Source organism: Hordeum vulgare, chromosome 4H, assembly GCF_904849725.1.
Source record: "Hordeum vulgare subsp. vulgare chromosome 4H, MorexV3_pseudomolecules_assembly, whole genome shotgun sequence".
Classification (NCBI taxonomy): Eukaryota; Viridiplantae; Streptophyta; class Magnoliopsida; order Poales; family Poaceae; genus Hordeum; species Hordeum vulgare.
The window spans coordinates 339,308,204-339,452,382 of record NC_058521.1 but is presented as its reverse complement, the minus strand read 5'-3'; positions in this window follow the sequence as shown (position 1 = coordinate 339,452,382).

Sequence of the window (144,179 nt, the reverse complement as noted above, 5' to 3'; positions counted from 1 at the left end):
GAATCATATGAACATGATGAAAACTAACTTGATAGAAATTCCCATGTGTCCTCGGGAGCGCTTTACCTCCTATAAGAGTTTGTCCAGGCTTTTCCCTTGCTACAAAAGGAATCATCTTATCACAAAATTATCTGTTACCGAAAATTTCAGTGTTTGCAGAGAATACCTTGCTGAAAACCACTTGTCAGTTCCTTGTGCTCTTCATTTGGTTCGACACTCTTACTTATCGAAAGGACTACGATAGATCCCCTACACTTGTGGGTCATAAAAGGCCAACACACCAAACTGGACCAATAGAGGAATTATTGATTGACAGTGTGAAGCCATGCCCTCAGCCTTAACCGACAAGCATTCTGACTGGGAAGCGTCCTAGCTCGCAAGAACGTCACCAAGCTACACTTCACCATACCGTGTTCTCTCATACCTGGTCAATGAAATAACCAGTGGCAAGCCAATGAGTACTTTTGATTGTACTTGCAAACAGCCCATGATATGAATAATGAAACTGAAGGAAAACAATACATACATCTTGGGTGGAATTCATCTTGGTGGAATGATGATGAATATGCATCAAGTTAAAGAATTACTTTTGAAGAACGGGTTACAGATATCAATATATCTGTCGAGGGATGAACCATCCGGGTTCACCCTATATGCCAAGTCACCAAACTTTGTCATATCGTTACTTTCATAATAACTCCTTTTTCATCACAACTCACACACACTTGGTTTATGCGGAAACGACTTGACGTAGTTTAAGCAGGATTATCCAACTGTCCTTGACCGTGGACACGGCTATTCGAAGTTTAACACTCTGCAGAGGTAGTACGCTGGACCCACGAGATCGAGGAAACTTCCGTGTTATCCATGACTCGCGGTATATATCATACCCGAGGTAAGTACCCTGACGATACTAGACGAAGAGGTCCACTCGATTGGTACCCAGCCCACATGTTGTACGTCTTATGAGCACCGACTCTGGGCATTATCAATCTTGCGGGGACCAAGGGTGAGCCTGGAACTCATAAAAATGGCATAGTCGTCCTACCTGGCACGACCCCATCACGAGAGTGACCACACATCACTCCCACCACTAGTAATGTGGCTCTTTGCTAGCACCGACCAGAGTAATCAGCATAGCCCCGTCCCACAAGGGGTAACGTGGTTGTAATGGTAAGGTTGGGATGGTCGACACATCATAAATCTAATCCCATTTCTGAAAGCATACTCACACAGATACCTGGTGCACCACTTCTCTGAAACTGGACACCTAACTCATCATCACCCTCGGGCATTAGTGGCACCCGACGGGGTTTTCATAAATCTTTGATTTATACCAACAACATGCTCATGCTATTTACTCTAGCATTACTTGTCAACATGATAATAGCATGATCCTCAAAAGGGGTAGGATCAAGCTCAATGCATGTGCTCCGAAGGAGCCATCGGTAACATCAGCCTAGTGATTTACGAGCACTTATAATCAAATGCAATGAAAATACTTGCTATCTTAACATGCAATATAACATATGCTCAGTCATGGTCAAAGGGGTGCTTGCCTTTGCTCACATAAGCCCTCGGGGGTCTTCGAGGTCTTCCGCTCCAACTCCGAGCACTTCGTCTACTCGTCAACTATAGGGCATGATATTAGATGGCTCTGGAAATTGGAATCACTCCCTAGGAGTTGAATTGAGTCCTCAAGGATTTTCACAAGGTGGGGCTGAAAATACCCAGATTTGTATTTTAATAAATACACCACAGAAAGTTGCTCTAGAAAAATGTGCAAAGCACATATTTGGATAGCCCTGAATTTTTGGAACCTGCAGGAGTTTGAATCAATTAATTTGGAGTTAAAATGAATTTGATATGGATTTTTGAAGTCAATGAAAATAGGAAAAATGAGAAATGGAGCTTAGCCTTGGGTTATCTTGCGCCTAGGGCGCATTGCATGAAGTACACCTTCCGCGCGAGGAGGCTGCTTCCTACGGAGGCGCAACCACTCAAACCAGTGGCCCCGGATCTTAGCCGCTGACCGAGGGGCCCACCCGTCAACTCCTTCATTTTCCTCTCGCTCGACACAGAGGAGGGCAGGGGAGGCTGGGCCGCGCGGCACCGGCACCGACCTAGCCGCTCCGGCCACCTCCCGCGGCGTTCCGGCCACCAACTTGCTCGAGGCATTGAGCCGCTTCGACCTGGGGGTCCCGTTCCCGCAGGGGAACCGCGGGGAGAGCGGGCCTTGGCCACGGCTTGAGGGCGGCGACGGTAGCAATGGGGGCGGCGCCTTGGCCACCTGGATGGAAGCAAGACAGGGGGAAAATGTCCTGGAGGGTCTAGGAGGGACACAGGGATCCAAGAGCGAGGGAGGGCTCGGCCTTTCCCCGAGTTGGAGCGAGGACCGGGGGAGGGCCTCGACCATGGGGCTTGTAGGGTGAGGGGGAAAGAGCTAGCAGGCTACAGGGAGAGAGGAGGAGTTGGGGAAGAAGCCAGAGAAGGTTAGAGGAGCCGAGAGGGGCTCGGAAAGAAGGAATAAGAGGGGGAGAAGATAAAAAGAGCTTAGGAGCTCTCTGGAGCTCCCTGGTGCATGGATGCCACGTGTGCGTGAGGAAGCTTGGAAGCTTGCTGATGATGGGTAGTGGTTTGAATGGTGAAAAGAAAGCTCCTAGACATACTAAGACATCTTGGACCAGCTAGAAATGGACTAGAGGAAGGAGACAAAGTGCAGAGCACCATTTCTGACCTCCATGGTGGTGGTCACCACACCACTTGGTGTCCTGGGCCACCCCTTGGCTAGGCCAAGGTGTTAAACATGCAAGGCATGCAGGCCACAAGGCACTAATGAAGTTTGGCCCCAAGTGGAGCTGGTTTGAATAGGTTTTGACTAGTGTTAAGTTTGCAGCAGCAAACTTAGGGCTACTAATGAGGGCACTAACAGGAGAGGTAATGAGGGAAAAGCATGTCTAGCAGCCTTAGGCATGGAAGGACTACATTTCTGCAAAGTTTCAGCTCAAGCAAGGGAGGGTAGCTAGTACTTGCTGTACAAAGCTACTTTTCAGCCATAAATCAAGTTGAGGATGTGCTCCTCATTTTCTCCACCTGAGCATGCCATCTCTTGGCTTGAAACAACGCCTTGGGATGCTAGGAACCCTCTGGCAAGAGGTGATGGCTTTGGCTTAGACAAAAGTGGGGCAAGAGGGTAGAAATGGTGATTCCCAGGGTAAAATGAGGAGTAGTTAGATGGAGCCTCTCTCCAATAATTGGCCAGTGGCCATGGAAATGTTACTGGAGGTAAAATGTAACTATATGAAGTTGTGGTAGAAAGTTGAGCTCAAGGGTTAAAGTGGAAGGGGCCAAAGTAGCCAATGAAGTGAATGCACACAAGGTGATTGATGAGGGGCAGAGCAATCAGATGGACTTCAATGGATATGAAACTTAACATGGTCAAATAATAGATGAAAATAAGCTTGGACACCAAATTTGCGATTTGCTGGAGAAGGTTTCCAATATAGACTTGGAAACCTTTGAAATGGGCAGAAATGGCTTTCTACTTACAATTCCATTCAAATCAATTCCCACAACTCCAATATTTGGTGTGGGGGCATTATTTGAGAATTAAGGCATGCACAAAAAATTTGGGGTCAATTGGAGAAACTTTACAATGTAAAGTTTCCCAAAGACAGAAATCAATATAGAGGGTTTTGAGGGGCTTGGGACAAGTTCCTCTATTCTCCTTGATGCACCACTTGGTGTGGATGCATTCTCGGAGTATCAAAACATGTCCACCAAATTTGAGCACAATTGGAGACATTTGACAATTTAGAGTCGCTCAAATTTGAATCTGGACACATAGGGTTTTAGAATAATTAGGGGATTCAAAACAACTTGGATTGAGATGAAACTTGGTAAGATCATCAAACATATCATAGGTGACATGCTGGAATTTTACTAGAATTTATTGGGAATATTTCTTATAGCAATATTCCAAAAGATTGAAATAGGCAGGAATTTATTGGGAATATTTCTTATAGAAAATAACTTTCCTTCACAAGAGGTCATTTCTGGCCTCACAGGAAGGTTTTTAAATAAAATAGTAAAATAACTTCTAAAATAATAAAATTGTGGTTTTGGGAAGTCATTTCGATAATGGGTTTTAAATAAAATAATTGGTGCAAAATAAATTCCCTAATTTGAGGACTTGTAGTACGAATCTCATGTGAGGGGTTTTGAAAGCTAATTTCAAAGAAATGCCTTTTTGGTGAAAATAATATTTGGTAAAACTAGTTTCTCGTCCTAAACACATGGCATGATCATTAGGAAGGAGTTTTGGGCTAAGGAGGTGAGTTGGAGAATAACAAGAATTATTGAGAACCAACACAATCATACCAGCAAGCAAGCAAACAACAATCACTTCAAGCATCACAAGCTTTCACAAAAAATTTAAATTGGCACTAATTTTTGAAATAAGTTAATTAGTCAGGAAAGCTAAACACAGGGTGTTACACTTAGAGTCATCCTTATCTGTGTCAAAGCTAGCATCGACGTAACCATTTACTACGAGCTCTTTGGCACCTCCATAAATGAGAAACATATCTTTAGTCTTTTTCACGTACTTTAGGATATTCTTGATCGCTGTCCAGTGATCCACTCCTAGATCACTCTGGTACCTCCGTACCAAACTTTATGGTAAGTTCCACATCAGGTCTGGTACACACCATGGCATACATGATAGAGCCTATGGATGAAGCATGGGGGATTGTACTCATCTTTTCTCTATCTTCCGCCGTGGTCGGTCGTTGAGTCGCACTCAACCTCATACCTTGTAATACAGGCAAGAACCCCTTCTTAGCCTTCTCCATATTGAACTTATTCAATATCTTGTCAAGGTATGTGCTTTGTGAAATACCTATGAGGCGTCTTGATCTATCTCTATGGATCTTGATGCCTAATATGTAAGCAGCTTCTCCAAGGTCCTTCATTGAAAAAATCTTATTCAAATAGGCCTTTATGATTTCCAACAGTTATATCATTTCCCATCAATAATATGTCATCCACATATAATATGATAATGCTACAGAGCTCCCACTCACTTTCTTGTAAATACAGGCTTCCCCATAAGTCTGTATAAACCCAAACATTTTGATCACCTCATCAAAGCGAATGTTCCAACTCCGAGATGCTTGCACCAACCCATAGATGGAGCGCTGGAGCTTGCATTTTTGACGTCCATTTGCCACATTTAAGAAAGCCATTCAGGAATGCCGTTTTGACGTCCATTTGCCACATTTCATAATCATAAAATGTGGAAATTGCTAATAGGATTCAGACCGATTTCAGCATCGCTACTGGTGAGAAGGTCTCATCGTAGTCAATCCCTTGAACTTGTTGATAACCCTTAGCGACAAGTCAAGCCTTATAGATGATCACATTACCATCCACGTTAGTCTTCTCCTTGAAGATTCATTTATTTTCTATGGCTCGCCGATCATTGGGAAAGTCCACCAAAGTCCATACTTTCATCTCATACATGGATTCTATCTCGGATTTCATGGCCTCAAGCCATTTGTTGGAATCCGGGCCCGCCATCGCTTCTTCACAGCTCAAAGGTTCACTGTTGTCCTCCAACATGATTTCTATGACAAGGTTGCCGTACCACTGTGGTGCGGAATGTACCCTTGCCGACCTTCGAGGTTCAATAGCAACTTGATCTGAAGTGTCATGATCATCATCATTTACTTCATTTCTAGCCGGTGCAGGCGCCTCAAAAACATTTTCTTGCGCTGCGCTACTGTCCGGTTCGAGAGGAGGTACAATTACATCATCAAGTTCTATTTTTCTCCCACTTACTTCTTTCGAGAGAAACTCTTTCTCTAGAAAGGATCCGTTCTTAGAAACAAAGATCTTGCCTTCGGATCTAAGATAGAAGGTGTACCCAATAGTTTCCTTAGGGTATCCTATGAAGACGCATTTTCCGCTTCGGGTTCGAGCTTCTCTGGTTGAAGTTTGTTCACATAAGCATCGTAGCCCCAAACTTTAAGAAACGACAGCTTAGGTTTATTGTCAAACCATACTTCATACGGTGTCATCTCAACGGATTTAGACGGTGCCCTACTTAAAGTGAATGCGGCAGTTTCCAATGCATATCCCCAAAATGATTGCGATAAATCGGTAAGAGACGTCGTAGATCGCACCATATGCAATAAAGTGCGATTACGACGTTCAGACACACCGTTACGCTGCGGTGTGCCAGGCGGCATGAGTTGTGAAACAATTCCACATTTCCTTAGGTGTGTGCCAAACTCGTGACTCAAATATTCCCCTCCACGATCAGATTGTAGAAACTTTATTTTCTTGTCATGTTGGTTCTCCACCTCACTCTGAAATTCCTTGAACTTTTCAAAGGTTTGAGACTTGTGCTTCATTAAGTAGACATACCCCTATCTACTTAAATCATGAGTGAGGGTGAGAACATAAAGATAGCCACCTCGAGCCTCTACACTCATTGGACTGCATACATCGGTATATACTTTTTCCAATAAGTTGGTTGCTCGCTCCATTGTTCCGGAGACTGGAGTCTTGGTCATCTTGCCCATGAGGCACGGTTCGCATGTGTCAAATGATTCAAAATCAAGTGACTCCAAAAGTCCATCTCTATGGAGTTTCTTCATGCGCTTTACGCAGATATGACCAAGGCGGCAGTGCCACAAGTATGTGGGACTATCATTATCAATGTTACATCTCTTGGTACTCACACTATGAATATGTGTAACATCACGATTGAGATTCATCGGGTATAAACCATTAACCACGAATATGTCCATAGCCAGCCTACGCTTGTTCCGCAGTTCCAACTTAGAGTTGCAAATGTGAGCAACAGCACCGGTATCTCATACCCACGAGCTACTACGAGCGCTGGTAAGGTACACATCAATAACAAGTATATCACTGCTACTTCTCAAACAACAGCGCCAGAAATTGACACGTTGACGGGGATTGGGCTTGCGTTGGTTTTTCCCTTGAAGAGGAAAGGGTGATGCAGCACAGGAGCAGTAAGTATTTCCCTTAGTTTGAGAACCAAGGTATCGATCCAAAAGGAGGGTCTCGTCTAGTCGAGAGTACCTTCGCAAACACAAACAAGCTTGCACCCAACGCTTCAAAGGGGTTGTCAATCCCTTCAAGATTGTTTGCAAAGTGTGATCTGAAGGCGGAAAGTGCAACAAAGTCAAAAGTGTAAGGCTGAAAATATGGTGTGGAGTAGACCCTGGGGGGCCATAGTGTTCACTAGAGGCTTCTCTCAAAATAGCTAGTATTAGGGTGGGTGAACAAATTATTGTCGAGCAATTGATAGAACCGCGCAAAGTCATGTGGTATCTAAGGCAATGATCTGGCATATAGGCATCATGTCCGAGACAAGTAGACCGATACTTTCTGCATCTACTACTATTACTCCACACATCGACCGCTATCCAGCATGCATCTAGTGTATTGAGTTCATGACGAATAGAGTAATGCTTTAAGCAAGATGATATGATGTAGAGAGATAATCTCAAACCAAAGATGAAAACCCCATATTTTTACCCTTGATGGCAACAACACGATACGTGCCTCGCTACCCCTTCTGTCACTGGGTGAGGTCACCGCATGGTATGAACCCAAAACTAAGCACTTCTCCCATGGCAAGAATCATAGATCTAGTTGGCCAAACAAAACCCACAACTCGAAGAGAATTACAAGGATATGAAATCATGCATAAGAGAGATCAGAAGAAACTCAAATAAGATTCATGGATAATCTGATCATAAATCCACAATTCATCAGATCTCGACAAACACAACGCAAAAGAAGATTACATCAGATAGATCTCCATGAAGATCATGGAGAACTTTGTATTGAAGATCCAAGAGAGATAAGAAGCCATCTAGTTACTAGCTATGGAACCGTAGGTCTATGGTGAACTACTCACGCATCATCGGAGAGGTCATGGTGTTGATGGAGAAGCTTTCTGTGTCCGAATCCCCCTCCGGCAGGGCACCAGGACGTGCCCCAGATGGGATCCTGCGGAGACAAAAGCTTGCGGCGGAGGAAAAGTGATTACGATGCTCCCCTGATTTTTTTGGGAATATTTGGGAATTTATAGTTGCAAGATCTAGGTCAGGGGACCTCCAGGGGGCCCACAAGCCTGCATGGCGCGCCCCCCTAGCCGCGGGGTGGGGGCTTGTAGGGCCCCTAGGGCTCTTTTGGCTTGGCCCCCAAGATCTCCAATCTTCTTCCGTTCCAGAAAAAATATTTTTGGGAATTTTCTTCCGTTTGGACTCCGTTTCAAAATCTCCTCTGAAAGGGGTCAAAAACATGGAAAAACAGGAACTCGCACTTGGCACTGGATTAATAAGTTAGTCCCAGAAAATAAATAAAAGGCATGCAAAACATCCAAAGTTTGACAAGATAATAGCATGAAACCATCAAAAATTATAGATACGTTGGAGACGCATCAAGAATCCCCAAGCTTAACTCCTGCTCGTCCTCGAGTAGGGAAGTGATAAAGAATGAATTTTTTATGTGGAATGCTACCTAGCATAGTTGTCCTTTGCAACTTCTTTCACGTGTCATGAATGTTCAGATCCGTACGATTCAAAACAATAGTTTGCTATTGACATGAAAACAGTAATACTTCAAGCAAACTAGCAAAGTAATCATGAACTTTCAAAATAACAAGGTCAAATAAAGTTATCCCTACAAAATAATATAGTCCATCATGCACAACCCCGGAATTGGCCAAGTAATTGTTTTCGCAATCTTACTTTCTCAAACTTCTTATAACTATCACGCAATACATGAGCGCGAGCCATGGATATAGCACTATAGGTGGAATAGAGTGTGGTGGTGGTTGTGAGACAAAACAGGAGGAGATGGTCACATTAACTCGGCGTATCAATAGGCTATGGAGATGCCCATTAATAGATATCAATGTGAATGAGTAGGGATTGCCATACAAGAGATGCACTAGAGCTATAAGTATGTGAAAGCTCAAAAGGAGAACTAGTGGGTGTGCATCCAACTTGCTTGCTCACGAAGACCTAGGGCAGTTTTGAGGAAGCCCATCATTGGAATATACAAGGCAAGTTATATGAAAGATTCCCACTAGCATATGGTAGTGACAAAGCAAGAAGCTCTCAATCATGAAGAACATGGTGCTAATATGAAGCACAAGTGTGGAAAAAGATAGTAGCATTGTCCCTTCTCTCTTTTTCTCTCATTTCTCTTTTTTTTATTTGGGCTCTTAGGCCTCTTTTTTTCTTTTCACACTTTTTTTGTTTTTTGGGCTCTTTGGCCTCTTTTTTTTTTATTTCCTCACATGGACAATGCTCTAATAATGATGATCATCACACTTTTTAGTTACTCAAAACTCAAAGATCACAATGATGATGACTCCATAGGAAATACCTCCGACAGTATACCGGGTTGTGCAACGATCTAGTATGATCATGCAATCGCAATATGCGAGTGACGGCACAAGTCATGAGACGGAGCGGTGGTACTTGGATGGCAATATATCTCGGAATGGCTATGAAAATGCCATAGTAGGTAGATATGGTGGCTGTTTTGAGGAAGGAATTTGGTGGGTTTGTGCACCGGCGAGAATTGCGCGGCACTAGAGAGGCTAGCAATGGTGGAAGGTGAAAGTGCATCTAATCCATGGACTCAACATTTGTCATAAAGAACTCACATACTTGTTGCGGAAGTTTTTATTAATAATCGAAACAAAGTGTTGAACGCATACTCCGAGGGGAAGGGTTGGTAGGTGTAAACCATCGCTTGATCCCGACCTCAACACAAAGGATGACAATCAATAGATCAATTATGCTCTGACTTCCTAACATAGCGGTTCACCATACGTGCATGCTACGGGAATCACTAACTTCAACACAAGTATTTCTAGATTCACAACACCCTACTAACATAGCTTTTAATATTCCCGAATCCATGTCTCAAAACTAATTGAGAGGAATCGAAACTTTTCTTTCTACTCAATGCACATGAAGATGGAAGTTTTTGCATCCTCTTTGGGTACCTAGCACATGGGACTACTTTCATAGCATAAGCCAACTACCAAATCACGCACCGCCGTGCTCTAAAGATATAAGTGAAGCACAAGAGCAAAAGGTATCTAGCTAAAAGGATATAAGTGAAGCACTAGAGCAAAAGTATCTAGCTCAAAAAGATATAAGTGAAGCACTATGAGCAAAAGTATCTAGCTCAAAAAGATATAAGTGAAGCACTATGAGCATTCTAGCAAAATCACGATGAATGAATCTCTCTCTCTCTCCCAAAAAGGTGTGCAGCAAGGATGATTGTGACACAACAAAAAGAAACGCCTCCTAAGATACAAGACACTACAAGCAAAACACATATCATGTGGTGAATAAAAATATAGCTCTAAGTAATGTTACCGATGGATTGAAGACGAAAGAGGGGATGCCTTCCCGGGGCATCCCCAAGCTTAGGCTTTTTGGTGTCCTTGAATTTGGCTTGGAGGGCCTTGGGCATCCCCAAGCTTGAGCTCTTTCCACACCTTATCTCTTTGTCCATGAGAACGTTACCCAAAACTTGAAAACTTCACAACACAAAACTTAAACAGAAACTTGTGATAACATTAGTACAAGAAAACAAACTACCACTTCTTTTGTTACTGTAGCAAACTTGAATTACATCTATATTGATGATGGGCTAGTGTATTCTCACTTTCCCATGGCTAGTACCCCCCCCCCCCCCCCCGATACTAACCATAGTTTCATCAAAACAAGCAACCAACTCAATAAAAACAGAATCTGTCAAAAACAGACCAGTCTGTAGCAATCTGTATACTTCGTATACTTCTGGTACCTCACAAAATCTGAAAAATTACGACGGTCTAGGGAAAAAGCATATCAATCAGCAGCAAAAAGAATCAACTCAAAAGCTCTTTTTGAATAAAAATGAAAAATCATCTCATGAGCGAAAAGTTTCTGTCTTTTTCCAGCAAGATCAAACAACCATTACCAAGACTAGTCATAAAGGCTTTGCTTGGCTCAAACACAAAAATAAACACAAAAAACACAATCGCAACAGAATTGTGAAAGTGTGGACGCAACAGGACAGAAAGAAAAAGATAAATTCATTGGGTTGCCTCCCAACAAGCGCTATTGTTTAACGCCCTTAGCTAGGCATTGATAATTCAATGATGCTCACACAAAATACAAGAATTGAAGCACAACGAGAGCATCGTAAAGCATGTGAAAATCACATCTCTGTCTAACATACTTCCTATGCATAGGCATTTTATAGAAAAATAGATTGTCAAGAAAACCAATAGTTGCCATATGCAAGGAAGAAGAAAGAGACAATATCAATCTCCACATAACGAGAGGTAATTTGGTAACATGAAAGTTTCTACCATAATATTTTCCTCTCTCATAGCAATTACATGTGGGATCATAATCAAATTCAACAAAATAGCTATCACAAAGGATATTCTTTTCATGATCCACATGCATGCAAAGTTGACGCTCTTCAAAAATAGTGGGATTATCATCAACTAAAGTCATGACTTCTCCAAACCCACTTTCAATATTATTGCAAATATCATTGCAACAAGTAGTGTACATAGCAAAACTAGCATCCCCAAGCTTAGGGTTTTGCATATTTTAAGCATGATTGTCACTAATAGAATTTATAGTGAAACCATTGCAATCATGCTTTTAATTCAAGGAGCCCTCGTGAATCACTTCATGAATTTCTTCATCACGATTTTCAGATTCAAGGCATCTCAAGCAAAACTCCATAGAGAAAGTCAAGTGCACTCAACTCACTAGAAATTGGTTCAACATAATTGGATCTCTTAAAGAGATTAGCAAGTAGATGAGGATCCATATCACTAGATTTTTAGCAAGCAAAGATGCAAGCATATTGAAGGCACATGGCACACAAGCGAATAGAAAGCAAGCGAGAGAAAGCGGCAAACGAAAAGGCGAACGAAAAAGGCAACCGAAAAAGGCAAATTGGTGAAGTGGGGGAGAGAACACGAGAGGCAACTGGCAAACAAAGTAAATGCAAGAGATGAGTTTGCGACACTTACTTGGATGAGTTCTTGACTTGATCCTCCCTGGCAACGGCGCCAGAAATCCTTCTGCTACTTCTCAAACAACGGCGCCAGAAATTGACATGTTGACGTAGATTTGGCTTGTGTTGGTTTTTCCCTTGAAGAGGAAAGGGTGATGCAGCATAGGAGCACTAAGTATTAACCTCAGTTTGAGAACCAAGGTATCGATCCAGAAGGAGGGTCTCGTCAAGTATATAGTACCCGCGCAAACACAAACTAGCTTGCACCCAATGCTTCAAAGGGGTTGTCAATCCCTTCAAGATTGTTTGCCAAGTGAGATCTGAAGGCGGAAAGTGCAACAAAGTAAAAAGTGTAAGCCTGAAAATATGGTGTGGAGTAGATCCTGGGGGCCATAGTGTTCACTAGAGGCTTCTCTCAAAATAGCAAGTATTACGGTGGGTGAACAAATTACTGTCGAGCAATTGATAGAACCGCGCAAAGTCATGACGATATCTAAGGCAATGATCTAGCATATAGGCATCATGTCCGAGACAAGTAGACTGATACTTTTTGTATCTACTACTATTACTCCACACATCGACCACTATCTAGCATGCATCTAGTGTATTGAGTTCATGACGAACAGAGTAACGTTTTAAGCAAGATGACATGATGTAAAGGGATAATCTCAAACCAATGATGAAAACCCCATCTTTTTACCCTTGATGGCAAAAACACGATACGTGCCTCGCTACCCCTTCTGTCACTGGGTGAGGTCACCGCACGGTATGAACCCAAAACCAAGCACTTCTCCCATGGCAAGAATCATAGATCTAGTTGGCCAGACCAAACCCACAACTCGAAGAGAATTACAAGGATATGAAATCATGCATAAGAGAGATCAGAAGAAACTCAAATAAGATTGATAATTTGATCATAAATCCACAATTCATCGGATCTCGACTAACACACCGCAAAAGAAGAATACATCGGATAGATCTCCATGAAGATCATGGAGAACTTTGTATTGAAGATCCAAGAGAGAGAAGAAGCCATATAGTTACTAGCTATGGACCCGTAGGTCTATGGTGAACTACTCATGCATCATCGGAGAGGTCATGGTGTTGATGGAGAAGCCTTCCGCGTCCGAATCCCCCTCCGGCAGGGCACCAGGACGTGCCCCAGATGGGATCTTGCGGAGACAGAAGCTTGCGGCGGCGGAAAAGTGGTTACAATGTTCCCCTGATTTTTTTGCGAATATTTGGGAATTTATAAGCGCAAGATCTAGGTCAGGGGACCTCTAGGGGGCCCACAAGCCTGCATGGCGCGGCCCCCCTGGACGCGGGTTGGAGGCTTGTGTGGCCCCTGGGGCTCTTGTGGCTTGCCCCCCAAGCTCTCCGATCTTCTTCTATTCCAGAAAAAATCTTTTCGGGGATTTTCTTCCGTTTGGACTCCGTTTCAAAATCTCCTCTGAAAGGGGTCAAAAACATGGAAAAAACAGGAATTCCCACTTTGCACTCGATTAATAAGTTAGTCCCAGAAAATAAATAAAAGGCATGCAAAACATCCAAAGTTTGACAAGATAATAGCATGAAACCATCAAAAATTATAGATACGTTGGAAACGTATCAATCACATATACCTTTGAAGTTGCCGGCCTTCTTGTCCGCTAAGTACTTGGGGCAATTCTGCTTCGAGTGACCGGTTTCCTTCCAGTAATAGCACTCAGTCTCAAGCTTGGGTCCTTTCTTTGAATTCTTCCCGGCAACTGTCTTACCGGGCGCGGCTACCGCTTTGCCTTCTTTCTTGAAGATTTTCTTGCCCTTGCCCTTCTTGAAAATGGTGGTATTATGGACCATCAACACTTGATGCTCTTGCTTGATTTCTACCTCCACAGATTTCAGCATTGAATACAACTCGATGATACGTCTCCAACGTATCTATAATTTTTGATGGTTCCATGCTACTATCTTGTCAAACTTTGGATGTTTTGTATGCTTTTATATCTTTCTTGGGACTAACTTATTAAATCAGTGCCAAGTGCAAGTTCTTGTTTTTTCTGTGTTTTTGACCATTTTCACAAGAGGATTTTAAACGTGTCCAAACGGAATAAAACTTCCGAAAAGATTTTTTCCGGAACAGAAGATACGTACGAGACTTGAGAACCAAGGCAGGAGCCACCAGGGGACCCCACAAGGCCCCTAGGCACGGCCAGGGGGGCGCGCCTAGCAGGCTTGTGGGGCCCCTGTGGCTCGTCTGCCCTACCTCTTCCGCCTATAAATTCAAAAAAAATCCAAAACTGCGAGGGAGATCCATGAAAATACTTTTCCGCCGCCGCAAGCTTCAGTCTCTGCAAGATCCCATCTGGGGCACATCCTGGTGCCCTGCCGGAGGGGGGATTCGGATACGGAGGGCTTCTTCATCAACACCATGACCTCACCGATGATGCGTGAGTAGTTCACCATAGACCTTCAGCTCCATAGCTAGTAGCTAGATGGCTTCTTCTCTCTCTTGGATCTTCAATACAAAGTTCTCCATGATCTTCATGGAGATCTATCCGATGTAATCTTCTTGGTGGTGTGTTTGTCGAGATCCGATGAATTGTGGATTTATGATCAATTTATCTATGAATCTTATTTGAGTTTCTTCTGATCTCTTATATGCATGATTTCATAGCCTTGTAATTCTCTTCGAGTTGTGGGTTTTGTTTGGCCAACTTGATCTATGATTCCTGCAATGGGAGAAGTGCTTGGTTTTGGGTTCATACCATGCGGTGACCTCTCCCAGTGACAGAAGGGGCAGCGAGGCACGCATCATGTTGTTGCCATCAAGGGTAAAAAGATGGGGTTTTCATCATTGGTGTGAGTTTATCCCTCTACATCATGTCATCTTTCTTAAGGCGTTACTCTGCTCGTCATGAACTCAATACACTAGATGCATGCTGGATAGCGATCGATGTGTGGAGTAATAGTAGTAGATGCAGAAAGTATCGGTCTACTTGTCTCGGACGTGATGCCTATATGTATGATCATTGCCTTAGATATCGTCATGACTTTGCGTGGTTCTATAAATTACTCGACCGTAATTTGTTCACCCACGTATTATTTGCTATTTTGAGAGAAGCCTCTAGTGAACACTATGGCCCCCGGGTCTACTTCACACCTTATTTTCAGCCTTACACTTTTACTTTGTTGCACTTTCCGCCTTCAGATCTCACTTTGCAATCAATCTTGAAGGGGTTGACAACCCCTTTATAGCGTTGGGTGCAAGCTCTTTTGTGTTTGCACCCTTGGTTATCAAACTAAGGGAAATACTTACTGCTCCTATGCTGAATCACCCTTTCCTCTTCAAGGGAAAAACCAATGCAAGCTCAAGAGGCAGCAGAAGGATTTCTGGCGCCGTTTCCGGGGAGGATCAAGTCAAGAACTCATCCAAGTAAGTGTCGCAAACTCATATCTTGCATTTACTTTTTTGCCTCTCATTTTCCTCTCCCCCACTTCTGAAAAACAAAAATTTACAAAAATATTTGCCTTTTTCGTTTGCCTTTCCTTTACTTGTGTGCTATGTGCCTTCAATATGCTTGCATCTTAGCTTGCTGAAAATCTATTGATATGAATCCTCATCCGCTTGCTAATCTCTTTAAGAGATCCAATTATGTTGAACCATTTGCTAGTGAGTTGAGTGCACTTGACTTTCTCTATGGAGTTTTGTTTGAGATGCGTGAATCTGAAAATCGTGATGAAGAAATTTATGAAGTGATTCACGAGGGCTCCTTGAATGAAAAGCATGATTGCAATGGTTTCACTATGAATTCTATTAGTGACAATCATGCTAAAAATATGGATAACCTTAAGCTTGGGGATGCTAGTTTTGCTTTGTCCACTACTTGTTGCAATGATCGTGATTGGGGTGATGATTTTTCTTATGATCTTGAAAATTTGTTTAAGCCTCATGATGAAGATGATATTTGCAATAATATTGAAAGTGGGTTTGGAGAAGTCATTAATTTAGTTGATGACAATCCCACTATTTTTGAAGAGCGTCAACTTTGCATGCATGTGGATCATGAAAAGAATATCCTTTGTGATAGCTATATTGATGAATTTTATTATGACCCCACATGTAATTGCTATGAGAGAGGAAAATATTGTGGTAGAAACTTTCATGTTACAAAATTACCTCTCGTTATGTTGAGATTGCTATTGTCTCGTTCTTCTTCCTTGATATGGTATCTATTGGTTGTCTTGACAATCTGTTTTCCTATAAAATGCCTATGCATAGGAAGTATGTTAGGCTTAGATTCTATCGCCTTATGCCTAGGTAAGGGCGTTAAACAATAGCGCTTGTTGGGAGGCAAACCAATGAATTTATTTTTATTTTTATTTTTTGTTGCGTCCACACCATCATAATTATGTTATGATTGTGTATTTTGTGTTTCTCTTTTGTGTTTGAGCCAAGCAAAACCTTTATGACTAGTCTTGGTGATGGTTGTTTGATCCTGCTGGAAAAAGACAGAAGTTTTTCGCTCACGAGATTATTTTTCATTTTTCTTCAGAAAGATCTTTTGAGTTGATTCTTTTTGCTGCTGGTTGAAATGCCTTTTGCCCACGCAGTCGTAATTTTTCAGAATTCTTGAGGTACCAGAAGTATACGAAGTATACAGATTGCTAAAGCCTGGTCTGTTTTTGACAGATTCTGTTTTTGTTGAGTTGGTTGCTTGTTTTGATGATACTATGGATAGTATCGGGGGGGTACTAGCCATGGAAAAGTGAGAATACAGTAATCTAACACCAATATAAACAGAAATCAAGATTTCTACAGTACCTAAAGAGGTGGTAGTTTGTTTTCTTGTGCTAATGATATCACGAGTTTCTGTTTAAGTTTTGTGTTGTGAAGTTTTCAAGTTTGGGTGATGTTCTCATGGACATAGGAATAAAGAGTGGAAAGAGCTCAAGCTTGGGGATGGCCAAGGCATCCCAAGCCAAATTCAAGGACACCAAAAAGCCTAAGCTTGGGGATGCCCCGGGAAGGCATCCCCTCTTTCGTCTTCAATCCATTGGTAACATTACTTGGAGCTATATTTTTATTCACCACATGATTTGTGTCTTGCTTGGAGCGTCTTGTATCGTAGGAGTCTTTTCTTTTTCTTGTGTCACAATCATCCTTGTTGCACACCTTTTGAAAGAGACATGCACTCATCGTGAATTTGCTAGAATGCTCATCGTGCTTCACTTATATCTTTTGAGCTAGATAATTTTGCTCTATGTGCTTCACTGAGATCTTTTAGAGCACGGCGCTGCGTGACTTGGTAGTTGGTTGGTGCTATGAAAATATTCCCAAAGGTGATAGGTACCCAAAGAGGATACGAAAACTTCCATCTTCATCAGCATTGAGTAGAAAGAGAAGTTGATTCCTCTCAATTAGTTTTGAGACGTGGATTTGGTAATATTAAGAGTTATGTTAGTAGGGTGTTGTGAATCTAGAAATACTTGTGTTGAAGTTAGTGATTCCCGTAACATGCACGTATGGTGAACCGCTATGTTAGGAAGTCGGAGCATAATTGATCTATTGATTGTCATCCTTTGTGTTGCGGTCGGGATCGCACGATGGTTAAGACCTACCAACCCTTACCCTAGGAGTATGCGTTTAGCACTTTGTTTCGATTACTAATAAAAACTTTCGCAACAAGTATGTGAGTTCTTCATGACTAATGTGAGTCCATGGTATAGATGTACTTTCACCTTCCACCATTGCTAGCCTCTCTAGTACCGCGCAATTTTCGTCGGTGCACAAACCCACCATATGCCTTTCTCAAAACAGCCACCATACCTACCTACTATGGCATTTTCATAGCCATTTCGAGATATATTGCCATGCAACTCCCACCGTTCCGTCTCATGACTTGTGATGTCACTCTCATATTGCCATTGCATGATCGTAAGATAGCTAGCGAGATGTTTCAACGTCATACGCCAAGCTAGATCGTTGCACATCCCGGTACACTGTCCGAGGCATTTCCTATAGAGTCATCATCGTTCTAAGCTTTGAGCTGTGAGTAAATAAAAGTGTGATGATCATCATTATTAGAGCATTCTCCCATGTGAGGAAAAAAAGAGAGGCCAAAGTTTCATAAAAAAAGAGAGAAGAAAAGAGGCCAAAGAGCCAAAATAAAAAAAGAGAAAAGAGAGAAGGGACAATGCTACTATCTTTTTCCACACTTGTGCTTCATAATAGCACCATGTTCTTCATGATTGAGAGCCTCTTGTTTTTTCACCACCATATACTAGTGGGAATCTTTATTTTATAACTTGGCTTGTATATTCCTATGATGGGCTTCCTCAAATTTCCCTAGGTCTTCGTGAGCAAGCAAGTTGGATGCACACCCACTAGTTCTCCTTTTGAGCTTTCACATACTTATAGCTCTAGTGCATCCTTCGTATCGCAATCCCAACTCATTCACATTGATATCTATTAATGGGGATCTCCATATCTCTTTCATACGCCGAGTCAATGTGACCATCTCCTCCTTTTTGTCTCACAACCACCACCACACTCTATTCCACCTATAGTGTTATATCCATTGCTCACGCTCATATATTGCATGAGAGTTGAAAAAGGATTGAGAAAGTAAGAGTGCAAAAACAATTACTTGGCCAATACCGGGGTTGTGCATGATTTAAATTAGTTGTGTGAGGATGATGGAGCATAGCCAGACTATATGATTTTGTAGGGATAACTTTCTTTGGCCTTGTTATTTCGAAAGTTCATGATTACCTTGCTAGTTTGCTTGAAGTATTATTGTTTTCATGTCAATAGCAAACTATTGTTTTGAATCTTACGGATCTGAACATTCATGTCGCATGAAAGAAGTTACAAAGAACAACTATGCTAGGTAGCATTCCACATCAGAAATTCAGTCTTTATCACTTCCCTACTCGAGGACGAGCAGGAGTTAAGCTTGGGGTTGCTTGATAAGTCTCCAACGTATCTATAATTTTTGATGGTTCCATGCTACTATATTGTCAAACTTTGGATGTTTTGTATGCCTTTTATATCTTTTTTGGGACTAACTTATTAACTCAGTGCCGAGTGCCAGTTCCTGTTTTTTTTCGTGTTTTTGACCCTTTTCAGAGGAGCATTTGAAACGGTGTCCAAACGGAATAAAACTTCCAAAAAGATTTTTTTCCGGCACAGAAGATACGCACGAGACTTGAGAACCAAGGCAGGGGCCACCAGGGGACCCCACAAGCCCCCTAGGCGCGGCTACGGGGGCCCGCGCCTAGCAGGCTTGTGGGCCCCCTGTGGCTCGTCTGCCCTACCTCTTCCGCCTATAAATTCAGAAAAATTCCAAAACTGCGAGGGAGATCGACGAAAATACTCTTCTGCCGCCGCAAGCTTCTGTCTCCGCAAGATCCCATCTGGGGCACGTTCTTGTACCCTACCGGAGGGGATTCGGATACGGAGGGCTTCTTCATCAACACCATGACCTCTCCGATGATGCGTGAGTAGTTCACCATAGACCTTCGGGTCCATAGCTAGTAGCTAGATGGATTCTTCTCTCTCTTGGATCTTCAATACAAAGTTCTCCATGATCTTCATGGAGATCTATCCGATGTAATCTTCTTTGCGGTGTGTTTGTCGACATCCAATGGATTGTGGATTTATGATCAGATTATCTATGAATATTATTTGAGTTTCTTCTGATCTCTTATATGCATGATTTCATATCCTTGTAATTCTCTTCGAGTTGTGGGTTTTGTTTGGCCAACTTGATCTATGATTCTTGCAATGGGAGAAGTGCTTGGTTTTGGGTTCATACTGTGCGGTGACCTCTCCCACTGACAGAAGGGGCAGCGAGGCACGCATCATGTTGTTGCCATCAAGGGTAAAAAGATGGGGTTTTCATCATTGGTTTGAGTTTATCCCTCTACATCATGTCATCTTGCTTAAGGCGTTACTCTGTTCGTCATGAACTCAATACACTAGATGCATGCTGGATAGCGGAAGATGTGTGGAGCAATAGTAGTAGATGCAGAAAGTATCGGTCTACTTGTCTCGGACGTGATGCCTATATGTATGATCATTGCCTTAGATATCATCATGACTTTGCGCGGTTCTATCAATTGCTCGACAGTAATTTGTTCACCCATGGTATTATTTGCTATTTTGAGAGAAGCCTCTAGTGAACACTTTGGACCCCGGGTCTACTTCCCACCATATTTTCAGCCTTACACTTTTACTTCGTTGCACTTTCCGCCTTCAGATCTCACTTTGCAATCCATCTTGAAAGGGTTGATAACCCCTTTATAGCGTTGGGTGCAAGCACTTTTGTGTTTGCGCAGGTACTCTGGACTTTGCGCGGTTCCCCTACTGGATTGATACCTTGGTTCTCAAACTGAGGGAAATACTTACTGCACCTGTGCTGCATCACCCTTTCCTCTTCAAGGGAAAACCAACGCAAGCTCAAGAGGCAGCACTCAGGAATAGTCTTTTCCATCCCTTGCATGTTGTAATTTATCACAAAGCCTTTATAGCTAGATGGAAGCGACTAGAGGATTCTGTCAATGACCGCATCATCCATAAGTTCAACTCACAGCTGAGTCAAGCAGTTGTGAAACCCAGACATTGTGAGTATGTGCTCACTGACAGAACTATTCTCCTCCATCTTACAACTAAAGAACTTGTCGGAGACTTCCTATCTCTCGACCCGGGCATGAGTTTGAAAAACAAGTTTTAGCTCCTCAAACATCTCATATGCTCTGTGTTGCTCAAAACGCCTTTGGAGCCCTGGTTCTAAACTGTAAAGCATGCCGCACTCAACACGAGAGTAATCATCACTCCATGACTACCAGGCGTTCCTAGCGTCCTGGTCTGCCGCGGGAATGGGAGGATCACCTAGCGGTGCATCAAGGACATATGCCTTCTTCGAAGCCAAGAGGATGAGATTCAAGTTACGATCCCAATCCGCATAATTGCTACCATCGTCTTTCAGCTTGGTTTTCTCTAGGAACGCGTTGAAGTTGAATAGGACATTTGTGTTGGCCATTGGATCTATAATATTTATAAAGACAATTTTAGACTAAGTTCATGATAATTAAGTTCACCCAATCAAATTACTAATGAACTCCCACTTAGATCGACATCCCTCTAGTCATCCGAGTATTACATGATCCACTCCGACTAGGCCGTGTCCGATCATCACGTGAGACGGACTATTCATCAATGGTGAGAATCTCCATGCTGATCGTATCAACCATACGACTCATGTTTGACCTTTCGGTCTCCTGTATTCGAGGCCATGCATGTACATGCTAGGCTTGTCGAGTAAATCTAAGTGTTTTGCGTGTGTAAACTGGCTTACACCCGTTGTATGCGAACTTTAGAATCTATCACACCCTACAATCACGTGGTGCTTCGAGACAACGAACCTTCACAACGGTGCACACTTAGGGGAATACATATCTCGAAATTTTAATGAGGGGTCATCTTATCTTTGCTACCGTCGTTCTAAGCAATAAGATGAAAAACATGATAAACATCACATGCAATCATATAGTGACATGATATGGCCAATATCGTATTGCTCCTTTGATCACCATCTTCGGGGCACCATGATCATCATCGTCACCAGCATGACACCATGATCTCCATCATTGTGTCGTCGCAAAGTCGTCACGCCAACTATTACTTCTACTACTATAGCTAACCGTTCGCGGTAAAGTAAAGTAATCAACATGGTGTTGCATCTCATACAATAAATTAAGACAACTCCTATGGCTCCTGCCGGTTGTCATACTCATCAACATGCAAGTCGTGAATCCTATTACAAGAACATGATCAATCTCATACATCACATATGTAACATCACGTCCTTTTGGCCTTATCACATCACATAGCATACCCTGCAAAGACAACTTAGACGTCCTCTAATTGTTGTTGCAAGTTTTACGTGGCTGGTTAGGGTTTCTAGCAAGAACACTTCTTACCTAAGTGACGGCAACAACGTTGATATGCCAATGCTATTTACCCTTCATAAGGACCCTCTTCATCGAATCTGATCCGACTAAAGTGGGAGGGACAAATACCCGCTAGCCACCTTATGCACCAAGTGCATGTCAGTCGGTGGAACCAGCCTCACGTAAGAGTATGTGTAAAGTCGGTCTGGGCTGCTTCATCCCATGATGCCGCCGAATCAAGATAAGAATAGTAACGACAAGCAAATTGACAAATCAGTGCCCACAACTTTTGTGTTCTACTCGTGCATAGAATCTACGCATAGAACCTTGGCTCGGATGCCACTGTTGGGGATCGTAGTAATTTCAAAAAAAAATCATGTGCCATGCAAGGATCTATCTATGGAGAAACCAGCAACAAGAGAGGTTGTAGATCATCTTCATACCTTTAAAGATTGCTAAGCGGAAGCGTTGCTAGAACACGGTTGATGGAGTCGTACTCGCAGCGATTCAGATCGCGGTAGATTCCGATCTATGCACCAAACAATGGTGCCTCCATGTTCAACACACGTACATCTCGATGACATCTCCTCCTTCTTGATCCATCAAGGAGAGAGGATAAGTTGCGGGAAAGCTCCGGCAGCATGACGGTGTGGTGACGGTGGAGCTGTGTGGTTCTCCGGCACGGCTGCGCCAAGCGCTGCGGAGGAGGAAGAAGAGATAGGTAGGGTTGCGTCGTAGGAGAAAGATGAATTATTGTCTCTCAAGAATCCCAAAACCTCAAGTATATATAGGGTGAAGGAGAGATAGGACTGCCTTGGCCCCTACTCCAAGGAAGAGGAGTCCGGCCGAGCTAGGGAGGAGTCCACCTCCCAGAAGGGAGGTGTATCCCTTCCTTTTAAAACTCATTTTGCCTTATCTCCTTATCCCTAGCCGCATGGTCCTTTCGGGAAGGCCTTGGTCAGCCCAATAAGGGTTGGTCCACCTCCTCTAACAGCCCATGAACTCCTTTTGTCTTCACACCCCTCCCGGGGTCCTCCGGCACCCTCCTGGCACTCCCGGTACACTACTGATGAGCCCGAAACTTTTCCGGTGACCAAGACAGGACTTCCTATATCTCTACCTCCGGACCATTCCGAAGCTCCTCGTGACGTCCAGGATCTGATCCGGGACTCCAGACATCCTTCGGTAACCACGTACACTATTTCCCTATAACCCTAGCATCATCGAACCTTAAGTGTGTAGACCCAACGGGTTCGGGAGACATGGAGACATGACCGAGACATCTCTCCGACCAATAACCAACGCCTGGGTCTGGATATCCATGTTGGTTCCCACATGTTCCACGATGATCTCATCCGATGAACCACGATGTCAAGGATTCAATCAATCCCATATGCAATTCCCTTTGTCTATCGGTATGATGCTTGCGCGAGATTCGATCGTCGGTATCCCTAAAGCTTGTTCAATCTCGTTACCGGCAAGTCTCTTTACTCGTTCCATAACACATCATCACGTGGCTAACTCCTTAGTCACACTGAGCTCAATATGATGATGGATTACCGAGTGGGGCCAGTGATACCTCTCCGTCACACGGAGTGACAAATCCCAGCCTCGATTTGTACAACCTAACTGGCACTTTCGGAGATACCTGTAGTGCACCTTTATAATCACCCAGTTACGTTGTGACGTTTGATACACCCAAAGCACTCCTACGGTATCCGGGAGTTTCACAATCTCATGGTCCAAGAAAACGATACTGGACATTAGAAATGCTTTAGCAGACGAACAACATGATATAGTGCTATACTTAAGATTGAGTCTTGTCCATCACATCATTCCCCAATGATGTGATCCCGTTATTAATGACATCCAATGTCCATGATCAAGAAACCATGATCATCTATTGATCAATGAGCTAGCCAACTAGAGGCTCACTAGGGACACATTGTGATCTATATATTCACACATGTATTACGGTTTCTAGTTAATACAATTATAGCATGAATAATATACAATTATCATGAACTGGAAATATAATAATAACAACTTTATTATTGCCTCTAGGGCATATTTCCAAAGGAGTGCACGACGAGGTCAGCTAGGGGTGGAAATGGGTCCAGGCGAGTTGTCGTTCAACTGGTGGTGAATGCAGGAGCTGGGGTGCAGGGAGTCGCCGGCGACGAGGTCTCGTCGCGGAGCCAAATCCTGCAGCAAAAGAACACGAGAGAGAGGGAGAAGCATCAGGAAGCTTTTGCGGTTCTAGTGGGGAAGAAATGAGAGCCGGAGCGACCTTGTACCCGCGGTTTGCCAGAATCATGATGCGGCAGACCCGGAGCTCGACCTTGATCTCGGGGGCCTCTGGCCATGAGTGGGTGGTTCACAGGTGCGATTAGGTGTAGTAGGAGGTCGAAGGGAGGGAGAGGGAGGCTCGGGGTGTCGTTTAATAGAGGCGGCATGGTTCATCGAAAGCTCGAGCGCCGGCGAGACCGTGGCGATGGCCACGGAGGAAAGGGGACTTGGGTGCATCTGCGGTCTTGGGGACGATGTATGGGTTTGGGAAGAGCACAAGGAGGAGAAGGAGATGGCTCCTCGCGTGCCGCAGTGGCGGGTGCCATCTGACCGATTCAGCCCGCCGAGGGCATGCGTCGTAGGGGAAGGAGAAGGGAAGAAAGGAGGGGAACCGTGTGGCGCATGGCCTTTGTCGTCGAGGGGGCCTCGAGGACGGCCTCGCACATTGCGGGTGCACATTTTAGCACATCCAGAGCGCATGTTTGCCACGCCACAGCATGATGGTGCGCTTTGGCACGTTCCACCTTGTCCTCTAGTGTCTGGGGGACATGGAGATGCACCTTGGATGCTTTGGAGCCGAGGAGGGAGGTTGTGGTCAAAGGAAGAGGGGTAGAAAGTCTCTGCCAGGGTGAATCAGGGGCTTAATTGGGGTCTTTGTCCACTCCTAACATTGAATTAGAGATGGATCTCTCTGCTGGACATGAAGAGTAACCCTGTGGGATTGTGGTAAAAAATTGAGTGAAGGAGAATGGTGTAAGGGGCGAAAGTAGTAGTTTTACCAAATCACCACAAGGTGTGTAAGGGGCGAAAGTAGCAGTTTTACCAAATCACCACAAGGTGTTTAATGCTGGTTTGAGAACGATAAACCTCACAACTTGCGGTGAGATTTAACGGGGTTAAATGATGGGAAAAATTAGTAGGATTCACGAAGTTTGAGCTCATCTGAGCAAAGCTGACAATGATTTCTATGACAGGGTTGTCGTACCACTGTGGTGCGGAACGTACCCTTGTCGACCTTCGAGGTTCTATAACAACTTGATCCGAAGTGTCATGATCATCAGCATTTACTTCATCTCTAGCCGGTGCAGGCGCCTCCGAAACATTTTCTTGCGCTGCGCTACTCTTCGGTTCGAGAGGAGGTACAATTACCTCATCAAGTTGTATTTTCCTCCCATTTACTTCTTCCGAGAGACACTCTTTCTCTAGAAAGGATCCATTCTTAGAAACAAAGATCTTGCCTTCGGATCTAAGATAGAAGGTGTACCCAATAGTTTCCTTACGGTATCCTATGAAGACGCATTTTTCCGCTTCGGGTTCGAGCTTCTCTGGTTGAAGTTTATTCACATAAGCATCGCAGCCCTAAAATTTAAGAAACGGTAGCTTAGGTTTCTTGCCAAACCATAATTTATACGGTGTCATCTCAACGGATTTAGACGGTGCCCTACTTAAAGTGAATGCGGCAGTTTCCAATGCATATCCCCAAAATGATAGCGGTAAATCGGTAAGAGGCGTCATAGATCGCACCATATACAATAAAGTGTGATTATAACGTTTAGACACACTGGTATGCTGCGGTGTGCCAGGCGTCATGAGTGGTGAAACAATTCCACATTTCCTTAGGTGTGTGCCAAACTCGTGACTCAAATATTCCCCTCCACGATCATATCGTAGAATCTTTATTTTCTTGTCATGTTGGTTCTCCACCTCACTCTGAAATTCCTTGAACTTTTCAAAGGTTTCAGACTAATGCTTCATTAAGTAGACATACCCCTATCTACTTAAATCATGAGTGAGGGTGAGAACATAAAGATAGCCACCGCGAGCCTCAACACTCATTTGACCGCATACATCGGTATGTATTATTTCCAATAAGTTGGTTGCTCACTCCATTGTTCTGGAGAACTGAGTCTTGGTCATGTTGCCCATGAGGCACGATTCGCATGTGTCAAATGATTCAAAATCAAGTGACTCCAAAAGTCCATCTCTATGGAGTTTCTTCATGCGCTTTACGCCGATATGACCATGGCGGCAGTGCCACAAGTATGTGGTACAATCATTATCAACCTTACATCTTTTGGTACTAACACTATGAATATGTGTAACATCACGATTGAGATTCATCGTGAATAGACCATTAACCAGCGGGGCATGACCATATAACATACCACTCGTATAAATAGAACAACCATTATTCTCAGATTTATATGACCAACCAACTTGCATCAAGCGAGATCCCGATACAATGTTCATGCTCAAAGTTGGTACTAAATAACAATTATTATGGTTTAAAACTAATCCGAAGGTTGATGTAGAGGTAGCATGCCGACGGCGAAGACATCGACCTTGGAACCATTCCCGACGTGCATCGTCACCTCGTCCATAGACAGCCTACGCTTGTTCCGCAGTTCCAGCTTAGAGTTGCAAATGTGACCAACAACACCGGTATTAAATACCCAGGAGCTACTACGAGCGTTCGTAAGGTACACATCAATAACAAGTATATCACATATACCTTTGACGTTGCCGGCCTTCTTGTCCGCTAAGTACTTGGGGCAATTCTACTTCGAGTGACCGGTTCCATTGCAGTAATAGCACTCAGCCTCAGGCTTGGGTCCTTTCTTTGAATTTTTTCCGGCAACTGGCTTAACTGGCGTAGCAACTAATTTGCCATCTTTCTTGAAGATTTTCTTGCCCTTGCCCTTCTTGAAACTGGTGGTCTTATTGACCATCAACACTTGAAGGTCTTGCTTGATTTCTACCTCCACAGATTTCAGCATTGAATACAACTCGACAATAGTCTTTTCCATCCCTTGCATGTTGTAATTTATCACAAAGCCTTTATAGCTACGTGGAAGCGACTAGGGGATTCTGTCAATGACCGCATCATCCGTAAGTTCAACTCCCAGCTGAGTCAAGCGGTTGTGAAACCCAAACATTCTAAGTATGTCCTCACTGACAGAACTATTCTCCTCCATCTTACAGCTAAAGAACTTGTCGGAGACTTCCCATCTCTCGACCCGGGCATGAGCTTGAAAAACAAGTTTCAGCTCCTCGAACATCTCATATGCTCTGTGTTGCTCAAAACGCCTTTGGAGCCTCGGTTCTAAACTGTAAAGCATGCCACACTCAACGCGGGAGTAGTCATCACTTCACGACTGCCAGATAATCCTAGCGTCCTGGTCTGCCGCGGGAACGGGAGGATCACCTAGCGGTGCATCAAGGACATATGCCTTCTTTGAAGCAATTAGGATGAGCTTCAAGTTACGAGCCCAATCCGCATAATTGCTACCATCGTCTTTCAGCTTGGTTTTCTCTAGGAACGCGTTGAAGTTGAATGGGACATTTGCGTTGGCCATTGGATCTATAATATTTGTAAAGAAAGTTTTAGACTAAGTTCATGATAATTAAGTTCATCCAATCAAATTACTAATGAACTCCCACTTTGATCGACATCCCTCTAGCCATCCAAGTATTACATGATCCACGCCGACTAGGACGTGTCTGATCATCACGTGAGACAGACTAGTCATCAATGGTGAGAATCTCCATGATGATCGTATCAACCATACGACTCCTGTTCGACCTTTTGGTCTCCCGTATTCGAGGCCATGCTTGTGCATGCTAGGCTCGTCGAGGCAACCTAAGTGTTTTGCGTGTGTAAACTGGCTTACACCCGTTGTATGCGAACTTTAGAATCTGTCACACCCGATAATCATGTGGTGCTTCGAGAGAACGAACCTTCACAACGGTGCACACTTAGGGAATACATATCTCGAAATTTTAATGAGGGATCATATTATCTTTGCTACAGTCGTTCTAAGCAATAAGATGAAAAACATGATAAACATCACATGCAATCATATAGTGACATGAAATGGCCAATATCATATTGCTCCTTTGATCACCATCTTCAGGTCACCATGATCATCAACGTCACCGGCATGAAACCATGATCTCCATCATTGTGTCGTCCCAAAGTCATCACGCCAACTATTACTTCTACTAATATAGCTAACCGTTAGCGATAAAGTGAAGTAATCAACATGGTGTTGCATCTCATACAATAAATTAAGACAACTCCTACGGCCCCTGTTGGTTGTCATACTCATCGACATGCAAGTCGTGAATCCTATTACAAGAACATGATCAATCTAATACATCACATATGTAACATCACATCCTTTTGGCCTTATCACATCACATAGCATACCCTGCAAAAACAAGTTAGACGTCCTCTAATTGTTGTTGCACGTTTTACGTGGTTGGCTAGGCTTTCTAGCAAGAACGCTTCTTACCTACGTGACAGCCACAACGTTGATATGCCAATGCTATTTACCCTTCATAAGGACCCCCTTCATCGAATCAGATCTGACTGAAGTAGGAAAGACAGACGCCCGCTAGCCACCTTATGCACCAAGTGCATGTCAGTCGGTGGAACCAGTCTCACATAAGAGTATGTGTAAAGTCGGTCTGGGCCGCTTCATCCCACGATGCTGCCGAATCAAGATAAGAATAGTGCCGGCAAGCAAATTGACAAATCAGCGCCCACAACTTTTGTGTTCTACTCGTGCATAGAATCTATGCATAGAACCTTGGCTCGGATGCCACTATTGGGGATCGTAGTAATTTCGAAAAACATCCTATGCCATGCAAGGATCTATCTATGGAGAAACCAGCAACAAGATAGGTTGTAGAGCATCTTCATACCTTTAAAGATTGCTTAGCGGAAGCGTTGCTAGAACACGATTGATGGAGTCGTACTCGCAGCAATTCAGATCGCGGTAGATTCCGATCAATGCACCAAACAATGGTGCCTCCGCGTTCAACACACGTACAGCCCAGTGACGTCTCCTCCTTCTTTAGCCGGCAAGGAGGGAGGATAAGTTGAGGGAGAGCTCTGGCAGCATGAAGGCGTGGTGACGGTGGAGCTATGTGGTTCTCCGACAGGGCTTAGAAGAGAGAGGTAGGGCTGCGCCGTGGGAGAGAGATGAATTATTGTCTCTCAAGAATCCCAAAACCTCAAGTATATATAGGGGGGAAAAGAGATAGGACTTCCTTGGCCCCTCCTCCAAGGAGGAGGAGTTCGGCCAATCTAGGGAGGAGTCCACCTCCCACAAGGGAGGTGCATCCCTTCCTTTTAAAACTCCTTTTGCCTTATCTCCTTATCCCTAGCTGCATGGTCCTTTAGGGAAGGCCTTGGCCAGCCCAATAAGGGTTGGTCCACCTCCTCTAACAGCCCATGAAATCCTTTTGTCATCACACCCCTCCCGGGGTCCTCCGGCACCCTGTTGGCACTGCCGGTACACTACCGATGAGCCCGAAACTTTTTCGGTGACCAAGACAGTACTTCCTATATCTTTACCTCCGGACCATTCCGGAGCTCCTCTTGATGTCCGGGATCTCATCCGAGACTCCGAACAACCTTCGGTAACCACGTACATTATTTCCCTATATCCCTAGCATCATCGAACCTTAAGTGTGTAGACCCAACGGGTTCGGGAGACATGCAGACATGACCGAGACATCTCTCCGGCCAATAACCAACAGCTGGGTCTGGATATCCATGTTGGTTCCCACATGTTCCACGATGATCTCATCGGATGAACCATGATGTCAAGGATTCAATCAATCCCATATGCAATTCCCTTCGTCTATCGGTATGATGCTTGCCCGAGATTCCATCGTCGGTATCCCTATACCTCGTTCAATCTCGTTAACAACAAGTCTCTTTACTCGTTCCATAACACATCATCTCGTGGCTAACTCCTTAGTCACACTAAGCTCAATACGATGATGGATTACCAAGTGGGCCCAGAGATACCTCTCCGTCACACAAAGTGACAAATCCCAGTCTCGATTCGTACAACCTAACTGGCACGTTCGGAGATACCTGTAGTGCACCTTTATAATCACCCAGTTACGTTGTGATGTTTGATACACCCAAAGCACTCCTACGGTATCCGCGAGTTGCACAATATCATGGTCTAAGAAAACGATACTTGACACTAGAAATGATTTAGCACACGAACAACACGATCTAGTGCTACGCTTAGGATTGGGTCTTGTCCATCACATCATTCCCCAATGATGTGATCCCGTTATTAATGATATCCAATGTCCATGATCCAGAAACCATGATCATCTATTGATCAATGAGCTACCAACTAGAGGCTCACTAGGGACACATTGTGATCTATATATTCACACATGTATTACGGTTTCTGGTTAATACAATTATAGCATGAATAATAGACAATTATCATGAACTGGAAGTATAATAACTTTATTATTGCCTCTAGGGCATATCTCCAAAGGAGGGCACGACGAGGTCAGCTAGGGGTGGAAATGGGCCCAGGGCGATTTGTCGTTCGACTGGTGGTGAATGGAGGAGCTAGGGTGCAGGGAGTCGCCGACGACGAGGTCTCGTGGTGGTGGCGCTTCAGGAGGGTGGTCGTCAGAGCCGAATCCTGCAGCAAAAGAACACAGGAGAGAGGGAGAAGCATCACGAAGCTGTTGCGGTTCTAGGGGGAAGAAATGAGAGCCGGAGCGGCCTTGTACCCGCGGTTTGCCAGAATCATGATGCGGCGGATCCGGAGCTCGACCTTGATCTCGGGTGGGCCTTTGGCCATAAGTGGGTGGTTCACAGGTGCGGTTTGGTGTAGTAGGGGGTCAAAGGGAGGGAGAGGGAGGCTTGGGGCATCGTTTTGTAGAGGCGGCATGGTTCATCGAATGCTCGTGCGCCGGCGAGACCGGGGCGATGGCCAGGGAGGAAAGGGGACTTGGGGTGCATCTGCGGTCTTGGGGACGATGTATGGGGTTGGGAAAAGCACAAGGAGCAGCAGGAGATGGCTCCTCGCATGCCGCGGTGGCGGGTGCCATCTGACCGATTCGGCCCACCGAGGGTATGCGTCGTAGGGAAGGAGAAGGGGAGAAAGGAGGGGCACAGCGTGGTGCATGGCCTTTGTCGTCGAGGGGGCCTCAAGGACGGTCTCGCACATTGTGGGTGCACATTTTAGCACATCCATAGCGCATTTTTTCCATGCCACGGATGCTGGCGCGCTCTGCCACGTTCCACCTTGTCCTCTACTGTCTGGGGGACGTGGAGATGCACCTTGGATGCTTTGGAGCCGAGGAGGGAGGTTGTGATCAAAGGAAGAGGGGTAGAAAGTCTTTGACAGGGTGAATCATGGGCTTAATTTGGGGTCTTTGTCCACTCCTAAGATTGAATCATAGATGGATCTCTCTGTTGCACATGAAGAGTAACCATGTGGGATTGTGGTAAAAAAACTGAGTGAAGGAGAATGGTGTAAGGGGCGAAAGTAGCGGTTTTACCGAATCACCACAAGGTGTTTAATGCTCGTTTGAGAAAGATAAACCTCACAACTTGCAGTGAGATTTAACGGGATTAAATGATGGGAAAATAGTAGGATTCACCAAGTTTGACCTCATTTGAGCAAAGTTGACAATGTAAAGATGAAATACCCTAGAAATGGATAGTGTCGGATTTCTATGGACCAATGTGATCAAGTCAACTCCCACAAATACACAACTTAGTGTGGCAGCCTTATTTATGGTCCGTATCACTCCTGTAAATTTGGGATCAATTGGGTAAACTTGGCAATGTAAAGTTGCTCAAATTTGGCTCTGGATAGAAATGGTTTTGGGATTAATAGGTGGATTAAATCAACTTGGATTGAGATGAAACTTTGCAGGATCACCACATTTATCATGTGTGACTTGCTAGAAGTTTCCTAGAATTTATTGAGAATATTTCCTATGGAAATATTTCAAAATTTTGAAATAGGCAGAAAGAGTTTTGAGGGGTTTTGCCTAATGTTTTGAACACGACCATGTGCTGAAACTGTTATGTATGGAAAATTTATGTCCACTCAGTTTCCCTAAATTTTCTCAAATATTTTTGCAGCAAGAAAATATTATTTCCCTATGAAATACCATTTTTTCCTCAAAAAAGGTATTTAAATAAAATAGGAAAATAAGTGTAAAAATAGTTATTTTGTGGGTTTGGGAAGTCTTTTGAATAATAGGATTCAAATAAAGTCTTTGGTGTAATACATCCCTCCTAAATCGGGGACTTGTAGTGCAAATCCCAGTCAGGCATTTGGAGAACTTGAAATGATTAAATGTCGTTTCTTAAAATAATAATTTATAAAAAATGGTTTTCTGGCTCTATTCACATGGCATGATCATTGGGCAAGGGCTTGGGGTCAAGGAGGTAAGTTTTAGAGAGGAGAACAACTATAGAGATTCAAAACTCAATCAGTCACACAAGCAAGTTACAACGAAATCAATCATCACAAACATGCAAAAAGTTTTAATCGGTTCCATTTTTTATAAAAACAGCATGTGGAAAAAGTGGTACAAACACAGGGTGTGACACAAAGTTCCTGATCAAGCGAGAAGAGGGGTAGAGGGGCTCCCTCCGTGTGAACGACGGCGGCCCGAGAAGATGGCGCTCGACTTGATCCCAAGCACAGAGAGCGAGAGGTGATCTAGGGTGTTGTTGGTGGTTGATTGGGGTTGATAGAGAGAGAGACTAGAGGGGAAAAAGTGCGTAAGGACGGGATTTTTTTAACGAGGACATAGTGCACCATGGACCCATGAGACGACAAGTTCGCTATCGTCGCTAGAGGCCACGGGTGCTCGCTAGATCATGTCTAGGGCATTCCTCGACTTGGCTTCAAGCCTAAGGTGGGAAGGGAGAGAGAGATAGGGATGTCCAGGGGCTCGCACGTGAGAGGCCTCTCTCTCCACTGCCCTCCTCCGAGAAGCATCTGGCACGCGCGGAGGAGGGCAGTGGAGAGAGAGGGAGGAGGGGTCATTGCTCTGGCGTGTTGCGGACGTCGAGATGCGTCTTCTAGCACGCGGGGAGGGCCCTAGATAGTTGGGGCACGGAGTCAACTCTCTGGAGCGCGACTACACGCTCTAGAGTGCCCATTTGGTCGGCATCCACGCGTTCTCGTGTGCCCTGCTTGTCCTGGCGCATCTGGGAGCCACTGGAGATGCGATGGGTGGTGTAGACGCTAAGCAAAGGCAAGGGTGAAGAGAGAGAGGGCAGAGTCGAGAGAGAGGGGGAAATGGATGTCCCAAGAGGTACACGTGGGTTTTCACCCCTACAATAATGGACCTGGCTGTTGGAACTTTTACTGGAGGCAGCGAGAGAAACGTTGGTGATGTGGTAAAAATTTCAGCTCAATTATTGGTTAACATGATGATGATGAGGGTTTGCTATTGTTTTGAGTACCTTAGAGCCTTCTGATGATGTTTGGTGTTGTTTTGAGTACCTTAGAGGCTTCTGATGATGTTGAGGGTTAACATGATTTGATGAGGGTTTATTTTAGGCTTTCGAACCAATTTTGATCCCATTTGGAGTAAGTGGACAATGCAAACCTTATAAACCCTAGAAATCAATAGAATCAGATTTCCTTAGATCTAGCTAGTCTAATCTATCATCCTTGATGCACCACATGGTGTAGTTGCAATATTAGGGGATTAGAACATGCGCACAAATCGTATGTACTTACTTAACAATGTAAAGTTGCTCAAATTTGGTTCTTGACACACAGGGTTTTGGGGTAGTCTCATGAACCAAGACCTTTGGTATTGAGATGGAACTTGGCAAGATCATTACATTAGGCATATGAGAATTGCTGGAATTTTCCTGGATTTATTTGACAATATTTCTTATAAAAATATTTCAAATAATTGAAATATACAAAAAGGTTTTAGAGGGTTTTATCCAATATTTTGAACATGACCATGTTTTGAAACTCAGATATATGGAAAATATATGTCCACTCAGTTTTCACAAATTTTCTCAAATATTTTGGAAGCATTAAATTATTTTCCTGTGTAAAAGATCATTTATAGCCTCAAAAAGGTATTTAAATAAAATATGGAAATAACTTTTAGAAAAATAATTTTGAGGTTTTGGGAAGTCTTATAGGTAATTGGTTCCAAATAAAATATTTGGGGCAAAACATTCTATGGGGACCCCGACTCATAAGTCGTAATTAACGAATGTACGTGCACACTCATCCGAGAGATCAATGCTCACTAAGAAACATAAACTGAATAACAAGAGTCTTACATCCATTACGTACCATTTTACTCGATTATGGCCTTCATGGCCAAGTCTTCATATATACTGCAGCGGAAATCTTCAATGGTAGCGTGAACTCATGCCATCTGCCTTAACCCAACAGGCATTCTAACTTGGAAGCGTCCTAGCTCGCACGAGCGTCACCAAGGTATTCTTCATCATATCACGTTCTCTCATGCCTAGTCAATAAAATAACTAGTGGCAACCCAATGAGTACTTTGAATGTACTCGCAAGCAGCCCATGTTTGGAACAAGGCACTAACAATGCATGATATAGCACTAAGTAGGTAATTTTGCAAAAAGCTAGTTTTGAGTGCAATGTCATGATCAATCAATCTTGTAAAAGAATGCATCAATAGGTTGCACATATCCATACGAACAAGCCATGGATATCACCATAAGCAGGGGTTGCACATCCCATGGACATTCATCATGTCAAGTCATCTAACTTAGCTCGAGTATCATCTTTCCCACACTATCTTATTTTTCATACACACACACCAAGTTTTGCAACTAATGGATATAACCCAAGAGCGGTCATCCAACTGTCGTTGACCCTGGACATGACTATTCGAATAGTTTTACACTCTGTAGAGGTTTGCACGCTGTACCCACAAGAATCGGGGAACTTCCGTGTCATCCATAACTCGGGGTATATTACATATCTGAGGTAAGCACCCGAAAAATGCCTTTCCCCTGGCGGCACTGAACACAGAGTCCACTCATTAGTGACATCCCTCATGATGTACATCACACGAGCCTCACTCTATATCGTACCATTCATGAGAGCACACATCGGTGTGCCCGGTGTCTGTGAAAGCAGCCCGTGGTCGCCCTACCTTGCACGACCCATGTCGAGAGGATAACTGTGGCCCTCTCGCCACTAGTAATGTGGGCTCTCTGCTAGTATCCATTAAGGAAGTCGACAAAGCCCCATCCCATAAAGGGGTATCGTGGTAGCACATGTAAGGTTGGAGTAACGGTGGCAACTTAAACCAATCCGTTTTCAAAAACCACACACTCACTTGCCTCGGTACACCACTTCTTTCTCAACTGGCTACCTAGCTCAACTCCACCTCCCTCGGGCATTAGTGGTACGCGATGGAGTTTCCGGAAAGCCTTCGAAAACATTTCCTTTCCAACACCATGCATATTCGCATCCCATTTGTGTAGCAACTACTAGCAACCTAACTACTTCCCACCCGCGCAACCCTCATAGGAAGGTAAGTGATGCTCAGTGCAAGTATCAACGAGGAGTTATAGGATACAAACCACCAAGGTGGTCATAGATTCAACATGACTGAAATGCAACGATGTAAAGTGCCATATGACATGCATAAATGGTTTCAAGTCATGGTCAAGCGGTTGCTTCCCTGGTTCTGCAAATTCTTTGAGGTCTTCTCACGCTTCTCGTCCAACTGCGTCCACTTCGCCAACTATTGTCGGAAACAACCACGATAAGCCACACAACAAGCAAAAAAAACAAAGCGATCTTAAAAATAGGAGTTTTATTTTTCTTGTACATCTCTGGTCATAAGAAAAGATCCTGAAGTTTGTTCTAGTGGATTTGGATCGCTTGGAATTTTGGAATTGTAGATATGGAGGAATTGTTGATCCTGTAAGAAGTCTACTGAAAACACTTTTATAAAAATGAGTGGATGTGCATATCAATTAGGGGGTGATTTTAGAGGAATTTTGGAAGTGATTTCAATGGATATGGAGTTGGGGTGGCTTTCCCGATGAATTTAGTAAGATGACTTAATAGGAAAAAGAAGCTATTTATTTTACCTAGTAGAAACAATGCTAGAGAAAAATGTTCACCCTGGCTAGGAAAATAAGCCATGATTTTTGAAGTCTCTAGAAATTTGAATCACTCCATTTGGAGTTAATTTGGATGCTATAGGAATTTGCAAAGTGGGAATTTAAAATATTAAAATTTGAATTTGAATATTAATACTAAACAAAAGCTCTTTGGAAAAATGTGCAATGCACATATTTGGATAGGTCATGATTTTAGGAAAACCTAGGATTTTGAATCATCAAATTTGGATGTCATATGAATTAATTATGAATTTATTCCCTCCTCTGAAAAATGAAAAGGTAAGAACTCTCACCCCCCAAAGGTCAAAAGAGTGCACTTGCATGGAATAGGAGCTGGGCCGGCCTACTGGCATAGCCGCGCAAAGCCCTGGCCATGTCGGAAGCGTATTCACGTGAATACGCTTTTCGGTGGTGAAGGCGGTTCTATGGGCAACCGCCTCCACTTAAAGGGGCTAGGACACACCCGTCAATGGCTCGGCCCCATGGACCGGCTCACAGGCGGGACCCTGGCGATAGGTTCATCTCCCTCCCCCCACTCAGGGACACGAGGGGTAGAAGAGATTGGGCGTGTGCGGGGTATTGCTCCCTCGGCCACCTTCGGCGAGGCCCAGCATGCTGGTGAGATCGAGAGGTTGTGCCGCCTCCGTTCGTGAACCTAGCTCCTACGAGGGAGAGCTGCAGCGACGATAGTGTGGACGGACGTTGGAGAGGCCGTCGGCCACCACTAGCTCGAGCGCATGGCATCCCCGGAGATGAACGGCAGAGACGGGGGCTTTGCGAGGGGGATGTGAAGGCGATGAGAACCTCAGGGGGAAAGAGAGGCTCGAGGCGGCACGAATTTGACCGGGTGCCAGCGGAAGGGCTTCAACCTTGGAGCTTGATGTGGGACAAGGAAGGAGGAATTGGGGGGCTTGGGTGGTCCGCGGGAGGAAGATAGAGCAGAGAGAGCAGAGAGAGCCGCGAGGGGTGCTCGGGGCTGGCTTAAATAGTTGGGGTGACCAGAGAGGGGCTCGGGTAGCCGCTCGAGGTCCTCAAGTGCAGAGCACGCACGTCCCTACACTCCCTTGGCTGCCTCCTCGCATCGGGGAGGGGCGTCCAAGGTCAAGGATTGTCCCGTGGCGCGAGTGGGCACTCTACCATGGCCACCAAGGAGCTACAGGACAAGCACAACCGACAGAGCACTGTTTTTGCATGTCAATGGTGTGTCTTCATGGCACACCATTTCCAGGACCACCCTTTGGTCGGGAAATGTTGTCCCGGGTGCAAGGCATGAATCACACAGGGTGATGTAGGAGTTTGAATCCATATGGAGCTGGGTAGAATTGGTTTCTACTGAGAGCAAGCTTCCAACAGCAAACTTGGGGCTCTGCCAAAGGGTGTGTACTAAATGGCCTTTGGAACAAAGCAATGTCTTGCGGTGTTAGGTAGGCAAGGAATAAAGGTCCACCAACTTTACGCACAGGGAAGCAAGTCTACAGGGTTCTTGTAGTACAAGGCTACAATTGCTGCCATAATCTAGCTTTGGATGTACTGCTCATATTTTCCACATGATCATGCCATATTTTGGTTTGGAATGATGCATTAGCATGCAAGAGAGTCTGTCGAAAGAATTGGGGGCATTTGCATGAACATAAATAATGTCACAGGGGTAAAAGAGGCATACTCATGTTGTCGAAGTGGTAAAATGAAGGGGTTTTACCCACCAATAATTGAGTAGAGGCCAAAGAAAAAAAATTGGAGGTAGAAGAGTGTCAGAAAATACTATTGTAGAAAATTGGAGGCAAGGGGAATATTTTGGGTCAATGTTGCTTATCCTCTAGCTTGTGGATGAAGGTGTTTGATGGTGCCCTAGGGCATCTAGGCGTATCCAATGGCCGTGATACTTACCATGGGTAAATGTTAACACCATTTGGCCCTCATCGCCAATTTTGAGATTATATGATGGAAGTTGACAATCTAAACTTGACAAACCCTTGAAATGGGTAGAAATGGTTTTCTCCAGATAAATACATGCAAATTAATTCCCCCTAGTGCACCACTTGGTGTGGTGGTATTATTTGAGTATTAGAGCATGCCCAAAAAGTTTGGAATCAATTGAAGATACTTGCCAATGCAAATATTCCTAATTCTAGAAATCGGTAGAAGTGGTTTTGAGGAGTTTTGTGCAATTTTGTATATTCTCCTTGATGCACCACTTGGTGTGAATGCATTATTATGGTATTAGAATATGTCCACAAAATTTGAGCAACAAAGGAGAAACTTGGTAATGTGGAGTCACTCAAATTTGGATTTGGACACGAAGGGTTTTGGAATATTTTGGTGAACCAAATCAACTTGGATTGAGAGTAAACTTGGCAGAATCATCACATATACCATGTGTCACTTGCTAGAATTTTATTGGAATTATTTGACAATATTTGTTATATAAATATTTGAAATACTCTAAATAGCCACAAAGGGTTTTGGAGGGTTTTGTCCAATATTGTGAACATGTGCATGTGTTGAAACTCTTATAAATGGAAAATATATGTCCAATGAGTTTCTTTTAATTTTCTCAAATATTTTGGAAGCAACAAAAATATTTTTATTCATAAAACACCATTTCCGGCCTCGGAATAAGGTGTTTAAATAAAATAGGAAAATAACTTTTAAAATGAGAATTTTGTGGTTTTCGGAAGTATTTTTCATAATGGGATTTAAATAAAATATTTGGGGCAAAACATCTTCCTTAATTTGAGGACTTGTTCAAACTAATATTTTGTAAAAGATAGTTTTAGGTCCTACACATGGTATTGTCATTGGGAAAAGACTTGGGGCAAGGAGGTGAGTCTAAAGAGTAGGAGGAAGTTTTGTGATTTACAACACAATCTAACAAGCAAGCAATCACAATCAAGTCAAGCATCACATCACTCTGAAAAAGTTTTAACTGGTCCTAATTTTTGAACATACCAGACCACTAGAAGAATCTCATCCCCGAGATTCCTACGCTAGGTGTTGGAGAGATACGGAAATCAGGGTCTTCTTTCTTGGGAGTGTTAAAGTGTGCCAACGCAGGATCCTCATCAAGATCTTTTGCTTGAGTAGTGGTACGGTATGTTCTTCATTTATGTTTAGACCTTTGTCTTCATTGTCGCGGACGCACGTTTTTGGCGTTCCTTCGGATGTTTGGTCATCTAGCCTCTTCGTAGCTTCTTGTGAAAGGTCTGGGTTGAGTCTCGTCCCTAAGACTAAGTTCAGAGACTTGTGTCAAAGTGGGTTGTATCACCTAGGGAAGGTTTTTGAGGGGTCCTAGATGAGTTGGCTACCCAAAAGTATGGACCAGCCACCCAATCCCCAAGGATTGAGGCATGGCAAACGGGGTGGCGGTGAACCACCTTTGTGAGGGGTTTCACCATGATCCAGTCACAACTTACATCCTTGATTTGGCCAAAAAGGGTCCCTTTTAACTCCTCTTGATGTCCAAAGGCTTCATTGTGCTTGAATGTTGATGCTTCTTTCCATAGTTGGTGTAGCCGGCACAGGAGTGGTGTTTGACTCATGTTGTTTCTTCTTCATCGTCGTGGCTTCTCAGCCGTGGTGGTTCTTCACCTTGCTTGGGTAGGAGTGCCTTCTGCTGCTTGGAGGTTGCTTCGAGGAATCCACATCCTCAAGTAAAAACCTTACACTTGAGAAGAATGGCAATTAGTGCTTCTAGGGGCTATCCAAACAGGAGTAAGGTGCTTCTCACTTTTCTTGGATAAATAAGCTTGTCATCCATGAGGACAACACCATATTTCTCCAATCATCACACAAGCACTATGCTCATGGGATGACTAAGAGGGGCGGGTACTTGTTCTGAATGGTCACTTGCCTATAGGTTCAGTGGTGGTTGAGGTGTAGTATTTTCCATAGTCTAGTGACTTAGATACAAGGCTTATGGTCACCATCCGGCCATTTTATGGCTCGAAAAACTTCGCGGTTTCAAGGAACTTAGGATGTGAGTGAACATCCATCACCTTATCCTTGATCACACTTTCTTAGATGACAATAGTCCTACCTAATCGTCCAAACCGGATCATCCAATATAATAAAAAGGTACCATGTCATATAAGTCAACTCCAACATTAATGTGGTATTCAACTCCAAGGTTAAGAGAAGGACTAAACCAAAATCTCATAAGTGTACTAGAGCCAACTCACATGTATCCCTATGTAAAAATCCCCGAGAAAGATTACAAGCTGCTAAGCTTGATTAAGACACTACAAATCCACGTGCTCAGCTAAATTATCCAAGGTCTAAGGTACTGTATTTCTATGATAAGGAAAAACATAGTATATCAATCCAAGATATTGTTTCCTTCCTACAAATCCAACCAAGTGGTTCTTCAATCCCATCAGTCATCACTTGACCCATCACTCCTACAATCCAATATAGATGGGGGGTTCTACCTATTCACCTAGAATTCCTATAATACATAAATCATCGCAAAGACTATATCATAGTATATCCACCAACTTCCAACATCATGACCAACTAAAACTCCAAGATCAAGCTCATATAGATTCTTAAATCAATTTTGACAACTCCAATTACCTCTACTATTATCCACGGAGGAACATGGGACCATGATCAACATCATTAGACTAAACCAATTTACTCCTAACCATGTGATCTCATTTATCATCGACACTCTATTAGGATTACCTATTAAATATAAATCTCATGCCCACTGAGAACTCTTACTTTATATTCCAATTCATTAATAATCCACGACTGCTACTTGACAAAGTCAATTTATTATACCAGAAAGAGTCTTGGCTCATAATCATAATTGTCATACTGAATCCAAACTTACTCCAGGAATATGTAGGTTTACAAACTTGTTCCACCAAGTTACCTATCACCATGAAAGTCCCCATAATCCACCAAAGGGGGTAGTTACATCCTGAAGACACCTATTATAGTCACCTCAAATCATTGTCTACAGTTCGTATATCCTTGGAACGATCCTTCCTATGGCATCAAGGTTCTGGTTCTAGCTTAAGAATGAAGGATACTTGTTCACTATGATCACTTGTTCCATAATGAACCCAGTGCTAATCAAGGGTTATCGGATCTCAACGGGTGCTCTGGAAAATCTTTGTATTAAACACCTGATCAGAGGTTTGAGATGGGGAACCTTGTGAGGTTTAGGTTGGTCTAGGGAGGGTCTCCAATCTTGAGGGAGAATCATAAAGCTACGGGGTTGTGTCTGGTTGAGCATGTTGTAGTCAAAGTATTCAGTGTTAGTCGTCTGTCGAGGTGGATCCTTGGTGCATCTTGTCTTGCTGGTCTTGAGTTGACGAGATGGGGGAGAGGGGAAAGTAGCATAGAGGGGAGTTCCTAAGGGGGTCATATAGTGCACGTGCAATCAAACAATTGTCGAAAGGGCCAAACACAACATCAAGATGAGGTAGGTTCTATAGTCGCGTACTTATAGCCTGTGGCAGAAGTGCGACTTATATCAAAGCATGAACAAGAAAAAAAAACACATAATATGTTTCCATTTGAACCATCACGCGGACTCGAGTTTGCATGGGGGATACATTACTCGTCCTACCCTAGGGGGTCTCGGATTCAATAGTCGTGCTTACTTCGTGTCTTGGAGAGGAGTCTGCTCAATCTTTTGTGTCTTCTTTAGGTGTCGCTATGTCTCTAGTTGTTGTTTCTCAAAACGATCGGGGTTATCTGGAAGGAGTCCTTGAGGACATCTCATCTGGTGAGCTGTCGACGAAGGGGATTCTTCATGGTTGTCGTTTGACAGGGTCTTGTGTTGTCTTTGTAATCCCATCAATGTATTCTTGTCTTCTAATATGTGGAGAGTTCCAAGTGGACAATCCTTCATCCAATGTTATTGATAAAGCGTGGCAGAGGTTCCACTTGTCGGTTATGTTGCTGAAAACATCGGCTCCAATAGCAGGGGATGAAGAGAACCGTTTTCCTACTCACTATAGTGAGGCGGACCAAATGGCGAGGTTCTCATCAACCTGTGGTTGTCGATGCAACAACCATCAGGACAGGGTGGCTCTATTAGAGATGCATGTCATGACCTTGCATATATTGTGTCTTGATCATCGTAGGCCAAGGTCGCATCTCTTTGGGACAATGTCGAGGGTGTCACCATCTTCGGAGTTTTGATGTTGTCATTCCTGGAGAAGGTTGTTTCTGTTGGTGTCGTACTGTCGTAGTGATGCCAACCTTGTCTTCCAAATGTGTGGGAGATCGTTTTTCACAGATGCTTCCCTTCAAGTTAACCACCAGAATTTCAAGAAATCTAATGGTCAGGGGCATAAGGGTGCTAGCGACCGTGTGCAAGTTTTCAACAAGAAGATGCAGAGAGTCAAGAGAATAAGGCAAAAACCTTCGTTTTCTTTGAAAACTTGGAGGTGGTGGGAAATATATAGGTTTTCTACATGATTTTAAAGGGTCTGGAAAAATAGTTTTGTCCTAACTAACATCCGTGCTAACTAAGGGCTTCCTACAGTCAGGATGGCTCTGATACGAGTTCTGTGGGGACCCCGACTCATAAGTCATGATCACCGAATGTACGTGCACAGTGATCCCAGAGATCAATGCTCACTAAACACAAAGAAAATGAATAAAAAGAGTCTTACATCCATACGTATTGTTTTACTCGATTATGAACTTCATGGCCAAGTCTTCATACATACTTCAACATAAATCTTCAATTATAGCGTGAACTCATGCCATGTGCCTTAACCCTACAGGCCTTGTGAGTGGGAAGCGTCCTAGCTCGCACGAGTGTCACCAAGGTATTCTTCATCATATCATGTTCTCTCATGCCTGGTCAATAAAACAACAAGTTGCGAGCCAATGAGTACTTTGAATGTACTCACAAGCAACCCATGTTTAGAACAAGGCAATAACAATGCATAATACAACACTAAGTAGGTAATTCTGCAGAAAGCTAGTCTTGAGTGCAATGTCCTAATCAATTAATCTTGTAAAATCATGCATCAGCAGGTTGCATATATCCATACGAACAAGTCATAGATATCATCATAAGCACGGGTTGAACATATCATGTTCATTCATTATGTCAAGTCATCTCACTTAGCTGGAGTATCATGTTTCTCACACTATCTTGTTTTTCATACACACACACACACACACACACCAAGTTTTGTAACCAATGGACGTAGCCCAAGAGCGGCCATCCAACTGTCCTTGATCGTGGACATGTCTATTCAAATAGTTTTACACTCTGTAGAGGTTTGTGCGGTGTACCCACAAGACTCAGGGAACTTCCGTGTCATCCATGACTCGGGGTATATTACATACCTGAGGTAAGCACCCGAACAATGCCTTTCCCCTGGCGGCACTGAACAAACATTCCACTCGTTGGTGACATCCCTCATGATGTACATCATACGAGCCTCACTCTAGATCGTACCATCCATGAGGGCACGCAACAGTGTGCCCGGTGTTTGTGAAAACAGCCCATGGTCGCCCTACCTGGCACGACCCCGTCTGGAGAGGGTAACTTTGGCCCTCTCGCCACTAGTAATGCACGCTCTCTTCTAGCATCCACCAAGTTAATCAACAAAGCCATGTCCCATAAACAGTTATCATGGTCGCACATGTAATGTTGGAGTAACGGTTGCAACTTAAACCAATCCGTTTTCGAAAACCACACGCTCACCTGCCTCAGTACGCCACTTCTTTTTCAAGTGGCTACCTAGCTCAACTCCTCCTCCCTCGGGAATTAGTGGCACACGACGGGGTTTTCTAAAAGCCTTTGAAAAAAAATTCTTTCTGACACCAAGCATATTCCCATTCCATTTGCATAGAAACTACTAGCAACTTAACTACTTGCCACATGCACAACACTCATAGGAAGGTAAGGTCGTGCTTAGTTCAAGTATCAACGAGGAGTTATTGGAGACAAACCACCAAGGTGGTCACCGATTCAACATGATTCAAATGCAACGAAGTAAAGTGACATGTTAAATGCATAAATGGTTTCAAGTCGTGGTCAAGGGGCTGCTTGCCTAGTTCCGCAAAGTCTTCGAGGTCTGCTCACGCTTCTTGTCCAACTTCGAGCACTTCGTCTACTTTGCGAACTATCGTCGGAAACAACCACGATAAGCCGCACAACAAGAACAAAAACAAAACGCTCTTAAAAATAGGTGTTTTATTTTTCTTGGACATCTCTACTCATAAGAAAAATTCCTAAAGTTTATTCTAGTTGATTTGGATCACCGGGGATTTTTGAAGAGTGGATATGGAGGAATTGGTGATCCTATAAGAAGTCTACAGAAAACATTTTCATAAAAATGAGTGGATGTGCCTATCAATTAGGGGATGATTTTATAGAAATTTAGGAAGTGGTCGGAGTTGGGATGGCTTTCTTATCAATTTACTAAGATTACTTAATTGGAAAAACAAGCTATTTATTTGACCTAGCACAAACAATGCGAGAGAAAAATGTTCACCCTAGCTACAAAAATAAGGCATGATTATTGAAATCTCTGGAAATTTGAATCACTCCATTTGGAGTTTATTTGGATGATGTAGGAATCTGAAAAGCGGGGGATTGAAATGTTGGAAATATGCCCTAGAGGCAATAATAAATTAGTTATTATTATATTTCTTTGTTCATGATAATCGTTTATTATCCATGCTATAATTGTATTGATTGGAAACACAATACTTGTGTGGATACATAGACAAAACATTGTCCCTAGTAAGCCTCTAGTTGACTAGATCGTTGATCAAAGATGGCCAAAGTTTCCTGGCCATAGGCAAGTGTTGTTACTTGATAACGGGATCACATCATTAGGAGAATCATGTGATGGACTAGACCCAAACTAATAGACGTAGCATGTTGATCGTGTCAATTTGTTGCTACTCTTTTCTGCGTGTCAAGTATTTGTTCCTATGACCATGAGATCATATAACTCACTGACACCAGAGGAATGCTTTGTGTGTATCAAACGTCGCAACGTAACTGGGTGACTATAAAGATGCTCTACAGGTATCTCCGAAGGTGTTAGTTGAGTTAGTATGGATCGAGACTGGGATTTGTCACTCCGTGTGACGGAGAGGTATCTCGGGGCCCACTCGGTAATACAACATCACACACAAGCCTTGCAAGCAATGTGACTTAGTGTAAGTTGCGGGATCTTGTATTACGGAACGAGTAAAGAGACTTGCCGGTAAACGAGATTGAAATAGGTATGCGGATACTGACGATCAAATCTCGGGCAAGTAACATACCGAAGGACAAAGGGAATGACATACGGGATTATATGAATCCTTGGCACTGAGGTTCAAACGATAAGATCTTTGTAGAATATGTAGGATCCAATATGGGCATCCAGGTCCCGCTATTGGATATTGACCGAGGAGTCTCTCGGGTCATGTCTACATAGTTCTCGAACCCGCAGGGTCTGCACACTTAAGGTTCGACGTTGTTTTATGCGTATTTGAGTTATATGGTTGGTTACTGAATGTTGTTCGGAGTCCCGGATGAGATCACGGACGTCACGAGGGTTTCCGGAATAGTTCAGAAATGAAGATTGATATATAGGATGACCTCATTTGGTTACCGGAAGGTTTTCGGAGTTACCGGGAATGACGAATGGGTTCCGGGAGTTCACCGGGGGGAGGGCAACCCACCCCGGGGAAGCCCATAGGCCTTGGGTGTGGCACACCAGCCCTTAGTGGGCTGGTGGGACAGCCCAAGAAGTCCCTATGCGCCATAGGAATAAAATCAAAGAAAAAAGAAAAAAAAAGAGAAGAGGTGGGAAAAGGGGGAAGGACTCCTCCTTCCAAACCTAGTTGGACTCGGTTTGGAAGGGAAGGGTTGCCCCCCTTGGCTCGGCCGAACCCCTTGGGGGTCCTTGGACCCCAAGGGAAGGCTCCCCCTCTTCCCCCTATATATACGGATGTTTTAGGGCTGATTTGAGACGACTTTTCCACGGCAGCCCGACCACATACCTCCACGGTTTTTCCTCTAGATCACGTTTCTGTGGAGCTCGGGCGGAGCCCTGCTGAGATAAGATCACCACCAACCTCCGGAGCACCATCACGCTGCCGGAAAACTCATCTACCTCTCCGTCTCTCTTGCTGGATCAAGAAGGCCGAGATCATCGTCGAGCTATACGTGTGCTGAACGCGGAGGTGCCGTCCGTTCGGCACTAGATCATGGGACTGATCGCGGGACGGTTCGAGGGGCGGATCGAGGGACGTGAGGACGTTCCACTACATCAACCGCGTTCACTAACGCTTCTGCTGTGCGGTCTATAAGGGTACGTAGATCGAATATCCCCTCTCGTAGATGGACATCACCATGATAGGTCTTCGTGCGCGTAGGAAAATTTTTGTTTCCCATGCGATGTTCCCCGACATGAAATATTCAAATTTGAATTTGAATATTAATACTACAAAAAAGCTATTTCGAAAAATGTGCAATGCACATATTAGGAATGGTCGTGATTTTAGGAACACCTAGGATTTTGAATCATCAAATTTGGATGTCGTATGAATTAATTGTGAATTTCTTCCCTCCTCTGAAAAAGAAAAAGGAAAGAACTCTCACCCCAAAGGTCAAAACAGTGCACCGGCATGGAATAGGAGCTGGGTCGGCCAAGTGGCATAGCCGCGCGAAGCCCTGGCCACATCGGAAATGTATTCAGGTGAATAGGCCTTCCGGTGGCGAAGGTGGTTCATGTAGGCACCTGTCTCCACTTAAACCGTCTAGGGCCCACCCATCAGTAGCTCGATCCTATGGACCAACCGACTGGCAGGACCCCGCCCACAGGTTCGTCTACCTCCTCCCACTCACATAGAGGAGGAGCAGAGGAGATTGGGTGCATGGCGGAGCTTGCTCCCCTAGCCACCTCTCGCATATCCCGGCACACCGGTGAGATCGGAAGGCTACGCCGCCTCCATTTGTGCTCCTAGAGCATGCGGTGGAGGGCTGAAGTGGTGCCAGCATGGACGGCCACGGGAGAGGCCGTCAACCACCTGTGGCTCGAGTGTAGGGCATCTCCAAAGAGGAATGACGGAGTTGGCAGCATCGCAAGGTGGGTTTGAAGGCGCTGGGATGCTTAGGGGGAGCAGAGAGGCTCGAGGCGGCCCGAAATTGATTGCGTGCCGGCGGAAGAGCTTAGGCTAGGGAGCTCGATGGGGGTAGGGGAGGATCAATTGGGGGCTCAGGAGGTTCGCCGGTGGAAGATAGAGCGGAGATAGTCGCGAGGGGTTCTCGGGGTTGGCTTAAATAGTCGGGGCGACCATAGAGGGTCTCGGGTGGCCGCCAGAGTTCCTCGGGCATGGAGCATGCACGTGCCTGGGCTCCTTGGCTGCATCCTCGCATCAGGGAGGGGTGTGTGAGGTCAAGGAGGGTCCCCTGGCGCGAGTGGACACTCTACCATGGCCACCAAGGAGCTACAGGACAAGCACAAGCGACGGAGCGTCGTTTCTGCATGTCAGTGGTGTGGTCACCATGGCACACCATGTCCCGGACCACCCTTTGCTTGGGAAATGTTATGTGGGGTGCAAGGCATGCATGGCCGAGGGTGATGGATGAGTTTGGATCCATATGGAGCTGGGTAGAATTGGTTTCTACTAAGAGTAAGCTTCCACCAGCAAACTTGGGGTTGTGGCAACGGGTGTTTATTGCATGGCCTTTGGAACAAAACTATGTCTTGTGGCATTAGGTAGGCAAGGACTACAAGTCCACCAATTTTTAGCCTAGGGAGTCAAGTCTATAGGGTACTTGTAGTACAAGGCTATAATTGCTGCCATAATCTAGGTTTGGATGTACTGCTCATATTTTCAACATGAGCATGCCATATTTTGGTGTGGAATGATGCATTAGCATGCAAGAGGGGTTGTGAAAAGAATTGGGGGCATTTGCATGAACAGAAATAATGGGAGAGGGGTATAATAGGCATACCCATGTTGTCCAAGTGGTAAAATGAAGGGTTTTTACCCACCAATGATTGAATATAGGCCAAAGCAAATTTTCTCGAGGCAGAAGAGGGTCAGAAAATAATATGGTAGAAAATTGAAGGCAAGGGGAATCTTTTTGGGTCAAGATTGCTTGTCCTCTAGCTTCTGGACGAAGATGTTTGATGGTGCCCTAGGGAATCTAGGGGTATCCAAAGGCCGTGATACTTACCATGGTAAATGGTAATACCAATTGGCCCTGATCACCAATTTTGAGACTATATGATGAAAGTTGACAATGTAAACTTGATAAATCCTAGAAATGTGCACAAATGGATTTCTCCAGATAAATACTTGCAAATCAATTCCCCCTAATGCACCAATTGGTGTGTTGGCATTATTTGAGTATTAGAGCATGCCCAAAAAGTTTGGGATCAATTGGAGAAACTTACCAATGCAAATATTTCCAATTCTAGAAATCGACAGAAGTGGTTTTGAGGGGTTTTGCACAAGTTCATATATTATCCTTGATGCACCACTTGGTGTTGATGCATTATTAGGGTATTAGAACATTTCCACAAAATTTGAGAAAAAAAGGAGAAACTTGGTAATGTGGAGTTGCTCAAACTTGGATGTGGAAAGAGAGGTTTTGGAACATTTTGGTGAACCAAATGTCGGGACCCCGGTCCTAAGCCATAGGAATCCAGCCAATAACACATCGCATCTCTTTGCGGTCTCACGCACGATTATCCCCACGGCTACAGCCTTACCTTAGCCGGGACCGTTTGCGCCTTTTGACTCGTGTATGCAATTGTGTCGCTAGCAATCCAATGACAAAGAACCCGGATCGACATGTCTAGTCATAAACCAAAGCGGCAGTTTCGCACAGGGACAGGCATACATGACCCAGCAAAGCAGGTGTCGGTCACCAGCGAATGTAGACGAGTCGTAGCAAGCTACAAGGACTCCATTACATCGCGTGTCATTTCCCCAAAGGGGACAGACACAGGAGCTAAGAAGAACACATGCCGGTCAACCAATGTGTCCGGAGCAGTCGCGAACTACCATGGCTCGTTGGATTACAAAGGGGCATTTCCCTGTAAGGAGTGCTACTAAAGCCTACGGCTAGGTAATCGAACCCCATACATATCAAGTACAACACACATACGCATGGCATACCGATATGTATAGATACATCGATGGCATCACAACATAACCATAAACATACAAACTTTATTTAGAAGGCTCGGAAGAGCCACACACATAATATTACAAGGTAGGGGTGTCACGACCCATCATCACAAGTCATACACACAATTCTTACAAGCCAGCGGAAGAGTTAAAAATGTCTGAGTACAAACAGAGGGAAAGACAAAGGCACATGGCCTGACTATCTACACACCCATCCTAGGGCCAGATCGTAGCTGGGATACCAGCTACTCGTCATCGTCGATGTCTAGGTAGAACCCTCCATTAGGGTCATTAACAACCTCTGCAACAATTTATTAATCAAACTGAGTACAAAAGTACTCAGCAAGACTTTAGGATAAACTATCTACTCATGCAATGTATCAACAAGGAGTTGTGGAGTTTCATGCAGAAAGCCGGCATTTGACTCTTGGCTAGACAACTTGCATTTTTAAATAGTTTTGACAACTTTGATTTCTCGCACACGAGTCCACTAACACCACAACAATACTCTATCGTGGAATCATTCCGTCTCCATACGGAAATGCCGTCCACGACACTCACGCTTATCTTGACAATTTTATGAGTAGCCATTATAGTTATCTATGAACAACATATGTCTCCAAGTAGTCCATGTTCGCGGACGCGGCTATTCGAATAGATCATAACCCTGCAGGGTTGTACTTCTTCACACACGCTCTCGCCACTTATCGCCATGTGCACGTCATGCACCTCGGCAACCTTCAAGCGGAAGCCCAGGGAGGGAGTCGGTCACGACCGTTAACCACGCTAATACTTAGTCCAGGTCTATCGCCTATCTGAGGGTAACCCGCATGGAAGTCCGGTCGAGGTTTCCGCCATGGCCCCAAACGATGTGTGCAGGGTTCCCAAGCCCACCATCCAGGTGCCACTTGGTACACCGTGCCACTGCCTACCACATCATAGCCCACCTCTAAGGTCAGTGCAACGCACGGCCTCCAGCATGACTATAAACACCAGAAACTACTTGCAACTCCTGGACCGAGTACTAAGCAATTAATAAGTCGAAAGGGTCAATTAAGTATCCCAACGTGTGGTAGTATCTAGTCTTGGATTACATACACTGAACTCAGTTCCTCAGGACGGTTCCAATGAAACAACCCGCCATGTACTCCTACATAGCCTTTCACCTGTACCTTTACCAAATCTGGTTCAACACACAATCTTTACTTATTGAACACATTCTCACAATTCTGTTCATCACCCAAATGACAGACCATACACAACTCTAAGCATAGCATGCATAGCAGGATAAGGCACATCATGGCTCAAGCATCTACCAGGTATGCTAGGTTGCAAGGTTCAGCTATTTACTGTGACAAAGACAGGTCATGCAAAGGAAGTGGGTTCAACTAACGCAGTAAAAGGAGTGAAAGCATTTGCCCTAATGCAAGAAATAAGAGCAGGAGCGAGAACATGGGATTTATCGGGATGATCAAAATGGTTGCTTGCCTTGTTGCTCAGCAGAGGGACAATATCCGTCAGTCGGATATTCGGTGGAATCCGAAGGAGCGGGGCCTACCAGTACAATATCAATCAATAACAATCATATGCAACAAGATGATGCATGAGCATGGCATGAAAATGAAAGGTGGTAAGCTAATGTGACTACCATTTCTTAAGTTGAAGTTGATTTGAATCAAGATTTAATTATCACTTCGAACAAGGTATTTTCGAATACCCTTTTAATTGATTCGACCTGATGCTCAGGTAATCTTGTGTAAGCATGCATGATGATGGTATGTTGGGCTGCTGGTTGTGCTTGATCATGGTTTGGTCATAATATTTGAAGTGGAATTCAAATGGATTTCAAATTCCCACTCCAAATTATTTAATAAGGTTATCCTATTCATCATCTTATCTTTTTGGTGATGTTAACATTTTCAAACATGTTTGAAAATATCAAAATCAAACTCCTTGGATTTTTCTCATACTTTTTCATATATAAATTATTTTCATTGGAGTTACAGATTATTTTCTATGATTTTTAGAAGTTTTGGGCATTTTCTGGAATTTTTTAAAATCAGAAAATCTCTTTATTGCGTCATAACCACGTCAGCATTGCATCAGCAGGTCAACCGACCTGGTCAGGTCAAACCTGACAGGTGGGGGCCACTAGTCAGCGACACAGGAGATAATCCCGCGCTGACCAGCCCCTAAGTGGGTTTGACCCACTGCTAGGGCCTACTGTCAGTGCCTAATTAGCGTTAAACAGCCGGGATTAGGCCGGCCACGTCGTCCCCTGCAGGAGACTGACCGGCGGTGACCAGATCCGCGGCGGATCTTTGCCGGAGACGCACCAGGGCGTGCCGTGGTGCTCGGGATCGAGTGCCGAGAGCACTGGGATGATCCCCAGGCTCGGCCTCATCCTCAACAGGCATCAGGAGGGGCTGAGGGTGGCCGAAGCGTGCCGGCGACGAGCCGAGGTGGCTACCAGAGCTCGGGCTCGTCGGTCCTGTGGCTAGAGTGCCGGAGAGAGAAGGGAAACAGGGGGAAAATGCTCGCAAGCTCACGGTGGAGACGAAGCTGGGCTCAGACTGCTCGGGGAGGGGCTGTAGCCGGCGATCCACCGTCGACTTGCTGGCGGCCGGAGGTTGAAGACGACGGCAATGGAGCGTTGCAGGGCTCGGGGAGGATGATTCCGTTGGCGTGCGCATCGAGCTCGATGTTGCGGAGAGGATGGAGCACTCGGGGGGCTTCCTTGTGGCGAGAGAGCTCGGGCTCCTCGAGCTCAAGCTCCTGTCAATGGCGGCAGGAAGAGAGGGAAAGAAACCGAGAGGAGGGGGAAGAATGGAGAGCGGGGAAGGATAGGGACGCGCTCGGGGAAGTCATCCCCGTTGTCGCGCTATCCTGGGGGCACCGGAGAACGCCACGGCGAAGCAGGAGGTGGAGGAGGCCGCCATGGTCTATCTCTCCTCTACGAGAAGGCACAGGAAGAAGACGACCCTGCCCCTGGTGGGCTGGGCCTCGCAGGTAAGCGTAGGATAGTTCTTTTCCTTTTGCCTCTATTTATGTTTTCTATTTTATTTGCTGACACTTGTTGCTATTTATTTTTGGCACTAAATCAAATCTAAAAATAGTTTGAAAAATGTTGGGGTGTTAGTTGGAATATTTTCAATCACCCATAAAGTTTTCAGCATTTTTGAAAACTTATATATTTTTGAATTCAACTATAAGTTTGAATTCAGGGACTTGCTGGTTTTGAAAAAAATGCCAAAAGTGATTTGAAAATAGTTTTCTCCCCTGATAATTTGTTTTCAATAATTATCAGAAATATTGAACTTTTAAGAAGGCCATTTTGGGTTCATTGATTTTGGCAAGATTTGAATTTCATAGAACTAGAAGTGGCTAGGGTTTTTGGTTTGAGTGGCACCACTTCTTTGGAGTTTGTTTCAAATTATTGAATGCAAAGGAAGAAAACATGGGCACAAATACTAAACCCTAGTTAGGGATCCATGGATGTGACAACTCACCCCCACTCAAAAGAATCTTGTCCCGAGATTTGGAAGTCGTCGGGAATAGCGCGGGATACTCAAGTCGGAGACGATCCTCTCTTTCCCATGTTGCCTCCTTTTCAGAATGATTTGACCATTGAACTTTAAGAAACTTGAGGTTTCGACGTCGAGTGGTACGCTCAGCTTGATCAAGAATACGCACGGGGTATTCTCGGTATGAAAGGTTATCTTGGAGATCAAGCGTTTCGTGGTCCACTTCATGCATAGGATCCGAAAAGCAACGCCTGAGTTGCGATACGTCAAAAACATCATGAACCTTGGAAAGATGCGGAGGAAGTTCCAACTGGTAGGCAACTTCTCCTTGTTTGGCAAGAATGCGAAAAGGACCAATGTAACGAGGAGCCAAGTTGCCCTTGATACCGAATCGATGGGTACCCTTCAAAGGTGTAACCCGAAGGTAAGCCTTCTCGTCAACTTCAAAGGTCACAGCCTTATGATGACGATCATATTGGCTCTTTTGACGAGACTGGGCTGTTTTAAACTGTTCATGAATAATGCGAACCTGCTCTTCTGCATCCTGGATCATATCCGGGCCAAAGAGTTGCCTCTCTCCGGTTTCTGACCAATTAAGAGGTGTTCGACATCTTCGTCCATAGAGAACTTCAAACGGAGCTTTGCCCAAGCTTGACTGATAACTATTGTTATAAGCAAATTCAGCGAATGGAAGACACTTCTCCCAATTCATACCGAACGATATAACACAAGCTCGAAGCATATCTTCTAGGATTTGATTCACTCTTTCTACTTGACCACTTGATTGAGGATGGAAAGCAGTGCTAAAAGATAAGTGAGTCCCCATAGCATTCTAAAAACTCTCCCAGAAGCGAGAAGTAAAGACACTTCCACGGTCTGAGTTAATCTCCAAAGGAACACCATGAACAGACACTATTTGAGAGAGATATAACTCTGCTAGCTGGCTAGCTGTTATACTCTCACGAACTGGAAGAAAATGAGCTACTTTGGAAAGACGGTCAATGACCACAAAGATAGCATTATTTCCTTTCTTGGTCTTGGGAAATCCGGTGATGAAATCCATACTGACTTTATCCCATTTCCATTCAGGAATAGCTAAAGGTTGAAGGGTTCCAGCAGGCCTTTGATGTTCTGCCTTAACTCGACGACAAACGTCGCAGTTAGCAACGAACTCAGCAATTTCTCTCTTCATCCTAGTCCACCAAAACCTCTGGCGTAGGTCGTGATACATCTTAGTACTACCAGGATGAATGGTGAGAGGAGAATCATGAGCCTCCTTAAGGATCAATTGCCGCAGACGTTTGCTCTTAGGAACCACTAAACGGTTCTGAAAGAACACAAGCCTTTCTCATTGATGGAGAAATCCCTAGCGTTTCCGCTAGCAATATTCTCCTTGATCCGCGATATTCCCTTATCATATAACTGCACGGCTATGATTTGATACCTAAGAGTAGGCTTCGCCACCAGGGTAGAAAGGAATCCTTGAGGAACAATATGAAGATTTAACTTCTGAAATTCCTCATAGAGATGTGGTTGACCTCGTTGTAGCATCAAATTGTTACAATAAGACTTACGACTTAGTGCATCAGCCATAACATTGGCCTTCCCCGGGGTGTAAGTTATCCCTAAGTCGTAATCCGTGATCAACTCAACCCACCGTCTTTGTTGGAATTATGCCCTAGAGGCAATAATAAATGTATAGTTATTATTATAATTCCTGTATCAAGATAATAGTTTATTATCCATGCTATAATTGTATTGAATGAAGACTCATTTACATGTGTGGATACATAGATAAAACACCGTCCCTAGCATGCCTCTAGTTGGCTAGCCAGTTGATCAATGATAGTCAGTGTCTTCTGATTATGAACAAGGTGTTGTTGCTTGATAACTGGATCACGTCATTGGGAGAATCATGTGATGGACTAGACCCAAACTAATAGACGTAGCATGTTGATCGTGTCATTTTGTTGCTACTGTTTTCTGCGTGTCAAGTATTTATTCCTATGACCATGAGATCATATAACTTACTGACACCAAAGGAATGCTTTATGTGTATCAAACGTCGCAACGTAACTGGGTGACTATAAAGATGCTCTACAGGTATCTCCGAAGGTGTTAGTTGAGTTAGTATGGACCAAGACTGGGATTTGTCACTCCGTGTGACGGAGAGGTATCTCGGGGCCCACTCGGTAATGCAACATCACACACAAGCCTTGCAAGCAATGTAACTTAGTGTAAGTTGCGGGATCTTGTATTACGGAACGAGTAAAGAGACTTGCCGGTAAACGAGATTGAAATAGGTATGCGGATACTGACGATCGAATCTCGGGCAAGTAACATACCGAAGGACAAAGGAAATGACATACGGGATTATACGAATCCTTGGCATTGAGGTTCAAACGATAAGATCTTCGTAGAAAATGTAGGATCCAATATGGGCATCCAGGTCCCGCTATTGGATATTGACCGAGGAGTCTCTCGGGTCATGTCTACATAGTTCTCGAACCCGCAGGTTCTGCACACTTAAGGTTCGACGTTGTTTTATGCGTATTTGAGTTATATGGTTGGTTACCGAATGTTGTTCGGAGTCCCGGATGAGATCACGGACGTCACGAGGGTTTCCGAAATGGTCCGGAAACGAAGATTGATATAAAGGATGACCTCATTTGATTACCGGAAGGTTTTCGGAGTTACCGGGAATGTACCGGGAATGACGAATGGGTTCCGGGAGTTCACCGGGGGGGCAACCCACCCCGGGGAAGCCCATAGGCTTTGGGGAGACACACCAGCCCTTAGTGGGCTGGTGGGACATCCCCAAAGGGGCCTATGCGCCAAGGATAAGAAATCAAAGGAAAAGAAAAAATAAGAGGGAGGAGGTGGGAAGGGAGGAGGACTCCCTCCCACCAAACCTAGTCCAACTCGGTTTGGGGGGGGAGAGTCCTCCCCCTTGGCTCGGCCGACTCCTTGGGGGTCCTTGGACCCCAAGGCAAGGCCCCCCCTCCCTCCTCCTATATATACGGAGCAATTAGGGCTGATTTCAGACGACTTTCTCACGGCTGCCCGACCACATACCTCCACGGTTTTTCCTCTAGATCGCGTTTCTGCGGAGCTCGGGCGGAGCCCTGCTGAGACAAGGTCATCACCAACCTCCGGAGCGCCGTCACGCTGCCGGAGAACTCTTCTACCTCTCCGTCTCTCTTGCTGGATCAAGAAGGCCGAGATCATCGTCGAGTTGTACGTGTGCTGAACGCGGAGGTGCCGTCCGTTCGGTACTAGATCGTGGGACTGATCGCGGGATTGTTCGCGGGGCGGATCGAGGGACGTGAGGACGTTCCACTACATCAACCGCGTTCTCTAACGCTTCTGCTGTACGATCTACAAGGGTATGTAGATCACTCATCCCCTCTCGTAGATGGACATCACCATGATAGGTCTTCGTGCGCGTAGGAAAATTTTTGTTTCCCATGCAACGTTCCCCCACAGTGGCATCATGAGCTAGGTTCATGCGTAGATGTCTTCTTGAGTAGAACACAAAAGTTTTTTTGGGCGGTGATGTGCATTTTGCTGCCCTCCTTAGTCTTTTCTTGATTCCGCGGTATTGTTGGATTGAAGCGGCTTGGACCGACATTACTCGTACGCTTACGAGAGACTGGTTTCATCGTTACGAGTAACCCCCTTTGCTCAAAGATGACTGGCAAGTGACGGTTTCTCCAACTTTAGTTGAATCGGATTTGACCGAGGAGGTCCTTGGATGAGGTTAAATAGCAACTCATAGATCTCCGTTGTGGTGTTTGCGTAAGTAAGATGCGATCCTACTAGATACCCTTGGTCACCACGTAAAACATGCAACAACAAAATTAGAGGACGTCTAACTTGTTTTTGCAGGGTATGATTGTGATGTGATATGGCCAACGATGTGATGTGATATATTGGATGTATGAGATGATCATGTTGTAATAGAAATATCGACTTGCACGTCGATGGTACGGCAACCGGCAGGAGCCATAGGGTTGTCTTTATACTAACGTTTGTGCTTGCAGATGCGCTTACTATTTTGCTAGGATGTAGCTTTAGTAGTAATAGCATAAGTAGCATGACAACCCCGATGGCAACACGTTGATGGATGATCATGGTATGGCGCCGGTGACAAGAAGATCGTGCCGGTGCTTTGGTGATGGAGATCAAGAAGCACGTGATGATGGCCATATCATGTCACTTATGAATTGCATGTGATGTTAATCCTTTTATGCACCTTATTTTGCTTAGAACGACGGTAGCATTATGAGGTGATCTCTCACTAAAATTTCAAGTCGAAATTGTGTTCTCCCCGACTGTGCACCGTTGCTACAGTTCGTCGTTTCGAGACACCACGTGATGATCGGGTGTGATAGACTCAACGTTCACATACAACGGGTGCAAAACAGTTGCGCACGCGGAACACTCAGGTTAAGCTTGACGAGCCTAGCATGTGCAGACATGGCCTCGGAACACATGAGACCGAAAGGTCGATCATGAATCATATAGTTGACATGATTAGCATAGGGATGCTTACCACTGAAACTACTCTCGAATCACGTGATGATCGGACTTGGGATAGTGTAAGTGGATCATGAACCACTCAAATGACTAGAGAGATGTACTTTTTGAGTGGGAGCTTAGCATATAATTTGATTAAGTTGAACTCTAATTATCTTGAACATAGTCTAAGTCCACTATGAATATATTTGTGTTGTAGATCATGGCTCACGCGACAGTCATCCTGAATTTTAATACGTTCCTAGAGAAAGCTAAGTTGAAAGATGATGGAAGCAACTTTGTAGACTGGGCTCGTAATCTTAAGCTAATCTTACAAGCTGGGAAGAAGGATTATGTCCTTAATGCTGCGCTAGGAGATGAACCACCCGCTACGGCTGACCAGGATGTTAAGAACGCTTGGTTAACACGTAAGGAGGACTACTCAGTAGTTCAATGTGCAGTCGTGTATGGCTTAGAACCGGGACCTCAACGTCGCTTTGAGCGTCATGGAGCATTTGAGATGTTCCAGGAGTTGAAGTTCATCTTTCAGAAGAACGCACGGATCGAGAGGTCTGAGACCTCCGATAAATTCTATGCTTGCAAGATGGAGGAAAACTCGTCTGTCAGTGAACATGTGCTCAAAATGTCTGGGCACTCAAACCGTCTAGCTGAGCTGGGGATTGAACTCCCGCAAGAGGCTATCACTGACAGAATCCTTCAATCACTGCCGCCAAGCTATAAAGGCTTTGTGTTGAACTACAACATGCAAGGGACGAACAAGTCACCCGGCGAGTTGTTTGCGATGCTAAAAGTCGCAGAGTCTGAACTCCGTAAAGAGCATCAAGTGTTGATGGTGAATAAGACCACTAGTTTCAAGAGAAACGGCAAAGGCAAGAAGGGTAATTCAAAGAAGAGCGGCAAGCCTGTTGCCAATCCGCCGAAGAAACCCAAGGCTGGACCTAAGCCTGAAACAGAGTGCTTCTATTGCAAGGGTATGGGCCACTGGAAGCGCAATTGCCCCAAGTATCTGGCAGATAAGAAGGCGGGCAAAGAAAAATCAGGTATATTTGATATACATGTTATTGATGTGTACTTAACCGGCTCTCGTAGTAGTGCATGGGTATTTGATACCGGTTCTGTTGCTCATATTTGCAACTCGAAGCAGGAACTGCAGAATAGACGAAGGCTGGCGAAAGACGAAGTGACGATGCGCGTAGGAAATGGTTCCAAGGTTGATGCAATCGCCGTCGGCACAGTGTCACTTCAGCTACCATCGGGATTAGTGATGAACTTAAATCATTGTTATTTAGTGCCTGCGTTGAGCATGAACATTATATCTGGATCTTGTTTATTGCGAGACGGTTACTCTTTTAAGTCTGAGAATAATGGTTGTTCTATTTCTTTGAGTAACATCTTTTATGGTCATGCACCGAATGTGAGAGGATTGTTCATGTTGAATCTTGATAGAGATACGCATATACATAACATTGAGAACAAAAGAGTTAGAGTAAACAATGATAGCGCCATATTTTTGTGGCACTGCCGCTTGGGTCATATTGGTGTAAAGCGCATGAAGAAACTCCATGCTGATGGACTTTTGGAGTCACCTGACTTTGATTCACTTGACACGTGCAAACCATGCCTCGTGGGCAAGATAACTAAAACTCCGTTCTCCGGAACAATGGAGCATGCAAGTGACTTGTTGGAAATCATACATACCGATGTGTGTGGTCCAATGAGTGTAGAGACACGTGGCGGATATCGTTATTTTCTCACCTTCACTGACGATTTGAGTAGATATGGTTATGTCTACTTGATGAAGCACAAGTCTGAAACATTTGAAAAGTTCAAGCAATTTCAGAGTGAAGTGGAAAATCATCGTAACAAGAAGATCAAGTTCCTGCGGTCTGATCGTGGGGGTGAATATCTGAGTTTCGAGTTTGGTGCTCACTTAAGACAATGTGGAATTGTTTCGCAGTTAACACCGCCTGGAACACCACAGCGTAATGGTGTGTCTGAACGTCGTAATCGTACTTTGTTAGAGATGGTGCGATCTATGATGTCTCTTACTGATTTGTCGTTATCATTTTGGGGTTATGCATTAGAAACAGCTGCATTCACTTTAAATAGGGCACCATCAAAATCCGTTGAGACGACACCATACGAACTGTGGTATGGCAAAAGGCCAAAGTTGTCGTTTCTTAAAGTTTGGGGATGTGATGCTTATGTCAAAAAGCTTCAGCCTGAAAAGCTGGAACCCAAAGCGGAAAAATGTGTCTTCATAGGTTACCAAAAGAGACGGTTGGGTACACCTTCTATCTCAAATCCGAGGGCAAAGTGTTTGTTGCTAAGAACGGAACTTTTCTCGAGAAGGATTTTCTCTCGAGAGAATTGAGTGGGAGGAAGATAGAACTTGACGAGGTTGTCGAACCTCTCATCCCTCTGGATGGTGGCGCAGGGCAAGGGGAAACCTCTGTCATTGCGACGCCGGTTGAGGAGGAAGTTAATGATGATGATCATGAAACTCCAGTTCAAGTTTCTGTTGAACCATGCAGGTCGACGAGATCACGCGCTGCTCTAGAGTGGTAGGGTAATCCCGTCTTATCAATCATGTTGTTAGACAACAATGAACCTGCAAATTATGAAGAAGCAATGGTGGGCCCAGATTCCAACAAATGGCGAGAATCCATGAAATCCGAGATAGGATCCATGTATGAGAACAAAGTGTGGACTTTGGAGATACTACCTGAGGGCCGCAAGGCTATTCAGAACAAATGGATCTTTAAGAAGAAGACGGACGCTGACGGTAATGTGACCGTTTATAAAGCCGACTTGTGGCAAAGGGTTTTTCACAAGTTCCAGGAATTGACTACGATGAGACTTTCTCTCCCGTGGCAATGCTTAAGTCCGTCAGAATCATGTTAGCAATAGCTGCATTTTTCGATTATGAAATCTGGCAGATGGATGTCAAAACGGCGTTCCTTAACGGTTTCCTTAAGGAAGAGTTGTATATGATGCAACCCGAAGGTTTTATCGATCCTAAAAGTGCTAACAAGGTGTGCAAGCTCCAGCGATCCATTTATGGACTGGTGCAAGCATCTCGGAGTTGGAACAAATGCTTTGATGAGGTGATCAAAGCATTTGGGTTTATACAAGTGGTTGGAGAATCTTGTATTTACAAGAAAGTGAGTGGGAGCTCTGTGGCGTTTCTAATATTATATGTAGATGACATATTATTGATTGGAAACAACGTAGAGCTTTTGGAGAGCATAAAAGGTTACTTGAATAAAAGTTTCTCTATGAAGGACCTAGGAGAAGCTGCTTACATTCTAGGCATTAAGATCTATAGGGATAGATCAAAACGCCTGATAGGACTTTCACAAAGCACATACCTTGATAAAGTTTTGAAGAGGTTCAAAATGGAACAGTCCAAGAAAGGGTTCTTGCCAGTGTTACAAGGTACGAGATTGAGTAAGACTCAGTGCCCAGCAACTGATGAAGATAGAGAGCATATGCGCTCCGTCCCCTATGCTTCAGCCATAGGTTCTATCATGTATGCGATGTTGTGCACTAGACCGGATGTTAGCCTGGCCATAAGTATGGCAGGTAGGTTCCAGAGTAATCCAGGAGTGGATCACTGGACAGCGGTCAAGAATATCCTGAAGTACCTGAAAAGGACTAAGGAGATGTTTCTCGTGTATGGAGGTGACGAAGAGCTCGCCGTAAAAGGTTACATCGATGCAAGCTTTGACACAGATCCGGATGACTCTAAGTCGCAAACCGGATATGTATTTATTCTTAATGGGGGTGCAGTAAGCTGGTGCAGTTCCAAGCAAAGCGTCGTAGCAGATTCTACATGTGAAGCGGAGTACATGGCTGCCTCGGAGGCGGCTAAGGAGGGTGTCTGGATGAAGCAGTTCATGACGGATCTTGGAGTGGTGCCAAGTGCACTGGATCCAATAACCTTGTTCTGTGACAACACTGGTGCCATTGCCTTAGCAAAGGAACCAAAGTTTCACAAGAAGACCAGACACATCAAACGACGCTTCAACCTCATCCGCGACTACGTCGAGGAGGAGGACGTAAATATATGCAAAGTGCACACGGATCTGAATGTAGCAGACCCGCTGACTAAACCTCTTCCATGGCCAAAACATGATCGACACCAGAATTGTATGGGTGTTAGATTTATTACAATGTAATTCACATGGTGATGTGAGGGCTAGATTATTGACTCTAGTGCAAGTGGGAGACTGTTGGAATTATGCCCTAGAGGCAATAATAAATGTATAGTTATTATTATAATTCCTGTATCAAGATAATAGTTTATTATCCATGCTATAATTGTATTGAATGAAGACTCATTTACATGTGTGGATACATAGACAAAACACCGTCCCTAGCATGCCTCTAGTTGGCTAGCCAGTTGATCAATGATAGTCAGTGTCTTCTGATTATGAACAAGGTGTTGTTGCTTGATAACTGGATCACGTCATTGGGAGAATCACGTGATGGACTAGACCCAAACTAATAGACGTAGCATGTTGATCGTGTCATTTTGTTGCTACTGTTTTCTGCGTGTCAAGTATTTATTCCTATGACCATGAGATCATATAACTTACTGACACCGGAGGAATGCTTTGTGTGTATCAAACATCGCAAGGTAACTGGGTGACTATAAAGATGCTCTACAGGTATCTCCGAAGGTGTTAGTTGAGTTAGTATGGATCAAGACTGGGATTTTTCACTCCGTGTGACGGAGAGGTATCTCGGGGCCCACTCGGTAATGCAACATCACACACAAGCCTTGCAAGCAATGTAACTTAGTGTAAGTTGCGGGATCTTGTATTACGGAACGAGTAAAGAGACTTGCCGGTAAACGAGATTGAAATAGGTATGCGGATACTGACGATCGAATCTCGGGCAAGTAACATACCGAAGGACAAAGGGAATGACATACGGGATTATACGAATCCTTGGCACTGAGGTTCAAACGATAAGATCTTCATAGAAAATGTAGGATCCAATATGGGCATCCAGGTCCCGCTATTGGATATTGACCGAGGAGTCTCTCGGGTCATGTCTACATAGTTCTCGAACCCGCAGGGTCTGCACACTTAAGGTTCGACGTTGTTTTATGCGTATTTGAGTTATATGGTTGGTTACCGAATGTTGTTCGGAGTCCCGGATGATATCACGGACGTCACGAGGGTTTCCGGAATGGTCCGAAAACGAAGATTGATATATAGGATGACCTCATTTGATTACCGGAAGGTTTTCGGAGTTACCGGGAATGTACCGGGAATGACGAATGGGTTCCGGGAGTTCACCGGGGGGGGCAACCCACCCCGGGGAAGCCCATAGGCTTTGGGGAGATATACCAGCCCTTAGTGGGCTGGTGGGACAGCCCCAAAGGGGCCTATGCGCCAAGGATAAGAAATCAAAGGAAAAGAAAAAAAAAAGAGGGAGGAGGTGGGAAGGAAGGAGGACTCCCTCCCACCAAACCTAGTCCAACTCGGTTTGGGGGGGAGAGTCCTCCCCCTTGGCTCGGCCGACTCCTTGGGGGTCCTTGGACCCCAAGGCAAGGCCCCCCCTCCCTCCTCCTATATATATGGAGCAATTAGGGCTGATTTGAGACGACTTTCTCACGGCTGCCCGGCCACATACCTCCACGGTTTTTCCTCTAGATCGCGTTTCTGCGGAGCTCGGGCGGAGCCCTGCTGAGACAAGGTCATCACCAACCTTCGGAGCGCCGTCACGCTGCCGGAGAACTCTTCTACCTCTTCTTCTCTCTTGCTGGATCAAGAAGGCCGAGATCATCGTCGAGCTGTACGTGTGCTGAACGCGGAGGTGCCGTCCGTTCGGTACTAGATCGTGGGACTGATCGCGGGATTGTTCGCGGGGCGGATCGAGGGACGTGAGGACGTTCCACTACATCAACCGCGTTCTCTAACGCTTCTGCTGTACGATCTACAAGGGTATGTAGATCACTCATCCCCTCTCGTAGATGGACATCACCATGATAGGTCTTCGTGCGCGTAGGAAAATTTTTGTTTCCCATGCGACGTTCCCCCACGGTCTTTGCCTCAGATTCATATCCGGCTGGGTGAAGATATATTTCAGTCTTTGGTGATCAGTGAATATTTCGCAACGATTACCAAGAAGGTAATGTCGCCAGGTTTTAAGTGCATGGACTACGGCTGCAAGCTCAAGATCATGTGTGGGATAATTATCCTCATGTGGACGCAACTGTCGAGATGCGTATGCAATCACATGACGATCTTGCATGAGAATGCAACCTAATCCTTGTCGCGAGGCGTCGCAATAGATAACACAGTCCTTAGAGAAATCTGGTGGTAGCAACACAGGTGCGGAAGTCGGGCGTCTTTTCAGTTCCTGAAAACTATGGTCACACTGTGGTGTCTACTCGAACTTTTTATCTTTCTTGAGGAGTTCAGTTAGAGGCTTTGCAACCTTGGAGAAATTCTCGACAAAGCGGCGACAATAGCTCGCTAGACCAAGAAAACTCCTAGCTTGCTTAACCGATTCAAGTTGAGTCCAATCAAGGACAGCTTGAACTCTCTCGGGATTGACAGCAATACCCTTACTAGAGATTACGTGACCTAGATAGGTCACTTCTGGTAACCAAAATTCACATTTTGAAAACTTGGCATAAAGGCGATGCTCTCGAAGTTTCATCAATACCAGCCTTAGATGCTCGGCATGTTCTTGTTCGTTCTTCGAGTAGATGAGAATATCGTCGAGATATACTATGACGAATTTATCCAAATACTCCACGAAGATTGAATTCATCAAGCAAGAGAAAGTTGCTGGGGCATTGGTTAAACCGAAGGACATGACAGTGTACTCGTATTGGCCATAACGAGTGACAAAAGCCGTTTTTGGAATGTCCCCGTTCTTGATCTTGATTTGATGGTATCCCAACCTCAAACTATTTTTGAGAAGACTGAGGATCCAGCGAGCTGATCATACAGGTCGTTGATCCTGGGGAGCGGATACTTGTTCTTTATGGTGACCAGATTAACTGGTCGGTAATCTACAACCATCTGATCCGTTCCGTCTTTCTTCTTGACGAAGAGGACGGGACAAGCCCAAGGGGAAGAGCTAGGACAAATGAAACCTTTATTAAAGGCCTCATCTAGTTGCTTCTTAAGTTCGGCTAGCTCCAGGGGTGCCATCTTATATGGTCTTCTGGCTATTGGAACAGTTCCCGGAACAAGATCTATCACAAACTCTACATCTCTATCAGGTGGAATTCCTGGCAGTTCCTCTGGAAAAACATCCGAGAAGTCACGGACTACCGGAATGTCTTCAAGTTCCGGAAGAGGATTGGCATTGAGGGAATAGAGTTGGCATTTGGCAACTCGAGTAGACACATTGACTATCTCACCCGAGGGATGGGTAAGCTGAACATATCTAGAATGAGTATCAATCTTGGCATAGTGAGCTGACATACATTCCATGCCCAAGATGATATTGATATCCGAAGATTTCAGGGCTATCAAGGATGCTAGAAAAACTAGCATGTCTACTAGATTTTCATTGTCATAGGTTATCCTGGAGGTTTGCCACTTACTACCAGGGGTTTGGACAACCAATGGAATTGGCATATCACAGAAATACATGTTATGCAAATGTGCATAACTTTCTGAAATGAAGGAATGAGAAGACCCAGTGTCAAAAAGAACAGTCGTTGCGTGATGATTAACAAGGAGCCTACCCAGTATGACGTCGGGATCCTCTACAGCTTCTTCTGCTGAAACATAGTTCACACGGCCACGTGCAGGAGTTGGCTTCACATAATAAGCTTTGCCCGACTTGCCTTGCCCAACGGACTTTCCGGGTTGCTTGGCACCCACATTCTGAGGACACTCTCGGGAATAGTGCCCTGGTTCTCCACACTTGTAACAGATCACCTGATTGGCACTGGGTGCAGCATTGCTAGCTGGACCACCATAGGTTTTTGCTAGAGGGTTGGTATGATTCGTCTGAGGCACAACATAGGATGTCCTCGGAGTGTATCTTGGCAGCAAAGAACTGTTTGGAACCCACAGCCTGCATTTTGGGAACGCGGAACCAGATGACGAGCCAAAGTCACGGGAGTGCTTCTTTGTGGCTTCATAGTCAGTATGACCAGTCTCGACACTAATCACCTTGTTAACCAGGGCTTGGAAGCTTGTACATTCGTGGAGGCGCAAATCACGACAAAGCTCAGGGCTCAGACCCTTACGGAATCTTGCTTGCTTCTTGGCATCAGTAGTGTGACAGCCCGATGCCGACGTTCCAGAAGATTCCCCCTTCTTTCCGTTTTCGTCGTGTGTCTATTTTATTTTGTCGCATCATCATCGCATCATTCGCATCATCTGCATTGCATCGGCATCTTCGTTGCCGCCAGTTTTTAAAAAACTTGCATCCGTTGTTAGTTGTCGGTTCTCGTCGTTGTCCGTTCTGAGCCCGACCGCACTCGCATACGCCCGCGGCATCGTTGAAACCCTGTATTTAAAGTGTGTTTCAAACTTTCTCTGATCGGGGTGAAACTTGGCATGCGGTCGTATTTTGTTTTAGTTAGACCGCTTGTCGGATTTCGTCGCGATCGGAGTTCGTCTGGTACCTGAACGGTCGACCGTAGCGGCACCGTATTCGGTCTACCGTCGGACGTCTGTCGGTGTTTTAAAAATTGTTGTTGCGCCGCCCGTTTCCCCTCTCGTCTCCATATATCCACTCTACACGGCCTCGAACCCATTCCCGCGTTCGGAATCGTCCGAATCCGACCGCACGGTTGGATCCGGAACGCGATTCCGGTTAACCGAGCCCCTTTTTTCTCTATAAATACCCCCTCCATCATATTTTTAGACAGCCCCTCTTCCCCCTACCTCGTTTCCCGTGCCAAACCTACCCTAGCCGCCACTGCCCTCTCTCTCTCCTCCCACCAGCGCGCAGGGCCCGCCGAAGCCCATCCGCGGCCCTTCCAAGGCCCGGTCGCGCCACCGCTCGCCCGAGCTGCCCCTGCCTCCTCCCGTGGCTCTCTGCTCGCGCCTTCCCCGTCGCCGCGCCACCGGCCAGCAGCCGCCGCTGCCGGAGTGTGCCCTCGCCGCTGGCCAACTTCCTCCTCCCTCGTCGGTGCCCCGCCTCCGCGCCGCCACCTCGGCCCTCCGTCCTCCGCCGGCCTCGAGCGGCAGCCGCCATGGAAGTTGTTGTGCTGCCGCCGGTAGCCGTTATGCGCGACGCCAGCCCCGGCTCCGGCCAGATCCGGCGAGCTGCGCTCGGATCCAGCCGGCCCCTTGCCGTCCTGTCGATCCCGGGTGTCAGGAACCCCAAGGGCAGCCGCCGCCTCCAGCGCTGTCGGCTCCCTGCGCGAGAGCTTGGAGACGAAGGCAGCGCCCCTGCATCAGGTCTCGCCACGCCTCCTCCAGCGCTGCGGCTGGGCCGCGCCCCCAGGCCCAGCTGGCCCGAGCCAGGCCGAGGCCTCTCCCTCGCTGCACGAGGCCGGCCCAGGGTCCCCAGGCCCTAGGAATCGGCCTCTTCTTCGCATCCGGGCCACGGCCTACTCAGGTGAGGCCTCCCCTCGTCTATTCCGTGCCCGCACGTAGTTTAGTTTTACTGCGCCCATGCCTTGTAGCCCATTAGTAATTAGTTTAGGCCCTCTAGTTATTTTTCCTTTTAGGTTTTTTTCGGAATTAGTTAAAAATTCAGATTCTAGACGTATTTTAGAACCCGTGCAAGTTTTATTCCGTTAGTCGGATCGAGACGTGTAATATATGGTTTTCGTGTAGATTTTCGCATAGAATACGATTTCACAACTTGCTTAATTATTTGACGTAGTATAACGTGTCAAATACATAGATTAGTGTGCTGTCCAAATAGAATATAGCCCGTATTATTTTTCCGCGCGTGTTCGGATAGCCCGAATGTCGTGGTAGAAATGTCCATGTTTTAGGAACCTATTTTCCATGTATTTTAGATTGGTCATTTGTATTTTTATGTGTAGGGATTTGCCGCTAGTTTATTTTCCCGTATATAGGTTATTTTTCCCGCCTTTATGTGTGGAGATATTTTTGTGTTGCAACCACACATATTTTATATGTTTTCGGGGTAGAAAAATCCATGTGCTTTTTCTGTGCAATTAGTTTTAGCATTAGAGCAAGTTAGTTCGAGCGATATTTTGCCGTGATGCCATTTTGTTTAATTCGTAGGATTTATTTCGTGCGTCGTTTGACGGAGTTGTCAACTAGGAAGTTGTTCTTGGATGTTTAGACTAGCCCCTGGTATTTTTGGTTGCAATATAAATGCATGTTTAGGTGTGGTTTGCTTGCTCTCAAGTTGCTAGAAATAGTGCTGAGTTGGAGGTGCTGAAATATTTCTAAGTCTGGAATCTGTTATATATTGTTGTTGTCTTGTCTTCCTTGTAACTTGTGAGCTGTAGCTCTTTTGAGGTTGGTGCAATGGAGTTAGTTGTACCCCTTGTGTTTCTCTAGCATGATGTATATTTTCATGCCATTTGGACTCCTGTAGCTATAAGTTTTGTTGCTGTCAATATGCCTTCAGATCGAAAACTGCACTTTCATGAGGTGTAATTTTCACTAAGTCTGAAATAGTGTGTGAGATGCCATTTTGTGTCCTCTTTCCCTAGTGATCCATGATGACATGCTAGTTTTTGTTAGTTGTTTGTAGTAGTGCTTCTTGCCCTCTTTCGTGCCATGCCTTGCTTGAGCATGTCGGAGTTGTGTAGCTCGTAGTTGTGGGGCGTAGAAAATGCTATGTGGCTGATTTTGGCAGATTGTAGTGATATCTTGTTTGCTCGTAGTTTTTGAACCGTAGCTCCGATTTGATTGTGTCCTACATGAAACTTGATTAGAATCTCGTGTAGTTTCATTTTATCTTGCTGGTTGCGTGTTTTGAAGTGCTCGTGACCGCCGTTGCACACATATTGCATTCATGCCATCATATCTTGCGGTGCTTGTATCTTTTGATCCGTAGCTCCGTTGGAGATGTTCTCTATGTGTAAATTGCTTGAAATGACGAGTAGAGTCACGTGAACCTATTTGTTTTTCTGTTTAACAACTAATTAAATGTGTTAATTCAGATCTGGACAGAATTGTAAATTAACATGTGAGGTCGTCTCGGAGATGCTATATGTCATTTCCGACCTCATTTAAAATGTCTAGATAGGTAGTATAATTTCTGCTTCACCTCGTGCATGTTTGACAACATTAATATTGCCGTGTAAATAACCGGGAGTGAACTAAATAATTCATATGTGGAGTTTCGTCAATATGCAACTCGTTGCATATTGAACTTCACTTAATGTGTAGTATTTGTTTGTGTGATTTGCCATGCCGTGACTTGCATGTATTCAGCTGCTCATGCATCAGTTGTGTTTTTGCATTGTGTGGTGAATTCCGTGTGTTGATTTGTGTTTCCGGTTTTCCCCGTCTCAATAGAGTTCCGCAAGCGTGTCGGATGTGAGGACCCGTTCGACTACGTCGGTTCGTCTGCTTCACGGAGGCGTTCTTCTTCCAAGCGGGATCTCAGGCAAGATTATCATTTCCCCAGATACCATTACTATCATTGCCATGCTAGTTTTACCGTTTCTATCGATTATGTCTCGTTTCCTACCACCTGTTAAATATTAGCCTCTCAACAATGACATGATCACCTTCAACCTGTACGACCTAGCAAACCACTGATTGGCTATGTTACCGCTTGCTTAACCTTGTTGATAGCGTTGCTAGTTGCAGGTGCAGATGCTTCCATGTGAAAGCATGGGTTCCTTGTTATATCACCATATTAAATGCTATTTAATTAAATGCACCTATATACATGGTAAAAGGTGGAAGGCTCGGCCTTTCTAGCCTGGTGTTTTGTTCCACCTTTGCCCCCTTAGTTTCGGCTACCGGTGTTATGTTCCATAATTGAGCGCTCCTAACATGATCGGGGTTGTTATGGGGACCCCCTTGATAATTCATTTTAGATTAAAGCTGGTCTCGCAAGGCCCAACATTGGTACTACATTTGCCTAATCACCTAACAAAATTGCATAGGGACTTTCCAGACCACGAGGATAATTTAATCAACCCCTCGGGCCAGTGCTCCGCATGAGTGTTGGTCCACCCACCTAGCAGTCGGCGGTGCCACCTCGGGGCAACTCGAGGTTTGGCTACCATCCACTATGCATAGACGGTGTGTCCTGAGAACGAGATACGCGTCTCCTATCGGGTTCGTCGACACAACGGGTGGCCTTGCTGGATTAGTTTTACCTTTGACGAGCTATCTTGTGCATCGGGATTCCGGTGATGCTTTGGGTAATCTCAGAGTTGACGTTTTCCATTAGGGAATCCGACGAGATCGCGAGCTTCGTGATTGAGGATTTCTATGCGGCTTGTGGTAATTTGTGATGGACTAGTTGGAGCACCCCTGCAGGATTAAATCTTTTCGGAAAGCCGTGCCCGCGGTTATGTGGCAACGTGGAAACTTTGTTTAACTCTGGTTCTAGATAACTTGAAGTTAACTTAATTAAAATATGCCAACTGTGTGCGTAACCGTGACTGTCTCTTTCGTGAGTTCCTTCTCCGATCGAGGACACGGTGGGGTTATGTCTGACGTAGGTAGGTGTTCACGATCATTCATTTGATCATCAGTAGTTCACGTCTGCCATGCGTAGATCCTCCCCCTCTTATTTCTTGTACTCGTAAGTTTAGCCACCAAATACATGCTTAGCCGCTGCTGCAACCTCACCACTTAACCATGCCTCACCCATTAAGCTTTGCTAGTCTTGATACCTTTGGAAATGAGATTGCTGAGTCCCCTGTGGCTCACAGTTTACTACAACACAAGTTGCACGTACAGGTAAAGGTTACTTGACGCGAGCGCTTTGATTGTTCATTTGGAGTTGCTTCTTCTTCTTCTTCTTCATCGATCTAGGATGGGTTCTAGGCCGGCAACCTGGGATAGCAAGGATGGACGTCGTTCTTCTTTTGTCGTTTGTTTTCGTCCGTAGTCGAACCCTGCTCTTACTCCTGATGATTATGTAATGTACTGAAGTGACTCTGATGTAGCTTGTGGCGAGTGTAAGCCAACTCGGTTATATACCTCTTCTTTTCAGTACATGTACTTGTAACGATATCCATTCTTGCGACATGACGAGATGCGCTTCTGTCCCTGACGAGGCCTTCGTGCCAAATTGAGGATAGGGTCGCATCTTGGGCGTGACAAGTTGGTATCAGAGCAGTACCGACCTAGGAGCCCCCTTGATTGATCGAACTTGGCCGAGTAGAGTCTAGAGAAAAATTGCTTTGAGTCTAGTTATATATCGGAGAGTAGGATTCTTTTTTCTCCTCTTCTATGCTCTGATGAGGAATCTTGATGTAATAATTTAATTCAACTCCTCTTCTCACTCAAAAAAAATTTAGGATCATGCGGATATTCTTGGGATCTATATGATGCTGATGTGACGGAGTTCTGTCTTGGTGCCTCCTATCTGCTTTGAGTTTTAGGGGAGTTTAGCTCCATGGGATTCTTGAGCACATCGTTATCATTCAGATTTCTTAGTATCTCAGATCGAAGGATGTTCGTAATTGCTTCAATACTAGTAGTGGCGAGATAACCCCGATGTCCCCCGTACTGGTGCAGATTGTTCGGGAGTACTGCCATACTTTGTATCGTTGTGATCACGAGGGTCTGTTGTAGATGAAGGTCCGAGATTCTGGTTGTGTGTTGAAGGATGTGATACAGGTGACGGGTTAGTATAGGAGTTGTGTGATAATTACTCCTTGTATCCGTCTACCAAATTGTATGACCAGATATTTCGGGAATTCATAGGTGGGAATTCAAGTAGTTGCTTATAGGACTATCTTCCAACAAACGCATGATGTTAGGTTGGAGTTCGACATCTAGTGGATTCATGTCCACGAAAATATCGGACGAAATCTTTCTCTTGAGTTTGTTCTGGCTTGATTCATAAGCCTTTCCCTTTGTCTTGTTGATGATGGTAATTCAAGTTGCTTCGATGTCAAGTGGTCATTTCAGATCTTTCCAAGAGGTGTTCACATAGTTTTTGTGTGAGAATGCAAATTCTTTTGTTCGTTCAATTGTCATGTCAATTCTTGTCAACCAGAGTCGTCATGCTAATTCTTTTTCAACCGGTATGTTTCTCTTCAAGTACTTCAATCCTCTCCAATTTTGCAAGATCAATCTCGCATTTTTTCCGGAGTTCATCTCATCTATTCCAAGTTGTCTTTTGTTTTCCCCTCCCTCCCACCCTTTGTCTTCGGTGATTGGTTTTCATACAAGTGCATTCATTTCATTGTGCTTCCGCTATCTCTTCTTCCTTTCGTAGCCGGTGATTCATTGTGAAGATTCTCAGGAGTTGTGTTCATTTGTATTAAGTCTTGTCATCTTTCCGGCGAATCCAATTTAATTATCTGTGTCATCATATCCTTTTCGTCCTTGTAATTCTTTCCCATGTTGGAAATTCTTATCAATCTTCTTGCTATTTATTCCTCTCTTTTTGATCCGGAGCGTTGAAGCTATCTTAGAAGTTTTTGTTTCCAATCTTTTCAATTATTCCGAGGTGCTAACCTCATATCGTTCTCTTCATACCGGTGCATTATCTCTCTTCTAAGCAATATTTTCAACGGTGGTTTCTTTGAGTGGGCCCATAACCCACAGGTTTTCCCAGGATCTTTCTGACTCTTTTAATCTTTTCCTGGAGATCATTAATTCTTTTCAACTATGACGTAAGCATGATTTTCATCAGTCATATTCCTTCTCCAAGATCTAGTTGAATTAATTCTCATATTGGCTCAACATTTCATTCTTCTTTATTCCGGAGAGTCTCATTAATTTTGGTGGTGTTGTTCTCGTCATCATTCTCAGCTTGCTATCCGACGGAGTGTTTCTCTCAATCTTGGTCTATTCTCTTGGATACTCATCTTTTCAGCTTGGTGCCATCATCTTAGTTATTTTCAATCATGAGTATCCATTTCTCGCTATCTGATGGTTTTCTGAGTTGGTTTCATTCTCGTTCCTCCGAAGGCCATCATTTCAGAAGATTCTCCCTTCTCAACTTTCAGCTTTCATCCTCAATTCTTCTCCATTGTTGTCTCTTCGTTCGTCTCACGTTTATTCTGGTGCCTTGTTCTAGTTTTCTCTCAGGTGGCTCATGAGCTCTTCATTCTCATGTATCTCCATTAATTCTTGGTTTCCCATTCAATTGTGAATTCTTACCAGTGCTTCCTTCAATTTTTGCCTCAAGTGGTGCTTATCGCTCTGCCTCTTGAAGATTCATTTCTAGAGGAATAAGTGTTACACTAAATCCGTTGCTTGTCATCAATTAAACTTGATGAAGCATAAGCTTAACATAATTCTTATTCTTCCTCGTAGTATTTTGAATTCTTCTTCCGGAGTGGCTCATGATATCAATTCTTTTCGCAAGTGCTTATCTTTCTTTTCCAGAGTTCCAAGTTTTATCAACTATCTCTTTTTGAGGCTTCATCTAAATTTTGGCAAGGTCATAATCTTATTCTTTTCTACCTTCATATCTTTGCATCGTTCATTTGTATACGGAGGTCCTTCTTGGTGGTTCATCAAGGTTTCAATCCATTCTTAAGTGTTTTTCAAGATTCTTGTTGGAGAACCTCAAGTATCATTTCTCTTGCATGTATATGTGCAATTGCTCTTCCTTTATCCTTTGAGGTGTTATTATAGCATTCTTGTTAGTGTAGGAGCCTCGAAGAGATTTTCTGTCAAGAATGAGATAATTAAACCCACCAATTCTATGATCATGAGGTATTTGCAACCCATGATTTATTCATTGAGCTATCTTGGTTTGGATTTCACCTAAAGCCTTTCCTATGGATTGTTGCTATCATGGTGGTTGTCATTAATCCTAGTTTTCAAGGTATCCTCTTGGTGTAAGAAATTGTTCATATCTTGTTTCTCCCAATCTATCCTTGTTTCTTTTAGTGGTTGGTTGTCACCTCATATTTGTCGAGATGATTTTCTTAAGCCCACTACTATCTTGTTCTTTTCGTTGTTGGTTTTCCAACCACTACGTCAATTCTCTGTCCGGAGGCTCTTCAATCCTATTGTGATGATAGTTGTCATTCTTTCTTCATTCTCTTCTTCCATATGAGCTAGTTCATATTCTCTTGTTCCGGAAGCTTTGTGATGTTGCTCTTTTGGGTCTATTATGTTGCTCTACCAAGATCATGGTGTTCCCTTGCTCTATTTACTTGTTTGTTGTGAATATTGTCTATTTCTTCCACCTTTTCGAATTTTTTGTCCCATTTTCCTACCGAAGTGTTGCCGAAATTTTCCGTGAATTCTTGCTTCTTTCTCATATCATTCCTCATCGCTTTGCAACCTTCATGGATCGTTGGTTTCACTCGTTTGTCAAAGAAGCGGCTAAGATTTTACCTCTTGTTCTTTCTCATCCTCTCCTCCTTTCATTCTTGGATCTCGGGGCGACATCCTCTTGTAGTGTAGGAGAGTTGTGACAGCCCGATGCCGACGTTCCAGAAGATTCCCCCTTCTTTCCATTTTCGTCGTGTGTCTATTTTCTTTTGTCGCATCATCATCGCATCATTCGCCTCATCTGCATTGCATCGGCATCTCCGTTGCCGCCAGTTTTTAAAAACTTGCATCGGTTGTTAGTTGCCGGTTCTCGTCGTTGTCCGTTCTGAGCCCGACTGCACTCGCATGCGCCCGCATCATTGAAACCCTGTATTTAAAGTGCATTTAAAACTTTCTCTGATCGGGGTGAAACTTGGCATGCGGTCGTATTTTGTTTTAGTTAGACCGCCTGTCGGATTTCGTCGCGATCGGAGTTCGTCTGCTACCCGAACGGTCGACCGTAGCGGCACCGTATTCGGTCTACCATCGGACGTTTGTCGGTGTTTTAAAAATTGTTGCCGCGCCGCCCGTTTCCCCTCTCGTCTCCGTATATTCACTCTACACAGCCTCGAACCCATTCCCGCGTTCGGAATCGTCCGAATCCGACCGCAAGGTTGGATCCGGAACGCGATTCCGGTTAACCCGGCCCTTCTTTTCTCTATAAATACCCCCTCCATCATATTTTTAGACAGCCCCTCTTCCCCCTACCTCCTTTCCCGTGCCAAACCTACCCTAGCCGCCACTGCCCTCTCTCTCTCCTCCCACCAGCGCGCAGGGCCCGCCGAAGCCCATTCGCGGCCCTTCCCAGGCCCGGTCGTGCCACCGCTCGCCCGAGCCGCCCCTGCCTCCTCCCGCGGCTCTCTGCCCGCGCCTTCCCCGTCGTCGTGCCGCCGCCTGTCAACAGCCGCCGCTGCCGGAGCGCGCCCTCGCCGTCGGCCAACTTCCTCCTCCCTCGTCGGTGCCCCGCCTCCGTGCCGCCACCTCGGCCCTCCGTCCTTCGTCGGCCTCGAGCGGCAGCCGCCATGGAAACCGTTGTGCCACCGCCGGCAGCCGTGATGCGCGACGCCAGCCCCGGCTCCGGCGAGATCCGGCGAGTTGCGCTCGGATCCAGCCGGCCCCTTGCCGTCTTGTCGATCCCGGGTGTCAGGAACCCCAAGGGTAGCCGCCTCCTCCAGCGATGTCAGCTCCGTGCGCGAGAGCTTGGAGACGAAGGCAGCGCCCCTGGATCAGGTCTCACCACTCCTCCTCCAGCGCTGCGGCTGGGCCGCGCCCTCAATCCCAGCTAGCCCGAGCCAGGCCGAGGCCTCTGCCTCGCTGCACCAGGCCGGCCCAGGGTCCCCAAGCCCCACGACTCGGCCTCTTCCTCACATCCGGGCCACGGCATTCTCAGGTGAGGCCTCCCCTCGTCTACTCCGTGCCCGCGCGTAGTTTAGTTTTACTGCACCCATGCCATGTAGCCCATTAGTAATTAGTTTAGGCCTGCTAGTTATTTTTCTTTTTAGGTTTTTTCGGAATTAGTTAAAAATTCAGATTCTAGACGTATTTTAGGACGCGTGCAAGTTTTATTCCGTTAGTCGGATTGAGACGTGTAATATATGGTTTTCGTGTAGATTTTCGCATAGAATACGATTTCACAACTTGCTTAATTATTTGACGTAGTTTAACGTGTCAAATACATAGATTAGTGTGTTGTCCAAATAGAATATAGCCCGTATTATTTTTCCGCGCGTATTCGGATAGCCCGAATGTCGTGGTAGAAATGTCCGTGTTTTAGGAACCTATTTTCCATGTATTTTAGAGCGGTCATTTGTATTTTTATGTGTAGGGATTTGCCGCTAGTTTATTTTCCTGTATATAGGTTATTTTTCCCGCATTTATGTGTGGAGATATTTTTTGTGTTGCAACCCCACATATTTTATATGTTTTCGGGGTAGAAAAATCCATGTGATTTTTCTGTGCAATTAGTTTTAGCATTAGATTAAGTTAGTTCGCATGATATTTTGCCGTGATGCCCTTTTGTTTAATTCGTAGGATTTATTCCGTGCGTCGTTTGACGGAGTTGTCAACTAGGAAGTTGTTCTTGGGTGTTTAGACTAGCCCCTGGTATTTCTGGTTGCAATAGAAATGCATGTTTAGGTGTGGTTTGCTTGCTCTCAAGTTGCTAGAAATAGTGCTGAGTTGGAGGTGCTGAAATATTTCTAAGTCTGGAATCTGTTATATTTTGTTGTTGTCTTGTTTTGCTTGTAACTTGTGAGCTGTATCTCTTTTGAGGTTGGTGCAATGGAGTTAGTTGTACCCCTTGTGTTTCTCTATCATGCTATATATTTTCATGCCATTTGGAGTCCTGTAGCTATAGGTTTTGTTGCTGTCAATATGGCTTCATATCGAAAACTGCACTTTCATGAGGTGTAATTTTCACTAAGTCTGAAATAGTGTGTGAGATGCCATTTTGTGTCTTCTTTCCCTAGTGATCCATGATGCCATGCTAGTTGTTGTTGGTTGTTTGTAGTAGTGCTTCTTGCCCTCTTTCGTGCCATACCTTGCTTGAGCATGTCGGAGTTATGTAGCTCGTAGTTGTGGGGCGTAGAAAATGCTATGTGGCTGATTCTGGCAGATTGTAGTGATATCTTGTTTTCTCGTCGTTTTTGAACCGTAGCTCCGATTTGATTGTGTCCTACATGAAACTTGCTTAGAGTCTCGTGTAGTTTCATTTTATCTTGCTGGTTGTGTGTTTTGAAGTGCTCATGACCGCCGTTGCACACATATTGCATTCATGCCATCATATCTTGCGGTGCTTGTATCTTTTGATCCGTAGCTCCGTTGGAGATGTTCTCTATGTGTAAATTGCTTGAAATGATGCGTAGAATCACGTGAACCTATTTGTTTTGCTGTTTAACAACTAATTAAATGTGTTAATTCAGATCTGGACAGAATTGTAAATTAACATGTGAGGTCGTCTCGGAGATGCTATATGTCATTTCCGACCTCATTTAAAATGTCTAGATAGGTAGTATAATTTCCGCTTCACCTCGTGCATGTTTGACAACATTAATATTGTCGTGTAAATAACTGGGAGTGAACGAAATAATTCATATGTGGAGTTTCGTCAATATGCAACTCGTTGCATATTGAACTTCACTTAATGTGTAGTATTTGTTTGTGTGATTTGCCATGCCGTGACTTGCATGTATTCAGCTGCTCATGCATCAGTTGTGTTTTTGCACCGTGTGGTGAATTCCGTGTTGATTTGTGTTTCCGGTTTTCCCCGTCTCAATAGAGTTCCGCAAGCGTGTCGGATGTGAGGACCCGTTCGACTACGTCGGTTCGTCTGCTTCACGGAGGCGTTCTTCTTTCAAGCGGGATCTCAGGCAAGATGATCATTTCCCCAGATACCATTACTATCATTGCTATGCTAGTTTTACCGTTTCTATCGATTATGTCTCGTTGCCTACCACCTGTTAAATATTAGCCTCTCAACAATGACATGATCACCTTCAACCTGTACGACCTAGCAAACCACTGATTGGCTATGTTATCGCTTGCTTAACCCTGTTGATAGCGTTGCTAGTTGCAGGTGCAGATGCTTCCATGTGAAAGCATGGGTTCCTTGTTATATCACCATATTAAATGCTATTTAATTAATTGCACCTATATACATGGTAAAAGGTGGAAGGCTCGGCTTTTCTAGCCTGGTGTTTTGTTCCACCTTTGCCCCCTTAGTTTTGGCTACCGATTTTATGTTCCATAATTGAGCGCTCCTAACACGATCGGCGTTGTTATGGGGACCCCTTGATAATTCGTTTTAGATTAAAGCTGGTCTGGCAAGGCCCAACATTGGTACTACATTTGCCTAATCACCTAATAAAATTGCATAGGGAATTTCCGGACCCCGAGGATAATTTAATCAACCCCCCGGGCCAGTGCTCCGCATGAGTGTTGGTCCACCCACCTAGCAGTCGGCGGTGCCACCTCGGGGCAACTCGAGGTTTGGCTACTGTCCACTATGCATAGACGGTGTGTCCTGAGAACGAGATACGCGGCTCCTATCGGGTTTGTCGACACACCGGGTGGCCTTGCTGGATTAGTTTTACCTTTGACGAGATATCTTGTGCATCGGGATTCCGGTGATGCTTTGGATAATCTCAGAGTTGAGGTTTTCCATTAGGGAATCCGACGAGATTGCGAGCTTCGTGATTGAGGATTTCTATGCGGCTTGTGGTAATTTGTGATGGACTAGTTGGAGCACCCCTACAGGGTTAAATCTTTTTGGAAAGCCGTGCCCGCTGTTATGTGGCAACGTGGAAACTTTGTTTAACACTGGTTCTAGATAACTTGAAGTTAACTTAATTAAAATATGCCAACTGTGTGCGTAACCGTGACTATCTCTTTCGTGAGTTCCTTCTCCGATCGAGGACACGGTGGGGTTATGTCTGACGTAGGTAGGTGTTCAGGATCATTCATTTGATCATCAGTAGTTCACGTCCGCCATGCGTAGATCCTCCCCCTCTTATTTCTTGTACTCGTAAGTTTAGCCACCAAATACATGCTTAGCCGCTGTTGCAACCTCACCACTTAACCATGCCTCACCCATTAAGCTTTGCTAGTCTTGATACCTTTAGAAATGAGATTGCTAGGTCCCCTCTGGCTCACAGTTTACTAGAACACCAGTTGCAGGTACAGGTAAAGGTTACTTGACGCGAGCGCGTTGATTGTTCATTTGGAGTTGCTTCTTCTTCTTCTTCATTGATCTAGGATGGGTTCCAGGCCGGCAGCCTGGGATATCAAGGATGGACGTCGGTCTTCTTTTGTCGTTTGTTTTCGTCCGTAGTCGGACCCTGCTCTTACTCGTGATGATTATGTAATGTACTGAAGTGACTCTGATGTAGCTTGTGGCGAGTGTAAGCCAACTCTGTTATATACCTCTTCTTTTCAGTACATGTACTTGTAACGATATCCATTCTTGTGACACGACGAGATGCGCTTCTATCCCTGACGAGGCCTTCGTGCCAAATTGAGGATAGGGTCGCATCTTGGGCGTGACAAGTAGACACCTCCTGTGTTGCATAGCGGGCGAGGTTACCGAACTCGCGGCTATAGGCATCCACGGTCAACTTTCCCTGGGTGAATGCACATAACTCCTCTCTCTTTCTGTCCATCAGGCCCTCTGGAATATGGTGCAGACGGAAGGCTGCACTAAAGTCTGCCCATGAGGCTGCTGGATCAGCAGGACGCATAGCTTCAAAGTTCTCCCACCACAGATTGGCGAGTCCTTCCCGAAAGTATGCCGCAAAGGTCACCTTGTCGGCCTCAGAAACATTCGCAGAGCGAATCTTGCGTGATATACTGCACAACCAATCATCAGCGTCGAGGGGATCGACAGAGTGATGGAACTTTGGAGGATTCAGCTTCACAAAGTCATTGAGGGACACTGCAGCATTCCTAGGCTGACGAGCCGTATTTTTCTCAATACGCTCTAACAGACGGTTGGTCTCCCTTTTGTTTCTCTCTGCCTCAAGTATAACTTCCGCCACAGAGGGCGGGTGAGGCAGTTCCTCCTATGACGCTTGACTACCCTCGCCTTGCTCATGAGCAGGGGCACGGTTCAACCTGGTGAACACCATCCTGACAAACAAACTCACAGCTTAGACCAATATCAACATCAATAATAGCTATGGATTAAGAATGCACTGAACACATGGAATACGGAAATGAATATCCGAACAGCATGGTAACAAGCAACTGCTATATATACACCATGGTTCATACACACCATTACATAGTTCAGTACAACCTTAACCAAAGTGCAAACTACTGAAAACATGAAACTACTCATCAGAGGCTTCGAAGCTTCCTATACATTATTTATCTATGCCTCCGGAATTCATTTCACGACACAACCATACTTCATAAGTCACACGGGACTATGAAAGTACAGCTACTACCATACTATCCTTCCACTCACGGTTCAGGCATCTGCATAGAACATCTCATAAAGATTGCCCATGGCGTGGAAGCTCAACCTGCGGATCAGGAAATACTCCAGCCTGAGACCCGTGGGATCCATAAGGACACGGGTGTGGCCTTGGTCCCCTGACTGGTGGTAGTAGAGGTCCCCGAAGAGGGGTGACTCCTCCTATAGCAGGCCAGTCAACATGAGCCGGAAGATGGGTTCTAACAGGGTTCGGCATCTCCATATCTCCATACCCTGTCTGGACTACAGGTGCCAGCTGCGTCAAAGCCGTCCACAGACGGGCACGTGTAGCATAGAGCTCCATACGAAGGGCACGAGCATCCTTGTCTCTATTCTCTAGCATCTCAGCAGTGGACTACAGCAGCGAATCCTCCATAGAGGAATCAAAGTAGACCCCACTGAGGTATCCTTCTTCACCTGGCTGAGAGGCAGGAACATAGCAAAACTCTGAATTCTGCAGCAGTGCATGTCTAGCCCTCATGATGGTCAGCATTGAATAGGCAGCATCTTGTACTGCCATGTCAACAGTGACCCCCAATCCATAAGACCAATGGATTGGCTCCTCAGCTCCAGGATAATCTGGGAATACCCTAACAGTGTAGTGGTACTGGCTCTGATTAAAATCCCGGTACTGCTCCTCCACTGTGTACTCTGGGTACCAGCGGTAACCGGACACTGACATCATCCTGACTAGCATGGCCGTATGACCCGGCACATCAATGCACCTAGTCAGACGAACCACCTGACGAGAAGGACGGCCAGGCATCTAAAAATAGAGAGTAATGCAAAGGCATTAGAGCTCTGAAGACAAAATTGGGCAGCATAACGACTGTAAATGCTCAAAAACAATTTTGAGACAACCCATAAAAATAGGATAGCGTAACCACTCAACTATCAAGTTCAATTCCCTGATCATCAAAACTTACGTTCTTTTCCTTGGGATAAAAGAAACCCGAAGTAACTCTCGACCCATTGTCCTATAATCTACCGATCAGAAACACGAGCCTAAGAGACGATAAGTAACCTAGTCATTAATCCCCGCAGAAAAGACGAGGATGACCAGAATAGAATAACTTGAGAAGAGAAGCAAGAGTCTTACATTCCCTTCCACAAACAATTCCCTTATATATAACTAAAGCAATTCTAGACTCAATTTCGACCAGTTTGGCTTAGTAATCCAACAGTCAGTCAGGCTCTGATACCAACGCTGTCGGGACCCCGATCCTAAGCCATAGGAATCCAGCATGTAACACATCGCATCTCTTAGCGGTCTCACGCACGGTTATCCCCACGGCTACAGCCTTACCTTAGCCAGGACCGTTTGCGCCTTTTGACTCGCGTATGCAATTGTGTCGCTAGCAATCCAATGACAAAGAACCCGGATCGACATGTCTAGTCATAAACCAAAGCGGCAGTTCCGCACAGGGACAGGCATACATGACCCAGCAAAGCAGATGACGGTCACCAGCGAATGTAGACGAGTCGTAGCAAGCTACAAGGACTCCATTACATCGCGTGACATTTCCCCAAAGGGGACAGACACAACAGCTAAGAAGGACACATGCCGGTCAACCAATGTGTCCGGAGCAGTAGCGAACTACCATGGCTCGTTGGATCACAAAGGGGCATTTCCCTGTAAGGAGTGCTACTAAAGCCTACGGCTAGGTAATAGAACCCCATACATATCAAGTACAACACACGTACGCATGGCCTACCGATATGTATATATACACCGATGGCATCACCACATAACCATAAACATACAAACTTTATTTAGAAGGCTCGGAAGAGCCACACACATAATATTACAAGGTCGGGTCTCACGACCCATCATCACAAGTCATACACACAATTCTTACAAGCCAGCGGAAGAGTTAAAACTGACTGAGTACAGACAGAGGGAAAGACAAAGGCACATGGCCTGACTATCTACAGACCCATCCTAGGGCCAGATCGTAGCTGGGATACCAGCTACTCATCATCGTCGATGTCTAGGTAGAACCCTCCATTAGGGTCATTAACAACCTCTGCAACAATTTATTAAGCAAACGTGAGTACAAAAGTACTCAGCAAGACTTTAGGATAAACTATCTACTCATGCAATGTATCAACAAGGAGTTGTGGAGTTTCATGCAGAAAGCCAGCATTTGACTCTTGACTAGACAACTTGCATTTTTAAATAGTTTTGACAACTTTGATTTCTCACAGACGATTCCACTAACACCACAACAATACTCTATCGTGGAATCATTCCGTCTCCATACGGAAAATGCCGTCCACGACACTCACGCTTATCTTGACAATTTTATGAGTAGCCATTATAGTTATCTATGAACAACCTATGTCTCCAAGTAGTCCATGTCCGCAGACGCGGCTATTCGAATAGATCATAACCCTGCAGGGGTGTACTTCTTCACACACACTCTTGCCACTTATCGCCATGTGCAAGTCATGCACCTCGGCAGCCTTCAAGCGGAAGCCCAGCGAGGGAGTCGGCCATGACCGTTAACCATGCTAATACTTAGTCCAGGTCTATCGCCTATCTGAGGGTAACCCGCACGGAAGTCCGGCCGAGGTTTCCGCCACGGCCCCAAACGATGTGCGCAGGGTTCCCAAGCCCACCATCCGGGTTCCACTTGGTACACCATGCCACTGCCTACTGCATCATAGCCCACCTCTAAGGTCAGCGCTACGCACGGCCTCCAGCATGACTATAAACACCAGAAACTACTTGCAACTCCTGGACCGAGTACTAAGCGATTAATAAGTCGAGAGGGTCAATTAAGTATCCCAACGTGTGGTAGTATCTAGCCTTGGATTACATACACGGAACTCAATTCCAAAGGACAGTTCCAATGAAACAACCCGCCATGTACTCCTACATAGCCTTTCACCGGTACCTTTACCAAATCAGGTTCAACACACAACCTTTACTTATTGAACACATTCTCACAATTCTGTTCATCACGCAGATGACAGACCATACACAACTCTAAGCATAGCATGCATAGCAGGATAAGGCACATCATGGCTCAGGCATCTACCAGGTATGCTAGGTTGCAAGGTTCAGCTATTTACTGTGACAAAGACATGTCATGCAAAGGAAGTGGGTTCAACTAACGTAGTAAAAGCAGTGAAAGCATTTGCCCTAATGCAAGAAATAAGTGCAGGAGCGAGAACACGGGATTTATCGGGAGGATCAAAATGGTTGCTTGCCTTGTTTCTCAGCAGAGGGACAATATCCGTCAGACGGATATTCGGTGGAATCCGGAGGAGCGGGGCCTACCGGTAAAACAATATCAATCAATAACAATCATATGCAACAAGATGATGCATGAGCATGGCATGAAAATGAAAGGTGGTAGGCTAATGGGACTACCATTTCTTAAGTTGAAGTTGATTTGAATCAAGATTCAATTATCACTTCGAACAAGGTATTTTCAAATACCCTTTTAATTGATTCGACCTGATGCTCAGGTAATCTTGTGTAAGCATGCATAATGATGGTATGTTAGGCTGCTGGTTGTGCTTGATCATGGTTTGGTCATAATATTTGAAGTGGAATTCAAATGGATTTCAGATTCCCACTCCAAATTATTTAATAAGGTTATCATATTCATCATTTTATCTGTTTGGTGTTGTTAACATTTTCAATCATGTTTGAAAATATCAAAATCAGATTCCTTGGATTTTTCTCATAGTTTTTCATATATAAATTATTTCCATTGGAGTTACAGATTATTTTCAATGATTTTTATAAGTTTTGGGCATTTTTTGGAATTCTTTTAAATCAGAAAATCTCTTTATTGCGTCATAACCACGTCAGCACTGCGTCAGCAGGTCAACCAACCTGGTCAGGTCAAACCTGACAGGTGGGGGCCACTGGTCAGTGGCACAGGAGATAATCCCGCGCTGACCAGCCCCTAAGTGGGTTTGACCCACTGCTAGGGCCCACTGTGAGTGGCTAATTAGCGTTAAATAGCCGGGATTATGCCGGCCACGTCGTCCCCTGCCGGACACTGACCGGCGGCGACCAGATCCGGGGCGGATCTTCGCCGGAGACGCACCAGGGTGTGCTGTGGTGCTCGGGATCGAGTGCCGAGAGCACTGCGATGATCCCCAGGCTCGGCCTCATCCTCTACGGGCATTAGGAGGGGCTGAGGGTGGCCGGAGCTTGCCGGCAACGAGCCGAGGCGGCTGCCGGAGCTCGGGCTCGTCGGTCCCTTGGCTAGAGTGCGGGAGAGAGAAGGGAAACAGGGGGAAAATGCTCGCAAGCTCACGATGGAGACGAAGTTGGGCTCAGACTGCTCGGGGAGGGGCTGTAGCCGGCGATCCACCGTCGACTTGCCGGCGGCCGGAGGTTGAAGACGACAGTAATGGAGTATTGCAGGGCTAGGGGAGGACGATTCCGTTGGCGTGCGCGTCGAGCTCGATGTTGCGGAGAGGATGGAGCACTTGGGGGGGACTTCCCTGTGGCCAGAGAGTTCGGGCTCCTCCAGCTCAAGCTCCTGTCAATGGCGGCAGGAAGAGAGGGAAAGAAACCAAGAGGAGGGGGAAGGATGGAGAGCGGGGAAGGATAGGGACGCGCTCGGGGAAGTCATCCCCGTTGTCGCGCTGTCCTGGGGGCACCGGAGAACGCCACGGCGAAGCAGGAGGTGGAGGAGGCCGCCATGGTCGATCTCTCCTCTGCCAGAAGGCAGAGGAAGAAGACAACCCTGCCCCTGGTGGGCTGGGCCTCGCAGGTAAGCGTAGGATAGTTCTTTTCCTTTTTCCTCTATTTCTGTTTTCTATTTTATTTGCTGACACTTCTTGCTACTTATTTTTGGCACTAAATCAAATCTAAAAATAGTTTGAAAAATGTTGGGGTGTTAGTTGGAATATTTCCAATCACCCATAAAGTTTTCAGCATTTTTGAAAACTTATATATTTTTGAAGTCAAATATAAGTTTGAATTCAGGGACTTGCTGGTTTTGAATAAAATGCCAAAAGTGATTTGAAAATAGTTTTCTCCCCTGATAATTTGTTTTCAATAATTATCAGAAATATTGAACTTTTAAGAAGGCCATTTTGGGTTCATTGATTTTGGCAAGATTTGAATTTCCTTGAATTAGAAGTGGCTAGGGTTTTTGGTTTGAGTGGCACCACTTCTTTGGAGTTTGTTTCAAATTCTTGAATGCAAAGGAAGAAAACATGAGCACAAATACTAAACCCTAGTTAGGGATCCAGGGATGTGACACCAAATCAACTTGGATTGAGATGAAACCTGGCAAGATCATCACATATACCATGTGTGACTTTCTAGAATTTTAAAGGAATTATTTGAGAATATTTTTTATAGAAATATGTCAAATACTTGAAATAGGCAAAAAGGGTTCTCGAGGTTTTTGTCCAATATTGTGAACATGACCATGTGTTGAAACTCTTATATATGGAAAACAGATGTCCACCGAGTTTCGCTTAATTCCCGCAAATATTTTGGAATCAATAAAATCTTTTGGAAGCAATAAAAATATGTTTTCTTCATAAAACAGCATTTCTGGGCTCAATAAAAAGTATTTCAATAAAATAGGAAAATAAGTTTTAAATAATAATTCTGTGGTTTTAGGAAGCCTTTTTGATAACAGGGTTTAAATAAAATATTTGGTGCGAAACAACTTCCCTTCTTTGAGGACTTGTCGTACAAATCCCAACTTAGGGGGTTTTGCAAGCTTAAATTAAATAAAAGCTTTTCGGTCAAAATGGTATTTCGTAAAAATAGTTTTAGGTCCTACACATGGTATGGTCATTGGGCAAAGACTTGGGGAAAGGAGGTGAGTTTAAAGAGTAGGCCGAAGTTTTGTGATTTACAACACAATCAAACAAGGAAGAAATCACAATCAAGTCAAGCATCAGAGCACTTAGAAAAAGTTTTAATTGGTCCTAATTTTTGAGCTATGTTAACTTAGCAAAGTAAGGGAAAATACATGGTGTGACCCACTAACCCTAGTTTGAGGACTTTTAGTACAAACCTCAATCCATTGGTTTTTGAAAACCAAAATCAAATAAATACTTTTGGGGCAAAATTATATTTTGTAAAAATAGTTTGATGTCCTATACACATGTCATGGTCATTGGGCAAGGATTTTGATTCAGTGATATGAGTTTTGAGAGCACAAGGGTTTTGTGAATTAAACCACAAACAAGTAAACAGGAAAATAGCAATCAACTCAAGCATTCACATGCACACAAAAAGTTTTAATTGGTCCAAATTAAACTTAAAATATTAGAAAACAGGTACAAAAACACGGTGTGATAGGAGGGCTCCACCAACAATAGGTCCACGAAGAAACAACCTTGTCTATTCCACCATGGCTTACGTCAGCCTCAGTCGGGGTAGATCTTCACTAAGTAGGCGATCTCCTTGCCCTTACAAACTTTTGGGTTCAACTACACACGATTTGGATGCTCCCAGGTGACATCTAGACAATCTAGAAGACACCGCTCTCCAAAAGATAATAGATGTGGTATGGACGATGAACTCCGTTCTCTAGTTCTTCAAAAGATAGTCTCATCAACACTCAACCACTCTCTCTTATAATTTGGCTTGGTAGAAGAGATTTACTAGGTGGAAAGAAACTTGGGGGAGTTTAGTAATCAAGATTCATATGGTTGAAGTGGAAGATCTTGATCTCAACACATGAGTAGGTGGTTCTCTCCCAAAAAATGAATGGTGGAAATGTTTGCTTGTTCTGAGTGATGTCTCTACGAATGAGAGTGAGGTGGAGGGGTATAAATATCCATCTCCAAAAATACAATTGTTACAACATTATTCCCCAACACGGTGGAACCAAAGTAAAAACTCGGTTGGACCGACTGGTGCAAAATGCCCTAACTTTTGGGTTCTCACTGAGACCGATAGGTAGCATCTCATGAGACTGATTCGGTTGGCCTTGAGCAGTTCCTAACTTCGGTGGAGCTAAGATATAAAACTCTGAAGTTCTGAAATTAAATATCTCGATTCTAGAAGCTTGGTCATTGCATTTCGGCTATACCGAAGCAAGACTCAGTTGTACCTGTTTGCTAGGGTTTTTCTTGGATTTTTTCTAAGGAAAGCCGAAATAGGGAATGTTGGTGGCATCGGATTTGATCATTTGGGTTTTGGATAGAACATTTTTTGGGAGAAATGTTAAGGCTTTTGGTGGCAAATCTCTAAGCACGTTGAGCAACCACATCATCATAGATACCTCATCCCCTTTTAATAGTATTGGCTTTCCTATGGACTCGGATGGAATTTCTCACAAAAGGTAAAATGTACAGTCTTGAAGCTTGAAGCTAATGCCGGTCATGTTCCTTTTCTTCGTGGGGATGCTCCTCACATTTCCCATCTTCTGCAACCTTTGGACTTAATCTAAAATAGACTAGGTAGAACTATTACTCCAAGAGATAATGTATGTTGTCATGAATTATCAAAACCTTCAATGGAGCATATGTGATTTCACTACTCTAAATCCAGCTCCTCGTGTAGCCACTTTAGCCCCCCCCCCCACTAAGGCCACTCCTCCAGCGTAGGCGGCGGCCGCAACCGGCAATGAGTGTCATGTGTGCCAATTGTTTGATGAAATTCCTACAAGGTAAAAAAATCCAACAGATGGGTCGATCGGTGATGTAGTTTCTTTGTTTGTAGCCAAGGCTCGTGTAGTTTCTTTGTTTCATTGTCGTAGTGCAGAGATGAAGACGGTTGAGTTCTTAGCAACTTTGGAGTGCTTGTCCACCATTCGACTTGATGAGCTCAACTACGACACCGTTTAACATCATCCGGAGGCGGCCCAAGATATGAATCAAGAGGTGACCGAGTAAGAGGAGGTGGCCGAGGAGGAGGAGGAGGAAGGTGTGGTGGCCGATGAGTAGGTGTCCAAGGAATAGGAGGTTGTCGAGCTGACCAAAGAAAGCACGCAGGCATCAAGATCACTCACCGCCAACTACAACCATAAAGAGGATATTGCTCTTTGTGATGCTTGGTGCGCGATCTCCATGGATCCAACAATTTGAACGGATCAAATCAAGACTGTATTTTGGGAGAAAATTACTGAGCACTACAACAAATATGTGGACATATGATCAAGCCATATGCAAGGTCCTATTGGCATCATTGTAGCACCATTCATGACCAATGCAACTGATGGTCCGGTTGCATCAACCAAGTGAATAGACAACTCCAAAGAGATCAAGTTTGAGAAGGACGACGAGGTTGATGAAGATGCCAACAATAAACTGGAAGGTAACAAGATTGCAAAAGAAATAAATAAGAGAAATGCGTTCGGTGGCACTTAGAGATAAGAACTTATGTCCATGATTGAGACCAAGAAGGTGTTGGTGGTCGAATGCAAAGAAGAAAATATGTCCAGGTGGAATGAATTTAATATGTTGGAGGATGAGAAGTGGAAGGCCAAGTTGGTGATCAAAGAGAGAAAGGTGAAGGCAAAGGATCATAGACTTACACTTGAGGATGACAGGATTCTTGATGCCAAGAAGTCCGGAGAACATGATATCATGTTCATGAATACATGCACAATGGATAAAACCGAAAGAAAGTACTGGGACCTTACTCGTGGGTAGATCTTACAAGCCTCTCTTATAAATTATGGTGATGGCCAAGGGGGTGAGGGTGGTGGCCGAGGTGGTGGTGGTGGGGGTGATGGTGATGGTTGAGGAGGTGGTAGTGATGGTGGTGGTGGCCGAGGTGATGGTGCTGGTCAAGGTGGTGATGGTGATGATGTTGATGGTCGAGAGGATGGTTATGGCCGAGGAGGTATTTGTGGTGGTGGTTGAGGTGGTAATGGTGATGATGGTGATGGTCGAGAGGATCGTGGTGATGGTGATGCTTTCTTCACCGAGCACCTTGTTTGAATGGTGATGGTGCATGCCGTTGGTTGCCTCGATTCACAACATATACATGCTATGTTTGGTGATTTTGGATCAATATTGTGTTTGAGGTGATGTATTTTGTGTGAACTTTGCATGTTTTAATTTGAAAAACGAGATGAAGAAACTATATGTTATGATGACTATACTATGCATGTTTTAATTTGTCTTTTAAGATATATATATGTGTGTGTGTGTGTGTGTGTGTGTGTGTGTGTGTGTGTGTGTGTGTGTGTGTGTGTGTGTATGTATATATATATTGTGTAGCGTTTGAAAATCATGCGGCTAGAAAACAAAATCTACACAATTTTGTTGTTACTAAGAATAGGGGATCGGCGAGTTGGAGACACTATTAATGGAGTAAATATTTAGTCCACTAACTTTACTTTGTCAGATACTCTCTTAAGTTTTGGGGGATTGGTCGGAAATGAGTTAGAAATGGCCTTACATAGCAGCACGAAACAAGGATGATGACAATATCCATATGGAGGTACCAAGCAAGCGAGAAGGCACACACTCAAGGTAGTTGATCCCTGCCCATTACGAACCCCTTAATCAGAGCGTGTTTGGATCAAGTCCTCGCTAAAAAGTGTCTGACATGCAGCCTCCTTGGAACGTGCTTGGACTATGTTTGGTTGATGTCCTCAAGATATCTCGACTTGCCTGAATCGGTTGATGTGGAACTTGCTTAGCCAAAGTTATAAATCCAGGCACCTTACTTAGCCTGGGCCAGGCATTCGAGTTGGGTATCCTGGTGCACAAGCAAAGTGGCCTCGGCACCCATTCCAAGGATAATATGTTGTTGCATAACAGATTTGAGGACTTTTGGTCCATTTTAACATATAAATTGTTGTGCACGTCCACTTTTACGATAAAATGGTAGGTGATTCTAGAAATATATATAAATATGAAGCATATGTTAAACATGAAAATTTAGAAAAAACAACTTGTAAAATGGATATAAGTATTCTTTTGTAATAAAAACAATTATGTTAATAGAATGGTGCGAGATAAACTAAGAACATGCAAGTTATAACAACATGAACAAGAAAAAACATTGTACATCAACATAACTACTTTAGCCACTCTTTATACCGAAAAAGGATTTCGCCGCGCTTTATAAATAAAGCAAACCGATCACAACATTCGACATAGGTTCAGAACAAAATAAGTAGCACAAGACAACACCAAAGGGTTCCGTTGAGCGCACAGCTCAACAAGCCCTAAGAAACACACACACCCACACTCAAACCCAGCAACGGGTGGAAAAGCCACAACAGTCTAATCTGGCTCGGGAGGTGGTGGAAAAAGCGGGGGCACCATGGAGGGAGCCATCGAGCGAAGGTCGGCGATGATGTTGTTGATGGCATCTCGGTCGGAGGAGCAGCTATGTAATGCCCAAGATGCGATTTTATCCTTATTTTGGCGTGAGGGCCTCGACAGGGATAGGAGCGCATCTCGTTGTTTTGCAAGAATGGATATCGTTACAAGTACATGTACTGAACAAATGAGTATACGAAATTGGCTTCCACTCTCCACAAGCTACATCAAGATCACATCAGTACAATAATATATACAACCATCATGTAGAAGAGCAGGGTCCGACTATGGACGAAAACAAACGATAAAAGAATGGCGTCCATCCTTGCTATCCCAGGTTGCCAGCCTGGAACCCATCCTAGATCAATGAAGAACAAGAAGAAGAAACTCCAAATAGAACAATCATCACGCTCACATCAAAGTATTGCTTTACGTGTACCTGCAACTGGTGTTGTATTAATCTGTGAGCCACAGGGACTCAGCAATCTCTTTTCCAAAGGTATCAAGACTAGCAAAGCTTAATGGGTGTGGTATGGTTAAGTGGTAAGGCTGCACCAAGCGACTAAGCATTTATTTGATGAGGCTAACTTGTGAGTGCAAGATTAAAAGGGGGACGATCTACGCATAGAGGACGTGAACTAATGATGATCAAACGAATGGTCCTAAACACCTATTTACGTCAAACATACCCCACTGTGTCCTCGGTCGGAGAAAGTAACTCGCGAGAGAGAAAATCATGGTTACGCACACAGTTTGCATATTTTAATTAAGCTTACTTAGAGTTATCTAGAACAGGATGTTAAACAAAGTTTCCATGTTTCCACATAACCGTGGCCACGGCTTTCCGAAATATTTAACCCTGCAGGGGTGCTCCAACTATTCCATCACAAATTACCCCAAGCTGCATAGAAAGCCTCGATCATGAATCTCATGATCTCCTTGGATTCCTTAGTGAAAAACATCAACTCTCAGATAGCCCAAAGCATCACCGGAATCCCGATGCACAAGATATTTCGTAAAAGGTAAAACAAGTCCAGCAAGGCCGCCCGACGTGTCGACAAACCCGATAGGAGTTGTGTATCTCGTTCTCGGGACATGACCGGGTGGGACTAGCTATGAGTAAAACCAAACCTCGAGTTTTCTCCTGGTGGCCTCGCAAGCAGCCCATTTTGGACCAACACTCATGAGGAGCACTAGCCCGGGGGGTTGATTAACTATCCTCGGGTTAATTTGTCCCTTTGCATTCCATTAGTTATTAGGCAAATTGTACCAAAGTTGGGCCTTGCCAGACCAGTTTTCGACTAAAACAAATTATCAAGGGGGTCCCCATAACAACCCCGATCTTGTTAGAAGCGCTCAATTATGGAATATAACACCGGTAGCCAAAAGTGTTGTGGAATAGGTGGAACAAAACACCAGGCTAGAAAGGCCGAGCCTTCCACCTTTTATCAAGTATGTAGGTGCATTCAATTAAATAGCATTAATATGGTGATATAACAAGGAACCCATGTTATCACATGGAAGCAACTACACCTACAACTAGCAATGCTAACACATGGTTCAGCAAGCGGTAACATAGCCAATCAGTGGTTTGCTAGGTTGTAGAAAGGTTGAAGGTTTTTCATGGCAATGTTGGGAGGTTTATTAAACAGGTGGTAGGCATTGAGACATAGCGATAGAAACGAAACAACTAGCATGGTAGTGATAGTAATGGTATCTAGGGAAATGATCATCTTGCCTATGATCCTGCTTGGAAGAAGAACGAACCCGTGAAGCAGGCGAACTGACGTAGTCAAACGGATCCTCACAATCTGACATGCTTGCGGAACTCCATCGAGAAGCAGGCGAGCTGACGTAGTCAAACTGAAAACAATAATAAACACATGATATTCACCATGGCACATGCAAGATATGATGCACAACCTAATATGATGCATGTCCATTTCTATTATGCAAGGCATGGCATGGCAAATCAAAACAATCAAACACTACACATGAAGTGAAGCTCAATATGCAACGAGTTGCATATTGACGAAACTCCACATAAGGATTATTTAGTTCACTCCCATTTATCTACACGGCAATATTAAATGTTGTTTAAACATGGCAAGAGGTGAAGCATGTGATTCTACACATCATACTAGCCGGTTAACACCAAAGAACATTGAACGTAGCTACGGTTAAAAGATACGTGCAACACACGATATTATGCCATGAATGCAACATGCATGCAATTTTATGAAAAAACTGGCAAGAAGGATATGAAGCATGTGTCGCCACAGAGAATGAAAGGGAACCATGGCGGCAAAATGGAAATGATGCCACGATAATGTTCCGGTCCCGATAACTTGATGAGGTACCGGTGCCAATGAATTGCGAGCGTGTGTGTTTCATTCCAAGAATGATGGGGTGATCCCAGTTACCGGGTTCCCATGTGTCGGCGGCGTGAATAAGGGGTACCTGCAACTAGCATGGCATCTACAAAATGAACAACATCGCATCTCATACAACAATGCATTCGGTCCACGGGTGATCGTCTCGGTGGTTAAACCTTTGAAGCGTGGGTTCGGGGTGGACCAATTCGTTGCGGACGTAGTGGAAGTAGTCGTTCACGGGTCTTGGCGACGGTAGTGTTACACGTTCCGTAGATGTTCGGCGTCATCGAGGACGTCGTGGAAGTAGTGGTTTACTTGGTCTTGTCGCATCCACGGTGACGGTAGTCGAACACGTCGGTGGTAGTCGTCCTCGCATTGATGCGATCAAGTAGTAGGAAGGCGTCTTGTAGTCGATCTTGGTGTATCCCTGTGTAGAGGTACTTGGCGTCAAAATGATCTCTTGGGACTTGGTGGCAGCAACCAAAACGGGGAAACACATGGTGGTCGGTGAGATAGCTGGCCAAGGCAACTGCAAAGGGGCAATGAGACCAACATGCAGCGGGGTGTGCTTCAAGGAAAGCCTATCGAATAGAGCAGCTCGCCAGGGCAGCTAAGGCGAGGCTAAGGCGCGACTCCAGTAGCGCAACAACTACAACAGCGAGTGGGCGATGGAGGGCGAGGGCAAGCTGGGTCGGCGGCGTTCAGTGACCTCCGGTGGCCGGCTGGTGCGAGGCAGCGAGGCAGACGAGGCGCACGGGGAGGATGACGTGGTGGCGGGGTCATGGCACGAGGGCCAAGGAGGAGCATGCCATGGAGAGACTCGGGCGGCATGGAGCAAAGGAGGATCTCGAGCAATGGGGGAGCATGGGGTGAGGAAGGTCGGGCGTGCACATGGATGGGGATCAATGCGGCGCGTGCGCAGGAGGTCGAGGTTGGTAGGGCCAGGCGATGCAGCGGCGGAGGGGTTGAGTCGGCAGCGAGCTCAGCTCGAAGCTGCACGCAGCGGCTTACTGCAGATAGGCGATGGGGCGAGCTCCTGCCAATGGAGGAGTGATACGTCTCCAATATATCTATAATTTTTTATTGTTCCAAGCTATTATACTATCTGTTTTGGATGTTTTATATGCATTAATATGTTGTTTTATATTATTTTTGGTACTAACCTATTAATCTAGAGCCTAGTGCCAGTTTCTGTTTTTCCACGTTTTTGAATATTGCACATAAGGAATATTAAGCGGAGTTCAAACGGAATAAAATATCGAGAATGATTTTTCTTGGACAAGAACAAACCCAAAAGACTTGGAGTAGGGAGCAGGGCACCTGCCGGGAGGCCACAAGTCTGCAGGGCGCGCCCTAGGGGGTCGTCGCGTCCCGTGGCTTGTGGGTCCCCTGCAGGCTTCCTAACCCTATTCTTTGGCCTATAAATTCCCCAATATTCCCCCATCGCTAAAAAGAGCCATGAAAATACTTTTCTGCCGCCGGGAGCCTCTATTCCCGTGAGATCCAATCTAGGAGCCTTTTCACGTAATCTGCCGGAGAGGGAATTGATCATTGAGGGCATCTACATCAACTCCATTGCCCCTCCGATGATGCGTGAGTAGTTCACCAAAAACCTACAGGTCCATAGCTAGTAGCTAGATGGCTTCTTCTCTCTCTTTGATCTTCAATACCATGTTCTTCATGATCTTCATGGAGATCTATCTGATGTAATACTCTTTTGCGGTGTGTTTGTCGAGATGCGATGAATTGTGAGTTTATGTTAGGATTATTTGTGAATGTTATTTGAATCTCTTCTGAATTATCATATGCATGATTTCATATCTTAGCAAGTCTCTTCGAGTTATTTGTTTGGTTTGGCCAACTAGATTGGTAATTCTTGCAATGGGAGAAGTGCTTAGTTTTGGGTTCAATCTTGCGTTGTCCTCACCCAGTGACATAGTAGGGGTAGCGCGGCACGTATTGTATTGTTGCCATCGAGGATAAAAAGATGGGGTTTTCATCATATTGCTTGAGTTTATCTCTCTACATCATGTTATCTTACTTAATGAGTTACTCTGTTCTTCATGAACTTAATACTCTAGATGCAGGCAGGAGTCGGGGGATGTGTGGAGTAATAATAGTAGATGTAGAATCATTTTGGTCTACTTGACATTGACATGATGCCTATATGCATAATAATTTCCTTAGATATCTTCATAATTATTCGCTTCTCTATCAGTTGCTCGATAGTAATTTGTTCACCCACCGTATTATTTTCCTTTATGAGAGAAACCTCTAGCGAAACATATGGCTCTCGGGTCTATTTTCCATATTATACTTTTAGATCTATAAACCAAAAATACTAAAAATACCTTGTTGCAATTTATTTACTTTTGTTTCCGCAATCTCATATATCTATCTGTATTAGATCTCATCCTTGCAAATAACTCTGAAGGGATTGACAACCCATTTTTAGCATTGGGTGCAAGAGATTGATTATTTGTGTAGGTACTACGATTGGGGTCTTGCTTGTTCCTCCTACTGGATTGATACTTTGGCTCTCAACAAACCGAGGGAAATACTTATCTACTTTGCTGCATCACCCTTTCCTATTCAAGGGAAAACCAACTTTGGCTCTCAACAAACCGAGGGATTATACGCACTGTCACCCTTCCACCATTGCTAGCCTCTCTAGTAGCGCGCAACTCTCGCCGGTACATTAAACCCACCTTCCTCAAAATAGCCACCATATATTTTCCTCAAAACAACCACCATATCTACCTATTATGGCATTTTTATAGCCATTCCGAGATATATTGCCATGCAACACCACCGTCTCATTTTTATGACACGCACCATCACTTCCATATTGCTTATAGAGTCATATTTTGTTCTAGATATCGAGTTGTAATTTTTGAGTTGTAAGTAAATAAAAGTGTGATGATTTGCATTATTAGAACATTGTCCCGTGTAAGAAAAGGATGATGGAAGCTATGATCCCCTCACAAGTTGGGATGAGTCTCCGGACTTTACAAAAAAATAAAAGAGGCCAGCGAAGCCCATAAAAAAGTAAAAGAGGCCAAAGAAGCCCACCAAAAAAAGTAGCACCATGTTCTTCATAGAGAGTCTCCTATTTTGTCACTTTCATATAACTTGTGGAATTACATCTTTTTCACAACCACTAAGTTTCCTTTTTGAGCTTTCATACACTTATAGCTCTAGTGCATTTGTTGCATGGCAATCCCTACTCACTCACATTGATATCTATTGATGGGCATCTCCATAGCCCGTTGGTATGCCTAGTTGATGTGAGACTATCTACTTCTTTTTGCAACCTCCACCATACTCTATTCCACCTATGGTGCTATATCCATGGCTCACACTCATGTATTGCGTGAGAGTTGAAAAGGTTTGAGAACATAAAAAGTGTGAAACAATTGCTTGATTTTCATCGGGGTTGTGCACGACTTAGATACTTTCTGTGGTGAAGATGGAGCATAGCCACACCATATGATTTTGTAGGGATGACATTCTAAGACCATGTTATTTTGAAAGGAAGCAACTGCCTTATTAGTATGCTTGAAGTATTATTGTTTTTATGTCAATATTAGACTTTTGTTTTGAATCTTATGGATTTGAATATTAATGCCACAATAGATAATATTACATGGATAAATATGTTAGGTAGCATTCCACATCAAAAATTCTGTTTTTATCATTTACCTGCTCGAGGACGAGCAGGAATTAAGCTTGGGGATGGTGATATGTCTCCAACATATATATAATTTTTTATTGTTCCATGCTATTATATTATCTGTTTTGGATGTTTTATATGCATTAATATGTTGTTTTCTATTATTTTTTGGGAGTAACCTATTAATCTAGAGCCTAGTGCCAGTTTCTGTTTTTTTCATGTTTTTTAGTATTGCGGATAAGGAATATTAAACGGAGTCCAAACGGAATAAAATCTCCGAGAGGCCACAAGCCTGCAGGGCGTGCCCTAGGGGGGTGGCCGCGCCACCTAGCTTGTGGGTCCCCTACAGGCCTCCTAACCCTATTCTTTGGCCTATAAATTCCCAAATATTCCCCCCATCGCTAAAAAGAGCCACGAAAATACTTTTCCGCCGCGGGGAGCCTCTGTTCCCGTGAGATCCAATCTAGGAGCCTTTTTCGGTAATCTGCTGGAGAGGGCATTGATCATGGAGGGCATCTGCATCAACTCCATTGCCCCTTCGATGATGCGTGAGTAGTTCACCACAGACCTACGGGTCCATAACTAGTAGCTAGATGGCTTCTTCTCACTCTTTGATCTTCAATACCCTGTTGTTCATGATCTTCATGGAGATCTATCCGATGTAATACTATTTTGCGGTGTGTTTGTAGAGATCCAATGAATTGTGAGTTTATGTTCATATTATATATCAATATTATTTGAATCTCTTCTAAATTCTTATATGCATGATTTCATATCTGAGCAAGTCTCTTCGAGTTATTGGTTTGGTTTGGCCAACTAGATTGGTAATTCTTGCAATGGGAGAAGTGCTTAGTTCTGGGTTCAATCTTGCGGTGACCTCGCCCAGTGACATGGTAGGGGTAGCGAGGCACGTATTGTATTGTTGACATCGAGGATGAAAAGATGGGGTTTTCATCAAATTGCTTGAGTTTATCCCTGTACATCATGTCATCTTACTTAATGCGTTGCTCCGTTCTTCATGAACTTAATACTGTAGATGCAGGCAGGAGTCGCTCGATGTGTGGAGTACTAGTAGTAGATGTAGAATTGCTTCGGTCTACTCTACATGGACGTGATGCTTATATGCATAATCATCGCCTTAGATATATTCATAATTATTCGTTTTTCTATCAATTGCTCGACAGTAATTTGTTCACCCACCGTATTATTTTCCTTTATGAGAGAAGCCTCTAGTGAAACCTATGGCCCCCGGGTCTATTTTCCATATTATACTTTCAGATCTATAAACCAAAAATACCTTCCTGTAATTTATTTACTTTTGTTTCCGCAATCTTTTATATCTATCTCTATCAGATCTCATCCTTGCAAATAACTCTGAAGGGATTGAAACCCCTTTTTAGCGTTGGGTGCCAGAGATTGGTTATTTGTCTAGGTACTACGATTGGGGCATTGCTTGTTCCTCCTGCTGGATTGATACCTTGGTTCTCAATAAACTGAGGGAAATACTTATCTACTTCATTCCATCACCCTTTCCTCTTCCAGGGAAAACTAACGCAAGTTCAAGAGGTAGCAAGGAGCTGCGGCGCAGAACGAAGGCTAGGATGAGGCCAAGGGAGGCGAGGGGCTCTAGTCCTCTATGGCGGCGCGAGCAGGGAAGGAGGAATCGGGGGAATAGGTTGAGCACGTGCAAGTTGGGCAGGGAGGCGGCGCTGTCGGGAGGAGGGAGAGGAGATCGGGGGAAAGGCGAGGAACAGCGCTGGCTTGGGTTATCAACGAGGGGTGGCTGGGCCTTGGGTTGCAAAATGGCCGACTGGAATGGGCTCTCTCTTCATCTCTCTCACTGAGTTAAAGAAGAAAGAAAGAAAAGAAAAAATATTGAATGAAGAAAAGGAAGAGAGAGTTATGAAAGAATTTGAGAATATGGGGGTTTAAAATGTAATTGTGTTCATGGGTGATTCCAAAAACAATAATGGAATAATTTTTATAGTAACTCCCTAAAATATTGGGTGGATATGTTATCAAGAGACTTATCATCTGAATTTCTCAATTTAAATAGATCCATGCAATTTATTTTTTTGAGACATAGAAAAACTTAATGGCATGATGACATGATGAAAACAACAAACAAATAATTAACACGGCGACAACGGAATAAAAGGGGAATCTTCTAGAGCTTCGGTCTCGGGTTGTAACAACTCTCCTACACTAACAAGAGATCTCGACCCGAGATCTAAAAATGAAAGGGAGAGAGAATGACAAAGAGAAATATGTAAAACTTAGCCACTTCTTTGACAAACAAGTGAAACGAATGATCCTTGAAGATTGCAAAAAGATGAAGAATGATATGAGAAACAAGCAATAATTCACACAAAATTTCGCCAACACTTCGGTAGGAAATTGAGGACAAAGATTTGATAAGATGGAAAGATCTTGACAAGATGCACACCAAACCAACTAAATTGATAAGCAAGGAAAGAACATGATCTTGAAAACCCGAGATGATTGATATAAAAAGAGCAACATCACAACATCTCCTAACAAGAGAATAGAAACTTGAGCATTGGAAAGAAAAGAATGGAGAAGAAAATGACACATACTACCACAATTGAACTAGAAGAGCACCCTTAGAGAGAATAATTGAATGGAGTTGTAGGAAATCAAAAATAAAAACAAGAAGATTGTAGTGGACTTATGAAAACCATCTCAAATAATGAGGTAACAATCAGCCACCAACAGAAACAAGGATTGATTGGAAGCAACAAGATATGCACAACTTCTTACACCAAGAAGATACGATGAGAACTTGGATCAATCATAATCACCATAATAGTCGCAATCCTTAGGAAAAGCTTTAGGTGAAATCTAAATCCAGATAACTCACTGAAGAAACCATGGGTTATAATATCTCACGATCAAAGGATTTGGTGAGTTTACTTATCTCATACTTGGAACAACTTCTCTTCGAGACTCCTCCACTAACAAGACTGCTATAACACCACCTTGCAGGAAAATGGAAGAAGAATTACACTTTTAAATGCAAGAGAAAGAATACTTGAGGTCCTCCAACAAGAATCTTGAAAATACTTGAGAATGAATTGAAATCTTGATGAACCACCATGAATGACCTCCAGAATAGAAGGATGATAGAAAAGAATTAAAGCTTGAAAAAGAATAAGGTTGAGGCCTTGCACAGATTTAGATGAAGCTTCACGAAGTGATGCTTGAGAAAACTTGGAACTCCAGAAAAATAGAACATGAACAAATTAGAATCTAGAATAGATATCATGAGTCACTCCGAAAGAAGAATTGAAATCACTTGATGAAACCAAATAAGAATTACATTATTCTTATCCTTCATCAAGTTAAATTGATGACAAGCAACGGATTTAGCATACCACTTATTCTTCTTGAAAAGATTGGAGATAGAGAGAAAGAGTATAGACTTGAAGAATTTTTGAACGAACCATCGGTAAGAATTTGGAATGAAAGAGGATAGCACAAATAATTGGGCTACATGAGGACAAAAGAGCATGATTTGATCAGGGAAAGATTTAACAGGGCATCAATAAGAATTTGCAAATGAATAAGGATACCAGGATTGAATAGAGGTACATGAGAATGAAGACATCTTGATCCACCTGAGAGAAAACTTGAACGACGCACCAGAATAATTGAGAGACGAACGAAGAGACAACAATTGAGCAGAATTTCAGAATGAAAGCTGGAAGCTGAGAATGAAGAAATCTTCTGAAATGATGGCCTTCGGAGGATCAAGAATGAAAACAGCTCTGAAATGCACCAGATAGATATGGAAGAAATACTCATGACCGAAACCAATTGAGAGGATAACACAAAGCTGAAATGATAATCTTGAAAAGAACAGATAAGATTTGAGAGAAACACTCTTTTAAACTTCCAAGCTGAGAATGATGACGAGAAACACCATCAAGAATTACTGAGACACTCTAGAATAATGATAAGGAAAGTTGAGCCAACGAAGGAAATTAATTCAGATCGGTCTTGAAGAAGAATATGACTGATGGAAATCATACTTATGTCAAACTGTAAAAGAATTAGAGATCTCCGAGAAATTTTAGAATAGCGAGGTAAGATCGTGAGAAACGTTATCGGCCCACTCTAAAGAAACCACCATTGAAACAATTGATTAGAAAAGAGAGATCGCACCGATACAAATGAAAACTTGATGAGGTGAGAACCTCGAAATAATTGAAAGGGTTGAAAACAAGAAACTCTGAGATATCTTGAATGCTCCGGATAGAATAGAGAGAGATGAAAAACAATAAACACTTGATAAGAATTACCAAAAGGATATGATGAACACTGAAAGCTTGAATTGAATCCACCGGAAAATAGAACAAGAATGAAAAATTATGAACTTAGAACTCCTGAAAATCTTCACATCAATCACCGAACAGAACACAGAAGAGAAGATAGCGGAACCATCATGAAAAGAAATACACTTGGATGATAATTGTATCACTGAAAAAAAGGGAGGGAGGGAGGCAAAAAACAAAGACAACTTGGAATAGATGAGACGAACTCCGGAAAATAAATGAGAGATTGATCTTCCAGATATTGAAAAGGATAGAATTTATTGGAAGAGAAGCACAGCGGTTGAAATGAATTGATAAGAACACTTGATTGAGAAAAAGAATCAGCATTCCCATAAAAATATTAGAACGCCTCTTGGAAAGATATGAATTTACCACTTGACATCGAAGCAACTTGAATTACCATACTGTAAAAAAAATAAAGGATGAGGCTTGCAAATTAGCCAGAACAAACATATGATAGAGATTTCGCTCAATATTTTCGTGGATAGGTTCGCACGGGCTCGATCATACATTGGGTTGTCATATTGAAATGATGCTCGAATATGCTCCCTAGGCATAGCGAACTACGAGGCTTGATGAAGCATACTGATGACATATATCGAGATTGTCCTCCATAAAAACGACCGTGAACAAACGAATCCGCTCAATATCAAACCCCAACCTCACATCATGCATCTGTTGGAAGATTGTCCTATAAGTAACTACTTGAATTCCCACCTAAGAACTCCCGAATATTTTTGGTCATGCAATCGGGTCCATGGATATAAGGAGTAAAATACATCACTCAACTCCTAGAAATAACACTAACCCATCCAGTGTATCATATCCGTCAACACACAACCAGAGATGTCGGAAAGTCGTCTACCTCATACCCTCGAAAACACAATGATACTAAGTATGGCAGTGCATCCGGACACTCTGCACCAGTACTGGGGATGTCGGACTCCTCTCGCCACTACTAGTATTGAAGCAATTTCGAACATCCTCCGTCCTGAGACACTAAGAAATCTGAATGATAACGATGTGCTCAAGAATCCCCTGGAGCTCAACTCCCCGGAACAATTCAAGTCAGACAGGAGGCAGCAAGTGAGAACTCCGTCACATCGACATCATATAGATTCCAAAAATATCCGCGTGATCCTAAAAAAATTGAGTGAGAAGAAGAGTAGGATTAAAAAAATTATGTCAAGATTCCTCACTAGAGCATAGAAGAGGAGAAAAAAGAATCCTACTCTCCTATAAATAACTACATACAAAGAAGTTTTTCACTAAACACGACTCGGCCAAGTTCGATCAATCAAGGGGGCTCCTAGGTCGGTACTGCTCTGATACCAACTTCTAACGCCCAAGATGCGATCCTATCCTTATTTTAGCGCGAGGGCCTCGACACGTTACAAGTACATGTACTAAAGAGATGAGTATACAGAATTGGCTTACACTCACCACAAGGTACATAAAGATCACATCGGTACAATAATATATATAGCCATCATGTAGAAGAGCAGGCTCCGACTACGGACGAAAACAAAGGATAAAAGAACGACATCCATCCTTGCTATCCCACGCTACTGGCCTGGAACCCATCCTAGATTGATGAAGAAGAAGAAGAAGAAACTCCAAATAGAATAATCATCGCGCTCACGTCAAAGTATTGCTTTACCTGTACCTGCAACTGGTGTTGTAGTAATCTGAGAGCCACACGGACTCAGCAATCTCATTTCGAAAGGTATCAAGACTAGCAAAGCTTAATGGGTGTGGTATGGTTAAGTGGTGAGGCTGCAGCAAGCGACTAAGCATTTATTTGAGGTGGCTAACTTACAAGTGCAAGATTAAAAGGGGGATAATCTACGTATATCGGACGTGAACTAATTGTGACGCCCTCGATTTGATCGTATGCTAATCATACACGTAAATGCGTACGATCAAGCTCAAGGACTCAAGGGAAGATATCACAACACAACTCTAGACACAAATAAAACATACAAGCTTCATATTACAAGCTAGGGGCCTCAAGGGATAGAATATAGAAGCTCGATAAACACACGAGTGAGCGGAAGCAACAAATATCTGAGTACTGACATAAAACATGACGTGCCTTAGAGAAGTCTAGCACAAAAGATAAAGCGATCGAACGAGGGGAGGCCTCCTGCCTGGGAACCTCCTAAACTACTCCTGGTTGTCAGCGACTTCCACGTAGTACTACGCACCATCGGGGGGGTAGCAGTCGTTGTCGGTGGGATACTCCATCTCCTGGGCTCCATCATTTGGTCGCGGAAACGGATCAAGGGGAAAAGGGGGAGCAAAGCAACGGCGAGTACTCATCCAAAGTACTCGCAAGACTGACATCAGAACTATGCTAAGTATGCATCAGTATCAAAGGAAGGGAGTTATATGTGGACTGACTGCAGCAATGCGAGAATAGATATAGAAGGCCTAGTCCTATCGAAGACTAGCATCTTCAGGGGTCTTGCAGCAACAGACGGGAGTAGAACAGTTAATACACAAATATAGTCATATTGTTGTAGCAATATTAATTAAAGTTACGCCTAGAGATTCTTCCTCGTCTCCCTACGAGGAAACAATCCCGGAGCAAACATTCTAGTTAAGTAACAGTTGTAGTTGTATAAATTCGGGCCACAACTCCAAGTCGTCCTGTAACTGTGGACACGGCTATCCGAATAGTTAATTTTCATCCATACAGGGGTGCACCAAGTTTCCCGTCATGCTCGATAAACTCTGGTTGGACACACTTTCCTCGGTCATGCCCGGCCTTGGAACATCGACACGTCGCAGCCCGACCTAGACTCAACAGAGAGGCCATCCCGTTGGTCTAAATCCTAAGCACGCAGGGGTCATGGGCCCATCACCATTTGCACTCATGCGCGTTTCATGGGCGGCCGATGTTAGTCCTGGCACCTCTTATACAAGAACGGTGATCATCTAGACAACTCGAGCGCGCGCCACTCCATTGCTGACGTCTGAAGAGCTTCGGTTGATACCACGACGCCGAGTACCCATAACTACTCCCGCGTAGCCGGTTAGTGCAAAAAGGTCTCCGACCAACCCAGGTCAAAATACCCAAATCCATTAACATTTTAATTAATTCATCAACACATCCACGCGAGAATCCACCCGCCTAACACATATTCATCAATGTTCCGAGTAACATGGTCAAGTAACTGTGTGGTTGTAACATCAGGGGATCTGAGGTATCACCCTTGTTGGATTCCGAACGATGCAACATTGGTGTATCAGATTCAGATGCTCCGATCAAATACAAGTAAACTAAATGGACTTAGATGGACACTCAATCAAGGTTGATTTGCTGAGAACCAGCTCATGTCTGGAAGGACGTCTGAGCTGGAAAGATAATTTATGAGAATCAACTGATGATTGTGTGCATTCACACAAAGGGTGAATCAATAAGATCATAGGAAAATCACAAAGGATTTTAACGAATGTTGCTAGACATATGGATTTAACCATAATGCAAACTGGTGAGAAAGGTCATGAACAATAGGCCCCTGAGGATTTCAGAGATCGAATAGTAATTCAAGGGACTTGCGAAACCCATGACAACTAAGGATGAACAAATCACCGGCAAGACAATTTGTTGTACCTTGTGTACCAAGGGCAACTGGGAAGAAAATGTGAACGATATTTGTATGTAGTCATCCATAGGGTTAACGGAGGAAGGGAAATCGCAAAAGCGATGAGCACAAGTTCTCGAGAGAACATAGGAGAGTATCTTCGTATTCTTCTGATGAATCAAGTCATCATGTGGGCTGAAACGTTTGGTTATGAAATTCTAAACCCTAAACCCTAAACCCTAAGAAGTTGACCCCTTTCGTTCAAGCCTTCAATTCTCTGACTTAGATCATCCGGATGAATTCGTCATCCTTCCTTCGGATCTTCATCGTCCTACGATGCGATAATAGGGAAAACTTTGGGAGAACGCGGGTACACAAAGTTGGGCATCTAACAGCAAACTCCAGGAAAAAGACATGAATTATCCCTCAAGTTGCAATTCACGGCATTCATTGGGAATACAACATGATGGTACAAAGGTTTCAAATGATTAAGCAATCGTTTGATGCCTAAACAGATATGAAAGGGGGGTTTAGAGCAACGAAATAAACATTGCGTATGATACAACAATAGATCGTCACATTGGACGGTGGCCCGGGAATTTCAAAACGGAGCCACGTGGAAAGGATACTTTGGAGTCAAAGATGTATAGAAGAGTCAGGTTTCGATCATGTGGAACTTGGATTATGGGTCCATCATGTGGGCCAAGAGTAGGCCGAGCGGTGACATCTTATACGGTCTTGGTAGCAAGACATGTCAGAGGATAGCCTGTCAGCTATGTTGGCAACAATGTCGGTACCAAGGGCGGGGAAAAATAGAACCATTTTCCTGCTCGTTGAAACGAGGTGGACCAATAGGCAAGGCTCTCGTCCATCGGCGGCTACCGGAATGTTATCCACAATAGTAATAGGGTCTTACTAACAGAGTTGTACACCGAGGTTTTTACCTAAGCAAGGAACTACCACTTCTTATATAAGTTATATTACAAGAAGGTTAAAGAGACCAATGGAAAGGAAAATGTGTTCACACACAAGTATTAGAGTATACCATTCCCGAGGAAAATATAGAGTATGGTATACATGATAGGTCATCAAGTACATAACCATTTTGATAAAAGGGCAAGGAGAATCATGATGTTTACCCATACCATATGGTTTGGATAATTGATCAAGAACAATTTAGCATTGTGCTTCTAGTGTTCCTGTTGAAATATGAAGTACCACATCCGTGATTTGAGGTAGCATCAATATGGTCATCAGATAAAGGTCGGACTTTGGGTACACAAAGGATCCATCACGAACAACGTATAAAACTAAGTCATACAATTCCCTCGTGGTAGAATGTCTAACCTTACATATGGAACAATTTATACCAATAGGTCCTTCGGCTAGATGTGCTAGACAAGGCATCACTATACCGGGTTACATAAATACCAAAGTTATAATTATTGGGAAATGTTCCAACCATCATATCTGCCGAGATTCAGATCTGATTGGTGTCAGGGCACCTCAGGCTCACGATGTGTGAGAAGAAAAGATGATGATGCAAGATTCTTAGGATATGAACTACACAAGCAATCCTTGGATCATGAGTTGGATTGTAAGACACATGAACACCATGTCAAGACATTCGTTCCCACATGGAATTCTTACAGTGAAATGCAACTGAGTTGTGATTTGAGAACTATCATCAAGGATATCAAGGCCCTTGTGTAAGCATGGATTATATCTTATGAAGGAACTTAACTTCCTTGATCAAATCGTTCAGTGACTTGGGGTGCTAACAGGAATTATATTAAGTGAAGATATCAAATCTTCAAAACATATAACACTTCGCACATGCGTGAATGATTTGGGATTACCCGGGAGGAAGCGAAACAAAACTTTCTCATATTCACGGTGGCAAGAATGCACATCAACTTTAGGAAAACACTTCTTCGATCAAACATATTCTTCATGAGCTAGGCACAAAGATAAAGCTTTCAAGAGCTTCATCGTGAACCATGAATAAGTTGAGGGTGTGGCCGATGGGCTCAGCGACAATCCCTCTAGATTTTGATAGGGATGAATTTCCAATATCAAAAAGAACAAGGGGATAGTATTTGTCAGATCAAATGATATAATGACGTATGCACGAGGAAACATCAACAATTAAGCTTTGATTGATTGGTGCACTCGGAAATACAGAATGAGTAGCACGACCAATGCTAGAATGGTGAGTCAACAACCAACACGCGAAGAATGAAAACAATTAGTTGTTAATCTCAAGGCAATAGGGTTGCCAGAAGTATTGGAATCACACATCAAAGTTCAATTGTCCGTATTACGGTTAGAAACAACAGGGGTACAAGGGAATGAATGGTGATGGCGAGAAGTATCACTATATCAGGAATTCTTAAGAGGTGCAACAATTCTCATAACATCCTTGACAAAAAAGATGGCAATACTCCAAGGTGGAAGATAACATAAGCTGAATTAGAAGGAACTCAAAGGACAACACAAAACATGAACACTTTGTGTTGGAGGGAAGGCAACAAGGATGTCGATGATAATACAATTCATCAAGGGGAAGGGATGGTATTTCTCAACATGGATTCGATTGATACCCTGCAAGAGCTGAGAATGTTGATGATGATCACGACACATTTATCGAGAAGTTTCATGAAGATGTAATCGTTCAACGATGACATCAAGCAAAGGAATGGTGAAGCGAAAGGTTGTCGGACTCATAGATAAGACCGCTAGTTCAGAATCGAAAATTGCCTTTCAAAACAACCAACATGATGTGGAAAGCTCGATGTGAGCTTAATGCACAGTTGGAAATGTGTTCCAGAGATGGAGGACATAGATAGCATGGTCAAGCTTTAGCATGACGATGATGATGTAGCTTAACATCTTTGAGTGACAAGATCAAGTACAAACTCGTAATCAAGGAAGATTACTAAGAGTTGTCGAATCGCAATGCATACTCGATTCAGTTATCAGTGTACTTGAGTGTCCAACAACGAAAATCACGAGGAAACTAGAATCAACGAAATATCATAGTTGAGGAGGAGCTCATAAGAAGTTATATAGCTCCGTGATATTCTCGATATACCAAGGATAATACTCAGAGGTAGATCAGAATAGAGGTTAGACCAATTTAGTGATTTGTGGAAGACAAGCACTATAACTCATCTGAGGATGAAACCAAAGTAGATCTACATGGTCGGAACCACGATTGCAAAGGACAAGATCATAGATACAAGATCAAATTATATCGAGGGTTTTTTTCCTTTTTGATACGTGAAGCTTCTATGATAGGATTAACGTCGTTTCCATGGGATGAACACAAAGTTCAAGGTCGACTCCCACTTCATCAATGCATCATCTGCCATATACTTCTCGCCTTTGATTAGGTTGTAGCTTGGAAAGATTATCTAGCCAATCACCAGAAGAGTAAGACTCGTGAAAACTCTTCGGATCATATTGTTTTAGGGAGGCATAGGTTCAACCCATCGGGGCATCTTAGGAACATATACCAGAAACTGCAAGAATAATTAACACATGCTTGCTTAGCATAGCTCACAAAAGCATCGGATACAACTTATCAAAGGGAGAAGACACAATTTACCAATGGCATCATGTATCAGGGGAAGCACATCACAAGAAGTTTTGAATGTAAAGGATGTCGTCGGATGATAACCCAACAATTGGTTTGATGGTTCACAAAGGACCTGATGTGAGTATGATTACTCGATCAAAGGAAGATAGAATGCAAGGCATCAGATTATAGAACATGTGAAAAATATTGATACTTAATTACCAAACGGATTATGATTACCATATTGGTGTATCAGATTCAGATGCTCCGATCAAATACAAGTAAACTAAATGGACTTAGATGGACACTCAATCAAGGTTGATTTGCTGAGAACCAGCTCATGTCTGGAAGGACGTCTGAGTTGGAAAGATAATTTATGAGAATCAACTGATGATTGTGTGCATTCACACAAAGGATGAGTCAATAAGATCACAAGAAAATCACAAAGGATTTTAACGAATGTTCCTAGACATATGGATTTAACCATAATGCAAACTGGTGAGAAAGGTCATGAACAATAGGCCCCTGAGGATTTCGGAGATCGAATAGTAATTCAAGGGACTTGCGAAACCCATGACAACTAAGGATGAACAAATCCCCGGCAAGACAATTTGTTGTACCTTGTATAACAAGGGCAACTGGGAAGAAAATGTGAACGATATTTGTATGTAGTCATCCATAGGGTTAACGGAGGAAGGGAAATCCCAAAAGCGATGAGCACAAGTTCTCGAGAGAACATAGGAGAGTATCTTCATATTCTTCTGATGAATCAAGTCATCATGTGGGCTGAGAGACTCTGCGGAAGAAAATTAGTTACGAGAACCTAGAGTTAGTGTTGGGGATCGTAGTAGTAATTCAAAAAAATTCCTACGGAACACCAAGATCAACTAGGAGAAACCAGAAACGAGTGGGGAAGAGCATCTTCATACCGTTGAAGATCGCAAAGAGGAAGCGTTACTACGAACGCGGTTGATGGAGTCGTACTCACGATGATCCGACCAAACACCAAACGTTTGGTGTCTCTGCGTTCAACACACCTACAGCCCGGGGACATCTCCTCCTTGATCCATAAAGGAGGGGGAGAAGTTGAGGGAGAACTCCGGTAGCACGACGGCGTGGTGGCGATGGAGTTTGTGGCTCTCCGGCAGGGCTTCGCCAAGCACCGCGGAGGAGGAGAAGAGGGAGAGGTAGGGTTGCGCCAAGAGGTGGTGTTCAAGGTGTGTGCAGCCCTCCCAAACGCTCCACTATATATAGGAGGGAGGGAGAGGGGGTGCGCCACCCCTAGGGAAACCCTAGGAGGTGCGGCAGCCCTAGATGGAGGTGGGGGCGGTGCCCTAGGGGGTGTCTAGCCACCCAAGGCAGCCCCTATGCCTAGGGTTTGTCCTCCCTTCCCTCCTTGTGCGCCTTGGGCCTTGGTGCGTGGCGCACCAGCCCATCTAGGGGCTGGTTCCCTTCTAGTTTCAGCCCATGTAGCCCTCTGGGACAGGTGGACCTTCCTGGTGGACCCCCATTACCCTTTAGGTGGTCCCGGTACAATACTGATAAACCGTGAAACTTTTCCGAGGACCGAAACTGGACTTCCATATATAAATATTTACCTCCGGACCATTCTGAAACTCCTCGTGACGTCCGGTATCTCATCCGGGGCTCCGAACAACCTTAGGTAACCACATATATGATTCTCGTAACAACTCTAGCATCATCGAACCTCAAGTGTGTAGACCCTACGGGTTTGGGAACCATGCAGACATGACCGAGACTTCTCTCCGGCCAATAACCAACAGTGGGATCTGGATACCCATGTTGGCTCCCACATGTTCCACGATGATCTCATCGGATGAACCACGATGTCGAGGATTCACTTAATCCCGTATGATATCCTCTTTGTCTATTAGTATGACACTTGCCCGAGATTCGATCGTCGGTATCCCTATACCTTGTGCGATCTCGTTAACGGAAAGTCTATTTACTCGTTTCGTAACCCATCATCCCGTGGCTACCTCCTTAGTCACATTGAGCTCATTATGATGATGGATTATCGAGTGGGCCCAGAGATACCTCTCCGTCACACGGAGTGACTAATCCCAGTCTCGATTCGTACCAACCCAACAGATACTTTCGAAGATACATGTAGTGCACCTTTATAGTCACCCAGTTACGTTGTGACGTCTGATACACCCAAAGCACTCCTATGGTATCCGGGGGTTGCACAATCTCATGGTCTAAGGAAATGATACTTGACTTTATAAAATCTCTATCACACGAACTACACGATCTTGTGCTATGCTTAGGATTGGGTCTTGTCCATCACATCATTCTCCTAATGATGTGATCCCGTTATCAATGACATCCAATGTCCATGATCAGGAAACCACGACCATCTATTGATCAACGAGCTAGTCAACTAGAGGCTCACTAGGAACATGTTGTGGTCTATATATTGACACATGTATTATGGTTCCCGGTTAATACATTTATAGCATGTATAATAGACAAGTATCATGAATAAGGAAATATAATAATATCCAATTTATTATTGCCTCTAGGGCATATTTCCAACAGTCTCCCACTTGCACTAGAGTCAATAATCTAGTTCACATCTCTATGTGAACTTAATGAATCTAACACCCATGTAGTTATGAGGCTTGATCATGTCTTGCTTGTGAGAGAGGTTTTAGTCAACTGGTCTGAACCTTTCAGATCTGTGTGTGCTTTACATCTCTATTGTATCCTATATATGTTGTTACCATGCACCATTTGGAACTATTCCAAATGACTGCCCCACTATACGAATCCGGTTTACTACTCACAGTTATTCGGATTAGTATCAAAGCTTGCATCTACGTAACCCTTTACCAGGAACTCTTTAATCACCTCCATAATCGAGAAAAATAACTTAGTCCACTAGTTACTAAGGATAACTTTGACCGTTGTTCAGTGATTCAATCCTTGATCACTCTTTGTACCCCTTGACACACTCATGGCAAAGCACACATTAGGTGTGGTAAACAGCATAGCATACTATAGGGCCTACGGCTAATACATAGGAGACGACTTTCATCCTTTCTCTTTCTTCTGTTGTCGTCGGGCTTTTGAGTCTTACTCAAAATCACACCTTACAATGCAGTCAGGAACTCCTTCTTTAACTGATCCATTTTGAACTCCTTCAAAAAATTGTCAAGGTATGTATTCATTTGAAAGTACTATTAATCATTTTGATCTATCTTTATAGATCTTGATGCTCAATGTTCAAGTAGCTTAATCCAGGTTTTCCTTTGAAAAACACTTTTCAAACAACCATGTATGCTTTCTAGAAATTTTACATCATTTCCGATCAACTCATCAGAAATTCTGTAGTGCTCCCACTCACTTCTTTGGAAATACAAGTTTCTCATAAACTTTGTATAAAAACCAAAAACTTTGATAATCTCATCAAAGCGTATATTCCAACTCCGAGATGCTTGCTCCAGTCCATAGAAGGATCGCTGGAACTTGCATATTTGATAGCATCCTTAGGATTGACAAAACCTTCTGGTTGTATCACATGCAACCTTTCCTCAAGGAAACCGTCGAGGAAACAATGTTTTGACATCCTATCTGCAAGATTTCATAAATAATGCAGCAACTGCTAACATAATTCCAACATACTTTTAGCATCGCTACAAGTGAGAAAGTCTCATCATAGTCAACTCTTTGAACTTGTCGGACATGACTTTTCACCATCATAGTCTGTCTTCCTTTTAAAGATCCATCTGTACTTAATAGTCTTACGACCATCAAGTACTTCTTCCAAAGTCTACACTTTGTTTTCATACATGGATCCTCTCTCGGATTTCATGGCCTCCAGCCATTTGTCAGAATCCGGGCCCACCATCGCTTCTCCATAGCTCGTAGGTTCATTATTGACCAGCAACATGACCTTCAAGACAGGATTACCATACTATTCTGGAGCCATACATTTCCTTGTCGATCTACGAGGTTTGGTATTATCTTGATCTGAAGCTTCATGATCACTACCATCAGCTTCACTTCAATTGGTGTAGGCGCCACAGGAACTACTTCATGTGCCCTGCTACACACTGGTTGAAGTGACGGTTCAATAACCTCATCAAGTTTCCACCATCCTCCCACTCAATTCTTTCGAGGGAAACCTTTTTTTGAGAGAGGACTTGTTTCTAGAAACAAACACTTTGGTTCTGGATCTAAGATAGGATGCATACCCAACTGTTTTGGGTGTCTTATGAAGATACATTTATCCGCTTTGGGTTCAAGCTTATCATGCTGAAACTTTTTCACATAAGCGTCACATCCCCAAACTCTTAAGAAACGACAGCTTAGGTTTCTCCAAACCATAGTTCGTACGGTGTCATCTCAACGGAATTACGTGGTGCCCTATTTAAAGTGAATGTGGTTGTCTCTAATGCCTAACCCATAAACGATAGTGGTAATTCGATAAGAGACATCATAGTAAGCAGCATATGAAATAGGGCGCGGCTATGACGTTCGGACACACCATCACACCATGTTGTTCCAGGTGGCATTAGCTGTGAAACAATTTTCACATTGTATTAAATGTGTACCAAACTTGCAACTCATATATTCATCTCCACGATCATATCGTAGACATTTTATCCTCTTGTCACGACGATCTTCAACTTCACTCTGAAATTACTTGAACCTTTCAATGATTCAGACTTGTGGTTTAGTAAGTAAATATACCAGTATCTACTCAAATTATTTGTTAAGTAAGAACATAATGATATCCACTGCGTGCCTCAGCACTCATTGGACTTTACACATCAAAATGTATTACTTTCCAATAAGTTACTCTCTTGTTCCATCTCACTGGAAAACGAGGCTTTCAGTCATCTTGCCCATGATTTGCATGTCTCAAGTGATTCAAAATCAAGTGATTCCAAACGATCCATGTGCATGGAGTTTCTTCCTGCATTCACACTAATAGGCTTGGTTCGCATGTCTCAAACGATTCAAAAACGAATGTGTCCAAAGATCCATCAGTATGGAGCTTCTTCATGCGTTTTACACCAATATGACTCAAGCGGCAGTGCCACAAGTGAGTGGTACTATCATTACTACTTTGTATCTTTTGGTATCAAATATTATGAACATGTGTATCACTACGATCGAGATTCAATAAACCATTTAAGGTATTTATTCAAGCAAATAGAATAACCATTATTCCTTTTAAATGAATAATCATATTGCAATAAACATGGTCTAATCATGTTCATGCTCAACCAAATAACATTTATTTAGGTTCAACACTAATCCTGATGGTAGAGAGAGTGTGTGATGTTTGATCACATCAACCTTGAAATTTCTTCCAACACACACATCATCACCTCACCTTTTGCTAGTCTCCATTTATTCCGTAGCTTTTATTTTGAGTTACTAACACTTAGCAACCGAACCAGTATCTAATACCCTGGTGCTACTAGGAGTACTAGTAAAGTACACATCAATATCATGTATATCCAATATACTTTTGTCGACTTTGCCAGCCTTCTCATCTACCAAGTATCTACGGTAGTTCCTCTTAAGTGACTATTCCCCTCATTATAGAAGAACTTAGTCTCGGGATTGGTCTCAACCTTGGGTCTCTTCACTAGAGCAGCAACTGGTTTGCCGTTTTATGAAGTATCCCTTCATGCCCTTGCCCTTCTTGAAACTAGTGATTTTACTAACCATCAACAATTGATGCTCCTTTTGATTTCTACTTTCGCGGTGTCAAACATCGTGAATAGCTCAAGGATCATCATATCTATCCCTGATATTGTATAGTTCATCACGAAGCTCTAGTAGCTTGGTGGCAGTGACTTTGGAGAACCATCACTATCTCATCTGGAAGATCAACTCCCACTCTATTCAAGCGATTGTAGTACTCAGACAATCTGAGCACATGCTCAAAGATTGAGCTTTTCTCCCTTACTTCACAGGCCAAGAAACTTGTCGGAGCTCTCATACCTCTTGACGTGGGCACGAGCTTGAAATCCCAATTTCAGCTCTTGGAACATCTCATATGTTCGGTGACGTTCCAAACGTCTTCGATGCCTCAATTTTAAGCCGTTAAGCATTAGACACTCAACTATCACGTAGTCATCAAAAACGTGTATGTCAGATGTTTGTAACATCCATAGACGACGCTCAGGGTTCGGCACACCAAGCGGTGCATTAAGGACATAAGACTTCTGCGCAGCAATGAGGACAATCCTCAGTTTACGGACCCAGTCTGCATAATTGCTGCTATCAACTTTCAACTCAATTTTCTCTAGGAACATATCTAAAACAGCAAAGCTACAACGCAAACTACAACATAATTTGCAAAGACCTTTTGACTATGTTCATGATAATGAGTTCAACTAATCAAGTTATTTACTGAACTCCCACACAGATAGACACCCCTCTAGTCATCCAAGTGATACATGATCCACATCGACTAGGCTGTGTCCGATCATCACGTGAGACGGACTAGTCATCGATGGTGAACATCTCCATGTTGATCGTATCTCCATGCGATTCATGTTCGACCTTTCGGTCTCTCGTGTTCCGAGGCCATGTCTGTACATGCTAGGCTTGTCAAGTCAACATAAGTATTTTGCGTGTGTAAATCTGGCTTACACCCGTTGTATGCGAATGTTAGAATCTATCACACCGGATCATCACGTGATGCCTAGAGACAACGATCCTTCGCAATGGTACACACTTAGGGGGAACACGTTCCTTGAAATTTTAGTGAAGGGATCATCTTACTTACTACAGTCGTTCTAAGCAAATAAGGTATAGAAACATGATAAACATCACATGTAATCATATAGTGACATGATGGCCATTATCATCTTGCGCCTTTGATCTCCATCTTCGGGACGCGGTATGATCATCATTGTCACCGGCATGACACGATGATATCCATCATTGTGTCTTCATGAGGTCATCTCACCAACTATTACTTCTACTACTATGGCTAACGGTTAGCAATAAAGTAAAGTAATCACATGTCGTTGCATCTCATATAGTAAATTAAGACAACTCCTATGGCTCCTGCCGGTTTTCATACTCATCGACATGCAAGTCGTGAATCCTATTACAAGAACGTGATCAATCTCATATATCACATATATATCATCACATCGTTTTGGCCATATCACATCACATGGCATACCCTGCAAAAACAAGTTAGACGTCCTCTAATTGTTGTTGCAAGTTTTACATGGCTGGTTTGGGTTTCTAGCAAGAACGCTTCTTACGTACGTGACAGCCACAACATTTATATGCCAATGCTATTTACCCTTCATAAGGACCCTTTTCATCGAATCCAATACGACTAAAGTGGGAGAGACAGACACCCGCTAGCCACCTTATGCAACAAGTGCATGTCAGGCGGTGGAACCAGTCTCACATAAGCGTACGTGTAAAGTCCGTGCAGGCTGCTTCATCCCACAATACCACCGAAAAAATTGGACTAGTAATGGCGAACAATTGACAAAATCATCACCCACAACTTTTGTGTTCTACTAGTGCATAGAATGTATGCATAGACCTAGCTCGGATGCCACTATTGAGGATCGTAGTAGTAATTCAAAAATTTCCTACGAAACACCAAGATCAACTAGGAGAAACCAGCAACAAGTGGGGAAGAGCATGTTCATACCATTGAAGATCTCAAAGCGTAAGCGTTACTACGAACGCGGATGATGGAGTCATACTCGCGACGATTTGATCAAACACCAAACGTTTGGTGTCTCCGCATTCGACACACCTACAGCCCGGGGAGGTCTCCTCCTTCTTGATCCAGCAAGGATGGAGGAGAAGTTGAGGGAGAACTCCGGTAGCATGATGGCGTGGTGGCGATGGAGTTTGTGGCTCTCCGGCAGGGCTTCGCCAAGCACCGCGGAGGAGGATAAGAGGGAGAGGTAGGGCTGCGCCAAGAGGGGGTGCTCAAGGTGTGTGTAGCCTCCCAAACCCTCCACTATATATAGGAGGGAGGGAGAGGGGGTGCGCCACCCCTAGGGAAACCCTAGGAAGTGCGGCAGGCCTACATGGAGGTGAGGGCGGCGCCCTAGGGCGTGGTTTGCCACCCAAGGCATCCCCCATGCCTAGGGTTTGGCCTCCCTTGCCTCCTTGTGCGCCATGGGCCTTGGTGGGTGGCGCACCAGCCCATCTAGAGGGGCTGGTTCCCTTCTCCTTTCAGCCCATGTAGCCCTCCGGGACAGGTGGACCTCCCCAGTGGGTCCCCCAGTACCCTTTTGGTGGTCTCGATACAATACCGATAAACCACGAAACTTTTCCAGCATCCGAAACTGGACTTCCCATATATAAATCATTACCTCCGGACCATTCTGGAACTCCTCGTGATGTCCGGATCTCATTCGGGACTCCGAACAACCTTCACTAACCACATATACGATTCCCATAACAACTCTAGCGTCACCGAACCTTAAGTGTGTAGACCCTACAGGTTCGGGAACCATGCAGACATGACCGAGACATCTCTCCGGCCAATAACCTATAGCAGGATCTGGATACCCATGTTGGCTCCCACATGTTCCACGATGATCTCATCGGATGAACCATGATATCGAGGATTCACTTAACCCCGTATGCAATTCCCTATGTCTATCGGTATGACACTTGCCCGAGATTCGATCGTTGGTATCCCTATACCTTGTTCAATCTCGTTACTGGAAAGTCTCTTCACTCGTTCTGTAACCCATCATCCCGTGGCTAACTCCTTAGTCACATTGAGCTCATTATGATGATGGATTACCGAGTTGGCCCAGAGATACCTCTCTATCACACGGAGTGACAAATCCCACTCTCGATTCGTACCAACCAAACAGATACTTTCAAAGATACATGTAGTGCACCTTTATAATCACCCAGTTACGTTGTGATGTTTGATACACCCAAAGAACTCCTACGGTATCCGGGGGTTGCACAATATCATGGTCTAAGGAAATGATACTTGACTTTATAAAAGCTCTAGCAGACGAACTACACAATCTTGTCCTATGCTTAGGATTGGGTCTTGTCCATCACATCATTCTCCTAATGATGTGATCCCGTTATCAATGACATCCAATGTCCATGATCAGGAAACCTTGACCATCTATTGATCAATGAGCTAGTCAACTCGAATCTCACTAGGCACATGTTGTGGTCTATATATTCACACATGTATTACGGTTTCCGGTTAATACATTTATAGCATGAATAATAGACAATTATCATGAACAAGGAAATATAATAATAACCAATTTATTATTGCCTCTAGGGCATATTTCCAACAGTTAGAATTAGCAAAATCTTTAACCCGAAAGATAAGAGAGAGTAGAACCCAGAGTATAGAAAAGGAGTAAAAGATACTAATACCACCCGATTGAGATGTGGACCCGTAAGCCACAACATCAAAGTTAGTAAGTTGTTCAAGTACTAGACACAACTTCGGTCAAAGAGTTGGAAAGGGGGCTACCTATAGGCAGTCGGCTATGATACCAACTTGTGACACCCTTGATTTGATCGTACGCTAATCATGCATGCAAATGCGTATGACCAAGCTCAAGGACTCATCGGAAGATATCACAACACAACTCTAGACACAAATAAAACATACAAGCTTCATATTACAAGTCAGGGGCCTCGAGGGCTAGAATACAGAAGCTCGATAAACACATGAGTCAGCGGAAGCAACAAATATCTGAGTACAGACATAAAACATGAGGTGACTTAGAGAAGGCTAGCACAAAATATACAACGATCGAACGAGGCGAGGCCTCCTGCCTGGGAACCTCCTAAACAACTCCTGGTCGTCAGCGGCCTCCACGTAGTAGTAGGCACCATCAGGGGGTGCAGCCGTCGTCAGCGCGATACGCCATCTCCTAGGCTCCTTCATCTCGTCACATCAACGGATCTAGGGGGAAAGAGGGAACAAAGCAACGGTGAGTACTCATCCAAAGTACTCGCAAGACTGACATCAGAACTACGGCAAGTATGCATCAGTATCAAAGGAAGGAGGTTATATGTGGACTGACTGCAGCAATGCGAGAATAGAGAGAGAAGGCCTAGTCATATCAAAGACTAGCATCTTCAGGGGTCTTGCAGCAACAGACGGGAGTAGAACAGGTAACACAAAAATATAGTCATATTGTTGCCGCAATATTAACTAAAGTCACGCCCATAGATTCTTCCTCGTCTCCCTGCGAGCAAACAATCCCGGAGGAAACGTTCCAGTTAAGTAACAGCTATAGTTGTATAAGATCGCGGCACAACTCCAAGTCGTCATGTAACCGTGGACACGGCTATCCGAATAGTTAATTTTCATCCCTGCAGGGGTGCACCAAGTTTCCCGTCATGCTTGATAAACTCTGGCCTGGGAGAATTTCCTGGGTCATACTCGGCCTCGAAACATCGACACGTCGCAGCCCCACCTAGACTCAACGGAGAGGCCAGCCCGCCGGTCTAAATCCAAAGCGCGCAGGGGTCATGGGCCCATCACCCTTTGCACTCATGCATGTTACGTGGGCGGCCGATGTCAGTCCTGGCACCTCTTATACAAGAACGGTGATAATCCAGACCACTCGGGCGTGCGCCGCTCCATTGCTGGCGTTTGAAGAACTTCGGCTTATACCACCACCCGAGTACCGATAACTTTTCCCACGTAGCCGGTTAGTGCGAAAAGATCTCCGACCAACCCAGATCAAAATACATTAACATTTTAATTAATTCATCGACACATCCACGCGGGAATCCACCCGCCTAACATTTATTCATCAATGTTCCGAGTAACATGGTCAAGTAACTGTGTGGTTGTCACATCAGGGGGATCCGAGGTATCACCCTTGTTGGATTCCAAATGATGTAACCGTCAAGGTGGACTTAGAGGAATCACCCTCGAGGGTCTCATACTTGATGGGTTGCACGACAGAGTCATCGTCGGGAGTGGTGAAGGAGGAATCATCCTCGATAACCATGACCGACTAGCTACACTAGAAAGATAACATCAGGAGTATTTCGTGAGGTGTCACCCTCGGTACCCGATAGTAGCTCTGCAGCGTCATACAACTAAGCGGGTGTAAGTGTTGTGTCTGGTCTTGGCTCGTCGATCAGGGATCGAGACTTGACGATAAAGCGGGGGCAACTGGACTAAGGGGGCAAAGGGGATGACTGACCTCCTATACTAAATAGTTTAGATTGCGGTACAGTAAAGTAGCAGTTCATAAAAAACAGGCTATGCATGAGGATAGGATCTATCTACAACGGTAGCAAAATTCTAATGCAAGCATGAGGGAGAAAGAATAGGCGATATAGGGATGATCAAGGGTGGTTTGCTTGCCTTGTTTCTCTGCGGCAAAGGGCTAGTCGTCGGGAGGGTAATCATACCCTGCAGCAGCGTCAGTCTCGGGGTCTACCGATAAGAAGAGGGGGGAAGAAACAATAAATATAAACACAGATGCACTCACTAAGCATGACATGGCAATATGCAGGTCTAGGCATGAGCTAACGCAGTATCATCCGTCGTAGACGGATCGGGAAAATATCGGATGATATTTCCCGGGTCTCTCGCTACTACCGGAGAGGCGAAACGGATGGAAAAAATCTAGGTTCCCTATGCTAGGGACGCGTAACAGACGAACGGATAGCTTATCCGGATTCGTCTCGTTCTTCTGATCAACTTTCATGTTGAAAATATTTTCATCTGACTTACTGTTTAATTAATATTGATTTTTTTAAGTTTTATTCAATACCAAAATTAAAACAGATTTAACTTAATCCAAAAATTGTAGTTATGACATCATCATGATGTCAGCATGACATCAGCAGTCAACAACTCAGTTGACTCGTCAAACTAACTAGTGGGTCCCAAATGTCATAGACACATATTAAATTAGGATTAATTAGCATTAATCAGATTTAATTTTGGGGGTTGGACCCACTTGCCATTCTCTGTTTAATTAACTAATTAGTAGAGTAATTAGCTAATCTAATTAATCCTTAAGTCTTTATTTAATTAATTAACAGAATTAAATAACAAGTTTAATTAGTTGTTTAATGGGGCTCGACCCACATGTCATAACGCCTAACTAATTAAGTAATCCAATTAATTAAGCAATTTAATCACGAGCTAATTATGTCCTTAACTAATAATATAATTAATATTTTTATTATTAATATTATAATAATTTTATCTATTTATTTTCTTTTTTAATCTCATTTACTGTAAGGGGGGTTTACCCCAAATTACTACCACGGGGTTACCCCCACTTTCCAAACAAACGGAGGTACTCGGGAGGGTGGGTGCGACGGTCGGCGCTCTGGGTTAGACCCCTGTGAGGGAGGCACTAAGGCCTGGGGCGCGAGGGGTGCGGCCAGTACGCGGGGTTGGGCACAGCCGGGGTGGGCGCGACGCGGCCACAAGGAGACCGACGGTGTGCGGGGCTGCGGGGCGACGCGGACGCGGCCATAGGGGGTGGCTGCACGGTGATTGGAAGGGAGCTCGTCGGAGGGGGGAAGGAAGGAGAGAAGGGGGAGCCCCCGGGTGGTGCTCACCACCGGTTGTAGTGGGGCAGCGGCCTAGGAAGGACAGGTGACGGAGAGGCGGGGGCCGGCGATGGAGGCTCCGGCGAGGGTCGGCGTTGTGGTGGCCGGCGCCGACATCACCGGCCGATGCAGGTTCGGGATGGGCGGGGCGCAGGGGAGGCGGAGCCTCGAGGGGCTCGGTGGGGTGGCTTAGGGAGGCGCCAGCGAAGGGAGCTTGGTGGGGTGGCTCGGGGAGGCGCCGGTGGAGGGGGCACGGTGGCGAGGCCCGGTGCCGACAAAGGTGGCCGGAGGAGGGCACCGGATCCGGCCGGGGGTTGGTTAGGGGCGATGGGGAGGGAGCAGCCGGTGAGGTGGCACTAGGGGAGGGTCATGGTTGCAACCGCCAGTGGAGGGCTCGATGGGGGAGGAGGGAGAAGTGAGCACCGGGGGCGGGTGGCTGCTAGGGTTCCTCGGGTTTTATACCCTAGGGGGAAGTCGGGCACGTGGGGGTGGTTGGCTGGCGAGGCCGGTCCAGTGGGGGAGTGGGGGTTGTTTTATTATTGTTTAACTTTTCTATTTTATTTTTAATAGTTTCTCTCAAGCATTCAATTTTTGCACGAAATAACTTTTGTAAAAATGGTGGGATCTGCTCCAATAATGTTATTGCAATACTCGGTAGTGCCATGAGAAGTTTAGGGTCTATTTGAAAATAGTTTAAATTTCCCACAATTTAGAAAAGTATTTTGAATGTCTTTATGGTACAGTTTCAAATACTTTTAGGACCTTCAACCACTTTATAAAAAAGTTGGTTTATCACCATAAATAGTTATGGATTATTTGTAACATTTGGAACATTTTTGTTATTATGTTTGAAGAACTAATACTTTGACTTTATTTAAAATTTTGAAAGTGGCTTTGACTGTCATCAAGTGGAAATTTGGCTTGCTTAACTCGATGACATGGCACATTAGGGTGAGGTTACTGTAGCATAACTACAGGGATTACTGTAGCATAATCCGGGGATGTCACACTAATGATGATGAAACGAATGATCCTGAACACCTACTTATGTCAAACATAACCCCACTGTGTCCTCTGTCGGAGAAAGGAACTCACGAGAGAGACAGTCACGGTTACGCGCACAGTTTCCATATTTTAGTTAAGCTTACTTCGAGTTATCTAGAACTGGATGTTAAACAAAGTTTCCACGTTGCCACTAACCGCAAGCACGGCTTTTCGAAAGATTTAACCCTGTAGAGATGCTCCAACTAATCCATCACAAATTACCACAAGCCGCATAGAAAACCTCGATCAGGAATCCCGTGATCTCCTTGGATTCCTTAGTGGAAAACCTCAACTTTGAGATAGCCCAAAGCATCACCGGAATCCCGGTGCACAAGATATTTCGTAAAAGGTAAAAGAAGTCTAGCAAGGCCGCCCGACGTGTCGACGAACCCGATAGGAGCCGTGTATCTCGTTCTCAGGACACGACCGAATGGGACTAGCTATGAGTAAAACCAAACCTCGAGTTTCCTCACAGTGGCCCCAAAGGCATCCCATTTTGGACCAACACTCACGAGGAGCACTCGCACAGGAGGTTGATTAAGTATCCTCGGATTAATTACTCCCTATGCTTTCCGTTAGTTATTATGAAAATGGTGACAAGGTTGGGCCTTGCCAGACCAGTTTTAGACTAAAAAGAATTATCAAGGGGGTCCCCATAACAACCCCGATCGTCTTAGCAGCGCTCAAGTATGGAATATAACACTGGTAGCCGAAACTAAGGCGGCAAAGGTGGAACAAAACACCAGGATAGAAAGGCCGAGCCTTCCACCTTTTACCAAGTATATAGGTGCATTAAATTAAATAGCATTAATATGGTGATATAACAAGGAACCCATGTTATCACATGGAAGCAACTGCACCTGCAACTAGCAATGCTAACACATGGTTAAGAAAGTGGTAACATAGGCAATCAGTGGTTTGCTAGGTTGTAGAAAGGTTGAAGGTTTTATAATGGCATTATTGGGAGGCTTATTAAACAGGTGGTAGGCATCAAGACATAGCGATAGAAACAAAACAACTAGCATGGCAATTATAGTAATGGTATCTAAGAAAATGATCATCTTGCCTATGATCCTGCTTGGAAGAAGAACGAACCCATGAAGCGGGCAAACTGACGTAGTCGAACGGATCCTCACATTCCGACACACTTGCGAAACTCTATCGAGAAGAAGCAAACTGGAAAACAAGAATAAACACGCGATATTCACCATAGAACATGCATGATATGATGCACAACCTAATATGATGCATGTCCATTTCAATTATGCAAGGCATGGCATGGGAAATCACAACAATCAAACACTACACATTAAGTGAAGCTCAATATGCAATGAGTTGCATATTGACGAAACTCCACATATGGATTATTTATTTCACTCCCGTTTAGGTACACGGCAATATTAAATGTTGTTTAAACATGGCAAGAGGTGAAGCATGTGATTCTACACATCATACTAGCCGGTTAACACCTAAAAATTTGAACGGAACTACGGTTAAAAGATACGGGCAACATAGGATATTATGCCATGAATGCAACATGCATCCAATTTTATGAAAACACTGGCAAGAAGGATATGAAGCATGTGTCGCCACGGCGAACAAAACGGAACCATGGTGGAAAAACAAAAACGATGCCAGGGCAACGTTCCGGTCCTGATAACTCAATGAGGTGCCGGTGCCAACGAATTGGAAGCGTGTGTGTGTCATGCCAAGAATAATGGGGTGATCCCGGTTACCGGGTTCCCATGTGCCGGAGGCATGAATAAGGGGTACCTGCAACTAACATGGCATCTATGAAACGAACAACTTCGCATCTCATACAACAATGCATTCGGTCCATCGGTGATCGTCTTGGTGGTTAAACCTTTGAAGCGTGCGTTCGGGGTGGACCGAGTCATTGCGGACCTAGTGGAAGTAGTCGTTCACGGGTCTTGGCGACGGTAGTGGTAGACGCTCTGTAGATGTTCAGGGTCGTCGAGGACGTCGTGGAAGTAGTGGTTCACTTGGTCTTGTCGCATCCACGGTGACGTAGTCGAACACGACGGTGGTAGTCGTCCCCGCATCGACGCGATGAAGTAGTAGGAAGGCGTCTTGTAGTCGATCTTGGCCTATCTGTGCATAGAGGTACTTGGCATCAAAATGATCTCTCGGGATTTGGTGGCGGCAACCAAAACGGGGCAACACATGGTGGTCAGTGAGGTAGCTCGCCAAGGCAACTGCAAAGGGGCAATAGAACCAACATGCAGCGGGGTGGGCTTCGAGGAAAGCATGTCGAACAGAGCAGCTCACCGGGGCAGCCAAGGCAAGGCTAAGGCGCGAGGCCAGCAGCACAGTAAGTACAATAACACGTGGTGGACGGAGGGCGAGGGCAAGCTAGGTCGTCGGTGACCTCCAGTGCCCGGCTGCTGCAAGGCGGTCGAGGCGCACGGGGAGGACGACGTGGAGGCAGGGTCATGGCACGGGGGCCGAGCAAGAGCGTGCCATGGAGAGACTCGGGCGGCATGGAGCAAAGGACGAGTTCGAGCAATGGGGGAGCACGGGGCGAGGAAGGTCGGGCAAGCGCATGGATGAGGATCGATGTGTCATGACGAGTTGATGGATATACTTCTCACCCCTCGTTGGTTACCCCAAATGGAAGGTGGAGACGTAGCCAGCACCAGATTTCCCTTACACAGGGACTATAAGGTTTATTGAACCAGGGGGACTCCGAGGATCAACAAGTAGGTGCCAGCTGCTCTGGCACTAGTAGAAGACGTGGACTTGCACACACAACAAAAAACTTTGCTCCCAACGAGTTCAGAGAGGTTGTCAATCTCTCGAGCCTTGTAGTTTGGAAATGATCAAAACACAAGTGGGAATAGTGATAGTGATTGCAACGGAAAAGTAAATAAAAATACTAAATGATGGAGGTGTAAACAATGGTGGTAATATGGGCCAAAGTCCCATGATGTTCACTAGTGATGTATCTCTCCTCAAAGATGCTAAACAAGTATGATGGGTAAACAAATTACAGTTGGGCAACTCACAGAATTATAAACGTGCTGCAATGCTAATCATGCTATTAGAAAGTTAGAGGCTCAAAAGTAATGTGCAGTACGCCAAGACAAGTAGACCGTTTATCCATCAGCATCTACTCTCTAATCATCCACCTTGAGATATCTATCCAGAACATCTCGCAGGTATTAAGTTGCGAGCCCCACCCAAAGTGTAAACTCAAAGCAACGGACAACTGCATTAACGAACTTTGCGTAAGGTAAACAATCCTTGCAACCGTGGTCACAAGCATCGTTGTTTTCTCCCTGGTGGCAACAGCACATCCCCTAGTCTCATGTTTCTGTCACTCAAGCTAGACATCAGGGGGCATGAACCCACAATCATGCATAACGCTCCCTCTTGGAGTTACAATCTACTACTCGGCTAAAGCAATAAAAAAGCAACGGAGAACATGCATGAATTACTCAAGAACATAATATAAAAGGAGAACCAAATATATAACTCATCACAATCTGAACATAATCTCATAATCCATCGGATCCCATCAAACCAAGCATAGCAATAGCAGGAAAAATACATAGATGCCTTGATCATGTAGGGCAGCTCACAAGGGCTAAGCATTGAAGCACAAGACTGGAGAGAAGACATCACATAGCTACTGGTCATGGACTCATGGTCCAAGGAGGACTACTCACGACACATCTGGGAAGCATCCATGGTGGTGGAGAAGCTCCCGCAGGTCAATCCTCCCTTCGGCAGGGTGCCGGGAAGAGGTCTTATGAAGCTCCCGATCTCGGAAGCGTCGCGGCAGTGGAAAGATGGATAAATTCGCGATTCTTTATCTTATGATAGGGTTTCCGGTCGGAGAGGTAAATATAGGTCGAAGGAGGGCACCAGAGGAGATGGGACCCACCCAGGCGACCTGGTGGCGAGGCCAGGAGGGGGGGCGCACAGGGAGGCCGCCTGGGCAGGCCCTGGCTCCCCTTTGGCCCACCTTGTTGCCTCGTGAAGCTTCTATCACGCTGATTTTTATATATTTTTCTCGGGATTTTTGGGGCTCTGTAAATTGGGGTAAAAGTCCCTGCAAAAAACACATCAGCAGACAGAAACTGGCACTGGGTAAACTGAGTTAGTAGGTTAGTCCAAATATGTGTAAAAAGGTATAAAAGTGTAGCAAAACATATAACAATGTCACCCAAAAGAGCATGGAACAAACAGAAATTATAGATACGTTTGGGATGTATCAACATCCCCAAGCTTAATTCCTGCTCGTCCTCGAGTAGGTAAATGATAACACAAATAATTTCTGTGGTGACATGCTAACACGGATATAAGAACTTCAAAGTAAGGCAAGTAAGATATGCAAATCAAGTCAAGACAATAACAAGCAAGAGTCTGTATTTAGTATTGAAAATAGCAAAGTAAGAACATAAAGGTGCAAGAGCTCTCGCTGTCCGTGACTCGAATGTCTCCAAATGGTGTTTGCGTGCAAGAAGTGGGAGATGGGTTGAGGGCATAAAATATTATATAGTTTAACTGGGAACTCAATCTACTAAAACTTCACACTTTGTCTCCTTCAGAATCTTATTTTGACTCATCCCCAGACCACTAGTCAGGCACAAGTCAAAATGATCCTCTCCCTTTCGACTTTGAGCACTCATGCAATGGATGAGCGCAAGCAAGATATGTTGGCACTTAGGATAGAAAAGAGAATAATGATGGGGAAGGAAGACAAAAAAGGTGTGAAAGGCGAACATCAATGAGGACAACCATAGGCGAGAGAAAGCCAAATGTTAGATATGATGTGAGGAGTAGGGATTGCCATGCAACGGATGCACATATGAGCTAAGGTAAGCTCTCCAATGGAACTAGTCGGGCTGCATCCAACTTGCTTGCTCATGAAGACCTAGAGCTCATTTGAGGAGGCTCATCATTGGAATATACAAGCCAAGTTCTATAGTGTAAAGGTCCCCACATAGTTATGCATGAATGATAATCTCTATGGAGTATGAGTGTGGATCTATCAAAAGGAATAGTAGTGTTGCCCCCTTCTCTCTTTTTATTTTTATTTTTTTTATTTTTGTGGCCTCTTTGGCTCTTTCTATTTATCTCTCATTGTACTCTTTGGGATCTTTTCATTTGTCCTCTTTGGGATCTTTCCCTCACTTAAGGGCAACACTCTATATCTTACAAGAATAAAAAGAAGATCTTCACACTTTATAAGAAGTACTCACCATAAAGACAAATGAAAACTATTATGATGTATGCAAATGTATGCCTCTGCCAGTGTAGCAGGATATGCAATGAAACTGGCGCGTCATGTAGAAATAATAAGGGCAAGGCCCAACTAGTATGCGGCTCCTCGATCAAGCAAAAGCATGTATGACATGAAGATCAAGTCATGAGATGGTGGATGTTGCATGGCAATGTATCTCGAAAAAGGCTATGGAAATGCCTTCATAGGTAGGTATGGTGGATGTTTTGAGGAAAGAAATAATGAGGCTTATGATGACAGAGCGTATCATGCCAAGGGTTTGGATGCACCGGCGAATTTTGCACCAACTCTCAAGATGATAAAGGGCAATGCACGGTACCGAAGAGGCTAGCAAAATATGGATGGTGGAAGTGCCAACAATCGAATACTCATATTAGTCCGAAGAACTCATGCACTTATTATCGGTAACTCTCTATCTAGTCAGGAGATTCACAAAGAGACAAGTACCCCGAGGAGGAGTGTTTGGGGGTTTGGTTATCCTTGCGCATCCTCGACCCATGATAACGTGAGGGTACTCTATATATTTCAACCCCTCTAGAGGTTAGCGATCCACTTAGTAGCTAGAGTTCTCAACTAATTTTTTTTGTAGTTTTTGAAAATACACACGGATTTCCCAAAATATGACACCTATCACTAATAGGCTCAATCTCTTGACACCAGTAGTCCAAACATTACTCAAATCAATACCTCAAAACTATTGCAGGTTACTAATATACTTAAATAGCAACCTCAATTACCTACTCATGCAAGACACACAACTCAGTGCAACAAGCCAACTCTCTAAAAAAAAGAATCATAACTCAAAAGAGTTCCAAAAGCAACCTAAATAAAAGCTCTTAAAAAGATAAAGCATGAAAACTAAGAGATAAGCATGACAACATTTATGAAAAGATAAATATCACACAAAAAAGATAAGCATGAAAACCTATGTTGTGTTCTAGGGTGGAGTGGAGCGTGTTTATCTCCAAAACAAAGAAGGCTAGGTTCCAACTTGTTATGAACAGCAAGAAAAACTAAAACAAACTAAAAAGTAAAGAGCGGGACGCTCCAAGCATAGCACATAACATACGAAGTGATAAAAATATAGCATGGAGAAGGCCGAACTGATGATTGTTGATGGAGAAGGGGATGAACGGGGGCATCCCCAAGCTTAGACGCTTGAGTCTCCTTGAATATTTCTTGGGAATGCATGGGGCATCCCCAAGCTTGACCGCTTCACACTCCTCGGTCTTGTTTCATCATCTTCCATCGCATACTTGAAAACTCCCTTCATAGGAAACTCATCATAAGCTGATTAGAGTGGTTAGTGCCCATAATAAAATAATTTATTCTCTACTGAAAATAAATATTTTCATGAAGATCTACTGTTTCTCAAGATTTCCAAAAGGTTTTTGCAAATAAAAAAGCAAGCTTAAAGTTTTCAAAACAATGAAAACGCAAAACAGGGCAGAATCTTGGAAAAACAGAACATCATGTAGTAAATAATTTTTGCGGGGCACTTATGCAAGTCAAATCAAAAAACTCAGAACGGAAGCTAGAAATTAATTATATAGATCATAATTTAAAAACAATTCAGATCAAAAAGATGATCTGGTGATTTTTGGCGAATTCTTTCGTCAAGCAGACAGAATCTGTTTCTGGAGAGCATGTTACAACTTTTGAACTTTCTTGCAATCAGAGGCTAAAACTTGGCACAAAGCTTGAAAATAAAGATACAATGATGTTGCTACAGTAGTACCAAGAATTAATACCACTAAAACTGAAAGGAAAAACTAATTGGGTTGCCTCCCAACAAGCGCTTTCTTTTATGCCTTTGAGCTAGGCATGATGCAAAAAGATCAAGTATTATCAACTCCAAAAGAATAACTTGCCCGAGTAACGGACTCATAAGGTAACTTAATCTTCTTTAGAGGGAAGTGTTCCATCCCCTTTTTAAGGTGAAATTAGAATCTAATGGTCCCTTCTTTCATGTCAATGATAGCACCAACGGTGCGGAGAAAAGGACGTCCCAAAATAATTGCACATGAGGGATCACACTCAATGTCCATAATAAGAAAATCAAAGGGAACATAATTATCATTGACAACAAAAGAACATCATCAATTCTCCCTAGAGGCTTCTTTATTGAAGTATCAACAAGACAAATACTAAAAGAACATTGATCAAGAGGTTTCAAATCAAACATATCATACATTCTTTTGGGCATAAGGCAGGCACTAGCTCCAACATCACATAAAGCAAAGCAAGAGATATTATTCAATTTAATATTGACCATAGGATCCCAATCATATTCTAGTTTTCTAGGAATATAAGTCTCTAGCTTGATCTTCTCTTCCCTAGCATTGATAAGAGCATTGGTAATATGCTCGGTGAAGGCAATATTGAGTGTACTAGTGTGGGGGTCTTTAGCCATTATTTGCAAAAAAAGTGATAACTTTAGAAAGACTACAATTATCAAAATCAAGATTACTATCATTAATTAAAGTGGTGGTGATGTCATTTAATCTCATTCTTTTGGTAGTCTCTAAGTTCAAGGGACCTTCTTGTCCTAAAGTTTAGGTATTAGCATCACCATTAATAGGTCCATTGGGACTAGGGATGTGAATGGGTGCTAATAGTTTTGAGATCCTCAACAACTTGTATAGTAGCAAGGGTAGTGTGTGTAGGAAGGCTCTTAATCTTATCTTCCTCTTCTTTTTCTCTATCCCATCTATCCTTAAGTTTGGCTAGCATTCTAATGTTCTCATTAGTTTGTACTTGGATAGCATTCATGGGTGTCGTTTTCCTTTCTTCAAGGGGGGAAGTTATAATTTTAAGCATCTCTACATCATGAGCTATGTTGTTTACCTTCAAAGAGAGACTATCTAGTTTTTCTAATTTCTCTTCTACACTCTTGTTGAAGGCTTTTTGAGAAGTGATAAAGTCTTTAAGCATGCTCTCTAATTCAGAAGTGGAGTTTTTGGTGCTAGGATAAGTGTTGTTGTTCCCATAGTTGTTGGATGGGAACGGTCTAAGATTGCTACCAAAATTACTCATATAACAATTATTATTGAAGTTGTTCCTAGAGATAAAATTAACATCAACTTGCTCTCTTTCTTGAGCAACCAAAAAATTTAAAGGAACATCATGAGGATCAATAGGAGCTTTCTTAGTAAGTAAAGTCATGATCATGTCAACCTTATCATTAAGGGAGGAGATCTCCTCAACAGAGTTTACCTTCCTACCTGTTGGAGATCTCTCGATGTGCCATTGAGAATAATTTGTCATCATCTCGTCCAATGATTTTGTGGCAGCACCAAGTGTAGTTGACATAAAGGTTCCTCCTGCGGCCGAGTCCAACAAATTCTGCGAGGTAAAGTTCAATCTTGCATAGAAAGTTTGGATAACCATCCAAGTAGTCAAACCATGTGTAGGGCAATTCTTAACAAGAGATTTCATACGTTCCCAAGCTTGGGCAATGTGTTCATTATCCAGTAGCCTAAAATTCATAATGTTACTTCTTAACTGTATAATGTTAGCAGGCGGGTAATACTTCCCAATAAAAGCATATTTGCACTTATCCCAAGAATCTATGCTATTCCTAGGCAAAGATTGAAGCCACACTTTAGCTCCTCCTCTCAAGGAGAAAAAAAAGCTTAAGTTTAACAATATCACCATCTACTTCTTTATATTTTTGCATATCACAAAGCTCAACAAAATTATTCAAGTGCAAAGCAGCAGCATCTCCAGCACCGGAGAATTGATCTTTCATAACAAGGTTCAGTAAAGCAGGTTTAATCTCATAGGAGGTCGCCTCAGTGGTGGGAGCAGCAATAGGAGTGCAGATAAAGTCATTGTTGTTGTGACTAGTAAAGTCACACAACTTTGTGTTCTCACTGGAGCCCATAGCAGCAGCAACAAGAAAGAACAAAGCAACTAATTTTTTTGTGGTTTTTGGTATAAGACTCTAAAGCAAAAACTAGAAAGCAAACTAATAAGACTAAAAAGCAAAGGTAAAAGATAGTGTACAACTCCCCTATCTTGAAGACTGGAGTCCCCGGCAACGGTGCCAGCAATTTGCTTGATGACGAGTTGATGGATATACTTCTCGCCCCTCATTGGTTACCCCAAGTGGAAGGTGGAGATGTAGTCAGCAGCAGATTTCCCTTACACGGGGACTGTAGGGTTTATCGAACCAAGAGGACTCCGAGGATCAACAAGTAGGTGTCCGCTGCTCTGGCGCTAGCAGAAGACGTGGACCTGCACACACAACAAATAACTTTTCTCCCAATGAGTTCAGAGAGGTTGTCAATATCTTCGGCCTTGTAGTTTGCAAAGGATCAAAACACAAGCGGGAATAGTGATGGTGATTGCAACGGAAAAGTAAATAAAAACGGTAATGATGGAGGTGTAAACAATAGTGGTAATATGGACCAGAGTCCCATGATGTTCACTAGTGATGTCTCTCCCCCAAAAGACGCTAAACAAGTATGTTGGGTAAACAAATTACAGCTGGGCAATTGACAGAATTATAAACGAACCACAATGCTAATCATGCTACTAGAAAGTGGAAGGTGGAAAAGTAATGGGCAGTACGCCCAGACAAGTAGATCGTTTATCCATCAGCATCTACTCGCTAATCATCCACCTTGATATATCTATCCAGAACATCTTTATAGTATTAAGTTGCGAGCCAAACCCAAAGTGTAAACTCAAAGCAACGGACAACTGATTAACGAACTTTGCTTAAGGTAAACAATCCTTGCAACCGTGGTCACAAGCACTGTTGTTTTCTCCCTAGTGGCAACAACACATCCCCTAGTCTCATGTTTATGTCACTCAAGCTATACATCAGGGGGCATGAACCCACAATCATGCATAACGCTCCCTCTTGGAGTTACAATCTACTACTCGGCCAAAGCAATCAAAAGCAACGGAGAACATGCATGAATTACTCAAGGTCATAATATAAAAGGAGAACCAAATATATAACTCATTAAAATATGAACATAATCTCATAATCCATCGGATCCCATCAAACCAAGCATAGCAATAGCAGGAAAATTACATAGGTGCCTTGATCATGTAGTGTAGCTCATAAGGGCTAAGCATTGAAGCACAAGATTGAAGAGAAGACATCACATAGCTACTGGTCATAGACTCATGGTCCAAGGAGGACTACTCACGGCACATCCAGGAAGCGTCCATGGTGGTGGAGAAGCTCCCACAGGTCAATCCTCCCTTCGGCAGGGTGCTGGGAAGAGGTCTTATGAAGCTCCCGATCTCGGAAGCGCTGCGGCGGCGGAAAGATGGATAAATTCGCGATTCTTTATCTTATGATAGGGTTTCCGGTCGGAGAGGTAAATATAGGTCGAAGGAGGGCACCAGAGGAGATGGGACCCACCCAGGCGACCTGGTGGCGAGGCCAAGAGGGGGGCGCGCAGGGAGGCCGCCTGGGCAGGCCCTGGCTCCCCTCTGGCCCACCTTGTTGCCTCGTGAAGCTTCTATCACGCTGATTTTTATATTTTTCTCGGGATTTTTGGGGCTCTGTAAATTGGGGTAAAAGTCCCTGCAAAAAAGACATCAGCAGACAGAAACTGGCACTGGGTGCACTCTGTTAGTAGGTTACTCCAAATATGTGTAAAAAGGTATAAAAGTGTAGCAAAACATATAACAATGTCACCCAAAAGAGCATCGAACAAACAGAAATTATAGATACGTTTGGGACGTATCAATGTGGCGCGCGCGCAGGAGGTCGAGGTTGGCAGGGTCGGGTGATGCAGCGGCTGAGGGGTTGAGTCGGCAACGAGCTTGGCTTGGAGTTGTAGGCGGCAGCTCCCTGCAGCTAGGAAACAAGGCGAGCTCCTGCCAATGGAGGAGCGGCGGCGCAGAATGAAAGCGGGGATGAGCAGGAGGCCGAGGGAGACGAGGGGCTCCGCTCCTCTCTGGTGGCGCGAGCAGGGAAGGAGGAATCGGGGTAAGCGGCTGAGCGAGTGGATGTTGGGCAGGGAGGCGGCGCTGTCGGGACGAGGGAGAGGAGATCGAGGGAAAGGTGAGAAATGGGGCTGGCTAGGGTTATGTGCGAGGGGCGGCTGGGCCTTGGGCTGCAGAAGGCCCATGTGGCGCACTATAATGGGCTCTCTCTCCTTCTCTCTCACTGAGTTAAAGAAAGAAAGAAAGAAAAGAAAAGAAAATGTTGAATGAAGAAAAGAAAGAGAGGGTTAGGAAAGAATTTGAGAATAGGGGGGGTTTAAAATGTAATTGTGTTCATGGGTGATTCCAAAAAAATGGAATAATTTTTATAGTAGCTCCCAAAAAATTGTGAGTATATGTTATCAAGAGAATCATCATGTGAATCCCTCAATTTAAATAGGTCAAAATATCCATGGAATTTATTTATTTGAGACGTAGAAAAACTTAATGGCATGATGACATGATGAATGCAACAAACTAGTAATTAACACGGCGACAACGGAATAAAAGGGGAATCTTCTGGAGCTTCGGTCTCGGGCTGTTACAAGCTAAGCGGCTGCTAGAGCTGCAGGAAATCGCACATTTTAAAAATTGTGTCAGTGGCACATCAGAGTGGCACACGCTAAATCACAAGGTTGTTGTGGAGAGTCCACGTGAGCATACCGATGGTCAGCCACCAAATGTGGCGGGCCGACGAGGGGGCGGACTGAATCTCCGCAAAGAGGTCACTAACATTGGTATGGCAATAGTGAGCACCGTCGGCGTCGCGAAAGCAACTCCACAGGAATTGTGTAGTGACGCAAGTGAAGAAGATGTGATTCGAGTCCTCCATCATGTCGCAGAGGGGGAAGATCCCATCTCTAGGGCCATTGCGTTTGAGCACCTCAACCCCTGTAGGTACCCGACCCCTAATCCATTCCCACTGGAAGATTCTGGTTTTGAGTGGTAACCTAATGGCCCACACGGCAGTGAGGGCCTCCGGGCCAGTCGATAGGACGATATCCTGGTACAAAGACCTAGAGGAAAAGTGGTTCGAGGGTTCCAGGTTCCAAGACATGCGGTCTGTGGCAATGTCGACATCGGGCATGTGGATGGCATTGCACTCGAGCATCTCATCTAATGCAGCGATCTCACGGGCACTAAAGGGGCGGAGGAACGCGAGGCACCCTAAATTCGAAAGGGCGACCTCGACTGAAGTCCTAGGCTCCAACATGATGGAGAATAAATCCGGGAAGCGGATAGCAAACGGCGAGTCACCGGCCCATCGATCATACCAAAACAGGGTATCAAACCCAGATCCAATCGAGATGAAAAATCCAATGCGTAGGACATGGAGCAGCTGGATGACTGATTTCCAGAACTAAGAGCCTTCGGAACATTGACAGAAGGCCAGCGGCTGGTCCCGAAGATACTTGTTCCTAATGATGTCCAGCCATAGGCCACCGTCACCATTAGCGATCCTCCACAACCCCTTAGTCAGCAAGGCAATGTTCATGCTCTTCGACGACATGATCCCCAGACCTCCCTAGTCACGAGGCTTGCAGATGTCGGTCCAGCTGATCATGTGGTATTTCTGCTTATCGCCCTCGCCAGCCGAGTAAAATCTTAACTTGTACTTGGCAATCTCGTGATGCAAAGTTTCATGGAGACTGTAGAAGCTCATCATGAATATGAGAAGGCTGGACAGGGAGGTATTGATGAGCACAGTCCCGGTCGCCATCGACAATCACCTTCCTTTCCACGGTTCTATCCGGTGTTGGAGCTTAGTCACAGTAGGTCGCAAGTCCGCAACGAAGAGGCGCGAGTCACTAATGGGTACCCCAAGTAGGAGGAGGGGAAGTACCCAAGCTGGCAGTTGAAGCGGTCGGCAACAAGTTGGGCCTCGTCGGTACAATAGACAAGGATCATCACTTCGCTCTTGTCGAAGTTGATCTTTAACCCCGACATCTGCTGAAAGCACAGGAGGCGGAATTTGAGGTTGATAATATCAACCTTAGAACCTTCCACCATGATAATAGTATCATCAGCATATTGCACGAGGGAGACCCCTCCCCTCCTACGAGATGAGTAACAACACCATGAATATGGTCATCCGTGTTGGCATTATCGAGGATGGTGGCAAGGACGTCGACCATAATGTTGAACAAGAAGGGGGAGAAGGGATCCCCTTGTCTAACGCCACAAAGGGTGGGGAAGCATGGTCCAGCCTCCCCGTTGATGTTAATCGCGGTCCGGCCAGACGAGACCATCTACATAACTCAGGTAACACAACAATCATCAAAGCCCTTCATGAGGAGCACTTCCCGAAAGAAGCCCCAAGATACGGTATCATAGCCCTTATGGAAGTAGATCTTCGAGAATACGCACGCTGCCGCCTAGTGCGCACCTTGTGTAGGACCTCATGGAAGACGAATACCCCATCTAGGATAAATTGGCCTTGAATGAAGGCCGATTGTTTAGGATAAGTGATGCGGTGAGCTAACACAGTCACCCTATTGGCATACCCCTTAGCCATGATACGGAAGATCACATTGATCACCGTGATCAGCCAGAACTGGAGGATGTTTGAGCCCCCGTCACCTTGGGAATAATGGTAATGTTCCCATAGTTGAGGCGGGAGAGGTCAATATATCCCACATAGAAGTATACGAATGGGGCCATCACCTCCGGCTTGATCACATCCCAGATGGTCTGGAAGAACTTCACCGGGAGGCCATCGGGGCCCGAAGCAAAAGCAGGGTTCATACCCTTGATTGCCTCCCAGACCTCATCCTCGGAGAATGGGGCCGTGAGCGCCGTTTTCTCTGAGTCGGAGATGTGCTGGTGTACATCCCAGAAGGATTGGGCCAGGGGCAGCCCTCCCCAAGGGGAGGGCAAGAATAGGGCTTTGAAGAAGCCGTCCACGTGGGCACAAATCTCAGCACGACGCTGGAGGAGGGTCTCCCCATCCCAGAGGAGGGCGATGGAGTTGCGGCAATGATGGCCGTTCGCAATGGCCTGGAAGTGGTCGTGTTGGCAACTGCTACTTCTTGAGATTGCGTTGGTTTTCCCTTGAAGAGGAAAGGGTGATGCGGCAAAGTAGATAAGTATTTCCCTCAGTTTGTTGAGAACCAAGGTATCAATCCAGTAGGAGGAACAAGCGAGGCCTCAATCGTAGTACCTACACAAACCATCAAACACTTGCACCCAACTCTAAGAAGGGGTTGTCAATCCCTTCAGAGTTATTTGCAAGGATGAGATCTGATAGAGATAGATATAAAAGATTGTGGAAACATAAGTAAATATATTGCAGCAAGATATTTTGGTATTTTTGGTTTATAGATCTGAAAGTATAATATGGAAAATAGACCCGGGGGCCATAGGTTTCACTAGAGGCTTCTATCATAAAGGAAAATAATACGGTGGGTGAACACATTACTGTCGAGCAATTGATAGAAAAGTGAATAATTATGAAGATATCTAAGGCAATGATTATGCATATAGGCATCACATCCGTGTCAAGTAGACCCAAACGATTATGCATCTACTACTATTACTCCAGACATCAAACAACTCCTACCTACATCTAGAGTATTAAGTTCATAAAGAAGAGAGTAACGCATTAAGTAAGATGGCATGATGTAGAGGGATAAACTCAAGCAATATGATAAAAAAAACCCATCTTTTTATCCTCGATGGCAACAATACAATACGTGCCTCACTACCCCTACTATGTCACTGGGTGAGGACACCGCAAGATTGAACCCAAAACTAAGCACTTCTCCCATTGCAAGAATTATCAGTCTAGTTGGCCAAACCAAACCAATAACTCGAAGAGACTTGCTAAGATATGAAATCATGCATATAAGAATTCAGAAGAGATTCAAATAATATTCATAGATAATCTGAACATAAACTCACAATTCATCAGATCTCGACAAACACACCGTAAAAGAGTATTACATCGCATAGATCGCCATGAAGATCATGAAGAACATGGTATTGAAGATCAAAGAGAGAGAAGAAGCCATCTAACTACTAGTTATGGACCCGTAGGTTTGTGGTGAACTACTCACCCATCATCACAAGGGCAATGGAGTTGATGTAGATGCCCTCCATGATCAATTCCCTCTCCGGCAGATTACTGGAAAAGGCTCCCAGATTGGATCTCACGGGAACAGAGGCTCTCGGCGGCGGAAAAGTATTTTCGTGACTCTTTTTAGCGATGGAGAAATATTTGGGAATTTATACACCGAAAAATAGGGTTAGGACATCTGTAGGGGACCCACAAGTCGGGGGGCGCCCCCCCCCCCCCACCTAGGGCGCGCCTTGCAGGCTTGTGGCCTACCGGCAGGTGCCCTGCCCCCTACTCCAAGCCTTCTGGGTTTCTTCTGGTCCAAGAAAAATCATTCGGGAGATTTTATTCCATTTGGACTCCGTTTAATATTCCTTATCTGCAATACTCAAAAACATGGAAAAAATAGAAACTAGCACTGGATCTAGATTAATAGGCTAGTCCCAAAAATAATATAAAATAACATATTAATGCATATAAAACATCCAAAACAGGTAATATAATAGCATGGAACAATAAAAAAATTATAGATACGTTGGAGACGTATCAGCAACACCCCGCAAAACCCAGCGTTGGGTTCCACGCTGGCGCCAGAAAGCCTCCTCATCCGAGTGGATCACCGTCAGCTGGTCCTCAAGGTCGTATCGAAGGATCCACTCGTCAGGAGCCAGTCCTGAAGAGTCTACACAAAGTCTAGGGCCTGGATGGATTAGAGGAGCCTCCTTTTCTGCTCATGGACATTGCGACCCAAGTTGGCACCCCAACCCTTCATAAAATGGCGGGCAAGCTTAGCACGGAACTGCCAGGAGTCGACGATAGAGACTGAGCCGTGGGGGAGTCACGCGCTGCCACCCACCGAGCGCACACCACATCAGCAAAGCTGGCCTGATTAAGCCAAAAGGCCTCGAACCAAAATCTCGACGAAGGAGGAGGTCTATCATTCTCCGAAAAGATCAAAAGGGGAACGTGATCCGAGCCAATGCACATGATACAATTGTATTCTGTTGTTGCCATCTTGCCTTCTATAGTTTGCGATCTTTACTCTGTACAATCAATTAAACTTATTTTTAGCTAACTAATAAAAGAGTAAAGAAAGGACATGCATATGTTTTTAAGCAACAGAGTATGTACTTTCTTTTACGTTTTTTTCTAATGCACGTCACTAACATGTGTTTCTTTTCATACATAAGGATCTATTATACCATCAAGTAAGAATGTGTGTGTGCATATATATATTAATAATATCATCCATCATCCAGGGTGCAGAATAGGTTATTCCTCACCCGAGGTAATCTTATGATCGCTTTATAAATAAATTGCATTTGAAATACACATGGGCCATAAGACCAGAAAAAATCCATTTTATGTATATTTTACTCTGTGTTTTTACGCTTGTAATTTTACGTAATATAAAATACTTTACGACAATTATATATTTTTTCTCACATTCCCATTTTATGTTTAAAATAAGACAAAATTTATGAAACATGAGATTATGGTGCATTTATGAAAAGACAAAACTTTTCAAAACACTCATTGTATAGATTTTGAAAGACCTACCTTGATTTTTCATACCAAGCCATGTTTTTTTTAAATTAGACTTTATACTATAAAGTTAAATATGTGTATGTCCATATCATTATACACAATATTCCATCATGTTTTCTATTAGAGGAGATTAAATCATGGAAAAAATCATCGCGGACATGACTTTAGTGTGCCTCTACGTCATTGGCGCAACTCGTCCACTAGTTTAATAATATGGCAGACCAGGCTATGATCCAAACACCTCTAGTCCAGGCTAGCCTGACCAGGCATGAAGACACTCAGGTTTCAGGCAGGTTTCAGGCATCAACTTTTTCCAGGCACAGTGGCCAGGACACAATCAATGAAGCAAATTAGCAAAACGCCTGGGGGCTGTAACGAACCCGATAGAGAAGGATCGACAATCCAGTAGGGGGAGGTGAAGAGATCGAATAGGGGTGAGATACTTGGAGAAGGGGATGAGATTTCTAGAGGAATGATTGAGATACAGAAGTATTTAAAACTCGCATGCCTTCCTCTGCCAATAGGCTGGCCCTTTCCCTTTAAGCTAACACTCACGAGTACACCATGCCCACCATGGGTCCCACCTGTCAGGTCTCCTGTCGCACTAATCAGGTGGTGGTTAGATGTGACATTTTCCCCTCCTTAAGAAGTGGCCTGGTCCCAGATGGAGGTTGTTGGGTAGCGGCGGCGAAGATTGTCATAGTCCTCCTAAGTCGTCAATGACGGTGAGATGTTAGCCCACTGGACCTGGAGCTGAACGATTGCTTGGTCGCCATGCTTCATCATCCGGCATCGAGGATGCGCATCGGTTCCGTCGCTATGGCAGAGAGGTTCGGTACGCCGGGAAGCTCGCTAAAGACCGGTGAGTAGTCCGGCGTGAAGGACTTCAGCTGCGAGACGTGAAAGACCGGGTGTACGCGGCTGTTCGGTGGCAGCTCCAGCTTGTAGGCCAAGGAGCCAATCTTTTGTAGGGACCAAGAATTTGAACGTGAGCTTGGCGCAAGTACAACTGACGATCGAGCGCTGAACATAAGGCTGGAGCTTGAGAAGAACTTGCTCGCCCACTTGAAAGTTGTGCTCCATCCTGTTGCAATCTGCTTGTTTCTTGATACGGTGCTGGGCTCGTTCGAGCTGGGAGCGGATCTAAGATGTATACGCCGCCCAGTTGGCCATGACACCAAAGTTTGCTTCTCGAAAAGAGCGCGGTTGAGGTATGCATGTGTTTATTAGAAAATACTATGAGATAGATTAGGATTTGTCCTACCTTATCTTGTACTTTAAATTAATGATTGTATATATATATACATACATATATATTTTATCAATGCACCATATATATATAGGGTCGTGGTATTCGTCATCCTGTGTGAGAAATAGTTATTCTTCACCCCCTCTATTTTAACATCAATGCACCGTAATTTTACGTTCCGTAAATTTTGTCTTATTTTATATGTAAAATAAGACGGTAAAAAGTATAGTCAATGTAAAAATATTTTATGTCACGTAAAATTACGACCATACAAAAATAGTGCAAAAAATACAATAAACTCAAAAAAAATTGGTCTTGTGACCTATATTTTTGTTTTTCTTTTGTCAAATTTTACGCAGTGATTCAATATAAATGTAAATATTTGTATTTTAAATGTAATTTATTTATAAATTAATCGTAATATTATCTCGGATGAAGAATAAACTATTCTGCATCCTGGGAGATGAATAGAGTTTCTATATATATGTATATATGTATATGTATATATATACATATATACATATATTTATATATTTATATATTTATTTATTTATATATAAATATATATATTTATATATTTATATATTTATATATATATATATATTTATATATTTATATATATATATATATATATCCATTAGACTTTTTTGAAATAGGCTTTCGTCCCGCTTTATATATAAAGCAAATATTCCAGCATCCAGACATCCATAGGCCAACAGAATGAAAAAACATAAAAATGATGGGGCCACAGCATAGTCACGCCCAAGAGAAAGAAAAAGAAACAGACAATGCCACCATAGGGGCAAGCTAAGAAGCACGCGAATGGACGGAGAGCCGCCGGGCGGACGTCAGCAGCGCGTCCACATAGCGCTGAAGCCGGTCTCGGTCTCGGGTCCTAGCGAGCGTATGTCAGTGCTGCAAGAAGGCAAGGAATTTGAAGAACGAGTTAGATGCACGCCGCTGAAACACGCGCTCAATCACCATTTTGTTGCGAGTAGTCCAAAGAGTCCACATCATAGCTGCGAAGACTAGCCAGAACAATCGACGCTTACGGCCAACCTGGGTAGCCCTTACCTGCAGAAACTGTGCAAGGTCATGAGCCTCCCACTCCGGTCCCAGAGCCTCACGCACAAAGCACCAAAGGGCCTATGCCGCTACGCAGGAGAAGAGAATGTGAGTTCCAGTCTCGTGGACGTGGCACAGGGGACAGGTGTCGTTACCCGAACCATGGCGTTTCAGCACCTCGGCCCCCGAAGGCAGACGGTCGCGGAGAAGCTACCAAACGAAAATCTTGATCTTCAGGGGAAATGGTGCCTTCCAAAGTGGGGATAACCACGGAAGGACCGGCACCCGGCAGAGCGCCAGATAAGCCGAACTAACGGGTAATTCTCCCAGGGAGAAAGACTCCAAGAAACACTGTCATTGGCCGAAGAGGCCGGGAGAGGAACCACTGCCTTCAAGACCTCCCAATCGTGGACCTCGGCTGGACCGAGGGAGCGGCGGAACGCAAAATGCCATATGTCCTCAAAAGCAGCCGCACAGACAAGGACAGTTGGGTCGTCGCAAATAGCAAAGAGCCTCGGAAACCGCAAGCGCAGAGGTTCTCCATCAAGCCAGGGGGTCCAACCAAAACTGGGTCCGAGACCCATTGCCCACCGAGAACCACAGACCCAACCTAATATCGTCCTTGATGTCCTGGATAGATTTCCAAAACTGCAACCCAGTCGAGTGCAAGCAGGCCAAGAGGCGTCTACCTCTCAAGTACTTGGCCTCAATCAGTTGTAGCCACAAACCCCCATCTCCCTGCAGGATCCGCCACACCCAACGAAGCATGAGGGCAACGTTCATGCGACGAGACGCTGAGATGCCCAAGCCCCCTCAGTCTTTCGGCACGCAGATATCGGCCCACTTCACCATGTGGTATTTGGGTCAACCATCCCCTGCCTGCCATAAGAACCTAGCCAGCTCCTTGTCAAAGGCGCTATGCACACCTTCGGGCAAGATGTACATCCCCATCATATACATGGGGAGGCTCGCAAGGTTAGAGATAATGAGGACCGTCTTGCTACCCTTAGACGTGAACCTGTCGCACCAGGGCTTCACACGGGATGCTACTCGTCCCACAAGCGGATCAAACCCACTAACCAAGATCCTGGACTCAGCCAGGGGCATCCCCAAATAAGAAATGTGGAGGGAAGCCAGCTTGCAATTAAGGTAGTCCGCGATCCTGTGCTGCTCAGCCTTGGAGTAGCCAAGGACCACAACCTCACTCTTATAAAAGTTAATCTTAAGTCCAGACATTTCCTCGAAGCAGAGCAAAAGGAACTTAAGATTAGCAATGTCCGAGTCGGAGCCTACGACCATGATCATGGTGTCGTCCGCATATTGGAGGTGGGAAACACCACCGCCCGAGATGAGGTAACTAACCACCCCCTCGATATGGCCGGCTAGCTTGGCCTTATCCAGGATGCCTGCTAGGGCGTCGACAGCGATGTTAAAAAGCAAGGGGGATATAGGATCCCCTTGCTTTACCCCCCCTGGAAGCCTGGAAAAAGGGTCCCACTTTGTCGTTGATGTTGATCACCGTCTTACCAGATCTAACCAGTTGCATGATCCACGAACACCACCTCTCGTAAAATCCGCGTCGCTGCATCACCAACCTCAAAAAGGACCAATCAAGACGGTCATACGCCTTTTGGAAGTCCAATTTGAGGAAGACCCCCTTAAGCCCCTTGGACGCCACCTCTTGGACAATCTCGTGGAGGGCAAGAATCCCATCATGAATCTGCCTGCCCCTTTAGGAATGCGGACTGAAGGGGGTGGGCAATTAGTTCGGCCACAGGGGTCAGACAAGTGGCGCAAACCTTTGCGAAGATTCACGCCAGCACGTTGATCACCGTGATGGGACAGAATTGCAGGATATCTGAAGCCCCAACTACTTTGGGGATGAGAGCAATGACGCCAAAGTTGATCCTTCCCATGTCCACGATGCCAATATAAAACTCATGGGACATGGGCATGATGACCGGGAGCAGGATCTCCCAGAATCTCTGGAAGAAAACTACCGGGAGACCATCCGGCCCCGGGGCCGAGCAGGCCTTCATAGAGGCAATCGCATGACCCACCTCCTCTGGGGAGAACGGGAGAGTAAGCTCCGCATTCTCCACGTCGGATACCTGATCAGCAAGTGGCCAGAAGTCCTCACAAAGGGTGGTGCCTCCACGCGGCTCAGCCGAGAACAGCTCCTTATAGAAGGAGTATATATGGGATGGGATGTCCTCTGGGCTTTCCAGGAGAACATCCCCATCCCAGAGGAAAGGAATGACACATTTCCGCCTACGGCCATTAACAATGGCCTGAAAGTAGGTGGTGTTCGCATCACCCTCCAAGAGCCAGTTCCGGGCCCCTCGACGCTGCCAGAACAACTCCTCGCTCTTGAAGATGTCCATGAGCGAGGTCTCGAGGGAGTATCTCCGGATCCAGTCGTCGGGGACACACCCGGTCCGTCTGCCCGGTCATCCAGAACCTTAATCTGACCCAGCAAGACCCCTTTACGGGCCCGAAAGTCAGCGCCCAAGTTCTCCCCCCAGCCCTTCATGGCCTGTCGAGCCAACTTAGCACAGTGGTGCCATACATCCACCACACAGAAGACACGAGGCGGGGACGAGACCGCCAGGACCCAGCGGTCGCGAACCAGCTCACAGAAACCAGGTTGCTCCAGCCAGAACGTCTCAAAGCAGAAGCGCCGGGATCTAAGGGGAACCTTCCCCCGACGAGAAAATCAGGGGCGTATGGTCAGAGCCAATCCACGGAACCGCCTTAAGGCGACAAAGAGGGAACATCACTTCCCATTGAGCCGACACAAAGACCCGATCCAAGACACTTCGGATGGGGTCCGCCTGTTTATTCGACCACGTGAACCTAGCCCCAACACGGGCTATCTCACGGAGCGCCAGGTCCGCAATGCAGTCATTGAAGAGACGCATTCGGGGCCGATCCACATTAGGAGAGATTTTATCAGAAGCCCACCTAATGAGGTTAAAGTCGCCGGCCACCACCACCAGAGTGGTGCACCTCTCCACCTTGTTTTTCAACTCGGCGAGGAAGTCAGCAGAGCGGCCATGGTCCGCCGGACCATAAACGATAATCACCTCCCAACTAAGGTGAACTTGTCGATCAGTGACGGACATGCTCACGAAGAATTCCCCACGGTCCATGTCCTCAACCGAGAACACATCCTCCCTAACACCGAGCAAGATGCCCCAGAGTGGCCCGCAACAGGCAGCCATTGCCATGCAAAGTGGTGACGGGAAAGCCTCTGGAGCTCGTGCATGCTAAAATCCTGGCGAATCGTCTCCTGCAATCCCACTATGTCAATCTCTTCCTGTCGCACATACTCGATGAGCTACCGTCGCCGGCTAGTGAGGTCGAAGCCCCTAATGTTCCAACATAGGAGCTTCATTTAATAACCTCAGATGGGTTCCTAGGCCCCGCAAGTGGCGCTGAGCTAGCCGGGACGGGGGATAACCTTAGACGGGCGGCCACGACGCCCCCACGCAGAGGGAGCAGCCGTGGCCCCCGGTTCGAGGGAGGCGGACCGGGAGCGAGACCCACGCACCTCTAGACGGTGCTCTATGGGGTTGAGACGCGTGGGGGCGTCCTCGTAGCACCCTCAGCGGGGAGGGAACCAACAGGGAAGTCCCAGCCACAGTCACCAAGGAGCGGGCCGCACCACCCCTGATCTCTCTATGACTAGGGTCAGTGGTCTCCTAGGAGATGGGTTCACCACGCGCAGCATTGGCACGGGCTTCCGCCAGCGCCCCCTCAAGCTTCTCCTTGGTGCAAATAGTGGAAATCTGCTCCAGGATGGGCCCCTTCTCACCCCGGAACAAATTGCCACTATCGGTA